Source organism: Amblyomma maculatum, chromosome 7, assembly GCF_055883805.1.
Source record: "Amblyomma maculatum isolate TAMU_Amacu chromosome 7, ASM5588380v1, whole genome shotgun sequence".
Classification (NCBI taxonomy): Eukaryota; Metazoa; Arthropoda; class Arachnida; order Ixodida; family Ixodidae; genus Amblyomma; species Amblyomma maculatum.
In genome coordinates this window covers 135,973,755-136,117,933 of record NC_139350.1, presented here as the reverse complement: position 1 = coordinate 136,117,933, position 144,179 = coordinate 135,973,755, and the positions used below count along the sequence as shown (strand labels likewise).

Below are 144,179 nucleotides of genomic sequence, written 5' to 3'. Positions count from 1 at the left end.
TACGGCGTCCCCAGCGGTTGGCGACTGACGTGTATGAAGTTTTACACACAGAAAGTTGAAGGCCAATGGAGGATGCGTAATCAGAGGTTACGTCTAATGCTGACTGAAGGGCGGCCTCTTGAGTCAGAAAATCATGGTGAGTGCTCCATACCGTGATATCATCTGCGTACTGCAAAAACTTGATTTCAGGGATATCATGTAAGCGCCACGCCAATGGGATGAAAGTAATATTGAGCAATGTCGGAGACAATACTGATCCCTGGGGCACGCCACGTAGTGAAACGAATGAACCAACGGTGTCACCGCTGAGGCGTATCGCAAATTTTCTTCCGTCCAAAAATGATGCGACAAAAGTGCGTACTCTCGGAGGGAGATGAAGCATGTCAATGGCATTCAGGATTGCAGCATGACTGATGTTGTCATATGCCTTTTCAACATCCATTGCTAATATGGTACGTACATTGCGGCTGCGGGTAGATGATAGAACTGCTGATGCCAAGACAGCCAACCCGTCCTCTGTACCTATGTATGGACGAAATCCAATTTGAGCAGGGTGATAAAAACCGTGCTGTTCAAGCCACCAAGAAAGTCGTGTAGCTAGCATTTTCTCTGCGAGCTTGCAAAGCGTTGATGTTAAGGAGATTGGTCATAAGTTGGCGAGGTCCGTTGGAGGCTTCCCAGGTTTGGGAATAGGGATCACAACAGCGGTTTTCCAGCTCTCGGGTACGACACCATCAAGCCACACTTTGTTTATGGTGTCTAGTAGTTGAGGAAGTGCAGCAGTACTGAGATTCTTGTAAACCTCATACGGAATTTTGTCCAGGCCGGGCGCTGTTTTCCGTTTCGCATCGTCAATTGCAGCCAGCAGCTCGCACATTGAAAAGGGGCTCGCAATTCCATCAGCGTCGGCAGCAGCTTTTTTTTGCTATCGTCAAAGCGTTCCCTGTTTGATATGGCACTCATAAGTAACTCGATGCGAGCGAAGGACAAACTTTGACATTTTGCTGCGCATCGAAGATGGGACCATTTCCTTCGGCATTTCCATGCACTTCGGTGCCCTAGAACGTTCCACATTTGCGTCAGAACAAAACTAATATTCTATAAAGGTGAGAAAGGTTACTGGTTGGCTGTCCCACCTAGAAACCATATACTTGCCAGAGCGAATGCTACTGCAAGCCACGAGACAGGCGGAAGGGTCCTTGGAGATGTCGAGGTCAATGCTTGGGACCACTGAAGCAATAAATAACGTAGCTTCTTCGGGGCCTTCAAACGGCGGTGCTCTGGGCCAGCAAGACGCTGGATTCGCCTCTCATTTTGCGGGCGTTGTTTTGCTGCCATCGTCTTATTTTTGTAATTACCGGTGCTGTAGGAGAGGGGGAGGAAAGTTTTCTGGGACGGAATTTGGTGGGAAAATGAAAGAATGCGTGCGTCGCATCTGGAGAAACGTTCTGTTTTCAATAGCTATACTTGGGTTTTGCATGTATGAAAACTAGAATTTATAAGTAATTGAATTACTTAGGAGAAGTAATTGTAATATAATGTCATTGCTTTTTAGGAGCAGTAATTAGTAATGTAATTTCATTACATTTCTGCGAGTTCCATGAAAGTAGTTAGTAATGCAATTTAATTACTTTTAAAAAATAATTTTGCCCTGTATGCCTACCGCCACAATGTCGCGAAAACATCGTTGTCCGTCCTCTCCCCCGCAACATGCACTCAGAATACCACAAGGAGAGACAGGAAAAAAGAGCACGAGCACTGGTTAAAAGCAGAAGAATTCAGAGTAAAAGTTGCCTACGTTGACGCTGCAAGCGGCCGATAGGGGGCGGTAGTCGCCGCGGTAGTCGATGGTAGCGGTGCACCAGTCGTCTCCGCCACCAGCCGAAGTAGAAACATAGACACGGCTGAAGAGGTCGCAATAGCGCTCGCTTGCGTCGGAACGAAGGCTAGTTTGATCCTAAGCGACAGTGAAACTGCTATCTGGAATATCGGAAAAGGCAGGGTCTCGCAAGAAGCCTCCCGAATTCTATCAGCTGCTGCTAAAATCGATCGCAAAATCACCCTAATCTGGGTCCCATGCACACACGTCCGTCCCCGGCAACGAGGCGGCCCATGATTTAGCCCGAGATCTCTACTTCCGGGCAAACGCGAAGCCGCCCGACTGCCAGGAGATGGACGGACGTTTGCAAACCTATAAAGAAATCATTGAAAATTATAGATTAGGAAGACGTCTGATGCACCCATCGGATCGTAGTTTAAATAATAAAGAGGCCATAACCTGGCGGCGATTACAAGCCGGAAATTTCCCGAATCCTGTCTGGTTGTTTCACACCCAGATAGATGAGAGAAAAAATGATAAATGTAAAAGCCTGCGAAGCGAGGGGGACCCTCGATGATATACTTTGGGAATGCCCTAAGTCTCCGGGCGCTAGGGACAACATAAAAAGTATAGAAGCCTGGGTAACCCTGCTGCGAAGCGACGTCCCCGCTGACCAGCAAAGAGCCGTCCGCCTGGCGGCTGAGGCCGCAAATAATCAATGTATATTCGCCAGTCCTTAGTCGCGGAGGTTCCTGCCCCCGTTCCTCGGGCCTGCGTGCTAAGAGCGGGAAATAGGGCCTCCTAAATCGGTGGAAAATAAAGTTTTATTCAATCAGTCAATTGCGCGTGGAGATGTGTCGCCCAAATCGGTTGCGAGCGGTTGCAAGAAGCACCTCTTAAAAATCATTCGTAATTACAAGCTCCTCACAAAGCTTTCAGATTTGACTTTATTCTTCACAAAGACCACCCCGATTGATTTATTGCATTAGAACAATAATTCAAGTTACATTGGAGACTGGCGAAGAATCCGGCAAAAATTCTTCAGTTGGTTTGATTTTTTTTCTTTTTTTTTTTTGGGGGGGGGGGGGGGGGGGTAAGGGAGGCGCCGTACCTTTCTCACTTCTCGGTGGACAAATTCACTTTCTGCGGATGGCATACAATTGGAGGTGGTATGTACAGTCATGAGCAAATGTGGTAAACAATCAACACTCAGCCGGTGACGGAGCTCGGAAAAACTGCATCGAATTGCCGTCTAGCGGCAGCTACAGGAAAAGCGACAGTGGCACATCCATCTGGATAAAATGGGGCACCACCACTATTGTCTCAATCCCAGATAACTATTACTACATGGCCTTGCAATGCAGTTTTCCCGAGTTTCACTACCGGCTGAGCGTTGTATACAACTATTGATCACGACTGTACATGTCGTCGGTGCACATATGGCGGCGACGGCTTTTCAACACAACGAGGTCAATACTCTGCCGCGTAATATTCATTTAGTATTTAATGTTCTGAAGTCAATGGTAATCAAAAATAGCCTTTGCCCTCCCCAGAAAGTTTGTTTACGACATTTCTTTTTATATGCTGCGAATCTACAAAACTTGCTGATCTTTCTGCACTTCGGTCAACATTTCCGCGAGCGCACGTCGACTGTACTCAGAAGCATGTATATACGTACGCACTTTACGCGCTGCAGAGCGTCTTGTTGTGTTCCGAAAGCACGTGTTGCCTGGAGCAGACAAAACCTATACTTTAATCACCTGACCTCACCTCGGTCATGTGAAGTAGAGCCCATTTTGCCCAGGACTGGCGAAACTCTCGCATGTCGATGACACGCTCCGGAATCGAACGGGGCAGCGTACGAAGTTCTCCGAACTGCCATGAGCTCTCTCCTGAGTCTTGCGCGCGACTCTGGCACTGTCTGTGCTCTATGCCATGGACTCAGAGTGGTGCAATGGTGGCTAAAGGGAGGATGACTGCGTCGTGATATCGGCTAAGTGTAGCTATGAGATCTCCTTTCTTTATTTCAAGGGATGCTGAGGATAAATTGAAGCTGACTTTTAAGGACTGATCACAGTATTGTGAAGAAAATTGTGGGGGTTTAGCCTAGCTTTAACTATAGTGATACGAGCGCAACATCAGTTAAGAATGATTTTGCATGATTTAGCAAGATTGTACATGGTTTGACAGTTTAAGTCAAAGGAGTTCTCAATTTTTGTCTTAACAGTAGACGCGATAGCGCCTTTAACACCGCCTTTTCGCTCCAAAAAATATTTAGCGACATCTACATTGGCCACAGTCTCGCCATTTCGCCATGCCTGTCCTTGAGAAGAAGAGAAAGAAGAAAAAGAAGAAAACTCAGTAGTTAGCAGAGGCAAACGACAACAGCGAGTTGCTAGGGCATAAGGCTCGTCCGAACGTTGTGACGGCGGTGTGCCCCGGAGTTTGATTGTAGAGACGATGTCACACCGCGTAAAGTCTTCTACACTCGACTGAAAATAGCCAACGATGAAAGGCAAGGGGTGCTGATACGTGAAGTGATTCCCTTATGGCATGAATAAAGCTCAAACCATACAGTAAGCTACCATGTGCAAAAGCAATGTCTTTACTTTCTAGCCTAACCTAAGCGTAGCCAAGCAGAATGCTCCCACGTAGCTCCAGGTTTAACCACAAGCTAAGCCACAGCGAATTTTTTGTACATTATTTTCTTTAAGTTAGCTTTGGGGGAAAGGAAGGCGTAGTATCTGTGTCACTTTTCGGTGGACCCCTACATTTAATTAGTTCAAGGTCATTCAGACCCGACGAGGCGAAGTCAAGGTCGAGGAGGAATCTGAGGTTTTACAACGAGTAGTAAGGCTTACGCTCTAAAACGTTACTCTCATTTGAAACCAATGGAAGCTAGAAAAGGCCTTAAAACAAATACAGTTAATTTTCACAAGCAAGCTGCGATGACAAGAGCGTGTAATTTATTTGAGCGTCGGAGGCTAGACCACGCCGCTATATTTTTAAGCCAGTCTGTAGACCTTTGCAGTTCTAGCTCCCTGGGCGCTGCCGTATTGTTCACTGGACAGTCGCGCAAGCACTGTGGAAGCTGCAGCGAAACCGGTTTCTGACTGTCCAGAGAGAAGGAATTTCGACAACTCCCTCGCCCAATGCAAAGGTCTATACAGTGGTCACACCACCATAAACGTCACGAGTATTGAATAGAGTATGTAACACAAAAATTTTGAAATCCAATTTTCATTATTGACTACGTATTTTTCTGCCACAGAAACGCCAACATGGCCTCGGAAAAGGAAGGAAATCAAACTTTACTATCCGTAAAATTTACGTACTTCCTGCTCAGCGTTCCTTCAAAAGAGCACCGGAGTAGACCTTCACGAAGCAAAACATTTGCGCCCTCGACACGGCAGCTGCTGCTCCCACGCTGTGGCAATCGGCAGCCATAACTCACCGAAGGACCAGAAGGAGCTCACAGCTGTGGCAGAAAGCGTGCGCACCACTCACAGCTCAGTTAGGCCATCACAACAATTGTGGAGTATAAAAGATCTATTGCATATTATTCCTGACGTGGCAATCCTCACTAATCCTCACATTTTCAGCTATATCGAAGCTACAGGTATATTCAAAAGCAGTATTTTCGTTTCTTCGTGAACAGCTTGCTGATTTGACAACCAGCTCATCCCCTGGCGAGACGCCGCGTCGTCTGCTCCATTGACTAGTCTTTAATAATAAATGGAGCTGGCACGAATGTCTATTCAAGGGAGAGGGGTATAGTAGGTTCAAGGAAGTCACACTTTGGCGTCAATGCCTGCCTCACGTGCAAACTCCCATAGGGATAGCAGCGATGCTCGGGTCCGAGCGTCATCGTTGCTCGGTGCTGTTAAAGCAGTGATTGTGGTAACCGAGGTCTGAAATGTGTGTTTTGCTGATGTCGTGGTAACCAGGGCCGTTCAACAACATGTGAGGCACTGTTGTCCGGTCGTTCATGTCCTATTTTCTGCATATAACTACGACCACGAGTTCGTCGTCGTATTTTTACCGATCTTCTGGCTCAGCTGCGAGGTCCTGGTGCTTGGGTATTGAAATTGGCAGCAATTTAGCAATCACATATGCGGTGAGTGCGAAGCCCATGCGCGTCATATGTATGAGAACTTGGGGCATCGGGAGTGTGGGGCGGGAGCCCAGGTGGTAGGGAGTTGGGATTAACAGCTGCGCCTCGAACGCACACCGCCTTTATTTTCTGGCCGCCTGGTCACGTGAGATCGTCAGGGTCATCCAGTGCAAGCAGGACTGACTATGGCGGGACGGAGTGGTCGTCATCTATAATCTCGCTCGCCAGCGCGTGCGCGGCTTCGTTGCCGACGCCGTCCGCGTGTCCCGGTACGCAGTCCACTCCCACCTCCAAGCCGTCGTCTCGAGATAGTACATGGTTCCATGTTTTGATGTTGCCCAACGCTGTGCCTATGCTATGTGTCTCCTGGGCGTTTGAGGGCTTCTCGGCTGTCGGTATATATATAACTTCTCGGCCTCCGGAGCCTCGCAGTCCACTTAATGTCTCCTCTTATTTTCTGGACGGCGGCCAAAATCGCTGAAAGCTCAATTTGAGCGGAGCTGGGAGTGCAGTCGTCCTGATAAGTAATTTTGTAGTTACTATGAGGCGACCCCACAGCAAGTTTTGCGCGGCATGTCGATGGGTCCCAGGTCGCATCTAAACAATGCGTTTTCTGTTTTATCCGAGCGTGCTGCTCCCAGTTCGTGTTCGTCCCGGTGGCCTTGCGCGTTGCATTTCCGAGTCAACGGTTTGGGAAGCCTCACCAGCGCGTCCCTCTATAGCTCAAACAGTCTTGGGATTGATGGCTCATCTAGCTTATGCAGTGCAGCCGCATCAGGTGGAGGATCCTTGGGGAGTAGTTTGAGCAATTTAAGCCCCACCGCTGTGTTCCGTCGTCGCACTTCATGGCTGCTGCATTATGATAGCTGCAGGTCCTGTACACGAGCAGGGTCAACCGCGATTACGCGAACCCGCGGTAAGCCGATGTGGCGGACAAAACCGTGGTCATGCCGCCAAACGCTGTTACCGCACTCAGCTTTTCGATTGTAACACTCTTCACCAAGAAAATAGCGACGTCTATTGGCGGAATTTAGGTGTACGTTGGCGCCCGAGTACGAAAGGCACACGAGCTGATCGGTTCCAACAACGTACGCAGTTTACACTGGAACACGTTTCAAAAGCAACACAGAAAATACGCAGTGTATAAAGCGCCGTCCGATGGCACTTTTGTACAACCTTGGAAAGCCGCCCGACGGCATGGCAGCAGCGTATCTGGACAAAGTGCGGCGAGCTACATCGAAGCACCTGATGTTTTAGTCCCGTCCCGTCTTAGAAATATCTTTTGTACAACTTGTTATGCCGAGGTCTGGCCCCAGCCAGATCATGCAAGACGACAATAAGCTCAGATGCCGCAAGCTTAGCGCAACGGTGCCGCTCGCGAGCGCGGCGGACTACGGCACTATGGCAGTCTGCTTCTCCCTATAATCGTTCCTGGGCATAAACTGCATAGGAGTGAAGCCACAACGGACGGCACGGCGGCACTTTGTAAATGATCGGAGACGCGTTATAGTAAATGGGCTGTTTGATAATGAAACGCCTTTACTCTTAATCCCACTGTTTTCTAGCAAAAGAAAAAAGATTCGGAATTCGGAAGGCGCCAAGAAGGAGACGAAAACAGAAGAAGGGAAGAAGAAAAAGACGGGAAAAGAGAGTATGTGCTATGTTTCAAAGGGTCAGGAAGAAGAAGAAGAAGCTGGTCATATGGGCCAAGAAGATTCAGAAGACGCCAAGAAGACGCGTCAAACCACCGATCACGCCACGCAGTTAGCAGCCAGCGCATCGGCGACGAGAACATTCGAGTCGGACTTTGTGAACAATCCATTTGGTGGCTTTCGCTATGCATATCAAGGCTTAACCGAGTGAAGACGCCATAACTTTATCCTAGAATATTTTGAATATTGATATCTGAATACCTCCTATAACACGCAGTGAAAATACTGCACGTTACTGCTTTGCTATGTACATATTTGCTCATCGGCTACAATCCTAATTCTTCAATTCGCAGATGCTGTTAACCGCGCCACTACTGAAGATAACACTTGCGTGCTATGTCATTTAGTTGTCTTATAACGGGCTACAGCTGTACCTGCATTCATATTCTTAATTTCGTGGTTTTGTTTGGATGCGGGTGTAAGCAGTAAACCTGTTTACCACATTGACTGTGCACGAAACGCCTTTTAACAGCAATAAGATTTCGTTATTCGCATTCACAAAAACGCAAAGAAAGAAAATGCCGCGCCATATGAGCGAAACGCACACATGGGCAGCTATATGAAGCATCTTCTCGACACTACAGTGAACAGCTTTATTTCAAAACCCCACGAAAAATTCTGGCTGTAGAAGCGAGAAAGCAAAAAGACACGCTCTCTCCTGCCTCACCCTCCCCTTGAAAGTATCACCAGCCGCGCCCACACCTGCGTCTCTCACTGCTCACAATTTTGTAGCAAAGTTTTCGAGCTGTAGGATGACCATTCTTCACGCTCACTCCCAATGCTAAAGTACATACGCCCCACGGATGTTCCTAAAAAAAAAAAACGTAGTGCAGGCGCCAGAGCAAAAAAAAAAAAAAAAAAAAGCAACCACTGTTCGGAGAAAAGAAATCAGCCCCAGAGATGGCGTCCCTGGTTTCGTCGTTGCCCGCCGTCAGATCCACTACGCATGCCTTTGAGGTCGCCGGGAACGGAGCGCGGAGGTGCGTCGCGGTTGAGGAGGGTCGGACAGCAGCGCGGAATGCTTCTCACCAGTTTCCCAACGAATTCCGCCTGCGCCGTCCACGGCCGCGTGACGAACGCATCTGAGCGCTGGACCTGGCCCGCGGACCTTCTCCTGGCCTTCCGGCGTTGATCCTGCGACTGATGGTGCATGGGCGCCTGCGAATAATGACCCTCTTTTCTTCTGGCCAGGCAGCTGTAATGCACGGCTCGGACGACGTACCGGTGCCGCAAGGCCATGCCGAGTTATGCGAGCACACGACAACATTCAAACTCTTCAACATCGCGGCACTGTAGACCCGCGAAGGCCTCTGCCCCACGCCTCCTTTACCGACTTCCGGAACGGGGCCGGCAGTATCACTTCCGAGACTGACCTGCTGCATCCTGCGCGAGAGCTCCCCGTCGACAAAGTCAGGATTCGGTTCGCCTCCTTGCGGGTTATGAGATGAAGCATCACCACCGGATGATGGCTCTTGGGCTGGACGGTTCACAGCTGATGGGTCCCCCGCGGAAGGATTGAAGCGTCGTGTCCAGGGGGGACGCGGCTTCGGTTTGCCGATCCTGAAATCTCCCACTCGTCCTGAATACCGAGGCTGCGAAAACCATGGCTGTCCTCTGAAGGGCTCAGAGCCCGGCATCGCGGGAACTCGAGTCACACGCGGTGGACAGTAGGCGGGAGACTGTATTCCGACGGGGAAGCTCGGTGGCATGACCCAAGTAGGGTAAGGATACATCACGTAGGGGCTCGGAAAAAGAAAGTACGTCAGGGCGTCCGTAGGAAGCGTGGGACCTGGAGTCCAGGGGAAAGATGGAGGCAGGCCTAGCAGCTCCTGTAGTTCGCTGCGGCTAGGCGCAGGGTCGTATATGCAGGCAGGCCCGTACGGCGCCGCGTGTCCGGGCGCGGCCCTCCACTGAGGCGTCCTTGGAACGCTCGGTCGATGTCCAGGCTCGCCTTGCTGCTCGGAGCCCGCCATCCCTCCGGGGGTGCCTTCGAACGTCGGTTCGCGTGGAGATGAGGCCATCTTGCGTCCGCGATAGCGCGATCGTGTAGCGCGAGACCTGCCTCGTGCCACTTCTGCCTCCTCTTCCAATGTCAGGATGGACCAGGCGGCAGTTATGGGCCCCGGATAATCATAAATATTTGAAATTGTGATGCGCAGAAAGTCACTAAAGGAGTGAAGGCCCTCTTCCCCCTCCTCTAGGCCAAAGAGAAGCCGACTGGAAATGTGGAAATTGTTACAAAATTTCAAATCCTTTCTGTGGTGTGCATCCAGTAGAACCTAGTCTCGTAAGCAATTTCGCTCTAAATTAGTTCAGCTATGACACAATCAAAGTTATTCAAACGTAAGAAAGAAAACATGTTGTTGCTACAGCAGTGAAACAGGAGAGAGGTTCCGTGGCGCGAAACGACAAAGGGACAAGGCGCGAGCGCCAATTCAAGTAAACGCCCTTAACGGCGGACACGAAGGTTATACCCGCAAAGGTAGATAACAGGTGTATTCATTGCATCCAATGTATGCACGGCACGGCCGCGTACGTGTTTCGTGAAAGTAGTATACCGAGAATGGTCATGCCCGCACGTGAGCTCCGTATGCACTGAATGATTTATCAATGTCGCCGACACCATGAGCTATATTTATGCCTGCAATGCATCGCCACATGTTTAGTGTTGTATTTGTACTGCATGCTCTGCAACCAAAATCATGGGGTACATTTCCTGCATAAATAAATCTCTACGCTTAAGGTAAACTGCGATGTATACGAGCGGGAAGGATGCAAATAAAAACATGCAAAAGATGTCCTTTCCTCTTCCTACACTGCTCCACTGCTACGGTTAACATTGTTCGCCAGCAACGCGACTAACGTGCGTATGCCACAACAGCAAAGAAAGAGGCCCACGAAAGCAGCCGCGCGAAAAATGCAGGAGTCACATACCCACAGTGGAGAATTGGCCAGGATTCAGTGCATGTGTAAGAATTGAATCCATTATGTCGACTTAGACTGTATGATATACAACTGGCGGGCCCGTTTTTGGGCCCATCCGCTTCTTTTAACCGCTCCTCCTCCCGCATCCCAACGGTTCAGTCTGTTTTCCCTCCCGGCCTGTTCAGCATTTAGAATGTAACTATAGGGCTACAGTGCTACCGAATGAGGACTTGGCGCTAGCATGTGCTAGCTCTGTATTCGTTGCCACTGGGAAATGGTTTCAATCCCCTGTGTTTATGGTCATCTCGCGTGCACCAATTAGCGCCACTGGCTTTCCTGGTAATGGGACATGTAATGATTTCCCATTAAAACGCCGCTGTTTCAGCATCATCGGCTCGAAACAAGCGTTTTAGGAGAGCACTAAATATTTTATGACCGTCGTACGAAAAATACACTATACAGTAAGGCGATGCAGCTAAGCCAGCATGACCATGCGTTACCGTATTGGTCGTACTACAGTTGATCCCCGATATATCGAATTAGAGCTCCATATCGAACTGTCTCAATATTCTTAAAAGCATGCAGAAATATAGCAGGGTGATTCCACGAGGAATAAAACTGTATATTTTTAATTTCCTTTATTAATCTATGGGTTAAGCCCAAAATGTTCAGTAGCCCAGTAGTGAAATAAGTTTTATAAAAAAAAAAAAGTAAAATTAAACAAGAAAAAATATGAACGACGTCGTGGCAGAGACAGCGTTTTCGCTCACTGCACAGACATGCTGGCCCCAATGCATATATTTCGTCTGCTAAGAGAAACATTGAAAAAAAATATGCCAGGCACATTTTCGGCGCTGAGGGAAAGTTACCACTTGTTGACAAAAAAAAAAAATCAAATGTACCGGAAGACCTAAACTAAAATATATTTAAACGATTTTTTTTTTCTCCGCGACTATAACGCGCATCTTAAAAATCGTAGAAAAGGTATGCATATTTAAATGTTAAAGACGTCTACGAAGTTGTTTCTTCTTTTTTTGTCGTATATAAAAGGAATGCACATGAAACACTCGCACGTTCGAGCACGGCTTTGTTTCAACAATCAGTGAAAAAATTTCTCTAAAAATTTCGGAAACAAATCGAGGAGTTGAAGAAGGATGCGAAAGAACATGTTGCACTATATATTGCTTCAAACAATGTCGTTAACGTAGAAACCTGTGCCTTCTCGTGGATCGACAGACACATCTAAATGAAACAGCAAAAGTCCCAAAATTTCTAATTGTACGCTAAGACTGAGACTTTTACCTTGCATAGATAGCATATCTGAGTAGTTTGTAGTAAAAAAAAAACGCCGATCCTGTGACGTAAGCAAGAAGCCACGACGCTGCTTTCAGTAGATTCGAGCACCAGCTCAGGGCGCTGTCCTTAGGAATGCATATAAATGATTGTTTTCAGTGTAAGTTTCTGATTTTTCTGTGTATCTGTGACGACATTCGCGCCTCCAGACCCGCGCTTTGCCTTCCTGCTGTCGACATACTGTACTTTTTTTCTGTTAGGTGTTGAAACCCCGAAATACATTTTGGAATTTTAAGAGCGTAAGCTCTCCTCACGTTTTGCGATTTATGTCGGTCTGTGCGGGCTTCAAATTCAACGTTGGACCATGTGGGGACCCGTTTGGTTCAACATGGTGATCGCTGGTCCCCCGAGGTTCGCACCGGTGCTAGCTAAACGGTTCGTTGGGTTAATGCACACAAAACTGCGAGTCCAGTAGAGCTTTAAAATGTGTGGCGTAGTCATAGCCGCGACCTCTGGTCATTGCAACCGTAACTGGGGTGTAAGTTCCGACGGCCGTGGCGATAAATTGTTAAATTGGTTTAGAGGAAAGGAAAGGCGTATGCATCTGTCACACTTCTCGGTGGACGCCTGTACCGCGCCGTAAGGGAAGAGAGGGAGCTGGGAGTCGAATATGAGAGAAAGAGGAGCCATAGTGGAGCGCTCCAGAATAATTTCGACCACCTGGGTATCTTTAACGCGCACTGACATCGCACAGCATGCAGACGCCTTTGCGTTTCGCCCGCATCGAAACGCGGCTGCTGCGGTCGGAATCGGACCCGAGTACTCCGGTTCAGTACCCGCGCTCTTTTACCAATGAGCTAACGTGGCGGGTATCGCGGGCAAGCCGGTAGCAACAGGAGGACACTGGTTGTAGAAAACGAATCGCAGTTACGTACTCAATATGTTTATACCCTAATTTTGAACCTAGAAGTGAAATTCAAAACATGCCTACCACTCAGTGGGGAACCGCTTTAGCTATTCAAGCGAACGCTGATCGGTGGTGCTCTCAAATTTACATATTAATATACATATGTCATTACGCTAAACTTGTGATATACACGGTGTCATATTTAGAAAACACGCTTTAATCTTATAAACATAAATGCTCACGCTCTTGAATTTCAACGCTTTTCGACGGAGACTGCATTTTTTTTTTTTTTGGCCCCCGTTCATTTACATTTATTGGTTTCCGATTAGCCATGCCGTGATAGCTATTTCAGCAGGGGCCTTTATATGCGAGTTGGCGGCCGCGCTATCTCATCATACACTGAAAGGCAGAGCTTAGGCATCGCATATATATATATTTTTTTAATATCGGCATTGAAATTATATTTCACACAACTACATTCTGTTCTAGAATGCGCTCATTGAACGAAGAACAAATACGTAGTTGCACTGTAAAGTGCGACTACAAGTCACGGAGAAAAAGTTATTTATTTAACCTCGTTTGATACTTGTTGCATTTTACTCGATTGACCCACTTCTAAGATCAAGTGTCCCTCCGACATTACCTCGCCAACTAGAAACTCTTTACCGCCGACTTCGCCTGAACTGTTCATATACAAATAGCTTGCGATACCGCTTTGGTCAAATGAACAGTCCGCTTTGTGACAACTGTGGCTAGGTTGAAACTGTGCAACATATCCTACTTGAGTATCCTGCGTACGCTGACGAACGTGCGTACTACGGACATAGCATGGAAAAGCTCTCCCCAGTGTCTTTAACATTGGACATTGTTTTAGGTCCCTTAGCCTGCCTGTATAGGCAACACAGACTCGCAATGAACTTCTAATTAACGTATTTGAAAGACATTGGACTTTTAGACAAACTAAGTTCACTTTGAATGTTACCCTCAGGCATTTATCACGCTGCGAGCTCTATAGACCTCCTTCATGTTTGCAAACAAACAAGACCATCGAGGTAGCGCTGCTCTAGTCAGTGATCCCGCGGTAGGCAAAAAGCACGACCGCGGCACTGTGGCCAAGCTTGTCAAGGCCGTGTTATTGTGATTTGTAGGCGCCTTCTTGGCAGACAAAATGACCATGTGCTACTATTCGTGAGCCTCAGCGGTGAGTACAAAAGCGATACATTGAAAAACTACGTACGCGGCGTACGGACCCTCACGCCTATACCGATGGAGATTGGGTTCAAGGCGCACAAGAGAGGCGCTGCTGTCAGCCGAGGAAAATGAGCGACATCTATTTGCTGTTTTCTTCCAGAAAATTAAGCATCGAGAATTACAAAGCTTACAACTACCTTTCAGTCGAGTAAGCTGGCGGGGATTTTTCTCGCTCATAAATAGCGCGCGCAAATCGCGTACGAAGTAGTCCGCTCGAAGCATCATTGCGTTATCGGATTATCCTTCACGCCGAGCGGCAAACGAGCCTTCTTGGTAAGCACGAAGCACCTCGCTAGCGTCGAGCGGCTGTATGGTTAAGATTATTTAGGTCAGCATGGCAACAGCAGCCTTTACACCGCGCGGATTTGCGTATCATTTCGTTATTCGCTGAAATCACAACGCTGCACGTCTGTTATATCTGCTCTTCGTGGGCGGCTGTCGTCGTTAATGGTAACAATTTTATCACGGGTAGTCACGCTGTTAGCTTCCATTACAATTCCGGATAAAATGTCCCCAAACAGATGCAATCAAAATTAGTGCAAAGTCGAGTTTTCGCCTTGCCTGGTGCTTGGTTTATCAGCGATGAATTGCACTCATTGTGATATTTTACTGTTTTTATCTTACATTTGTGTTTATGGTTTTAGCTTGAACATTACTCATATTTTGAACCCCGTCGTTTTATATATTTTTTTTCACGTTCTGTAGTTCTGTTTAATAAAGGCATAGACTGAAGTTCCTCGTGTCTAGCTGCAGTAATGTATGCTACAGTGCTTCTTTCTACCCGTCCGCTTGAAATTTGCAAAACATGGTACTGATGCCGTGCGTTCGCAAAAAAAAAAAAAAAAAAGAATCATTATGGCGCCGAAATTTGTGCGGTCGAGGACAAGCACGTCTCTCGAATGTATGATATTAGCCAGGTGATTAGACCTACATTAAAGAGCGATATTTCCCAGCTCGGAAACTGTGAACTATGCACATTGGACATTGGACATATAACTCGCTGAATGTTATATAGTATTTTTTTTTTTCGCAATGCTTTCTCGCCAAGCCTTCTCCAGTTCATGTAAATATGTAAAGCACCAAGAGGATACCTAAACAATTGTTACATCTATTCTATAAAAAAAGGCATCCAATAAGATGTTCATTTTTCGCGAAGTGAGTTCCGGGCAGATTTTCAGTCAATTTCTTCAGTGACATTTTTTCCTAGCGGCCGCTTCCTGAGGGGACCTTTGTGGACGTTTTTTCCGGGGCCGTATATTCTAGGAACCTTTTTTTCGGGCTGTATCTTCTGGGGACTTTTTTTCTAGGGCCGTTTTTACCTTCACCCGTGGTTCCGTAGTCAGGGCGGCCGAGCGCGGTCTCGGCCACTGTGGCCGCGTTTCAATGTAAAATAAACCCCACAACTCCCATTCACAATCAGCCGCTGTGAACACAAATAAAAGCGCTCGGCATAAATAAAAAAAAATGCAGCTCCAATCCAAATCAGTACCTGTCAACGTGAAGTGGGAATCTCCATCAGGAAGTAGATTAAAATAATTTGACGTGAAAGCGGCGAAGGTTAGCCATGCAACATATATATCACAGATCGAGGAGTGCAACACAGATCTCTCGCGTAGCAGCTCATTGCGCATACATACAATTACCAAAGTGAAGAAACGGGCTTGAGGAATAGTTTACATAGGTAAAACATATATGCATGCTCCAACAAAGAAACAGGCCTACGCATTACAGCATATACTACATGACTGCCACGTCTACATATGTTACCTGCGCACCCGCGCCAAGATCCCATCACGCGTCGTAAAAAAGCCAAACTCGAGTTATTCGCGACCTTTGATCCGGTAGACCACTCTGGCGTAAAGGTGAATAAGTTCCAGCTTAGTCGTTGGTGAAGTGTTTGCCGCATATTCGATGAGCAGGCGTCGATATCCAGCCTTGGTGCTTCACCGCGACGGCCAACCACTGTTTACGTCGACCATTGTCGGCAAGAAACCTGGGCAAGCTTACTAAACTTCTTCTTGCGTGACTTTCAGCGCATGTCATAGCGACGAGATTAGTCGGCATTGTGCTCTGCATTTCCCGACAGCAGCAAGCCATCGCACAATTACGTTATCGCAAAGCGACTGAAGCGTTGTAAAAATTGAAAGCAATGAGTCTGCGTGGGCTGGCACTATTATCCGCCAATTAATATGAGATCATACAAGATGGAAATATTTATCATAATTCAAAATTTTAAGCATTAAGTTGTTGGTGTGTGCCTACCACGCGAAAGTCACTAACGACGACAGCGTCACCGCATTTTCGTGACGTAGCTGCAGTGAAGGAGGTCTATAAGCACATTTATCAGACTATGCATTTCATCGTTTCATTTTATACCATTACTCCACGATGCACCTTAGAACGCATTTAATGGCCGCATTTTATCTCCACCTTCATTTCTTTTAATCTTCTCACGATTCTTTTTCATTCTTTTCCTCCCCAATTCCCCTTCCTACACAGCATGTCAGCGAAATTTAAACGCCGGTTAAAATCTCTGTTCTTTAATAAAGAGTCTCTATCTCGCTCGCTCTCTCTCTCTCTCTCTGCATTTTTAATTTTTTTTTTCTAGGAAGCGGTGACTTCCTCACGGCACCAAAAATATGCCTAACAAGTCTTTCTTCCTTTTGCTCGTACCAGGTAAAATATATTGTCGTTGCTTATACATCTCTTGTCGCAAAAAAACGCTGTGCGCGGTAAAGCTGCCACTGCCCCGACGTCGTTCGTATTTTTTTCCCCCGAAATATTAGCATCCACTCACTCGTGGGCTGCCTGAGCAACGCATACGTAATCGTTAAGTAATCAAGGAAATTAAAAATCTGAAATGTTTAAGGCAGTTTGACCTATAGTGAAATCACCCACTACTGTTCTCTTTAATGAACTCCCGATAACAGAACAACCGATATATCGAACTGCGTGCCGTACCCCTGGAAGGGGCGCTTTTCCTAACATTACACCCATGAACGCTTAGCGCACATGGAGTCGGCTAGGCTGAGCTTCCTTGTGCATCTGGTGGTACTGTTAACGCAGTGAAACCTCACGTTCACTTGTAAGTGAACGTCCACGTATACGTTTGGAAGCAACCTTCGACCCGGTCTTCTTGTTTTTAACGCCACGCAAAAGAGCGAGATCACTGCAACCACTGCAGCCTAAAGACGAGATTCTGTAGCCGCCGTAAAAACCGGTCTTTCCTAGCTGGAGCAGATGTCTCAGTGTCAGTTTCCTTATGGAATCTAAAAACTCGTGAGGTACATATTTTAACTTTTCAGGCCCATTACACTGCATTCCAAGTTAAAAAAAGAATACAATTGTTCACTGTTATAAAATATCTTTTCTTTGCAAGGTGCTCCAATTACTGAAAGGTCTGCTTTCAGTAACTTCGTCCACTTCGTCGAAGCACAATCGTGCAGCGACTTGAAATGATTAGTGAAGCATAGTGAAACTGAGGCAGTAGAAATGCAGTAGAATCACTCCACGCTGCCCATAGAGTAACATATATATAAAGAGAGGACACTCCCATAGGGCCCCAGCGGCCCACTTTCAGCGCACAGCGACGCACAGCGGAGTCGGCGAAGCGTGGCAGAAGTTTTTTCCTTCCTCCATGAACGCGACACTGTTATCATACGGGGAAGCCAGCCAGGCTGTCACGTGACTTGCTTCGCTACTGAAGAAGAAACAAGTGTAATTTTACCCCCATTTTAATCTCGATATTATTGCGTTCATAGCGCACCAGTAACACAGTTAGACCTCGTATGGCCGACGGTGGCGTTTGCAAAAGCACCGTTCGCTGCGGTGCTTTAATGCGAGCCCCAACTCCAACGGCATTTGAGCCACGCGGCGAGAGCTTGGCTTGGACGTTCCGATCGGACCCACGGAGCGGCACTTGAGGGAGCCTACATGCCTGCGCCGCGGCGCAACATGTAGGCGAGGGGCTTTAGTGGCGTAGTGAGGGTGCGTCCAGTGCGCCCCCCTTTTCGACGACTGGCGCGAGTTCCGCGAGGTGCTGCTCGGCGTGCGGGCTGCGGACAGATGCGCGTGCGTGCGTCGCTTGGTCTATGACCATAACCGAATGACCGAATCGCCTTGTGAACCAAGACGCATCAATGCCGCGGCTTCTTGAAGTGGACGACGCTACCCTCCTTTTATCAATAAAGGAAAACCTCCGGCGCCGCACAAGTGCATGCACTTATCTCTCCGTGTGAGGTATCCCTTCCCCGCGGTCTCACCCGCGCAGAGGAGGTTGCGCAAGGATCCGGGTCGGTGTTGCCCTTACACCAGCTGTCACTAGGACGTGGTGTCACTTCCGACACTTGCCCGCCGGGGTGTCGCAGTGGTTACGGCGCTCGACTACTGTTCCCAAGGATGCGGGATCGAATCCCGGCCTTGGCGGCCGCTTTTCGATAGAGGCGAAAAGCAAGGCGCCCGTGTGCTGTGCGATGTCAGTGCACGTTAAAGAACCCCAGGTGGTCGAAATTTCCGGAGTCCTCCACTACGGCGTCTCTCATAGCCTGAGTCGCTTTGGGACGTTAAAGCCCACAAACCAACCAACTTCCGACACTCATATCCCCGAAGGGTTGCCGATCTGTAAAAACGAAAATGTTGAAGCCGACATTCACCACTTGTTGTGGGACTGCCCAGCACTGAAGCCAACACGAATCCGGCACCTGACGATAGCTGGCTTTTCAGCAACCAACCCTGCCTCATATATCTCTTGGACGCAAGGACCTCATCATCGCTCACTCCTGGACTTCATCAATTCAGCCAACTTTTTTCCATTCATTTTATAATTTATTCATCCTTCATCTCATACCCTACTGATGACCTGAGGCAATACATATCGATAAATAAAATTACCATGGCCGAACTCGAGCGGCGGCGCGCACGCCGGTGTCCCCTCGTTACAGCGTTGTTTACGCCAATTTCCTCTCGACCGGCGGCGTATCCCCCTCCCATGCCTCTCTGAAAAATACAGAGTTCATTTGTCGACAGTTTTAGATATACAGAATTATCGACACATCGACCTTTTTTCGCAATTCCCTTCACGTTTGATATAGCTGGGTTAGGCTGTTTACAGCCGTACGGCTATACGCTGAACTTTGGAAGTGAAACTTGGAGGGCTTGCAGGGCGCGCAACCCCTTATCGACCAGCCTACTTCGAAATAAAAAGACAGTTGGCAGTCAGCAGTCGTGTGCGTGCCTTTCACTGTTTCGATCCTTGCATCCAGTCCCTTGCGCTGTTTCATCACCGTGCTGAAACAAAAATATTACCACTTCGGCTATCGCTCTAGGCGCTTTGCCATCGGGGTGCTCCATACTGATACAAAGACCCGCATGCTTGATTTACGACCCAGGACCCCTTCAAAACCAAATTCGAAGATCTCCTGCGGGCCTTCAAGTGCAGTGCAAGTGCACTGTCCGGGGCAACCCCGCGCACTTTCAGTCACCTGGCCAATGCTGCCTGCAAGGGGCCTATGGAATGCTTGTAGGACCTCACATGGACAAGCCTTGTCACTAGTCTTTTAAACTGCTTCTGCAAACTATTTGATGCTATAATTTAACAAAATTGTAGGGGTAGCGGAGTTTCCTCAATGAAGTAAGCACACCCAATTTCATTATGTGTGCTGTCGTTAGAAAGATGCGCAGTATATAAAACAGGTGCAGCGGTGGCGTAGCGGTAGAACATCCGCCTCGCATGCAAGAGGACCGGGGTTCAAATCCCGGTGCCGCGCAATTCTCCACCGGATGAAAAAAAAATAAAATCCGCGTGTCGATGGAATTGCATACACCGGTTTGGGGTGCGACCTGATGCCGGTGAACACCTCCGGCAACGCACTCCCTCACCAGAACAGGAGTTGGCCACCCTGGTGCAGTAATTGGCCGCAACCTCCTATGATAGGCTCCATAAAACCCCGGCCCTCAGTCACCAGCGGCTGCGGAACAACTGACCACGGCGGCGGTCAGACCTGTGACGCAGCAGGGGGTGCTAAGAAAGCCTGGCTCCGCTGGACAGGCCGCCATTGGAAACTGACCCTGGCAACGTTTAATGCTAGAACCCTAGCTAGTGAAGCTAGTTTAGCAGTGCTGTTAGAGGAACTAGAGGGCATGAAATGGGATGTCATAGGGCTTAGTGAGGTTAGGAGGCCGAATGAGGCATATACTGTACTGAATGATGGGCGTGTACTGTGTTATCGAGGTTTACCAGAGAGGCGACAGCTAGGTGTAGGTTTCCTTGTCAGTAAGTATATAGCGGGTAATATAGATGAATTCTATAGTATTAATGAGAGGGTTGCAGGCATCGTAATTAGGCTTAATAAGCGGTATAAACTGAAGGTTGTACAGGCCTATGCACTTACATGTAGTTATGATGACCAGGCAGTTGAAAGCTTCTATGAAGATGTAGAATTGGCAATGCGAAAAGCAAAGACGCAGTATACTGTACTAATGGGCGACTTCAATGCCAAGGTAGGGAAAAAACAGGCAGGAGACAAGGCAGTAGGTGACTATGGCATTGGTTCTAGGAATAGCAGGGGGGAGTTACTAGTTGAGTTTGCAGAGTGCAATAACTTACGAATTATGAATACCTTCTTCAGCAAACGGAAGAACCGGAAATGGACATGGAAAAGTCCTAACGGAGAGACTAAAAATGAAATCGACTTGCTAATGTGTTCAACCCCCGCCATTATGCAAGATGTAGAGGTAATCGGGAAAGTGCGATGCAGTGACATGATGGTGAGGTCCCGAATTAGCTTAAATCTGAAGAAGGAACGCAACAGATTACTAAGAAAGAAACCCATCAACGAATTAGCGGTGAGGGGGAGGGCAGAAGAGTTCAGGATCTCGCTACAGAATAGGTATTCAGCTCTAACTGAGGATGGCGACATTACCCTAGAGGCAAGGAACAATAATTTCAGAGATATCATTACTGAGTGCGCGGTAGAAGTAGGCGGTAGGGTAGTTAGAGAGGATACCGGTAAGCTGTCTAAGGAGACGAAAGATTTGATTAAGAAATGCCAGAGTATGAAAGCTTCCAATCGAACAGACCAGATCGAATTGGCCGAGATATCGAAGCTAATCAATAAGCGCAAGGTGGCCGATATAAGGAAGTATAACATGGAGAAAATTGAGCATTCCGTAATGAGCGGGGGAAGCCTTAAAGCGGTAAAGAAGAAATTGGGCATAGGCAAAAACCAGATGTATGCGATAAGGGGCAAGGCGGGCAACGTCATCACTAATATGGACAAGATAGTCAAAGTAGCCGAGGAGTTCTATACAGATCTCTACAGTAGCCAAAGTAGTCAGGACCGTAATGAGATTGGCGGTAGGGAAAAACAGTCAGACGTTCCACCAGTGACGAAGGACGAGGTCAAGAAAGTACTAGAAACTATGAAAAGGGGGAAATCAGCTGGAGAGGGTCTGATAACTACAGATTTGCTGAATGACGGGGGGGATATCGTGCTAGAAAAACTGGCCACCCTGTATACGCAGTACCTGGTGTCATCGATGGTACCGGAACCATGGAAGTATGCAAACATTATCCTCATTCACAAGAAAGGGGACTCAAGGACCTTAAAAATTACAGACCAATCAACTTACTGTCTGTTACGTATAAGGTATTTACTAAGCTAATCGCTAATAGAATCAGGACAACCTTAGACTGCAATCAAGCAAAGGATCAAGCAGGGTTTCAGAAACGGTACTCTACTATCGATCATATCCATACCATCAATCAGGTGATAGAAAAATGCTCTGAATATAACCAGCCCTTATACATAGCATTCATTGATTACGAAAAAGCATTTGATTCAGTTGAAACCTCGGCGGTGATGCAGGCATTGCGAAATCAGGGGGTAGACGAGCCGTACGTGAAAGTGCTGGAAGATATATATAGTGGCTGCACAGCAACCATAGTTCTGCATAAAGAAAGTAACAAAATTGCCATAAAGAATTAAAGGTGTTAGGCAAGGAGACACAATCTCCCCAGTACTATTCACAGCTTGTTTAGAGGAAGTATTCAGAGACTTGGAATAGGAGCAATTAGGGATAAGGGTAGATGGAGAATACCTCAGTAATCAGAGATATGCTGATGACATTGCGTTGCTAAGCAACTCGGGGGATGAACTGCAAATAATGATTGATGACCTAGACAGAAAAAGTAGAAAGATAGGCTTGAAAATCAATATGCAGAAGATTAAGGTAATGTTCAACAGCCTCGGGAAGGAACAGCAGTTTACATTAGGCAGCGAAATACTGGAAGTAGTAGGCGAATATGTCTACTTAGGACAGGTAGTAACCGCAGATCCGGACCATGAAAAGGAAATAACAAGAAGAATAAGATTGGGATGGAGCGCATTTGGCAAGCACTCGCAGATTATGACTAGCAGCTTACCAGTATCGCTCAAGAGGAAAGTATACAACAGTTGCATCTTGCCTGTACTCACCTATGGGGCTGAAACGTGGAGGCTAACCAAGAGAGTTCTGCTTAAGTTGAGGACCACCCAGAGGGCTATGGAACGAAAAATGGTAGGGGTAACATTAAGAGATAGAAAGCGTGCAGAGTGGGTCAGAGAAATAACTCAAGTTCTAGTGGAAATTAAGAAGAAATGGACATGGGCAGGACATGTAGTGCGAAGAGAGGATAACCGATGGTCGCTGTGGGTAACAAACTGGATTCCAAGGGAACGAAAGCGTAGCAGGGGCGGCAGAAAGTTAGGTGGGCGGATGAGATTAAGAAGTTCGCAGGGGTCAAGTGAATGCAGCTAGCACAGAACCGGGTTAAGTGGAGAAATATGGGAGAGGCCTTCGCCCTGCAGTGGGTATAATCAGGCTGATGATGATGATGATGATGATGATGATGATGATGATGATGATGATGATGATGATGATGATGATGATGATGATGATGATATAAAACATGGACAGCCGCGTGGTGTACGCGAAAATGTTGTTAAAATATACGGCTGAATGGTTTCCTTCGTGTTTTTTCAGAGCAGTCTGTGGCGTCACGGACGGTATGTGAAAGGACACCGGGCATAGTCTTAGAGCCGCGCTTAACGAAGCCGTACAATTAAAGATGCCCACGTGTACCTTGGGGTAATGTGTCTGACACCGAATGCGAGGGTTCTGAAAGGGCGATTCCGATCTGACCTTCCCGTCTGAAAGCTGAAGTATATAGCGTGTTCTGCGGGCGTTTCTATGTTCTGAATGTGCCTTGAAATAACGAAACAGCGCAACTAAAATGACGGACAAGGGAGATAAATACAAATGGAACAAATCGTCAGGTGCCTCAACAAACGCCTGTCAGAACACGAAATCTCACTGGGAAGCTCCGGTTCTTCGAAATTGGTCACACATTGTAAAATATGCCAATGCAAGGCGTATTTCGACAACAACGTTGTGTTGTATCGCCACACAGGCCGACCTGTGCAGGAAAGGCGTATCATATCTTCAAAGAAGCAGACTCGACCGTAAGAAGCTCTTCTATGGCCGAGTGAAATAGGTATTTTGGAACAGGGTGAACACCCATATATGTGCTCGAGAAGCACCAGCGCTGGTACCTGTTTTTCCTTTCCCTGGCCCCAAGTTCTAGTCACGCTCTTTCGTTCTTTCAAGGTGCAGGGCCAACTCGCCCACTATGCTATTTCGAAAGTGATGCTGAACAAGAGAATATAAAACCGGATTTCAAATATATTACAGGCATATGCCCTGACTAGAACGTTTTTTTTTTTTTTTTTCAATTTCATACGACATTGATATTTTTTAACCAGATGGATTTGTTTTCACGATTTCGCGCGTCAAACATTCCTTAGCACACAGTCGACCCCAAATATATCAAACTCGAAGCGGACCTCGAGAAAGTTCGATTTATCGATAATTCAGTATATAAAACAAGCCAATGTGAGAGCTTCTCTCTAACCCAGAAGCGTGAATTCGGTGTACCACGTTAGCGGCACGCTTCTTTGAGAGATGGGCTGCCCGCTGGCGCACTACCTTCGAAGAGCACGCGCGCGTCAGGCGTCACCTTTACGTGTCGCTCCGCGAACGCGAGTGCGTCCTTAAAATATTAAGGCCTTTCATCATCATCATCAGCCTGACTATACCCACTGCAGGGCGGAGGCCTCTCCCACATTTCTGCAATTAACCCTGTTCTGTGCTAGCAGCATCCACTTGACCCCTGCGAACTTCTTAATCTCATCCGCCCACCTAACTTTCTGCCGCCCCCTGCTACGCTTTCCTTCCTTTGGAATCCAGTTTGTTACCCTCAGCGACCATCGGTTATCCTCTCTTCGCACTACATGTCCTGCCCATGCCCATTTCTTCTTGTTAATTGCCACTAGAATGCCAGTAACTTGAGTTATTTCCCTGACCCACTCTGCGCGCTTCCTATCTCTTAATGTTACCCCTACCATTTTTCGTTCCATAGCCCTCTGCGTTGTCCTCAACTTAAGTAGGACCCTCTACGTTAGCATCCAGGTGTCAGCCCCATAGGTGAATACAGGTATAATGCAACTGTTGTATGATTTCCTCTTGAGCGATACCGGTAAGCTGCTAGACATCATTAGCAAGTGATTTCCAAATGCGCTCTATGCCAATCTTATTCTTCTTGTTATTTCCTTTTCATGGTCCACATCTGCGGTTACTACCTGTCCTAAGTAGACATATTCTCCTACTACTTCCAGTGCTTCGCTACCTAACGTAAACTACTGTTCCTTCCCGAGGCTGTTGAACATTACCTTAATCTTCTGCATATTGATTTTCAATCCTACCTTTCTACTTTTTCCGCCTAGGTCATCAATCATTCATTGCAGTTCATCCCCTGCGTTACTTAGGTAGGCCATCAGCAAATCGCAATTACTGAGGTATTCTCCACCTACCCTTCTTCGCAACTGCTCCCATTCCAATTCTCTGAATACTTCTGAATACTTCCTCTAAGAAAGCTGTGAATACTGGGGAGATCGTGTCTCCTTGTCTTTATAAGCATTTTGCTATTTTCTTTATGCAGAGCAATGGTTGCTGTGCAGCCACTATATATTGCGGCGGGCATTCTTTGTTCGACGATCGACGAGCACGTTTGTTGCTATCGCCGCCGCTGAGTTGTTTAGCTATTTTGCTGGCGTAAGTCAGCCCAATAAAGAGTTCATTTCAGTACCATCAAGCCTGTGTCTTCTTTTGGTGTCAACGGCCTTGTCACCACTACGTGATATCTGGTGGAAGTGCTGCCCTTGATCCTTCAAGTGGAGACCTCAGCCTTGTTCCTATCACCCTGGGGGACCAGCCTACGGGTCACCGAGCCAGCCACCGACTCCAAGGCCTACAACCGGAACACGGTCTGCTGCCTGACCCCGTTCGACTCCAGAAGGCATCAACTTCAGAAATGGCCCAGCCAACAACACCAGTCGTCTTCGTACCGCCAAGGGAGCCCCCCATGTTCCAAGGACTGCCCAGTGAAGATGCGGAAGACTGGATGGACCTTTTCGACTGTGTGGCAGAATTCAACGGCTGGAACGACGCCGCAAAACTCAGGCAAGTCTACTTTGTTCTTCAAGGACATGCCCGAGTTTGGTTCGAAAATCATGAGGCAGCTATGAAGGATTGGGAGAAGCATTTTTGAATGCCTTTTCAAGCGTCGTCCGAAAGGAAAGAGCTCAGGCTCTCCTTCAGTCAAGACTTCAACTCCCTAACGAGCCAGTCCTGGCATACATTGAGGAGATGAAGCGCCTGTTTCGCCGCGCCGACCCTAACATGACCGAAGGTGAGAGTCAAATTTTTAATGCGAGGCGCTAAAGAATCGCTTTTTGCAGGTCTTGTTTCAAATCCGCCAAAACCGTGGCGGAATTTGAAACGGAAGCGTCTACCATCGAGAAGACGTTGGACACCCGGATGCGCCACTACGAGCAACCACTTCAACCGGACTACTCAAGCAACTACCCTAGCGCATCTTCAAGCGGAGAGAATCTTCGGGACCTCATCCGAGAGATCGTGCGAGAGGAGCTCCGCCGATTTCTGCCATCATCAAACAACCCCAGGTGGCGACGCTCGCGGACGTCGTATACGTCAAGAAGTCCAGCAGGCACTGGATGTTCCTGAAGCGACGAATCCGATGGCTCCAGTGCATGAATCAGCAGCGATGAACTATGCTGCTGCATTACGTCGTCCTGCACTCCGACACGACCTCCCAAGTAGACGCGACCTTCCAAGCCCTCGTCGCTGCCATCTTGTCCCCGAAAGCCACCCTTTGGCCCCCGCCCGCCAAATGTAACAACGATCTACAAGCCCCAGGAAATACGAAGCCTGGAGCACATCTAACAACGGATCGCTCTGCTTTCATTGTGGTGAGGCAGGACACACCCTCCGTCACTGCCCGTACAGGCGGATCGACCTCCGTGGTTTCGCTGTCGACGCCCCACGACCCCGTCCTGGCGAGCGACCACAGAAAATCAACGACTTCCGGCGCAGCGGAAAGCACTCGTCGCCAAGGCGTCTGTCACGCTCCCCATCGCCGTACAATGCCCGATTTGCGTCGCCCGGCCGCGGTTGCGTGCAAGGACGGTCTCCTAGCACCCGTAGGGGAAACTAAACCTTTGGAGGTGAGGTTGCTCAACGGCGAAAAGACGAACATCCTCCGCCGCCGACGACCACTAACGACGACGCAGCTATTTCACCGCCGCTTCACACGACGACATCGACGACAACACGACCAGGGTGCAAGCCGACACCGCCGCCCAGCGAAGTAACAACGGTATGCCCCAGTCATGACCTGACGAAACGACGGAGCCGAAATCGGACACCAAGGCCCACGTGCAATGCGAGGACGCGAATAAGTGACATTGAAATTGATGTCGACGGTCGCATAGTCACTGCCCTAGTAGACACCGGAGCTGACTATCCAGTCATCAGTGGATCGTTAGCCTCCCAGCTCACGAAAGTTACGACCGCTTGGGATGGCCCGCTGATTCGCACCGCAGGTGGCAACCTGATTACTCCATTGGGACGATGTACTGCAAGAATAACCGTAAATGGGAATACTTACACCCCCCCCCCAGCTTTGTGGTCTTGCAGCAGTGCTCCCGCGACGTGATTTTAGGCATGGACTTCCTAAATGAACATAGACCTATCATAGACCTACGTTTCAAGCTCATCAAGCTCTCTGCAGACAAAGCCATACCTGCTACGACGACTTCGACGCAACACGTCGCTCTAAACGTCCTCGACGGAGAATTGACCGTGCCGCCCCGATCAAGCGTCGCAGTCTGCGTAGGTAGCGCGAACATCGAAACCACTGAAGGCATCGTCGAAGGAAATATCCAATTGCTCTTGGAACGAGGTGTCGGCATCGTAAGAGGCATCGCGAAATTCCGGAGAGGTTAAGCTCAGGTGCTGGTATCAAACTTCACCGAAGAATACCGGTATCTCAACAAGGGCACGACGATCGCTTTTTCGATGAATTAGCGAACCTCGAAGATGTATTCGCCCTCCACGACCAACCCCTGGAAGACGCACCGGACAGATTCCGTCAGCCTACATTTGACATCAACCCGGCATTGACCCACAGCAGGAAAGACCAGATGCTCAGTCTTCTTCGAAGCTACAGGGAGTGTTTCTCGTCATCATCGAAGGTACGACAAACACCACTGGCCAAGCACCGCATTATAACGGACGAACACGCTCGACCTCTGCGCCAAAGCCCCTATCGTGTATCGCCGCGAGAACGCTAGGCCATAAGCGATCAAATTGAGGAAATACTGCGTGATGACGTGATCCAGCGATCGAAGAGCCTCTGGGCGGCACCAGTCGTTTTGGTGAAGAAGAAAGACGGCTGTTACGTTTCTCCACCGACAAGTGGGACAGCTGACGCGGCCACCGCATAGCAACAGGCAGAACCGCGAGTGGATCGGCCATTTCGACGCCGTTCATCGGCCGCGCAACGCTTCCTCCCGCGGACAAGTCTCAGCGTGATCCTGCCACGCGCCAAATGTGTGTGCGTGCGTGTGTGTGCCAAAGCTGGCCAAGCCTGGAGCTCGAGGGAGAGTGCGTCGCCCTCGCCCGTCTGCAGGAGGTGGAGGAGATGAGGTCGGACCACCTGCGATTGAGTCATCCCGTCGTGTACAAACGTGTTTGGCTCTCCCTTTCCTGTGAGGGTTTACCCTTTCCCGGCGAACTGGAAAACCTATAAAAAGCAGCGGCCGACTCCGCTGAGATAGAGACTACTTTGACGCGCCGCTGAGACGACGATAGACACCAGCTGTGTGAACGTGTCTGTATTCTCTCCGGGTCAGCTTCTCTGCCCGCTCCTTCATGATGTTTTAGTAAAGGTTGTTTCGTTAGAAGACGCCTCGTCTTTGCTGGGACCGTTCATGCCGTCCACGGAGCCGCCAGGCCAACGCTACCGAGGGGCCGCGCGCCGCATGTAACAGCTTGCGTCAGCGGTGGGCTGAGCACGCGAGTCACAAACGTGATAACTGGTGGCAGCGGTACGCTACTCAGGCGCACGCGACCCAAACCTAATATGGCACACTTCGCTTCTGCGTTGATTACCGCCGCTTGAATAGCATAACTAGGAAGGATGTCTACCCGATTCCCCGCCTCGACGACTCTCTCGACCGGCTCTGCAATGCAAGGTACTTCTCATCTATGGACCTGAAGAGCGGATATTGGCAAATTGAGGTCGACGAAAGAGATCGCGAGAAGACCGCATTCATCACACCGAACGGCCTTTTTGAGTTCAAGGTGATGCCATTTGGCCTCTGCTCCGCACCAGCCACGTTTCAACGAGTAATGGACACAGTCCTGGCAGGCTTGAAGTGGTAAATTTGTTTGGTATATTTGGACGACGTTGTTGTCTTCTCGTCAAACTTTGAAGACCGCCTAAAACGACTACAGACAGTACTGGAAGTCATCAAGTCATCGGGACTAATGCTAAAAGCAGAGAAGTGCCACTTCGCCTACGAAGAACAGCGATTCCTAGGTCACATCATTAGTAAGGATGGTGTTCGCCCAGACCCGGAGAAAACAGCTGCAATCCCACAATTCCCACCACCTGTCGACAAGAAAGCTGTGCGCCGATTACTTCGGTAGTGCGCCTATTATCGACGATTTGTCAGAAACTTTACGCTCATCGCCGAACCGTTGAAGCAGCTTACAAAGGCTGACGTACCTTTTAAATGGGAAGCGCCGCAAGAAGAAGCCTTTGACGAACTCAAGCGCCGCCTGCAGTGCCCTCCTGTACTTGGCCATTTTGATGAAAACGCCGACACCGAAATTCCCACCGACGCGAGCAGTATGAGCCTAGGAGCTGTTCTCGTCCAGAAGAGTGCCGGACAGGAGAAAGTGATCGCCTACGCTAGCAGGTCCCTCACAAAAGCCGAAGTCAATTACTCGATGACCGAGGAGTACCACGCGACCATCTGGGCCACTTCTAAGTTTCGCCCATACCTATACAGCCGACCATTCAAGGTGGTAAGCGACCATCACGCGCTCTGCTGGCTGGCTAATTTGAAAGATCCCTCCGGCCGCCTTGCCAGATGGAGCCTACGACTTCAAGAATTTGACTTGACTGTAGTCTTTAAGTCGGGCCGGAAGAATTCCGACGCAGACTGCTTATCACGCGCTCCTGTCGACACTCCCCCGAAGGACGATGACGACGACGCTTTTTTGGGACCGGTAAACGCCAGCAGTTTCGCAGAACAACAGCGATCAGACCCTGAGCTGAAAGCTCTAGCCGATTACTTGGAAGGAAAGACCGCTTTCCCTCCTGGTGTGTTCAGGCGACATTTATTATCGTTCGCCTTAAGCAATGATGCCATCGTAAAGAAGAACTTCGCTCCCAACAGGACTGCGCAACTTCTTGTAGTAGGTACCTAAAAACCTCCGGCAGGAAATCCTGCAGGCGTTGCATGATGAGCCCACAGCAGGCCATCTCGGATTTGCACGTGCGTTGCGTCGAAACCAGGAGAAGTACTACTGGCCGCGACTGCCTGCCGAAGTTGCCCACTACGTGAAGACATGTCGTGAATGCCATCGACGCAAGACGCCGCCTATCAGACCAGCAGGACTACTAAACCCGATTCCGCCCCCAGACCTGCCCTTTCAACAAATTGGGATGGATCTTCTCGGCCCCTTTCCAGCTTCGTCTATGGGTAACAAGTGGATCATCGTGGCCACTGACTACCTTTCCCGTTACGCCGAAGCAAGAGCACTGCCCAATGGCACCGCGGCAGAAGTTGCCACATTTTTTGTCGAACAAATTATCTTGCGACACGGCGCCCCAGAAGTGCTCATCACGGACAGGGGAACGGCGTTTACGGCAGAGTTGACGCAAGCCATCCTGGAATACAGTCATACAAGCCATCGACGAACAACTGCGTACCATCCCCAGATCACTGGCCTTACGGAGCGCCTGAACAAAACGATCGCGGACATGATCGCCATGTATGTCGCCGCTGAACACAAGACCTGGGACGCCATCTTGCCGTACGTGATTTTCGCATATAACCATGGAGGAAGGAAAGAACACAGCAGTCCAGAAGACGACCAGAGCGACCCCATTCAAGCTTGTGTACGGCAGGAAGCCCACGACGACGCTCGACGCAATGCTGCCGCACGTAACCAACGAGGACAACATTGACGTCGCCGCCTACTGCAGTGTGCAGAGGAAGCCCGACGACTCGCACGGCTGCGTATTAGACCAATAGCGCACCGACAGCCGACGATACAACTTACGACGACGCCACGCAGAGTACAACCTAGGAGACCAAGTGTGGGTTTGGACACCAATTCGCCGTCGCGGACTAAGTGAAAAGTTGTTCTGTCGATACTTTGGGCCATACAAAATCATTCGCCGCGTCGGACCACTGGACTATGAAGTCATTCCCGGCGGAACGTCAGCATCACAACGGTGGCGCGCAAGCCCATAAATTGTACATGTACGACTAAAGCCATATTACGCGCGTTAAGGAATCTGTGGTATTTAAATTTTGTAGAGTTTATGTTTAAGTTGCTTTGTTTTGAAACATCGAGGCAATGTTTTTTTAAGGGGGAGTAATGCCGCGAAACCTTCAAAACTGCATTTGTTGTTTTTTAACAGCCGCCGGCATGCGGCCTTATCACTCTGAATCTGGATCGCGTATCAGTTCTCTATCCTTTGTTTGTTAGTGCTCGATGTTGCGAGACGCACCTTTATCAGTTTCGTTGTAGCGCAAGATGCACCGAGATCTGTCTCGAAGATTCCGGCCACTCGTGTGTCTTTCTACAATGTTCCAGCTTGTAGCAGTTGCGACGTTATCTAGATTGTTCTGAGCAGCCTTTAAATTGAGCGTTGATGAGTGCGACGGGCATTCTTTGTTCGACGATCGACGAGCCCGTTTGTCGCTATCGCCGCCGCCGAGTTGTTTAGTTCTTTTGCGGGCGCAAGTCAGCCCAATAAAGAGTTCATTTCAGTACCATCAAGCCTGTGTCTTCTCTTGGTGTCAACGGCCTTGTCCCCACAAAGTGACAATATATATTCCAGCACTTTCACGTGCAGCCGCCCTGATTTTTAACAATATAGCACGAGCGTCGACCAAACTGCTGCTCAGCGCTTTATAACCGCGGTTGCGCGTCTGATTTCAAAATGCCGCTCGCGTCTTCATTGGTAGAACGCCATCACGTGGTACCAGCAACCACGCACTGCAGAGAAGGTGAACCAAGGGGCACTTTTTGTACTTTCCTCCGCCGCCGCTGCAGTAGAGTGTCGCCGCAGCGAACTGGATTGACAGCCGGCCAAGTTCGAAGCGTATCCATTATCCAACCGCTGTTTACGTTCGCTGCTTCTCACGTGCGTTTCAGTTTCGTTGCAGTTAGCGTCTATTGAACATGACTGGGTGTTCAGCTCCAAACTGCAGTAATCGCTCTGAAAGTGGAAAATCGTTTTATTCACTACCGTATGGAAGAACGGTTATCCGCCGGCGACTGCAGTGGCTGTTACGCATGCGCCGCGACAATCCTACGTCAAGAAGATCAAGGATATGTGAGGTAAGCTTATCCTTTGTTCAACTTTTGGGCTGCGTTCCGGTTGGCGTAACTTAACCTGTTGCCAGACTATGCTACCAGTGTTTCCACCAAATTTTACGGCGAAACACTTCCACAAGTTTGACGGGCACAGTGTGGCTGTTTCCACTCCGTCCACCGCTCCCTCACTCACTTCCTCGGAACTTTCCTCCTCGCAATTCCAAGCTTACAATACCGCGCTTGCCGCTGCAAAATAATCGCCGCGTTCGCTATGACCGTTGGCGGCTGCGAATTTCGACTACGCGTGCTGTGAAACCTAGCCTAACCTAACCTAACCAAACCTAACCTAACCTAACCTAACCTAACCTAACCTAACCTAACCAAACCTAACCTAACCTAACCTAACCTAACCTAACCTAATCTAACCTTGGGAGTGTTTGGCCGTAAAATTTGGTGGAAACACTGGTAGCATAGTCTGGCAACAGGTTAAGTTACGCCAACCGGAACGAAGCCAACTTTTGGAAGACTGTTGATATGAGGTAATCGACAGCAGGGTTGCCAGATTTGGCTACTTTACGCCAAATTGGCTACTTTCTGAGCCGCCTGGCGACAAAAATTTTAGGTTGGCTACTTGGCTACTTTCTGGCTACTTTGAAAAATTTTCGCCTATTCCAACGAGCCCGTTTGCGCGCTGTTCAGGATGCCCGTTTTTATAGATAGACAGATAGCAAATCTATCAACGGTAGCGCTGCAATACAACTAACTCTGCATGGTGACGACTGTCCCCACTGTGTTTCAAAGGGGACGCTCTTAACATCCATCCGCTAAAACCCCTGATAATTTGAAAGTAGCAACACTCTCCTCCGCGCCGCGCTTTCCTCTTCAATTCTCCTCGCGCGGCTAAGGGACGCGGCGACTAAATCTTTTATATCCTCCTTGGGCGACTACGAGCTCTGCGCACGACACGCTTTTTCTCCCTGGCACCCGCCGTCCGGCCGCAGCAGTCAGTGAAGCGCGCGTTTCTAGGCCAGGTCTGCGCTCCAGGCTCTAGTACTGCCTCTGTCTGGCTGTGTTTGGGTTTTTTTATCTTTTTTTTTGTGCGTGAACTCCGTCACCGCGGTAAAACTTCGCAAAACGAGAAAACGACCCAGGCTGGTGCTTTGAACTTTAAGATCAGAGAAAGTCAAAGCGGCCGCTCAGTCTATTTCGCTACTTTCGTTTCTTTTTTGGGCAAAACGAGAAAATGACCCAGGCTGGTGCTTTGAACTTTAAGAAAGTCAAAGCGGCCGCTTAGTTTATTTCGCTACTTTCAAGCTATCTTGGCTAAGCATAGTATATGTCACGTGATAAACCTTGAGTTTGGATCATTGGTTAATTATACACTTATTTTGACCAACTACGGGCGAAATTAAATGATATTTAGTAAATCGCTCTTGAAACCCAAATGTGCGCTGCAGCATCGAGTCATATACCGCTGGAAAGCTTAGGCCAAGTGTAATGGCACTGTGCTAGTGATCCTCTTTAATCTGCGTTAATTATTTTATTTTGTATAAAACCAAACTTTGAGCTCGACGATCAAGTAATATACCGTTGAAAAGCTTAAGATGTCTCCAAATGCTCTGAATTAGTTAGCAATCCATATTAGTTAGCGTTAGTGAGCTATATGCATCGTCATATACCTTTCGAAAGCTTAAGTTGAGTGCAAATGAGTTGTGGTAGTTATCGAACCAAATTAATTAGTGCTAATTATTTAACTGCACTTAAAGCCAAACTTTGCATTATAGATGGCAAACTAAGGGCAAATGTAAAAGCTTTATGCTAGCTAGCCAAACTTAGATAAAAATCACAACAGAGCTAACACACTAACTAGGCTTTCCACGAACTGCTTCGAAATGTTTTTCTTTGCCCGTGCATATTTGCTTGCAGTACGTCTTATTTAGCGTGCACCCGCTGACAATAAATTAGTCATGAGTGCATCTTCCGTCCATAGGTTTGTCTCATCAGTGTGAAAGTGGCTTTTGCACTTATACTTTGTTCACAAAATAAAACAGTTGCGCACTTTCAATGCGATCAAGGAGCACGGACAACCATTCATTGACCGCAATTCGCCGAACATTATTAGGCACTAGTGTCAAGGAAGCTTACGAATATACTCGGTATACCTATGAAAGAATGATTTCTATATCTCTAGGCAAGGTAAACGCCTCTCGATAATGTAATATTATACTTGAGAAACCGAAGGTTCCCGTCCAACGTCTAGTAGTCATGATCAAAACGAAGTGTGTGTGATCATATGAACACCCCCTGCACATTGGCCATATCCTTGATAAACCCAAACGATGATTGAGAAGGTCAACTCAACTATTTACGGCAGGCCTGAACATCGCACCTGAGTGGTTGCAGTTTCCTTTCGTCGTGTTCTCCTTTTGTAGCCATTGTTTGAGACATCCAACTCCACTAACATTTTATACTTACATTTTCGTGGACATAATTTTATGCATTTTATATTGTTTCTAATCATCACAGAGAAGTTTCTGATAACATGTGTGTTTATCTGGTCAGTTTAGATTTATGTCTGTTTATGTAATATCGCAGTCTTACGCAGCCAGTTTTTTTTTCAGAAATCTTTTCTACGTGATTTAGTTTCTATAAGACGCAAGTGGCATTTGTTTCTTCACGAGCGTTGGAATAAAATGACTATTAAACGAATCTTTTTGGTTGCCTTTTTGCAGTGAGCGCTCTATTTACTGCCCCATGCATGGCCTCATGGCTCCTTTTTGGCTACTTTTTATTGCTCTTCCTCTGGTTGGCTACTTTCTGGCTACTTTTCCCATTTTTGTGGCGACTTTTCGTTTTTTGGACCTGGCAACCCTGATCGACAGATGGAACTGTTGATGTTCAATTGCTTAGGCTGTATATTATATGCGCTGTTTATAAGAGGAGTAATGGTATACGCTCGACGCCATGCCATGGCCATGCATCGGTGCGGCCTCTAAAGCAAATTATATAGTCGGGCGAGCCGATAGGAACTAATAAAACGTATTGTCCTCGGGCCGCAAACTACTGCGACGGCCTAGGTACTGTTTGGGTACGTGATACGAAAAGCGGTCATGTACGCTTAGTGATATCGCGCCGCACGGAGAGCAAATACGCTGCGAGCGGCAGTGTGGACAAAAGTCTGTTTTTTTTTTTTTTTTTTTTTTTTTTTTTTTTTTTTTGCTGCGCACCACGTGGTTTCAGGTAGAATACACGTGCGTGAAACTCGAGACAGTGTAGTTCCATTGAAATAATAGTCATGGAGGGTGCATGTTAGCGATCATGCATTATCACAGCTGTATAGCATGGCTTCCTTGGAAGTCTTGGTCCTTTAACATGGTAGCTTACAGGGAGCCACATAAAACTTGAGAAGGGAAAACTGAGATCCATTTAGCGTACTACTATGTTGTATACATTGCGTACACCAAAAGTGATGGAGTTGGTGAATGGTTGCGGTGCATTTCAAGTGTTTTTATATCATCGGTTCATTTAGAGATATTACGTGGTGTGTCCTTCACTTGTCCACTGTTTTTTTGCATGCAGGATCACTTCACACCAGATCAGTTCCTACAAGAAAAGGTGAATGGAAAAAAACGGTTGAAACCAGATGCTGTCCCAAGCATATTTTCTTGTAAGTCACAGCCGATTGTGCTAATGCTAATGTTGTTAAAAGCGGGGCTGCCATACCTTGAGTGGATATTGACCAATAACTTGCAGTTAATTTGCCTCTAGATTCACCTTTGCAAGTGATTCCTGGCGGAGCACCTCATGATGTCACTTCAACAAGATCAGGTCAGACCAGAATGAAACCAGGAATTCTCACTACCAGTGATCTATATGTTCCCGGTTCAAGCAACATTTGCTTTCTCTGTTCTCTGGATGTGTGCTTCTTTATCGTGCAGATTGCTCGGTGCTGTAAGTGCCGCAAGAGACTTCAGACACCTTCCAAGCTGCTTTGGTACCTTTAAGTGAGATAGTGCTCTCTCTGACTGCCTAGATCATTTTCCAAAGTCTGCACTCCACTCCATGTGAAAGCAGACAAATCCTTACTAGTTTTAAATTGCGTACGAAATGGAAAGTGCACCAGGCATAGAGAGTTCCACCACTGTTGTGATTTCTAGGGGAAGCGACACTTGTTCTCGTTTTTCTTATGTATGATTCTTTATCGTGCAGACTGCACTGCACTAGAAGTGCTGCAAGAGGAGTCCCCTGGCACCTGCCAGGCTGTTTCAGCATCCTCAGGTGAGATTATGCTTTAATCAACACCTCATAGGTCATGCGCCGGTTTGGTAACTTTCCAAAATCTGCAGTCTAGTCATCATGTGGGTAAACAAATGTTTGGAAGTGTTATAATTCTTATTATATTGTAAATGCATTACATGTCTCAGTATCACTAAAATAGCTTTACTAGTCGGACAACAATTCTCTCGGTTTTCCTGATGAATGCTTCTTTATTATACAGACTGCTCAGTGCCTCAAGTACCGCAAGAGGATGCACCTGCCATGCTCCAGGATTCTTTGGCACCTTCAGGTGAGTTAGTGTTCTTACTCAGTATCTAAGAGGCCACGTGCAGGAGTTATCATTTCTTTAAGCTTTCGATGCAATCCAGGATATAAGAGAAAAGGGTTGTTATATATTAAATTGCATACCACTAAATATTAAATGCATTACGCATCCTCAGCACCGCCAACAACATACCTTTTGCTTATTCGTGCAACACTTTTTTTTTTCTGATATATGCTTTTTTATCACGCAGACTATTCAGTGACTCACTTGCTGAAAGAAAATGCACCTGCCACGTTCCAGGTTGCCTCAGCAACTTCAAATGAGATAGTGTTCTCTCTTATCACCTAGGTCATGTGCAGGTTCTATCACTTCCCAAAGCCTGAACTGCAGTTTTCATATGTTGAGACAAATGTTTGCTAGTATTCCAATAGCTAAATGCAGACAGTATTTTTAACACAAATATTTAGTAGTTTGTAGTTCAAGTGATGCCTTTTCTGTCAGTTTCCCTGATGTGTGTTTTTTTATCATGTAGATTGCTCGGTGCTGGAAGTGTCGCAAGAGACTTCCGACACCTTCCAAGCTGCTTTGGTACCTTTAGTTGAGATAGTTCTGTTTCTGACTGCCTAGGTCATTTTGTGAAAGAAGACAAATCCTTACTATTGTTAAATTGCATACCGAATGGGAAGTGCACCAGGCATTGAGAGTTCCACCAATGTTGTGATTTCTTGTGAAGCCGACACTTGTTCTCTTTTTCCTTATGTATGATTCTTTATCATGCAGACTGCACGGCACAAGAAGTGCTGCAAGAGGAGTCCCCTGGCACCTTCCAGGCTGTTTTAGCATCCTCAGGTGAGAATATGCTCTTGGTCAACACCTCATAGGTCATGCACCAATTTGGTCACTTTCCAAAATCTGCGATCTGGTCATCATGTGTGTAGACAAATGTTTGCAAGTGTTATATTGCTTATTAAATTGTAAATGCATTACATGTCTCAGTATCACTGAAATAGCTTCACTAGTCAAGCAACAATTCTCTGTTTTCCTGATGAATGCTTCTTTATTATGCAGATTGCTCAATATCTCAAGTACCGCAAGCAAATGCATGTGCCCTCTCAAGCTTCTTTGGCGCCTTCAGGTGCTTCAGTACTCTTTTCGAGTACCTGAAGTTTTTCTGAGTACCTGAGAGGCTATGCATAGGTTTTATCAGTATCTTTTTTTTTATTCATGCAGCCAATGTATGATTCTTTATCATGCAGACTATTCAGTGGCTGAATTGCCAAAAGTAAATGCACCTGCTATGATCCAGGCTGCTTCAGCACGTTCAGGTGACATAGTGCTCTCTTAGTACCTAGGCCATGCACAGGTTTTATCACTTCTCCAAGCCTGAACTGTGGTTTTCGTGTTTGGAGACAAATGTGTTTCAGCATTCTGATGGACAAATGCAGCAGGTATCTTCAAGTGAAGTGACTTAGCAGTTTCTAGTTCAGGTGATGCTTGGTCTCTTTTTTTTGTGATGAGTGCTTCTTTTATTATGCAGAGTGCACAGTACTGAAAGTGCCACAAGATGAGACCCCTGGCGCCATAAAAGCGGCTTCAGTGCCCTTAAGCGAGATAATGCTTGTGGTCTACACCTTGCAGGTTGTTGGCAGGTCTCGTCACTTTCTGAAGCCTGCGCTGCAGTTGCCATGAGTAAAGACAAATGCTTGCTAATGTCAACATGCATAGCAAATGATGAAAGTAGCAGGCATTTCAATTACTATTGATGTAGCTTTTTTGTGTTCTACTGACCCTTGCTGTCTGTTCTTTTCTGGAATATGTTTTTTTTTATTTATGCAAACTACTCAGTGTGCCAAGTGCCACAAGGTACATCTGTTACCTTCAAGACTGCCTCAACACTATTAAGATAGTGTGAATGCATTTGTTTTTTGAATGTGTTCACAGCAGGCCACATGCAGATTCGGTTTATAGCATAACGAAAAAAAAATGAATTGTTATGACTTGGCATGGGCACTCGCACTCTGTTCTGCTACTGCATAAATCTATTTGTATGATGCCCCATTTGTTACCAAGGAAAGAATTAAGCCTTCCTGATGACTGATTCTTCTTGCAGGGAACTCAAGACAAGAACTTGCAAACATTGGTGTTCCTGTGACAAACCTGCTTTCGACACCTGTGGGGGTTCGACGTAAGTTGTCAAACAAGAGACCAGTCTCGCGTTATAAAAATCACCGTTGATGTAAGCAGTGAAGTTGTTGATTTTTCTCTGTCCATAGGGCACAAAATGTCTGTAAAATCTCGGAGAGAGGTAGAGCTGGAGCGACGCCTCAACCTGGAATACAAGAGACGACGTCAGGCAGAAAGTGAGAGAGACAGACTGCGTGAATCTGTGTCGAGAGTGTTTTCTGCCGACCAGATTCGTGTGCTGGAGAAGGGCATGATGCGGGGCAGCTCATGGTCACCGGAGATGGTGCAGAAAGCTCTGCAACTAAAAGTTGCATGCGGTAGCAAAGGCTACGACTTTGTAAAAGAAAATGTTGTGCCTTTACCAGCAAAAAGAACGCTTCAACAGCAAACAGAACACATCAATTTCAAGCCAGGTAAGCATCAGAGTTAACCTTAAGAGAGCATTGTGTTGCTTAGCACTGATGTAACATGTACCTTTTTGAAGGAATCTTGGATGAGGTGTTTGCGGCACTGAGACAGAGGTCATCATCAATGCAACCAGAAGAGCGCCATGCCTGCTTGCTTACGGATGAAATGCAGCTAAATCTAGGCCTCGACTATGATGCTTCAACTGGAAGCATTATAGGTAGGTAAAACTTTCCACTAGTGCAGTTACATGACGTTTCAACTACTGCGTGCATGTGAAGAATGTGAGCCTTAGTCCACACAGATGCAGTGTTGAGGAATCCATGAGCTTTTGTTTAGCATTGCTAACACTGCAACCACCTTGTGTATTGTGTTTACCATGAACGTGTTCTCAGTGCAGTAGCCTCTTGACATGATGACTTCGCATTTCAGGGCATCCCACAATTAGGCCTTCCAACCCTTCTGTCAAGGAAGAGCTGGCAACCCATGCTCTCGTGTTCATGCTGGCAGGACTGACAACACGATGGAAGCAGGCAGTTGCCTACCACTTTACATGTAAGCATGTCATTTGTTTGATACAATTTTTTATATAGCTTTTCTGTACATGGTGAATTAATTTAAAGCAGTTTCTCAGCATAAAAAGCTGAAAAGAAAAAGAACACTGTTGTGGACTAAATGTGGAACAAAAAATAGTTATGGGATTGCATTTTGGTTCAAATTATAATGTTTAGTGGGTTACGGATATGATATTTGAGGGCCTATTTATCTTTTCTGTTTTTTCTTTAACAGCTTCTTCCTTTGATGCACAACAAGTGAAAGAATGCCTTTTTGAAGTTATAAAGAAAGCAGAGGCTGCAGGCATCACCATCAATGCTGTGGTCACAGACATGGGCCCAGGAAACACGGCGATTTGGAGGCTCTGTGGCATTCATGCTACAAAATATGGCAAGCCCCTGACGTCATGTCCTCACCCCTGTGGCAATGGGCGACGGCTGTATTTTTTAGCTGATGCACCTCATCTGCTCAAGAACTTAAGAGGCCATCTGGTTAGGGGCCAGGAGATCATCCTGGATGAAGTGACAGTGGCTAAACATGGACTACCCGGCAACAAGGTCAGTCTCTAAAGTGCATGTTAAATGTTTAACTGAAAGCATGCCACTGAAGGATTGTCACGGCTTCTTACTTCTGAAACATGCTTGCATGCTTCTGCGTATTCTTTAGTAACTAGTGCAGGTCTTCAAATCTTTCCTAAGCTATAAACGTTTTTGCTTGTTCTTGCAGGTCTCTCTTGAACATGTCTGGCAGGCCTGTGCTATAGATGACAAGCACAAATTAAAATTAATGCCACATCTGAAGACACGTGATTTGGACCCAAACCACTTAGAAAAAATGAATGTTGCATCTGCCCACGCACTGTTGCATCACAGCACTGCTGCAGCCTTGCGGTATTTGGTATCCAAAGCGCTGCTGCCAAAATTGGCCCTCACGACTGCATTTTTTATTAATAGTGTGTACTTCTGGTTCACGATAATGACGTCACGCACTAGAAAGACCGCATTAAGTGATCTTTGCCCCCAAAAAGTAGATGATGCAAAGCAGTCCCTACGGGACTTTATTGATTTGTTCTCGGGGCTTACAGTCGTGGACAAAATGGGCAAAGGAGCCTGGAAACCAGTGCAAACTGGTGCCGTTTTATCCACAATTTCAGTATTAGCTTTGAGGCAGTGCTATGTAGCCGAATTAGGGTTTAAATTCCTGATGTTGAGCAGGTTAAGTCAAGATGCTTTGGAGAATTTGTTTAGCTCCATCAGATTCAAGACACCTGTGCCCCGTGCCAGGGAGTTTAAATCAACTTTCAGAGTTATTGTTTTGGCTCAGTTTTCTCAGCCCAGCCGGAAAGGCTCGTACAGCATTGATGACTCGCAAGACCTTCTGTTGTTCTTGAGAGATAAAGATCTCAATGCTGAGCTCAAAGAAAATGAAAATCAAGTTGTTGATATTGATGATGGCATTTTTGAGCTGTGTCAGGAAGAGCAGGACAGCTTGGAATATTTCTCTGGCTATGTAGCATATGCCGTAATACACAAGCACAAGCTGTACCGAGCATGCCACTTGAGCATTATTGATGTAAATAGGGAAGTTCCAGAGTTGTTGACTTTAAAATGCTATGCCCAGCATGGCCGAAATCCCCTTAAAGTGCCATCGCAGCCTCTAGTGAGGTTGCTGCAAGCAGCTGAGAATTTGTTTCGAGCCAATGAAGCTAATCTGCTCAACTCGAGGTGTAACATCCAAAGCCTCAAGGAAGCTGTTTCAGGGAGAGCTGATCTTTTCCAAGAATTTCCTACATGCCACAGTGTTGCGGAAAAAGCTCTGTCACATTTTTTTCTTTGTCGACTAAGGTTCGCTTTAAAACAAAGAAATGCGCACCTTCTGTCCGCACTTCGGCAGTCTGGAAAGTGTGGCTCAAAGAGCATTGGCATGCGCGTACTGAGTCAGAATGTTGCTTAGTGTAACACTGTTAATGTACTTGACATATTTTAGGTCAAGGTTTTAGAGACAAAAATAGCAAAGCTTCAGAAAACTCGTCTAGTTTCTGAAACACTAATGATACTTTTATGATATTTTATCTAAGTCATCACCACAAGATATTTGAAGCACATCCAAAGGGACATTAAAGTAAAACATTAAACCAATTTTTTTAGGTAGGGCATTCCTTAAAAATTCGTTCTGTAGTTTTAGTGAGAAAGTGGTGGTTATCACCAGAGAAAGCAAACACCGAGAATTCTTGAATTTTTCGCTACATTGTGACTACAGCCGCGTGAGCCTGTCATCACAGCTTCTATAGTAGTTTTGTGCATTTTGCCTGCACTTCTGACTCTAGTTGCTTTCAAAGACAATATAACCATTTTTTATTGATCAACATTTCAGCACACCTGTACTAAAGCAGTCAAAATCTATAATGTCAGGAAGTCGGTGCAGGCATTTCAAAGCTGTGTTACAGCGCACATTGCACTTTTGTGTTGTCTCGGGATACCCAAGCTTAAGGTCATGGTAAAAATGGTTTACTGGATATTTGAAAAGTGTAATGTAACTTCGTTGCTGAAGTGAATGTTTTCCTTTAGGGTCTCTTTAGAGGCTATACCTCGTAAAATTTCCTCGACAGCTTTTTGACACTATACACAGTTGTCTGTGTACAGGAAGCTTCAAATATACAGTGATAGATGTCATGTTTTTCTTGCTTCAAACCACGTTTATTTTAGCCTTTTAAACAACGTCTGGCAGGTAACCATTGCAGTTATGTTTTTAATCTCAGTAATTTTATTCATATTCCACAGGTGCAAACTTGCTCCAAAACTGTTCTTTATACTAAGTGTTCTCTAGTAAATTGCTAGGTGGAGAAGGGTATTACTTAATGGAAACTTTGTCGCCTACTCAACTGTAGGGACTTCTATTCAAGAAAGCCGCCACACCAGCTCTCCTGTCTGGCAGTTTGAAAGCCTCTTTACTCATGTATTGTTATCGAAGACCTGGTGTCTTAGCTAACTCATTTTGTTTTGTTCGTTTTTAGTTTCTCTGCGTCTCTGAGTAGTGTTCTGCCATTTTATCGTCTTTTGCTGTGGGGCCTTGGCACTGTATAAGCAGCTGTTCTTCATTGCTCCTGATATAACCGTGGCAGTATGCTATCTTTGTTTGTATCAAAAGTGTCTGTTCATTAGTGATAAGCTGTGGCTGAACCTTAGCCTGATTTTATAATTAGACCTACCGTTGACCTGTGAACGAAAATTCATCCTTTCATGCTATCCTTAGTTTTCTATGTGTTTGTGTGAGCAATATTTGTCCTTTGCACTTGATGTAGTTGAGTGTCATATATAGTCAAAACTCGATTTAATGAAAGTATGGTGGCTAGAAGGGGAGGTGAGAGCAACGGCCAGCGTGGAGTGAAGCAAGCAATCATGCCAGCAGCAGTGGTGCTACTGTTGCCACTTAGATACACTTAGATCGCACTCGCCGGCCTTGCTACCCTTGTGCGCGTGCAGCGCGCACCGCGAGCGAGGCAGTTTTGATTTTGTTGGCGATGAAGAAATGGGCTGAATCTGTGATGCTAGTACATGACAGGGATATAAAAAACTAATCGCAGACGAGACCAGCCAATCTAATCAAAAGGATAACAAGCGGAGCATTATACGCCGGCACGCGAGCTGGCTCTTATAATATATTTACACTGCTGACTTGAGGCTCTTGCAAAGAATTGGCCCTTTATTTTTAGCTTTGTGCCCATGAAAAGTCGCAGCAAGTTGTTGCAGGAGAGCACACTTGGCTTGATCCCGTGTTGCGGTGCATTTTTTTTTTACTGTTTTACACCCGAAGGCAACTCGAGATCAGGCTGTAGCAGAGGGCTCAGGAAATTTCGACCTGGTTTGACCTCCTGTTGTTCTTTAACATGCACTGACAACACACACAGTGCACGGACGCCTTGCATCTACGGCCGGCTGCTATAGTCGGGATTTAACTTGTAGGAGTCTTTGGCTGGTCGAGTGTCTCATACGTACGTCACGACCCCCCCCCCCCCCCCCCCCCCCCCCCGCCGAAGAAAAAAAAAGAAAAGGCGATCCCTTAAAAGCATAGAACTTCAAATAAAAGTTGTTCTGTACTTCTCATTCCTAACCATGCTTATATGCAGCTTATACTCACTGCTTAATTGCCAAAGTATAATGAAATCAATTACACTCTTTGCCTTTAGCATATATATAGTTTTCGGCAATGAAGAAATTGCTCTGCAAATTGTTTAATTAAGGAGTTTTCTAATTGACAATTTCCGACACTCTTGCAGGTAATATATTGAGCAGTCTTCCATTTATCTTTTTTTTTTTTTTTTTTTTTTTTTTTGCACTTAAGCTTTCTTGGCATGCAAGTACACAGCTAACTGGAAAGAGCAGCACGAGCAGTCATGTACCAGTTTGTCGCGTCCCATTTAGTTTCCCTAGCTTGCTAGCAGTGGAATCGCGCTGATGGTCGGATTTAAATGTCTTAATTCGCATGCATCGCTCATCACACACCCAACTGTATCCGTGAGCGCTGATCGAGCTTTCCCTGGATTTGTGTCTTTCAGTCGCTGTTTGCAGCTATATAGGGAGTGCGGTTCTTTATTAACAAAGACATTTCCATTGGACGGAACCTTTGCTGGACCACAAAATAACACTCTACTCATTTTAGAGCAGGAACTGTAATGGAGTATAGGCGACCATTTCTCCCGAATATTTGTTTGCGGATACAGAACAACTTTTCTAATCGAGGTAATCAGGAAGAGTTGCTGTGATAAAGCAAGCGTAACACGGCGCCCTGCCTGCGTGGTAAATACTACACGCTGTCAAACATCTGTCTTCCTTCGTCGCTTGAGGAGGCTGAGAGATTCGTGCTCGTCTCTTGCGGAGATGTATCCTGACGCACCCAGATGCAAAGCAATATGCTTGGCAATTGAAACGTTTCTCTGTTGTTGCCCATGTGCTTAGCTCAGGACATATTATATGTATAAAGGGCACCGGAATAAAGAAAAAAAAACTGACTGCTAAAAAGGCAACAAGAAAGCCCAGAGCAGCACGAACATGCTCATTTGCAGCGTTGAAACACGCTTCCAAGCCGCCGAGATCACAGTTTACCGAGACCTGCGCCTGCCGAGACACATCTAAGATTTCTAAGATGTGACGCGCGCGCCACCTCTTGCCAGCATAAATGACTGCGACACACGCTTGCATGGGCAGCCCACTGTGATGCTCTCCCCGTCTAGCCACCGTAATGAAAGTTCTGATTTAACGAAGATATCCCGATTCCCTCTGAGATGCTCATATGGTCCAATGCTTTGAGTAACTCAAAATAACGAAACTAATTTCTTTATCTGTCCTGGTTTAATGAACCTTTTGCTGAAAAATGGAGGTGGAAAAGTCAATTTTTAGTTTATTTTGCACAAATGCATTTTGCAAAACCATTGTTTTTCCCTGAATGTATGTAAATTTCTGTCCTTTACTGCCTGAAATTGTTTTTAATTTATTCCCACTGTTTGGTTTGGTTTATCAGGTTTAGCGCCCCAAAGTGACTCGGGCAATGAGAGACGCCGTAGTGGACGGCTCCAGAAACTTTAACCACCTGGGGTTCTCTAACGTGCACTGACATCATGCAGCACATTGGCACCTTGCTTCTCTCCTCCGTCGAAAAGCAGCGGCTGCCACAGCCGGTTTCGATCCTGCATCTTTGGGCACAGAAGTCGAGCGCCCTAACCACTGCAGCACTGCGGCGGGTCACTTATTCCCACTGTCTAAAGCATTGCCTTCTTGTTCATTTGTGCCCATTTCAATGTACTTGTATTTGTTGTTGATGTATAGTATTTTTGTGTATTCACACTGCCCCTATGTAATGCCCCTCACCCCATAGGTTAAAATAAATAAATAAATGATCTGATGTCCTGCTCTTTCTTGCTACACCCAGTTTGTTAGCAACATGTTGCTGTACTGCGCTCTGTCCTTTCATGTACAAAGCTGCGTGCATAAGGCTTACAAACTGATTGGGCTTTTTAACAGTTTTGGCCTTCATCATGGCTAAACTGGAACCTCTTTTTGGAACACTCGCCTTAGCTATGGTGCACAGTTAACGATGTTCCCCACCAGAGTAGTGTTCCTGCAGCCACCTAAATTCCTCCAAACCCACGACACGCAGTAGAAGCGCCATGTCTGGCTTGCCCTGATTTGGCTGGCATGGGCAGTAGTGTATAGGGGTGCTAGACAAGGGGCTCCTATCTGACAAAGAAAATGTTTTCTTTCTCTTTCTGTTTGCATAGTACCTTTTTCTAGGTGCCTCTGTGTAATATCTACTGTCTAAAAATGCAGTCTTGCTCATGTGACAATTTTATAAATGGTTTGCAAGGAAATGCCTGTTTGGGGTGCCAATCCAGATAAAAATTTGGAGCATAGTGAATGGAGCAGGTGTTCTCCATAAGACTGTAGCAGTTTTGAAACAGCTGGTGTATATTCCTTGCTGTGGCCTACACCAGTGTACCCTACTTCTACATCTTTTCTGAACTCTGTTTGCCACACGGCATAATGTCGTGAATAAATACAAGCACACTTCTGTCCTATTTGTTAGTTGTCTGTGTCTGCAATAAAAATGGAATGATGTGATGTCCTCATACAACTACAAGGGCTGTTATTTTAGTGTTAAGATATACAATTTTCAAAACAGCACCACCTTACAGCATGAACTGTTGTTCTTACATTACTGAAAGCTCTGTAGGCAAGGATACCTGAACAGACATCAGTTTTCATTCACCTGCCCATTACATCAAGTATCATTCAGGCAAGATTGCTTGACTCACAGCAAAATGCTTGTGTCAGCCAGTTTTGCACATGAAACGCACCACAATGCTTATTCTTAATGCAGAACTTGGGATGTCAACACACTAGATCACTACTATGTAAGAATATTTCTTCCACTACTGCTTTTGTGAAGCATACACTGAAATAGGTAAACATGGTGTGATAGCAAATGTATGGGTACTACTTTACTTTATTACATAATGCAGTTTAACTCTTTTTTGAGAAATTAACTGTGGTCTGCTACACTCCAACAGCTAAAATTTCGAATTGCCAAAGCCGAAAAGCAATGAACAAAATGACTTTCTTGGAAATGTGGCTGTGACACGTGCTTACTGGGAGGAAGGTTCAAGCTACATGTCTGCAGAAAATCTGAAAATAGCCCTAGTTTAAATAACATTGGCAATTGATGGCTGGTTCATAAGTTAAATGATCTCGGAGAACCTAAATGTTGAGAGCTGCTGCACATAATTCGGTACAGACCTCATTTGTTATAATTTTGCATGCAAAAGTGTGCATCAACTTTATACAGTAGCTAGATCAAAATATATCTGGTCATGTTGCACTCTGTTCGTTTTTTGTCTAAGTTACAGGCACTTAAATTTTTTTTTTTTTTTGAGTAAAGCTTGCATTCGGGTTTCTTTATCGAAAACAGACTGAACTTGCAGCTCAGCGCTTTTTCATTTACACTTAAAGCGCTAAATAAATTAGAGCCCCGCGCTGCTTTGCGTTGTATGTTTACATAACCCTGTTGGCATAAAACTTGTATGCAAACAATTTTTAAGCAAAGCAAACCATGTTTAAGCATCTGATTGTTTACTTCAGATGTTAAAGTTCTTAAAGTTTCAAATAAACTGTGTTTTAGATGTTATATGCTGTCCTTGTTATAGTTCTCGCTCGTAATTCGTTTTAAAGGTCTTGCGCATCCAATAAGATATATAAACAGGTTTTCTAATGCAGGTCAGGCGGCTAAATATTGGCACAAAGATGAATGCTGCATTTGCACGGCGCGTATCTACAATATTGAGCATGCCCTTAAGTTGCTTAAGTTATCAGGTAAAAAGTTCGGAGCAGGTGACGTTGTAAATCGGCTGCTGCCGTGCGCAGATTGCGCCGCGCGCTAGAAACAGCGGCGCTTTTTTTTTTTTTCCTTGGCATATTTATTGACCGTGTTACATAGTCAGCTATTTTGATTTTCTTTGTTTGCGATCAAGCGAAAAAGTGGTTTACAAACCTTGGAAAAGCACCCGCGGTCGATCGGGGATATGACAGGCATGTCGCCTGCGGAAACTAGTGCGGCTTCGCCGCAATGATTTCGGTTGCTTGACAGGCAAGATGGCGGACCTACGCGCAACTCTGCTACCTTTGGTAGCATACACAGTAACTCTACACTCCGGTTCACCGCAGCGCCACCGCGGCGATCATTCAGCGGCAGGCCCCGCCGCGGCCGGCGGACGACAGACTAGCAATATTTCTAGGGACCCTAACCAGGCTTCACCTTCGCGATATATCGGCGGCCTCTACTCCAGCAACCTAGCTCCTTGGCTGAAACAACCTCTGTATTCCGAGTTTGCGCCGTTATCCAAAGCAACGTTTATCCAAAGTGTCACTATCTTGCCACCAATTGAGACGTTTCCACCAGTCAGATGACTGGGCCAGTGAGATAGCGACACTTTCGATAACGACGCAACTCGGAATACGAACACTCTTCGCCTAGACTGCACACTTTCGATTACTGTAGTAGGCGTGGAAAAGCATATCGCAAAACCACGCTACTGCTGACGTCAGTCAAGTTAGTTTTATTAGATACTCAAATGCCAAGTTTCCCACCAAGGTGACTTTAGGTGGGCAGGGTTGGTTTTGCTATCAGCGAGCTGTTGCTATGCTGATCTGGTCAATGCCAACCTCAAGGTCATGCAAGCCACACCATTCTTGATTGGGTTTCAGTGGTAAGCAGTGCTTTCACACTACAAGGAACCAGTGTCAAGCTCTAGCAGTACTTCTTGAAGAGCAAAATCTGTTGGCAGAACCATGTCACCCAAACTTACTCTAGCTGCATTGTAGGCTGCAAGCCAGCAGAGTCAAGTGAACTATCACTGCTTTGTCAGCATAGTGGATTTGAGCCCAAACCCATATCATTTTATGGGTTCATGGCAAGGTTCAGACAATTCTCACCAGAGCCAAACAGGCAGCAGCAGTTGCCGATACCTCCTCGTTCCTTTGAAGTAAACACACCACAGGATGAGTCGCTGTTCTTTAGGTGGGACATATAGATCAGGTTTCGCCAGTTCAGGCAAGCAACAGCACGAGAGGTGCGAGACTTATGCATGGTCGCTTGTGTTGGCACCTGGGGATTTCTATTAAAAGCTGCATGTGGCCTAGGAGAGTACGCGACTGCTTCCCGATAAATTTTGTCCACCCAGGCATTTCATAACTGCGTTGTTGCATTCTGCAGAATTATATCTCGCTTCCTTGAGCCCAGCAGTCAAATGACAGCTACTAAGCTACCATGACAGGCGAGACTGATAAAAGAAGTTACCTTGGTCACTTGTGTCAATTTCTGATGGTACAAGATTTTTCTCAGCAATATATTGGGCCTTCCCTCAGCGACTAATCCTCGAGTATGCACCACTTACCAAGGGCACAGCAGCAGCAACCACGGGAGTGCACTTGGCATGTCTGTCACACTTACAACTGCTGGAGTAGGCTGGCAGCTGAACGATTCTCTCACTTGATAACATTCTGCTAGTGGAGTGCATCGCAACTACCAAGATTGCTATAAAGTGTGATGCGCTGTAACTAAACCTTCATGCCTGCAAACGCACCAACCACAAATGGCAGTGGTTTCTGGGCAGAAAACAAGACGGGACAGCTTAACCCTCTCACGCATGAATTAAACCCAGTGGATGAAAAAAATTTTCTTGCCCAAAAATATCGCTCTCAGCCACAAAGATCTCAAAAAAATTTATATCAAGTAATCAACAACCTCTTGTTATATTAAGGAGGTCGAGGTAATTGGATTAAGTACAAAACAAAATACTAATGTAAAATACAGGATACTCAATCCACAACAGCACTGCAAAAAACAAAAGTGAAAGAGTGACGTTGGGCCCTGCACTATCTGCTTATGTGCTGTGGAAGGACTGAGCACAGTACAGAGAGGGACATTGCAGCGACTGCAGAGGTATGTTGTCTTGCTACGGTATTTAATAAGACTTCAACAGCACTTTTCTTACTTCTGGTTACTCTTTAGAAAATGCTGCCCGACGTCACATACTTCTTCCAGACACAAAACGTGCTGCACTGTTGTATGCAGAAGCTAGCGCATGATCAGTCTCATCGGAACTCTGTGCTGGTTCAGCGCGGCTTATGAGCACCTTGGCAATGCAAATGTGGAACTAAAGTTGGTCCATAAAATGGCCTCTATCTTGGTTGCATCTCCATACTGTCGAGTAGGTGTGCAACCTCATATAAACCCTCTTGTTCCAGGAATTCATAATGCGAGACGTCCCATGTATTTGATGTAAATTTCTATGGAGTGCGGCAAGGTGACTTCAATTACATTGCTCTCTTTCTTGTCTTTAACTGCTTACAAACTTGTTTGGGAAACAATATTCTAAAGTAGACTCTGGAATTACAGCAAGGAAGAAGTCAGTCGCATGTGTGCTGTGCTCATCAAGAAACCTAGCAGGCTTCCCTGCACAGTCGTCTTTATTGGCAATCCGCAATGCGCTGTCCTTTCTTGCAGTAGAAGCCCTTAGGCCAGAATTTACAGAAGCGCCGATAGCATGTAGAGGCTTGCAGTCATCGCCCACCTCTTCTGAGCTGCTAAAAGCACAAAATCTCTCTCCCAGTCATCCATCTAAGAATCATGAGAGTCAGGTTAGAGGTCCAAAAGATCAAAAACATTTTGGAAAACTAGCATTTTCTTTCTGGTCTATGGAAGTGCGAGACTGACACACAACCAAATTCCCACCAAGACAGCCTGCACCACGCATTGAAAGCATGGGAAAATACAGCTGCTTTTAGCCCAGGCCTGGAATTCTACAAGTCCCTTTTTGTTGGGTGGCGGTATAAGTGAGGCTACACTTTTCATGCATAATGTCACCATTTGAGGGCACATTTGTTTCCATGTATACAGGCCACAGCCAAGAAAAAAAAAAAAAAACAAAACTGGCTGACATTGATCAAGAGTTGTACTTTGATTCGGACAGAGCCACTTCCTCTCGATGAATTAGTTAAGAACATTCGATTACCTCAAACAAGCTTACTCCCCCTTAAATCCCGGCATTCCAAGAAACATCGAAGACCAGTGTCATCAGCAAAATATGTTAGGAGCCTTGACATGTCCTCAGCAAAGGACTCCATGCAGCTTGCGACACGCTCCCAGCAAGTGAAACATTTTTATAGCAGGATAAGTATAGGCCCATATGCATGAGAGGGAATAACACTGTGCCTGGAAATGTGTGCAGTTCAAAAGAGACTGCTGACAAGCGAGCTCTGCAGGCAAGGTATTTCACTAGCAGGGCTGGTGAATCGGATGTCCCAGCTTCGGTTATGCTAAAATAACCTTTATTACAAGTATTGTGCGACATGCGCAGCTTGTGGGAGACAACACAATCATTTGTGGCACAGCGTTTATCACAAACTAACCGCAGTGCCTTGGGCACAGCAGCCAATGCAAAAATACACCATTGGGTTCCTCTAAAAAGTAGACAGCCGCACATTTTATAATTCTGCATCTCAAAAAACTTTTAGTCATGAGAGTACAGAAACCAAACATAGCAGTGAGAACATGTCATACAAAGTGCTGCTTGATAGTGCACAAAAAGATCCTCATCCAAAACACTCAGTCCTTCACAAAACTTCCATGCACCCAGAATGTGTTTAAAAATAACTACGAAATAGACTGCTTTACAAAAAAAGAACTGCACTTTTCTGCCAGCCATGCAACAATGGGCCTGCTAGCCACACATCTGAGTCAGATTTTTAGCAAAATATCTTCAAAACTTAGGACTATTGTGCACACATCTGCATTGCAATTAACGATAAGAACATGAACAAGCTCAGTCTTCTGTTACATCAATTGGCATCAAGTGCATTGCAACCTGCACTCTCAACAAAGCTATTGCCTCAGCTCAGGCAATCCAATAAAAAGTGGTTTTATGCTTTCTACACAGCACTTGTACATTTTGCATACCACCTAGAGGCCAGACTCTGCTGGCTAATAAAACAGTTCTGCAAAACAATTGTGCAAAACAGTTGTGTAAAACAGGCATACAGAATCAGAACATACAACCACCCCAAATGACACCATGCAATTCAATGCACCATACAGAATTGAAAATAACACTGAAATAGAATCTTGGCCGTGTAGCTACAAAGGTGCATTATCAATGAATGGCAGCAATATTTAATGAACAAATTTGTAGTCACAAATGCATTTTTTTTTTTTTTGTCTGAATGGTATTGCCAGTGGCAGACATCAGAGCTGGCGAACATTACTAAAACCCAACAGATATTTGTTGCTTGTCATCAGCCACATTAGTTGTTAATTTTGCAAAATGCAACGCTTATTAGCACTGCAGTGCAACAAGTTTTCTGCCTGCATATGCACATGGTTAAAACTAGAAGGTCAATGAATGTACGTCAGCTAGCGGTGCACATGTCATGTGCGCTTTTTCAAGCAGGCAGTCAGGAGGAGGACATGCCTTACTGGGTGGCACACACGCAAATGTGATTGCTTGTGCTTCTTTAATGTGCGTCATTGGTTTCACGTACATATAGGGGCAGACCTGCTTATGCCACAGCACTGATGAGAATCACATTTTTCAAAAACTGGGAACTACTGTGACTAATGTTAACAGCAAGCTAAAGATCTCTTCTTATAACTAGGCATCTGAATGTAATAGCTGAATAAGTTGACTTAGATTTTAGTAACACACCCCAGCCCTTTTCAGATGACAACAATGTGCTGAAGAAATTCAACTTTCAATTCTAGAAACCTATTTTTAAATACGGCAAAGGTATCCAGTAAAAAACTCCGTACATAACAAGCAAAATGGGTTGGTGATAATTCCAGCTCGAATGGTTTCCCACAGCAGCCCTAGATTGAGAAAGCATGGCTAAGTACAGGTGCATCAAAAGCAGAACAGAACATGTCAGCTCTGGCAAAACTGCTTTCCAGTGCACAGTATCAGTGGAAACACATTAAAATATAGAGGGTCCAACAGACTGTTGTTGTAGTTTTGATGCCCACCTTACTGTCGAAACTGGCACAGCTGTGTTGTTTCCATCAGGGGTAGTTTTTAATGCTCCATGCAAGGGCTCATTACTCATATGCCATGACTCGGTGGAAGGATAGCTGTGAGCCAATGTGCAAGCCACTGCAGACATGCACTCAGAAAGTGCTTACATTTGTGAAGCAGAATGCGTGAGCCAACAAAGACCAACTAAAAATCCCAGAATGAAGCTTTAATCCTTCGTCTAATTAGCGATGGCATTTTGAATGTCCCCTTCTTCACTAAAAGTATTTAAAAAGCATGCCTGGCACGCTTTTTACCAGTGCCAGCGGTAAGGCAAGCATCAAAACTGTCAGATGGGTATGCCTTACTGTCTGCATGTGCTTCCACTGATAGAGCACACCGAGAGCAGGTTTGTCACTGCTTGCATTCACTTTTGGTGCACCTGCAAAACAAAGACGTGATAGCATGCTGCCTCAACTTTGCTTTGCAGTAACCAAAAAGTCCGAATGCCAATGTATGTGAAAGATACCTCACGGAATGATGGTCAAACATGTCAGCTGCGCTTAAAAATTTGTTTAAAAAGTTAAGGGTGGTACAATAAATTTTTTCTTGGAAAGTTACAAATTTACAAATTAAACTCCCCAGCCCTTTATGTTCGCCAATGGACATACGTGGACAGCAATAAGAATGCATCAAGACATGCCGCAAACCTGTACCCGGGGACACCTTTCTTTGGCTATGCAGCAAGAGCTACAGAGCCAAAACACAGCAGTTCATTTGGCAGCAGAATACAGCCCCCTTCAGGAAGTTTGTTGATCCTGCTTTGGAATACCACACCCTTGAGAATTAGTAACCATTTGATGGTCGAATTTGGTTGAAAAAAGAAAAACAAACAAACTTTCTAGACGCACTTTCCAAGATGCAAGTGTTAAGAGGCCCAGAGCTGCATTAACAGCCAGTGACTGAAGACTATGCTAGTGGAAACAGATGGTAGGCTCTTGTCAGAGCAGGTGCAATGAGGAGATCATTGGCAGCAAAGGCGCCTTGATGCCTAGGGTGCCGTTAGTGTGTCTTGGAGGTTGTCCCCAAACAGTATAGCTACCTCAGGACTTCAATTAGCACTTGTAATGCTTGCAAAATACCAGTAATCACATGCTAAAATTATGTACCACCATAAAATGCATCCCAGCAAGCAGCATCAACAGGCTTTCAGTAAAATGCAGGGGCTCCCCAATGTCGCCATTGACCACATATGTGGAGGCAGAGACACACTCTGCATGACTTGGCACTGCAGCCCAAAAAGAAGAAAACGCTACGAGACACGTGCATTGCCAAAAATATTCTAGTGCCAACGAATTACAGACCGACCTCACCAAAGCTGCAGAGGATGCCAGTAGTAAATGTCTGAGTAAATTCCACACAACAGCCACAGCTCAAAGTGCCCATCAAAACTGCAAATTCCCTCTAACTCCATTCACTTCCCTTCACCAGCATATTCTAAATGGGCCAATAATTTTGGCTAAAGCAAGGGTGGAACCGTCAACACGTTACCTTAAAGCAAGGCCAGTAGTTTCAGTAGGCTTCAAGCAGCATGGACAACAGCATTTACAAATACTTCCGCTAGAATCTATGAAGCAGCGCTCAGCTGTTGGTGCAACAATTATGGTAAGCAATAGCCAACCTTACAAGCCACTCACTAGATAAGCATGAAATATCCACACAGTTCTCGCTATGCTGCTTTCGTCATGCTCCTTGCCTCAACATGGCCAAGAAGCACCGAGAGTAGCTTCATTAATTAAGTGATCGCCAAAGCTCCTGTCAGCAGCTATATTTCATACTACTAACAATCTCTACTGCAAGCCAAAATAAGTAAATACGAGACTGCACTCGACCAGTCTCATCTCACGAGTGCATCAACTCCCACTAAGTGCAATAAGACTTTGTTTCACTGTTTTGCTTGCTACCTAGGGACGTTCACTAGCAAGAACAAGAGTGTGGTACCAAATATTTCTTACAAAAGGCGTTAACTAAGGCTTCCTTTTAACAGCAGACATGATGGCAACACTAGAAACTGCCCCCCCCCCCCCCACACACACACACGCACACACACACAGTTACCTTACCTCCTTTTGCCAAATTCTTATTAAACAGCCGAGGCAGCTATAGCACAACCATGCTTCTTACACATACATGCAGTCATAGCCATACAGTCGGACAACAAAAGTATTCGTTTTGGTCACTCTAAAATCAAGCCCTGTCAAGCTGTGCCAAACAACTTCACAGATGTGCGCTTCCACTATGTGAACTCATGAGGTGAACAAAGCAGGTGACTGCAGGAACAGAATGACCACATATCTGAAGGGAACAACTACAAATCACAAGCATTGGCAACCACAACTGAAAATGATTACTGTCACTAGTACAGCTGTAAACGGGCAGCAAGCGAGTCTTCTTTGTGCTTTTGCACCAACGGTGCAGTGGTTCCACCCCTGCTCTGGCTGCTCAATTCATGACCACAGCATGCGGCTGCTAACATTTGTTGTGCTCACACTCCCAAGAGAACTCTGTCAAAGCATATTACGATGTGCATGCTAAAAAAAGAACACCCCACTAGAGACTACAACATAACTGGGCCTTTGTACTAACACTGTGCCTCAATGCAGTCACAAAGAACATGATGCTCAAAGAAAAAATGTATGGTAATTAAATTGGCAGGGTGCCCAAAAGGACAATGTAGCTTCTCCATGGAGAAAGCCTAAAGAAGGCCCTGCACAAAGCGAGAGAGTGGGGAAAGTAAGAAAAAGACACATGTACGCACAAAGATCCACGATACAAAACCAAAGCCACTCAAAACAGACTGGCCACTTTAAGAAAAGCCAGCTAAACAGACCGGCTGCAAAAAATACAGTGCTTCTTCCTATGGACAGGCAAAAAAACCCCAGCATGGTTTCATTTTGCCAAGCTTATACAAATCTCCAACAAACAGACAAGCTCTGCTAAATGCGTCCTACATCTAGGTATATGAAGCGGAAGTTTTCTTTAAGTGCTCAATACACTGGAATTTGTCGAATACCGCAAGCTGTGGCTCCTACAAACCATTTCATTTTCAAATGGTTAAAAAAAAAAGTGCTCAAGACAAAAATACATGAAAGCACAATGAATAAAATGATTCAATACAAATGACTGAGCAATGAACAAGACGAGCAATAAAACAAAGGTCCGAGAAGCTGACTTGGACAATTCACAGGGAACAATTGCATCTGAGAAAATGTTCCAGTTCAGCGACATTCAGCAGTATTCAACTTTGCCTTCTTTTCTGCCAGACACACTCACTGTTTAGAACAAATGAACTGAAACCTGAACAGAAGTCACTCGGTGCATGCGAAGAGAGAACATCTCATGTTTAGAAGAAAAAATTTCAAAATCTGGTGCCTTCCCATTCAGCTGAATTTTCGCAGAGACATATGAAAGCATCGGAATGTCTTACAATTTATTATTACTTACTTACCATTACTTACAATTTACTTATTAACCCTTTCGCTGTCGGACGTCCTCTGCAGTGTCGCAACACTGGCTTGGTTTTGAGAATGTTAGGGAACAAACAGTGCAATTTATTCTATATTATTAATGTGACACAAATTAACACAACTGATAAAAAATAACCACTTTAGTGTCCTCAGAATCGGAATCCGACAAGAGCATGTAAGGCATTTCAATGTCAGACACCCCCTAGTTTTGTTATTTTTAGGCCAATTGTAATAAAAATTCACAGCCTTACTGGATTTTTCATGCTGATGTCAAATATGCAATCAATTTTCCTGTAGGCCAAATAGTTTGCAAAATAATAATCAACTTCCGTTGTTTAGGGCCTAAATTGTGAAATAATGGGTTGTTAAAAACTTACATTTAAGGCATGGTAAGATAGCGAGAAGAGTAAAGAATGAAATGTTGGGAACAGTTACCTGATATGTTGATTAGTACTCCTTATTTCGCAGTTTTATTAATTTCAGTATACAAAGGTGTGTACTAAACTCATTAAAATAATTAATTTTAACTTTTAAACACTAAATATCTGCTTCCAAAATTCCACAAAGCATACATTCAGCTACCCATTGCAAAAAAAAAAAAAAATTCAGCTCTATGTGCTTTGGGTGCCTAGATATCAAGGCCGCAAAACTGCAAGTGGTCGACAACGCATGTTTTGAGAAAATGCAAAAAATGAAATGGGGGATTATTTAACAGACAGTTACTGGTGCAATGCACACATTTACAATATAAATGGCTAGAAACCTCCTGGGATGTAGCCTCTTTACTTTCCAATGTCCAAGTGTCGCCTATTTCATTATCATTCGCAGTTTCAGCATGTTCACTTGTCCTTTCTTCGACTGCTCGAGTCACATGGAGGCAGCAACATTTTTTTTTTTTTTGTCACATCGTTTTGCCACGCCCTTACATCAAGGATGCAGTGAGGGACGTTCATTGTGAAAAAAAAAAGTCATTTAGAGCTGTTTGCTGCTTCCCAGTGCTGAATGTGATCCGATCGGCGCACACGCATGGCAAGCTCTATGAAGATCACGTGTCCCGGCAGTTTATGCACTGGAGAATAAGTTTGATGGCGATTTCTTAATCATGCTCACCCTTTTCAATGCAAATATCGCCATCGTATGTTTTACACTTCGCCAGTCTCGGCAAACTGTTTACATATGACGATCGTGAACTTCACCTCTCCAAGCGGACTGTCCGCCATGCTGCTGTCATCATGAAAACTATCTGACTACCACTTAATTGCTGAAGTTGCCGCGAGTTCAAGCTTTTTGTACCGTTTTGGGCTTGTCTTTCTACCCATCTGAGGCTGCGATATCACTGTGCAGCGGCGGGTGCAGCCGCTGGCAGCAGCTGCCTCCCGTGCTGGGGAACACGCTAGGCCTACTTCAGGCTCGTCCGCTCGATCGTTCAGTGCACAACGGTGCACAGATGCCCTGCTCCTGAGCGCACACAGCAGGAGCAGGGCATCACTTGAGATGATTATTTATATTTTTTGTTCTTTTTCCCAAATTCTTGCTGTGAATGCATCTCGTGGTTCGGAACCAAGTGCCGCCAGCGTCATGTCTCCGCCGTCTCCCCGCGACTCGGGCGCGCCGAGCAGACGCTGCCAGCTAGCTCCATCAATACGATGATGCCCTACCGTCACATGCGCCCCGAAAGCAAATGAGATTGTGAATGCCACGTTTTCTTTCTTGCCCTTTTTTATGCGACCAATGGGCGAATGGAAACAGCAGAGGCAGCAATTTGAAGAGGAAAGGTGGCTCTGTCAATGAAACCAAGATGGCTACGGTGCCACGCACAAAATGGGAGTTATGCATTGCAGAAAACGGTTGTTTCGGGCTGTTTTTAGCCCACATTTGGGCAGCGTCGATTATATAAATTGGGCATTGTGACTAAAATAGTGATCCTAGAGATAAAAAAACTTAGCAGATAGGTAGATAAAAAACTATTGATTTCAAAAATCACATTTTCTACATAATGATTTTTTCGAGATTGTTTGGTCCCAAAGACCCGAGTCCCCCCTTAAGAGAGACCTCTCAGCAACTGTTGCCGTTTGACTCGCTGCAACAAATGAGGAAAAAAAGTTGCAGGACACTACCGTTGAGATAATGGAATCAATTCGGGCCATTTCTCCGCCTTTTTGACCAGTTTTTAAAATGAATCAACAGTGAGAATGACAAGTCCAAGCACACCAGCTTCACTCCCAGACTCCAATTTTGAACGTGCAGTAAAGAACGTACGGGTATGTCATTGACACTGTGGGAGGGAATCGCAAAAATGTACTATTATGTCAACGACAGCAAAAGGGTTAAACGTGCTTCTGCAATCCTGCTAACTTGAGAATTCCATCTAGTGGGAGGTAATGTCAACCACTTCTCAAAGTGATGGCCCACTATGCTTTGCATGTTCCATATGATACCTGCATAGATGTCAAAGTGATGAAAATTTCACCGGCTTCCTTTATACTCCGAAGTTTTCTGCCAATGGTTAAACCACAACATGGCCTGAGAAGTATCAGAACATCCATGGTGCAAGCTGAACAGCTGCTGCTTGGCAGTAAACTACAGCAATAGCACCCCTCTCAAATCAGCTGAACTGCGTCACCGGCACAGACAAGTACAGCACTATAGAACCCACAGAGCAACAGCATGTGGTGGACATGCTTTGGTGGCTGTCTTTAAAGCCTACACTGCAGTGGCGATTTCACTCAAACAACCAAAGTGAACTCCCCAACAGAAAGAACCAAAGGTTGGCATCCACTCTGAGCAGTGCCGCCAATCACCTCATGTTGCTATCTCACTCACACGAGGGTTTGGGTGGATGAGGGCGACCGAATTTGTCAAGCAAATTGATGAAGCCAGCAAAGGCAAAACAAATTAAAAACACCACCGCTCCCCACCTTTGCCACACTGCCAACTTCCACATCATCTGGCTGTGACGTGGCTCGTGCACTCCTCGCAAAAACATGGTGCTGCTCTCAGCAGCGGCACGAGTGGCAGCAGGCACCCATTCCCACATAAAGAGCAGGCGGACAGCCCTTCCTGACCCGCAATCGAACGCAAAGTTACAAATGGTGGCTGCAGCCCCAACTTGGTCAGAGCACTCCGCCAATACACGTGCCTACCGTGAACGCACCGCAGTGGCCACAGGTTGAACCCTCTCCTCCCCTGTCAGATGCCCCAGATGCTAGTATTCCTCCTCGTCTTCTTCGTTGATGCGGCTCATCTGCTGCTGCTGCAGCTGTTGCTGAGCCGCCTGCTGCATCTGTGTCCACTCCTGCTGTGCCAGCTCTGCCTGCTGTTGTCGGGCCTGCAGAGAGAGCACACCAGTGAGTACAACAAAGCACCCAATCCACTAGTGCACCAAAGTGAAAGCTGTTAAGTACAAATTTTTCAGTTCTGCAATGTACAACAGTACAAGAGGAGACAAAAGTGAAGCACACCATACTGATTGGTTCAAACTAGAGGTGTGCACGGGCCGAAATTTTGAGCCCGAGCCCAGCCCGACATGCTATAATTTCAGCTGAAACAATGATACAGAAAAATAATTTCAGGATCTAAGACTGGCCCAGCCCGACATGCTGTAATTTCAGCTGAAACGATGATACAGAAAGAAAAAGAAATTCAGGTTGATGAATTTATCTATGTCGAGTTCTCATGTCTACAAATTTGTAGAATGTGCTGAGGCACAGCATATACATAAAGTTATCATTTTAATTTGTCATGAAAAAAGAAGCTACGCATTGAATCGAGGCATTTGCAGCACTCCTGCACAATGAAAATGGCAGCACTAAAGTTTCTTTCAGTGCTGTAACTTGTGGCTGCAATGAATAAAATTCTTAGCAAAGGAAGCAAGGAAAAGTAAGCGTTTGTGTTTGTCTCTCTTTTTTTTTTTTTTTTGCACTTACTTTTCCCCGTACGATAATGAACCAACTAGCCCAGCAACAAGTTTTACTTCAGTAAGGGAAGCAAGTTTTGGGTAAACGGTTTTATTGCTTCTCCGAAAGTACGCTAGCTTGACTAGATCTGAAGAAGAGGCTCATTTCTGTAGCCAAGTACTCGGTGATCTCGTCTCGCTCACCGTGTGCTTTTCACGGTGCCTTACCGGTGCCGCCTGCATTGTCTGCGCCAAGAAACAAGAGCAAACTCAAGCACCACAAACGCTTTGAGCTATGTCCTACATGAACTGAGACCATGCTGAGGCCAGGAACAAGCCACAACAGAGAAGCCTGAGAGGCAACAGCATGGCACAAATCTTAGCGGAGAGGTGAAAACTCAATAGCCCGAAGGCAGCCCCTTTGATCACTGACAATTTGCAAACATCCATACATGCCAAGGAGGCGTGGAGGAAAGGCGGGTTGACACCGGGAGAGAACTCGGAAGCTCTTGCGTGGGCAGGATGCGGGAAAATGGCACGCATTCTAGACGCCTATCGCAACATGGCCGTATTTGTCTTTCTTGAAAGTTGCATGCATGTGCTCGGGATCGGGGTGTCCGGCCCAACTCGGCCTGCCTGAAACAAATATAGCTTGGTCCGGGCCTGGCCTAAGCCCGAGGCAGAAGGCTTCCGAACAGTTCGAGCCATGCACAGCTCTAGTTAGAGCACTTGCGACTAACAAGGCCACGGAAGACACAACAGGTTTGCCATGCTGACTGCTTTATCCCCTTGCCTACTGCCTTCACTGTTCACGTGTCTCTGTCTTATGTGGATCAATGAGTGATAAAGCAAGGTCCCGTTCAGGTGCAATGGCTTCTACACCCTTCTCACAGTTACTAAACACTGTGAGCGGCATCAGCATTTGGCAAGACCCAAGCTGTTACTGCACTTCTGACTGCCACATAAGTATATGCCCAGCAGTTTTAACGTGATAACAATGAAGGCCCCTGCTCCAGAAAAATCTGGTGTCCGCGCTGCCGACACTGTGAGCGAAAAATCACACGTATGGCTATGGCAGGCAGTAGCTGAGCAACCGATTCCTCAATGTATTCTGTGGTGTTTGGTTTGAAAGGTTTAACGTCCCAAAGCGATTCAGGCTATGAGAGATGCCATAGTGGCAATAGTGGAGGGCTACAGAGTACATTCGAACCCGGATAGTTCAAATTTTGGGTATATCGAACTCACGGTATACCCCTTTGAAAACCTCATGTAAAAGCACAGGAAAGCTGTGTTGTATATCAAACAATGCAGCACGCACTGGAAGGTGCACCTTCCCTAAAGATGATTGCATCATCCTCGGCCGTTTGCCGTGTGACGTTTCCAAGTTGTGCGTGGAACGAATGAGAGAGAACAGTTTGGCGATGGCTGGCCTAGGGCAGCACCATGCCCTTTTCCCCAAAGGCGCGCGCATCTGTGGTGATCGTTTGCTGCCACGCGCCAGCACGTGACATTCGTAAGCCATGTGCATGAAGGAATGAGAGGGAACCGTTTTGGCAACCGCTGGTACAAAGCAGACGCAGCCAATGCAGCCGCGGTTTTCAGGAGAGGGGAAAAACGCGACAGTGATGTGCAAGAGTGGGCCGAGCTTTCTGCCCTTCCTCTCTCTTTCCCGGTCTTTGCTCGCGGCAGCACGCACTACACGGGCGCCGACAAGCTAGCTCAGCCCGTGGCAGACAGAACGTCGGACGCTTTCTCCAGTGTGTGTTGTGAACCCTGTGCACGGCAGGTAACGCGTGATGCGCGTCTTGTGTTGTGCGCGTGCGGATTAGAGTAAGCTATGACGGCTGCAGACGTTAAGAAGCAACAGATGTTTTTTTTTTTTTTTTTCTTGTGAGAGTTGTCCATCCTTGTCATTGCACTGAATGTGCGGCGTAGCGTAAGCTATGGTGGCTGCGGACCAAAGCTAAACAATTAGATGCAACCTGGGGGAGAAGCCAAAGCTAAACGACAAGGTGTAACCAAGTTAAACCTGTACCTTTGTTACGTATATCCTGGCATAGCTGAACTAAGCCACTGCAAATTATTTTCATAACCTTGGCGGCAAAAGTGGCGGGTGGGTTCATTTTGCCATTTCTGTATATCGACTATTTCGCGACCCCCTTCAAGTTCGATATATCCGGGTTTTACTGTAATTTTGACCACCTTGGTACTTTATTGTGCACTGACACTGCCCAGCATACGAACTCCACTCTGCTTTGCCTTCCTCAAATCACTGTCGCCAGAAGCAGGGTTCGAACCCAGGTACTCTGATACAGTAATCGGGCACCATAACTGCTGCGCCACAGCGGCGGGCTTCTTGTGTGATGCAAGGACACTATATACTGTCGCAAAGCTGGGAGTAGCTGCCAACTCGGGTTGCTCGTCTGAAGTGGGATAGGAATCGACCTTCCAGTGCTCTTGGATGCCCAGTCGAGCAAGCTACTCTTAGGATGTGCAGGCATGTTCATCTTGGTTAAAGCGGGGATGAAGGTCTTGAAAACTTTTTCCTGATTTGTCAACACATCTTGTTGAAACTTAGCATGTAAGAGCAGAATAGAATGTCGATTTCAAATGTGCATTCCAATTTACACATCAGGAAGAGAAATTATAGTAGAATACTCCCTTTCTTAAGGTCCGTATAGTAATTTCTCATCAAAAAAGACCTCTTTTACGAACATGCACACATTTTAACATGTCCACTGTGCATGCTAAAGCTAAGGAAATTACTATGTCATTTTCTTGATCATAAATACATTTCAACCTCAATATTATGGTGTCCAGCAACCCACTATTTTCAAAATCCCCGACTTTTCCAGGTTTTCCCTGATTATTTCGGGTCAAACTCCCCGATGAGTGAAGAGGCTCAAAAGTGTAGCTGCTGATGATAATGAGCATAGAAGAAAAATCCCAACAAAAAGCTATTAATTAATCACATTCTCCAATTTACAATAGTGAAAGGCTGTTATTAGTGTTATTGGCGGGTAAAAACGTCGCACGCTTATGGAAAATTAGAAGCAGACTAATGCCAGCCTCAGCAGAGCTCTTTGATACTAACAGCTGTGAAATTTCCTATAGGGCCCATGCATTCAAAAACGGCGGTTTTGTTTGGTCAAAGTTTGAGTGTATATAGGGTGCCTCGATGAGAGGCACACTAGGTCACGCCCGGTCTCGAGGGAAAACGCGCTTCTCTCAGCGCGCTCTGCCTCGAGACCGGCCGTACCTATGTGTATAATAGTGGCGCCCCCGGCCATTAAAGGAAACTGCATCTAAGCTGCAAACTTTCAGATTGTTGATAAATGCGCAATCAGCTCGAAATAGAATTAGTTGAAGACTTGCAGTAACGAAAGTTCTTTAAGATAACAGCCGTAGAGTTAATTAAGGGGAGATGTTAGTCTTGGAACAGTCGAAAACGGCCAAAAATCAATTTCGAGAAAAACATTTTCGGAATGTTTATCCTTTCGAGCACCTGCACCCAATTATTAATGCTGAATTTGGTCAGGAAATGCGATAAAATCGGCTTTCAGAACGTCACAGCAGCCACGAAATGCCCCCTGAAAAGAGGAATTTTGTTCAAAATTCCCGCGCGTGCAGTGGGTGTTCCAGCCAGCTGATCACCGCCATCTTGGGCTTGGTTTAAAACTTTTCTTTGTGCATAATTTGCGCTATCTCAAAATGGCTTTGCTCAAACAGACTGGCTGCACGCGCCGGCTTTCCGAAGGCCATTTATGGTCTCTGATTAGCTCTCATGCAGCGCGCTTTTCAGGCGCGCCGTTTCGTGTCTCCCATTGGCTGGCTTGATCGGTGCGTCGGATTCTTGCTGTTTGTGTTTGCTGCCATGGCCGCCACTTCATGCGCGTCTCCGTTTGCACTCGTGTTTCTCGATACACAGCTTTGCCGAAAAACAGTAGACTGTAACCGTGCACGCGAGCGTTTGGAAGCCGTAAGAAACTGGCGTGGAACAAAACCCAGAAGACACTGGCCACAAGCGTGCCGTCGATCCCCGAGTTAAATCTGGTGCAAGACATGTTAGATGTGCAGGGAACATCAATCATGCTGCCGAATGACGACACCATGGGTTCAAATTGCAGAAGGAACTGCATCTCGGATCATGGTACACTGGTATACTACTCTCACGCAGCGCTTCCGCATATTTTATTGAGTACCGAACTTAACTGAGCATTGGTTCTATTGTGGCAGATCGGTTATGCGCTGGTGTTAAAGTAATATATCACGCCTCGGCTTGCGGCGCGGCCGCGGTGGGGGCTGTGCGCTGAGAAAAAAAAAAAAATTCTGCACGAATAACAAACTTGCTGTGCGCCAGCTTAAAATGAAAATGCACTGCAGAATATATCATGCCATCTTTCCTGACTTGGCGAAATTTTCAATGGTTCCCGGTTGCTAAACACCCTGAATATAACGAAATCGTAGTTGCCGGAACAAAACTTCGCCAAATTGAGGTTTTCGTCTTTCAGTGGCGCAAATGAGGTCGCGCATCCCTGAAACTTTCCTGCTCCACTTTTCTGCTTACATGCATTTGTGAAGCAAATACAGATGAAATTAAAAGAAACACAAGTCAAAACAAGCCGCGAAAGCAGTAGAATAAGGCTTCATTAGCTCGAAATTGCATATCTCAAAATATTGCGTCAGCTTTTCAGCGGAGCCGAGCAGCTTCCCACTGGCGCTGTACATTTAGACATAACCTTCAAAATTATTTTCTGACCAAATTATGAATATCTGGAAATCTCGATTGATGACTGGAGGTATAAACAATCTTTTGCACGTCAATGCAGAGACTACCACGGAGTGGGTGCCTTCATCGGAAACGAAACCAAGCACTGCTGTGGGTGTCCATTTACGACATCAAGCAGCCCTGTGGCCTGTCACGTTACAGTAAACTAGAATATATTCTAATTCATTGTAGTCACATACTCTCGCAGGCCAGTGGGAAAGAGATGAGCAAGCAGCAGGTCACCGCAAAATAGCGCAGCCTACTTCGTTTGCTTAGTCCAGCTTTGTGGACAGCTGGCTACGCGATTTAACGACTGTCGACTGTGCCCACACTTCACGAGGCTGATAGCATAGTGATGAGACAGGTGTGATGGTTTAGTTTAGTTTATAACGTTTAACATCTCAAACTAACATCGGCTATGAAGGATGCCGTAGTAGAGGGCCCCAAAAATTGTCTTATGAGGTTCTCAACATGCACTGATGTATTACAGTGCATAGGCACCTTGTATTTGGCTTCCAACGAAAAGCATCCCCAGTACAACTTTCTGCTGGGTGAGCTGGTTCATCTTCCATGGCCGAGACTGAACCTGCGACCTTAGGGTCAGCAGTTGTGCGCCCTAACTACCGGTCACCACGGCGGGGCAAGATGGGCACATAAGTACCGAGTGTCACGATTACGAGAACGACATGACTGTTTCAGTGTGCCTTTGCGTGCCAGGATGCTCTAGACAGTGCAGTTCCAGTCATAATGTGTCATTCAGGATGTTGAAAAATTACATGCCCTATCTGAACATTCAAGCACGCTCATTCCGGATGTCGAAACATCACATAAGCTATGTGAGCACCCGAGCAGACGGGAGCTTCATGGGGGAAGAAAATTTTCCTGTTTCCTTTACTGTCTTGTCTTATAAACATGCTGCATACTTTAGCAATAAGTAATAAAATTTGTTTGTTTTTTTTCCCGAGTGGTAAAGTGTGCCGAAATTTGCTTTCTATGCTCGTAGAACCTTCGTTGTATCGAAATTCCGGGGCGCGACTATTTCGTGAAATCAAGGAAAAAAATATGTGCATGCTAATGCAAGAAAGAAATCGGAACGAAAAAAGTTTGTTGCATTGTGCACTTCGTTATAGTACTGAGGTTTGCTATATAGAGGTTCAACTGTAAATACCAGTCTGAAAGAGGAACGAAAAAAAGTTTGTTGCATCATGCACTTCGTTATAGTACTGAGGTTTGTTGTATAGAGGTTCAACTGTAGATACCAGTCTGAAAGAATAAAGTATGCGGCAGTAATTAGCCAGAATTTAGTTTAATTGCTATTGTATCACAATTAAATAGAATGAAAAGCTTTGGGATGTGCAGCAGACCTACTAAAATGTCTGCATGATGCTGAAAGAAATCTTTTAACAAGAAATTACCATAATGACCTGTAAGAAACAACCTAATCATGACAGCTATTTTGACATATTTGAAATCTAAATGCATATTCAAAATCTGCTTTCTATTCTGCACGTACATGCCAAGTTTCAACAGATATGTTGAAAAATAAAGTTTTCAAGTCCCTCATCCCCCTTAAATCAGCAGCGGTGGAAGCAGGTTTGAGCATTTTGAAACAGCTCAGGGAGCAGTAAAATGAGAGTTCAAGAGCATATGTTTTCAAGATTGAACACTTTCAATAACTGCAACTTTCTGTTCCTGACATACAAAAAAAATCCATTGTTATTCAACGTTCAATGCTTTGTTGACTACCACAAACCTCTAACAAGACAAACAGCCCAAATATGTACGGATGTTTAAGAGATAAAGTGGGTCCTAAAATGATTTTTTTTTTTTATTCTTGGTCCAATCTGAATGAAACTTTTTCATGCTGATTTTAAATCTGTACTTGGATTTTTGATAGCTACACTGATTCAGGGACTGCTGAAGTGTAAAAAAAATAGTAAAAGGGTACTTCTTCCAGGGCTTTTTGGCCATTTCACCACGCCAAACACAAAAAGTAGGTGCATAGACTCAATGCCAAAGACATGCTGTAGGGGATGATGCTATTTTTATTCATTTGAAACCAACTTATGGGCAGGGAAACGAACCAACTCTCAGTACATAGACTTTCTTTTAATTATCTCTCATTACCATGCTAATTTGTATTTAGCACAACTGCACTAGGGCAATATGGATAGCATCACTCCTTAGATCTCTTTAGTTCAATTACAATACCCAATTTGTCAATGCCACATTAAAACACCGAAAAAATCCTCGTAGGGCTGAGTGCAGTGCCCAAAAACACCAAAGTGAGAAAAATGCATCTGCAAATCTGAAGTTTCAGACAGCTGTAACATTTCCTAGAATGCAGCTAGAGCAATGTGAATGACATCAATGTGTAGCTCTGCTCTTCAAGAGAAAGCCTACACTAAATATGCTACAGTACCATCTCCCCCAAAATTGCAAAAGCTTGTCATAAAGCCATGTAATACCTCTAGAATCAGCATGAGAAACTACATTTATCCCTTCACATGCCTGCAGCAGTGCCCTACAAGGTAAAGAAATACTGAAGTTGTGCAGTAACGTGGTACCACCACATTAGTAAACTTGCAAGAGGTTTAAAGCCAGAACACAGTGGCATATATTTCTCAAATTGGCGTAATATACTCGTCACTGTCCCATATAGCAGATGCAGGCCCGCACGTACGGTCCTTTGGTGGAGCAAAAGCTATTCGTACTTCAATGCGCACTGTGGCACGAAACTTCCTGTTTGCTGCACTTATTACGCACTTTGGAAAGAAAAAACAAAAAACATTGCCCACACAAGTGGTGGCTGAGGAACGCCGAAAATGCCGCGCTATCAGGGTCACTTAGAGGTGGTGTGATGATGGAGGTTATCAGCATCAACTGAACAGTACAAATCTTGGATGCCTCTGGAAGCACTTGGTGAAAATTCTATGCCACCGAACTTACTGCAGCTAGGCTGACAACATGCCGCATCGGATGCAACACGCAACCCTGGCAGCACGCCCTCGTCCTCATTCTTGAGCAACATGTTTCTCAGACCCTCCTTTTTTTTTTTTTTTTTTTTTTTTTTTTATACGCTCTTGACACACATACGTCCAAAAGATCAGTGCCGATTGCGGGAGCGATTGATACGATCGCAAGAGCAGGAAAGAAGCATCCACAGCAGCCGCCGCGGTGGCGAACTAAACAAAAAAGAAAATGGCAGCAGTCACCAATCGGAAGCGCAAGAGACACGGGGCTCACCTTGTGAGCGTGCGCACCAGCCAATAAGTGGCTGAGAATGGCTTTCGGAAAACCTGCGATGGCAGCCGTCTGTTTGAAATTAGCTCTATGTGATTGAATGGCATCATTTTGACATGCCGTAAAATGCGAACAAAGAAACAAGCTTAAAAAAAGCCCAAAATGTCAATGATCGGCTGGTTGCTTCGCCCATGGTGCGCGTGGAAATTTTGAACAAATTTTGCTCCTTCTCGGCCATTTTGTGGCTCCCACGGAGTTTTAAAATACAGTTTTATTGTACTGCCCGATCGAATTCAGCGTTATATTTAGGACAGGTGCCTGAAGGTACAAATGTTCCGAAAATGCATTTTCCTCAAAATTAATTTTTTTGTCCATATTTTACTATTCTAAGACCAGTGTCCCCCTTAACCCAGCTGACATGGGCAACAATTTGAAGCAGACTAGCAGCAAATAGAATGCTTGCTTATACATTCCATAACTGAACATCAAGTTAAAAGCTTTCAACTATTTTGACTTAACAGATTCAAACGTGGAGCCTACCGCTCTGTTGAACTCAAGCAATGAGCAGCAAATTTTTGCTATCTTGTGTACATCACTTTTCGTCTTATGCCTGCACTGATAAATTTCTGGGCACTGGTTAGTACACTGGCTCCAGAGTAGGCAGGTAGCACTGAAAAGATAGTTTTTCTCCTTCACATTCTTCACTTCCCTGTCTTTTGCCAGCGGCTCCTCACATTTCAACATATTGACGACAGGCCTTATGTGACTCACAAACACTCTTGAAAACATTTATAGTGATTGGCACATTCATTAATGCTTCAAGTATGCCTTTCTGGGCTTGACATGCTTGTTACTCATGAAGAAGCCTGATGGTGGTTGTCACCGCAAAACTCTAGCTCTACGTTGCAGGACAAGTTTTCTAAAGCAGTTTGCAGTGTGCTCTACACTCACTGCTGTTACTTCTCTCCCCACCAGTGATTCGAAAGCTGGGAGAAAGTGCTACATCACGTGCAAAGAACATTTTTTTTTCACAACTCCTTCCAATTCTTGCAGTTCACTTTAAAATTACTTGCGAACCAATATTTATTATGCTCCTTGTTTCCCTATATAAAGAAAATTTTATTTCTATCAGACCCCATGTGATATGTGTCACACCTCTGCCCCCAGTGTACTCCCATCATTACAACTTACAACTTTATTATCACACAGCTTAGGGCAGTATGCTAATAAAAATGAGATATGAGAGACACAAGTTCAAGGACTGGTAATGAAGCGAGAAGAAGCTAGATGTACGTCAACAAGGAACTGCAAAGACAGCCACAGACAGGAGCCATTAACGCTACCGTCTCCTATCCTAAAGGCAAAGCTTAAGTGTCCTCCACAATTTTTTGTCACTATTTGAACTATTTCAAAAAGTGAAAGTGCCGTTCATAAACATCCTAAAAGTTTAGAGATTCCAAATTTTTAGTTAACCTAGACTGGCAGCAAAACATTGCAACATTTTCAAACAGCAGCATCTTGCACTTGTCACACGGATTACTTAGCGTGCTCTTTTCTCAAAGAAGAGACTGCCAGCATGCGGCAAAAACCCACATGGTATTGTGCTGATAGCTTATCGAGCCCCATTTTAGTCAAGTCGTATGCACGTGTGCATATTCTAGGCGTAGCGTGCCCGACTCGGCATCCAGGAGCCCTGGAAGGTTAATTCTTATTCCATCTTCGACCCTCAAATAGGCAAAACAAGTTGGCCACTGCTCCCAGCTTTCTGATATCAGGTGGTCTCGTTAACTCGTGCAAACTATCGAAGAATCAGTGATGGGCCACATCAGCTGCCAGCTACCACCTGCAAGTGCCATGCCGTAATTTTTCATTCACAATTCTGACACCGGACTTTCTGAGTAACGACACCTTTAATGCTGTCGCATTAAAAATGCAGCACCATGCTACATGTGCGTATAGCCACGACACAGTCGACAACTGGAAGTAAGCTTCGCTGGCAGCAATCATCTCATTTCAGATCACAGTGCGCATGCACCCAGAATTGTCATGGCTTGGGGAAGAGTGTGCAAGGGGCCCTCGCATGCTGCTGCAGTTGCTTGACAGCAACCACTTCCATCATTCTCAATTTTCGCAAAGACTTACAACCACACATTTTAGGGCACAGAGCACAAGGGGAAAAAAAAAAAAAAAAAAAAAAAAAAAAAGCCTAAGACAGAAGCACCAGCCTCACCAATATACGAGGGCCAAGCAGGCTGTGTGCCATTGTGAATGCCCAGTTTTGGGCGGCATTCCAAAACTGGTGCTTTATCTTCAGGCATCACAAGGCACGAGAAAGGTTTGGTTTAGTTTACAAGGCTTAAAGGGGGACGCGGCACTTGAAACTCGAAAATAGACCCCAAAATCGCATTTTCAGTCTCTCCATTTTCGTGTTCCCAAGACCCTTTTGCCCCGATCTGCAAATTTTGGCTTCAAAATTGTGTAGTGCACGCATTACAACCATTAAAAGCAGCAGCTACGTGCAGGCGGACCTTTAAATTGAAGTCTAAATTGGTCCTTTTTCACCCGGCTGCAGCCCGGGAACTACACATTCCACCGGCGCCATATCAGTTTCGTTTAAAAGCTCGCGTTTCCAGCCTTTCTTTTTTTTTTTTTTCAGTGAACAACCCTGAGCTCAACGCGGAAGCGAGACAAGCAACAAAAATGATGCGCGGCACATGCTTCTACTGGTTACTTGAAACATGTGACCAAAATGGCGGCTTTTGATTGGCTAGAGAAGCTCATGGTTCGCGCCGGCCGCCATTTTGAAGAGGCATCACTTTTGTGATCTTGCGGTTCGCCATGCCCAGCAGTGCAAAAAAGTTCCGATCTGGGCATAATTTTAGCCGTTCACGGAAGAGAAGCAGGGGCAGGAACCGTAATGGTGCTACTAACGCATTGCGGGAGCATGCGATGGACAATCAGCGGCTGTTATGTAATTCAACAGCGCATGCTGGATACTGACAAAGTACAAGAAAGCACGCACACATACTTTGTGTGCAGTATGCGCTGTTGAATTACATAATGGAAAACCAGCTAGCCCGTCAGCTTACTCTTTTCAAGCTGCTGTTGTGGAAGCTGCCTTACAACACTGGAAATTTACATGCACCCATTGCAATTCTGGAACAGCTCAGTATGAACATAACAAGCACTGCATCTCAGAGGAGAAGGGAGAAAAACCTCCACTGAAGTGCCAGCTCCAAGAAGTGAGAAGCCTCTCTCAAGAAAAAGCATAAAGATGGCATGCATCCAGATTATGCCCCCGGTTTTTCTCCCAGTAAAAATGTTCTGATGTGTTTTTCCTTGATTTCTCAAAACATGAATTTTGACACATTTGCAGTTTTGGAGGGAAAATAGCATCTGTTGTATTTAAGCTATGAACATAATTTTCTTTTGCAGCAGAGATAAATGCATGCACAGGGGTGGAAGCAGGCTTGAGCATTTTGGAGCAGCTATGGAGCAACGAAATGAGAGTTTTGGAGCATTTGACTTATGTTTTGGAGCACTTTTCCAAGGTCAAACACCTTTGATGATTGCAGTTTTTTTTTCTGAAATATAAAATCTCCACTCCAATTCCTTTTTATGCAAGTTCAATCCCTTTCCAACTTCGCACTCATCTCTGACAAGACAAATGACCAAAGCACGTAAAGATATATAACACAGGCTGACCTTAGAAAAAACTTGGAAAATACCAGCATCAAATGTCATGCTTACTGGTGCGCTTCATAACTGAACATCTAGTCTGACCTAATGCGTTAACCTATTTTGACTTGATAGATTCTAACGTCGTCTATCACTTCGATGCACTGTAGCAGTGACACTAAAATTTGGAGTTCAGATTAACGGGCGTGACATTTCCACTCCTTATCTTGTGCATATCTATTTTATACTATTTATTTAGAATACACCTCAAGCCCCCAGATATGATCTTTTTTGATCCTATGCCTGGGCTGATAAATGCCAAAAAGGCACCTTCAGACTACAATACTGTGCCTTGACTAGCTTGCCGCCAGTGTCGCTTCCATGCTTTTTGCCTACTGTGGGATCGCAGGCGGCTGCAGCATTACCTCGCTCATCTTGTCCATTTTTAAATATGGCAGAGGTCAACAAGGGTGGCAGACTCTGGCATTTTGGAGCAGCTTTGGGATATAGATAGATGGCACTAATGGGTAGCCTTTCCATCCTACAGCTTTTTTACTTCACTGCCTCCTGCCTATAGTTCATCATTCTTTGTTTGAGCAATGCTGGAGCTCATCCTTAATTTTTTGGCAATACACCCCTTATGCCTTTCCAACACTCTTGAGAAGCTTCCTAGTGATTGACAGCTTTGGAGTACTAACTCATAACGCTTCAAGTATGATTTAGTCGGTTTTGTCTGCAGTAGGCCTGGCAAGCTTGTCACTGACAAAGAGCCTCGATAGTGAAGTACCTGCTTGTTTTCATAGCAGAACCATTAGAATGCAGTTTTTGCAGTCGGAGGAGTTTCAATCCTAATGGCTCACAGTAGTTTGTGCTACCTGCTTCGCTTGCTGCTCTCGCTTCCCTCCACCGGCGATTCAAAAGGCCGAGAGGAGGTGCTACGTCACACGCATAGTGCATTTTTTCTTGCAATTATCTCCAATCGCCGGTGGCTCATACTAAATTTACTTGTGAACAAGTATTTATTATACTCCATGCTTGCTTCCATTACAAAAAATTCATTTGTATTAAGCCCAGTGCAAGATGCATTATATTTCTGCCACTGGTGCAATGACATTGTTCCCGTGTTCTGCTAAATTTGATGGCACAATATCAAAACAGCCAGTTTGGAGCAGTTTTGGAGCAATAATGCATATTGGAGCAGGATGGAGCAGGGAAAGCAGTTTGGAGCAGCACTTCCACCCCTGCATGCAGTATGCGTTATGCCCAGATTTAGTGCAGTATTTGTTTCAGAAACTTTTTAAAATGGGTCATATGTTTGACATGCAAAGATGGAATTTTTCTCCTGCAAATTTGCTGAGCTCTAACCCAGTTCAAATTGACCTACAATATTGATTTATACCTTATTACACTCCTTAAGCGTTCCAGATTGTTTTTATATTCTAACCACCGTGCTGGGACCATCTGTTTAGAAGCAAATTTTTCTCCAAACAAATAACCCAGCTTTTAGTCTTTTGACAGTAATTCAGAAATTACTTACCCTATGACAAAAATACAGTTTTGTAATCAGCATGTCAAAATACATAAACCGTAAAAATTTGGTTCAAGTTCATTCATAAATAAGAAGGTTGCCTACCAAGTCTAGTATCTCTCCTTAACACCCTAAGGCGACTGCTTTGTCTGGGCGTGAACCTGAATTCCCGGGTTCAGCAGTCGAGTGCCCCAACTGCCGAGCCACCGGTATGGTGGGTCATGGAAGGGATGGTCCTACTATCGCTGCTGTTTTTCTGTCCATTTCGCAAACTGCTGTGTTTGTATTGTTGCGTTTGGCCAGTGTTTTGACATTACGCGACCGCTGACCTCACTCCTTCAATAAGGTAGGGCACACTTTAGAATGTTTCATGACATCATTTAGCAAACTCCCTAACCATGTGAAGTGCCAATTAGAATTTTCTCACTGACACAGGTGGAAAAAAAGAAAAAAAGCAGCTGGGTCCAACTGGGTTTTGAAAGCGAAAAATTTGTCAGCGAGTTTTCAGAACCAAATGGAGAGCAAGGAGCACTGCAAATATGTCTCAAATACACCGGGCTATACACACAAATAGAACCAATAGGACATTCTAGTTGGTTCGTATTGGAATGTGCAATTGTGTATTTGGAACCAATGCACCAATGAGAGCCTACAAGAATACTAACCACTGGCTCCCAACACCAAGTGGCAGCTCCAAGTGGATTACAGGAAGGCATGCATGACCCCTTCATGGATCACTGCCTTGTCGTGGCGGAGGGGCTTGTGAAACTCGAAGTCGTGAGCTCTGCTGTGTAGAGCCACCCAAGATAGACAGGTCATGGCAGAGAGTTCTGACAAAATGTAATTCACTGGAGAAGGTAATGACAACCCACTCCAGTATTTCCTGCCAAGAAAACCCTATGGCCAGTCACAATAACATTAATGATATGGCGCCAGAAGATGAGCGCCCCAGGTTGGAAGGCATCCGACATGTTACTGGGGATGAACAAAGGGCGATTCTTAGTAGCTCCAGGACGAATGAAGCGGCTGGGCTAAAGCCAAAAGGACGCTCAGTTGTGGATGTGTCGGGAAGCGACCGGAAAGTCCGGTGTTGCAAGGAGATATATCACATAGCAACCTATGACGCAAGGTAAACTGGATGTCGTCAAGCGAGAAATGGACAGATTAAACATTGATATCTTAGGTATCAGCGAGCTCCAGTGGACCGGAATGGGAGAATTTAATTCCGGTGACCATTATGTCTTTTATTGTGGGCACGAATCCAGGAGAAGGAATAGGGTCGCTCTCATAGTAAACAGAAGAATGGGCGAAGCAGTGCTAGGGTACAATCCTAAAAACGACCGAATGATTTCGCTTCGGATCCAAGGTCACCCTTCCAACATAACAGTTATCCAAGTCCATGCACCAACCACTACTGCTGAAGAAGCCGATGAGAGATTTTATGCTGACCTGCAATGCCTTTTAGACCGCACTCCATCATCAGACGTCCTTTTTCTAATAGGAGACTGGAATGCTAAGGTGGGGAGTGAAGAAATATCCGAAATTACAGGCAAGTTCGGTCTTGGTGAGCCAAATGAAGCTGGGCAGAGGCTAGTAGAGTTTTGTCAAGAAAACAATCTGACCATAGCGAATACTCTTTTTCAACAGCACAAGAGGCGCCTGTACACATGAACTTCACCGGACGGTCTGTACAGGAATCAGATTGATTATATTCTTTGCCGGCAGAGATGGAGGAGCGCTATACAAGCAGTAAAAACAAGGCCTGGGGCCGATTGTGGCACCGATCATCAGCTTCTTGTTGCCAAATTTAAGCTTCGATTGAGGAAAACGCAGAAAACTAGAAGGCCTTTCAGGTATGATCTGGATCAAATTCCATCAGAATATGCTGTGGAAGTGAGGAATCGATTTCAAGAATTATATCTAGAAGAAAGAGAGCCTGAAGAGATGTGGACTGATGTTCGTGATATAATACAAGAAGTTGCTACTAAGGTAGTTCCAAAGCAAAAGAAATGCAAGAAAGCAAACTGGTTATCTGAAGAGGCTTTGGAAATAGCTGAGGAAAGGAGGATGGCAAACATTATGGGGGAAAGAGAAAGATACAAGGTTCTCAATGCGGATTTTCAGAAAATAGCAAGGAGAGATAAGAATGCCTTCCTGAACATACAGTGCCAAGCAGTTGAGGACAACAGCCAATTGAGGAACACAAGAGCTCTGTATAAGACCATCAAAGATATCAAAGGAAGCTTCTGTGCTAAGCTGGGCGTGATAAAGGACAAACGAGGCAGGGACCTCATTGAAGCCTCAGAGATAAAGAAGAGGTGGCAGGAATACACAGAACTGTTCAAGAAGGACCCGGATGTGCAAAGCCAACGTAAGACTGTTGTGATTACTGATCTCGAGTCGGGCATCCTGAAGAGTGAAGTTGAATGGGCCTTAGCCAGCCCTGCTAAGAACAAAGCTAGCGGAATTGATGGCATTCCAGCTGAGTTGCTTCAAAACCTCAACCATGACGCTGTTAACGTTCTGTATACATTATGTCAGCAAATTTGGACAACCCTGCAGTGGCCACAGGATTGGAAGAAGTCAGTTTACATCCCGATCCCAAAGAAAGGCAGGCCAAAGATTGTTCCAACTACCGCACGATCGCACTTATTTCGCATGCTAGCAAGGTGATGTTGAAAATCCTACTAGGTAGGCTGCAGCAATATGTGGATCGGGAGCTTCCGGACATGCAAGCTGGGTTTCACAAGGGCAGAGGAACTAGAGACCAGATTGCCAACCTTCGCTGGATTATGGAAAAGGCAAGAGAGTTCCAGAAACCAATCTACTTCTGCTTTATTGATTATGAGAAAGCGTTTGACTGCGTAGATCACAGTAGATTGTGGCAAGCTCTCCAAGAGATGGGAGTTCCAGTTCACCGCATCTGTCTTCTCAGGAACCTGTATGAAGGGCAAGAGGCCACAGTCAGAGCGGGGCATGGTCTTACTGATTGGTTTCCGATTGAGAAAGGAGTGAGATAAGGCTGCATACTGTCGCCCTGCCTATTTAACCTATATGCTGAGTGCATCATGAGGAAGGCTGGCCTGGACGAGTCTTCAGCTGGAGTGAAGATTGCTGGAAAACGTATCAACAACCTTAGATATGCGGATGATACCACTTTAATGGCAGAAAGTGAAGTGGAACTCAAGGGACTTCTGATGCGCGTACAAGAAGAGAGTGAGAAGTTTGGGCTTAAACTGAACGTTAAAAAGACAAAGATCATGGCGTTTTGCTCTATCAAGTCCTGGAGCATCAATGGACAAGAAGTGGAAGCTGTGACAGATTTTCTCTTCTTGGGCTCCAAGATTACCCCGGAAGGAGACTGCAGCCATGAAATTAGGAGACGCCTGCTTCTGGGAAAGAGAGCCATGGCTAGCCTTGACCACCTAGTAAAGAGCAGAGACATTAGTCTGCCAACCAAGATCCATATAACTCGTGCTATGGTCTTTCCAGTTGTGATGTATGGATGCGAGAGTTGGACTATGAAGAAGGCTGACCGCCGAAGAATTGACGCGTTTGAACTGTGGTGCTGGCTGAGACTCTTGAGAGTTCCTTGGACTGCCAGAAGATCAAATCAGTCGATATTGTCGACCATAAACCCTGACTGCTCATTGGAGGGTCAAATTCTGAAGTTAAAGCTCAGCTACTTTGGTCATCTTATGAGAAGAGAGGAGTCGCTGGAGAAAGATTTAATGTTGGGAAAGGTTGAGGGTCACCGGAGAAGGGGTAGGCAGCGAACGCAATGGTTAGATGGCATCCTCGAGACTCTGCAGATGAAGTTATGTGATGTTAGGAAGATAGTGAGAGACCGGAAAGCGTGGCGTGATATGGTCCATAGGGTCACGAAGAGTTGGACACGACTGAACAGAACTGATGCATGACCAACGAACCACTAGAACGCTACACACCTGAAGAGGTGAAAAAATGCATGTGTTCTAAAAGTATGCTTTAAAATAACTTTTTCTTTCTTTTTCAACCTCATGTGCTCCATTCAAGAGACTCTTGCTGGAGCAAGTAGTGGTTGTTGAGCGAAGTTACCGGACGACTGCAAGTGGCTGCTCGTATCACTTCACCACCTCTGTAGTGCTCTCTATGCACCTTAGTATAACGACCTCCCCCCCCCATTCTTCTCCATATGAATACACGGGTATATTTAGTTTGTGACGATTCTACTGGTGAAGCAAGCATGTATACTTTTGCAAGTACAGTTAAACCTCTATGTAACGAACCTCCATGTAGCGAATTCCTAGATATTATGAATTTTTTAAGTTCCCCAACACCGCCCCATTGAAGTGCATGCATTTGAAACCTCCACGTGACGAACATGTCGCGGTGGTTGACCTTGATATAACTCATGGCGTTGGGTGCCGAGTTACTGGAAGTTTCGCAGAACCAGGCAAGTTCCAGAACGATAAAACACGAACTGAAGTGAGGGAACGCCTACTATAGCAACGAGCGACCACAGTTAATATAACGAGCAGTGTTTCGGCGGTGACGCCGCATCTCCTTAGCAGACGCAGCAATCTCTGCTGCTTTCGCAGTCAGAAAGTGGCACTACAATATTTGATGGTTAAAAGCTGCCAAAAATAACAGAAAAAAGACACGCGGCGAGCAGCATGTGTTCATCGCTCCCACGCGATTGCTCGCGGTCTCCCGTGCATCGGTAATGGGAACAGCAGAGCGCGCTGACGACACAAGGCAGAGTCGGTTTCTTGGGGCAACGGTGGTAGGTGAGCACGCGCAGCAGTGGCGAGCGTTCTCCCCAAGACTGATTCCTCCTCCATCCACTTTCCCTGCTCCCTTGTATATGCGTCGCGCAAACCGCAGCGGAGGTGGAGGCTGCCGCCGCAGTTGCGCTGCGCTATCGGCATGATCGCTAACTATTCCACCACTTCTGCGACTTCGAATAATTCTGATTTACTGTAAACACTTTCAGGGTGGTTTCCCTTACATCAATTCTTAATCTCGTTTTCGTTCTACATTGTCTTTTTGAGTCTTTACGTGAATACTGCGAAAACAAAAGCCTGGATGTAACAAAAAATCCCGGACATTTCACAATTTCGTGATAACCAGGTTTAACTGTCGTTAAAATTTTAGTGGGAAATCGTTGGATGGTCGCGATCGCCATACTCACTATGTGGAAACTGAACTCCCAGCCGCCACCTCCACTAATATCGCACCCTTCTTTGCCACTTCATTTTGCGGCCCTTAAGCAAATCCTTCTCATCCAAAGTGTTTGAGGCGTTCCTAAACAAATGTCACAGTCCAACGAACCACCACCGCATGCCACCCTCAAACCAATGGGCTCACAGAGTGCTGCACACTGGGTGATACGCTGTCAATGTACACCTCCTCTAATCATTTTACTTGGGAACAGGTTCTACTACTTGTTACATATGACACTGCTGTTTAAGGAACCACAAAACTCTATCCTTTCTCCTGTATGGCCACAAACCATAGCAGGGTGTCTACCAAGTTGATGTTCCTTTATTCCCCTAGTTTTCCAGGTTTTCCCTGAGTGCATTTGTAAAATTCTTTCAGTGACACAGTACTTTGTTTTATGCTAAAACGGGCCGATACAATTGCTATCTCTCTCTAGTAAGCATGTTAAAACAAAAAGATAATCAGTTTTGAATGGTAAAGAGTAGAGTTTATTTCACTTAAAAACAAAACAGAAGGCAGACATTAGTCAAGTGCATAACAAATCGACTATCTTCGAAAAAATGCTATAACAGACTGCAAATCAAATCGAACATTTTCAGATACAGTAGCCAACAAATTTTTTGAACTACGATAATTCAGACGCGCAAATATTTCTGACTTCACTCGGGAACTGTCGTGCACCCCACAGGAATGTGCACATTTTCATAACTGACGTTTTTGACTCTATGGTGTCCAAAAGTTCAATTTTTCAGCCCAAATTTGGCACCAGCTGTACTGTGGAGATTATTTTTAGGCCAAACTCGGACTAGCTTAGCTCTTGTTCATAGCTGCTATTTGAGGTAGTGGCAATAAGGGAACACTAGTCGTCACTGCAGTAGCCTACAATGAGCGTTCAATCGGACTGAAAATGAAACATGAGCCCCTGTCCATTGCGACTCACTCCAACACTGCTGCCACGGCCCGTAGAGAAATATTAAATGGGAGGGGGGGTGGGGGGTGAATTCACGGAGGATCTCATTCCACTTGCTTTTTCCCCGCGCGTTTCATATTGTATTTGCTACCCTTGTTAAGCATGGAAACTGAATGTTATCAAATCACATGGCGTGCGCATTCGTTCGCAGCACCAGCATGACCTGCAGCTGCATCACTGTATGCTGTGAAAGGGCGTGGACATGACAAAAGCATGACTGGCCGAGATATTTTACCTCAGGTGTTATAATGGTTACAGCTTAACACTTTCATTAGATCCGCTTCTGCATGGCTCCCCTGCGCATGCATTGACTGCCTTAAGCGCTAGTGGCTTGCTTCCTGGTGGTGCGCAAGCCTGCCGTGTCGGCACCAATCAGCATGTGCGCACTGGCGCCACGCCCGCACATAGGCGGCGCACGGAAGCTGATCACAATAGCAGATCACGTTATGCTATAACTTCCTTTTATTGACAAACGAAACATGCGGAGCGGTGAATTTCGTGATTTGTAAAGCAATTTTTTTTCCGCAGATGTGGCAGATTGCACCGTCAGCAACAAGTGGTCATATTTCAGACCAAAAATTGCCGGTGTTAATACCACCACACTTTGCAATAATGATTCATTCCTTGTTCTCACATGCTTGATGTTACATGGTGTCAAAAGTAGGATGCGGTTTAGTACCGTCGTCCGTATCAACAGCCTAGCCTTGCAGGTTGAACCCGCCCGAGCAGTGGCAGCGAAAGTTGGCAAAAAATGGCATCATCGATGGTTCCACCGCTGAAACCGCTGGACACAACAGAAGACGCCTTTCACAGCTGGACCGTCTGGAAGAAAGAGTTCGGGCTGTATGCAATGGCAACGAAGCTGAGAGAGCAAGCAAAGGAGGTTCAAGCTGCCACTTTCCTTATGGCAATCGGTGAAGAAACCAGGCTATTATTCTACACTTTCACGTTTGGGTGTGATGACAAGCACGACATCAAGATTCTCGCGCAAAAGTTTGAGGACCAAGCCAACAACCAATCTGGCATTCAACAAATTTCGTGTTGGCTCCAGGAACCAACAAGAGTCGCTGAACGTTGGCTCACAGAGCTTCGGATGCTTGCACAGGAATGCAAATTTAGCGATATTGAAGAGCAAATGCTGCGCAGCAGAATTATTCTTGGAATCAGGGACAAAGTTCTGCAAGCGAGACTCGTGTTGGAGAATCCATCTTACAGCAAAGCTGTCAAAATCTGCTGAGCTAGAAAACAAGGCAAAGAACAAAGAACCCCAGGAGGTTGAAATTTCCGGAGTCCTCCACTACGCCGTCTCTGCTAGCCTCAGTCGCTTTGGGACGTTAAACCCCCCAAACCAAACCAAAGAACGTTTCAATGAAATACAGGCCTGATGTGAATAGATGCAGTGAAATCAAAAGCTAATACTTGCTTTAGATGTGGTTTCAATGAACACAAGAGTGGAAACTGTCATGTTCTGCCGCAACCTTTCGTGCGTGCCTACTCAAAGGCTGCTGTCACGAGGACGAAGCGTACAAGTTCAGATAACAAAGGACGAAGAACTATTTCTCCAAATTCTGGAAATCAATGTTTTAGATAAGGCTTATAGCTAGTCTACAGGGGTCGTTATTGCAAGCACGTATGTGCAATGCAAGGTTGACACGGGTGCAAACTGTTGCGTAATACCCAAGACAACGCCAAAGCGCATAACATCCCAGACGGGAGCCATGTTCCGCTACACTGCACAAGTTTTTCAGCCACAAAAGGAACTGCATCAAAAAAGATTAAGCTGCCCATTAGCCACAAAGCCCAGTGCACTGAAGCAGACTACTTTATTGTCAAGGTCCCAGTGACGCTGAGTGGCTGCGTTGCTGAACGTCTTGGCCTTATTGATAAGTCTCATAGAGTCAGTTGATGCGGCCGATAACAATGGCCCTCAAGGATTTGAAGATGTTTTTCAGAGCCTGGGAGAACTTAACAGTATCGCACACCACATCCAGCTGTAGCCCAATGCTCAAGGTACAGTTAAACCAGCAAGAAGAGTCGCGCTTGCCCTTCAAGACCGCGTGAAAGCAGGGCTGCAAAGAATGGAACGTGACGGAGTCATCGCAAAGGTAAGTGAACCTACTTCTTGGTCAAGCCACATGGTGGTGGTGGTGGTCACCCATCAGAGTTAAACAAAGCTATCCTCAGGGAGCATTACCATATGCCAACATCAGAAGACATAGTAACGCGTCTTTTTGGAGCGAGGCACTTTTCTACCTTGGATGCGTCATCCAGGTTCTGGCAGGTAAAGTTAGACGAACTGAGCTCATTCATATGTACCATGAGCACCTGTATGGCAGATATAGGTTTGTGCGGATGCCGTTTGACATAGCATGAGCAATGCACGCAGTGGTAGAGGGGCTTGCTGGTGTAGCCGTGGTTATGGACAACATTTTACTCTGGGGAAAAACTTGTGAGGAACACAATAGCAACCTTTCAAAGTTGCTAACGCGTTCTAGAGAGCATAACTTGAAATTTAACTGAAAAAAGTGTCACTTCTTGCAGCCCCAGAGTACGCTACATGGGTCATGTGCTCACCAAAGGAGGACTCTGCCTGGACCCTAAGAGGGTGGATGACATCCTACAACTACCATCACCCAAAAATCATAAGGAGCTTCAAGCGTTTCTTAGCATGATGAACTTCATAGCGCGCTTCAAGCCAAATATGCCTGCCCTCTCTGCTTCCCCTAGAGAGCTTTAAGGGGAGACGCGGGTCTTAGAACGGCCGACAATGGTCAAAAAATCGATTTTGAGAAATACCCATTGAAGGTTTAACCTCTCGAGCACCTGCACTCAAATTATTAACGCTGAAGTCTGTCAGGAAATGCGATAAAATCATTTTTCAAAACATCACGGCAGCCACGAAATGCCCGCTCGAGAAGAGAAAATTTGTTCTAAATTCCCGCGCGCGCCGCTGGCGTTCCAGTCAGCCGATCGCCGCCATCTTGGGCTTGGTTTGAAGCTGTTTTCTTTGTGCGCATTTTGCGCTATCTCAAAATGGCGTCGCTCAAGCGGTATGGCTGAGAGCGCCAGTTTTCCGAAGGCCGTTTATGGTCTCTGATTGGCTGCCACGCGGCAGCGCGCCGTTCTGCGTCTCGTTCTGTGTCTCCTGTTGGCTGGTGTGACCAGCGCGCCATTTTTTTTTTCTTTGTTTTGCGTTCGCCGCCGTGGCTGCCTTTTCGCGTTCGTCTGCATTTGCGCTCGTGTTTCTCGAAGCACCGTTTTGTGCCGATCGTTTTTTTTTTCTTTTTTTTTTCCCCCTCGCGATCAAGACAGGCATGGAACAAAAGCCAGAAGGCGCCGGTCGCAAGCGTGCTGTCGGGACTTGCGTTACGACACCGCGGGTTCAAATTACAGTGCGAACTGCATCCCGGATCACGATACACTGATGCTGCCGCCGCATACTACTCTACGGTGGAGCAGACGCACTGTGTTGAGCGGTCGCGCCATGTCCGTTTTGTCGGGAAAGTCGGCGACCCAACGCAAGTTTCACCACGGCCTCAGCGCAAAATGCAATGCCATTACAGAGTTCGAGATTTGTGGACATGAAAGCGCTAACTTTATTGCGCACGCGAAGCGCGGAACCTGCAGAGAGATTGCGAAGATGCGAGCGGTCAATCGCACGAACGTCACAACGGAGCTTTTCAGGGCCACCCAACTGTTTGCCACAGGCCCCCATGGAATGGGACCTCTAGTTCCCTCAAGAAACCGTTTGCAGGGCTCAAGATATTATCCTTGAAGCTGGACATCCTAGCCCCGCACTCTCGTCGGCTTTGAAAAAAAAAAAAAAAAAATAAAAAAAAAAAAAAAAAAATAAACTCAACCTTTTTTTTTTTTTTTACAATTTCGTCATGTACACATCTTCAAAATTTTTGGGAAATGTTACGTTGGACGGAATAAGACACTTTTTGTTTTGTTTTGCAGGCGGACAGATAGAGAACACTGAAATAAAATCTGCACTTGAAGATTCCTCCCAAAATTTTCTGCAGTCAAGAGTCAAAACTTCAAATGCGATTTTCTCAACTTCATATTTTTTGCCAATATGACTAGCCTTACGGAACTTTTCATTACGTTCTTGTGGCACAATTTTAATAAATCTTACTCCGTTGCATTCAGGAAGAACTGAACTGTGGAGCTATGCTATTTTTATGTTGCTAGGTTGAACATATCAAATTTGGGGGAGAGTAATGTCAGCTAGTTATATTTAAAAATTATGGGGTATCGGCATAATTGGACATTTTTATATTGGTAAAGTACCTCACTGATAATATAAATAGCATAGCTCCACATGGCAGGTCTTTGGCTACAGCTACATTTTAATCAGAGCCAAATAATATTGAGGGAAAGTGTCTTAATCACCCGTAAGAAATGACCTAATTAGGCATCAGTTATGTTTCTATAGTATGAGAACTAATTGAGATATAGTAAAACAAATTACATTTTTGAAAACAGCAGGAAGAAATACATATACACACCGAATTTCATAGTGATATCTCTAATAATAAAAACATTTGTTTTAAGACCAGTGTCTCCCCTTAAAAAAAAAAAAAAAAAAAAAAAAAAGAGCATACGTAGAATTAGCTACTGTGCGAAAACAAGTTATGGATTGAATTCTAGCATTTGCGGCGCTCCTGGACCCCTCTGCTCGGTCACTGAAGGCTACCAAAGATAAATTCTCGGCGAGGAGGAAAGGCGGGTAGACACCGGGAAAGAACTCTGAAGCTCTCGCATGGGGAGGACGTGGAAATGCTGCGCATTCTGCTTATCACACTATGGCCGTATTTGCGCACTTTTGCAAAAGTTGCGTGTGCTTGTGATCGGAGCGCCCGGTCCGGCCCGGCCTGCCAGAGACAAATATCTCTAATGGCCTGCCTGAGACCAGAGCAAAGTTCAGGTCGTTCGCACATTTACACATAAACCATGTCCCGTCCAGCCCCTACCATCCATGTGGTAACGGCATGGCACAGCGTACTGTTCAAGAGGCAAGAAAAGATGCTTAAAAATGCTCATCTGGCATCGTAGAATTTTGCAGAGCCTTGCTAGAATAAAGAAATTTACCGAGAGAACACTGCAGAGTACCTGAGCGCCAGCAGTGATTGTAGGATGACAAACATGCCGCGATTCTGCATAATGCAGTGCAGTCCACTTATAATGATACCAGATATAGCGATACACCGCTTATAACGATCAAATTCTCGAGAGATCAGTTTTCCCATTGGCCCAATGTAAAAATAAGCCAGATATATAGATCGATTATCGGCAGTACTTGGGATACAATGATAACTTTATCGCCGCCCGGTAGATGTTTACCACAAAGATTTGTCTGAATGTTTGATAAAGAATAAAATACTAACAAGAGAATAATGTGAAAACTCAACATATGGGGCTGTCACATGTAAGAGGCCAAATACAGGGGCTTTTTGCGAAAGCAAAGAAGACGACAACGGCGAAAAGGATTACGTGGAAGGATTAAGAAGAAGAACAAGTAGTCTGTGACATGGCAAGCGCTGATTGGTGAACGGAAGACAAAGACGACGACAAGGCCGACGTGTATGAAAACGGAGGTTATAAAAAGGTGTGATATGAAGAGGCAAGGGGGTAGAAGTCAGAGAAACGGAGGCTCCGGGAGGTGAGGGACGCAACGCTGGCTGCTGAATCGGTGTCCTCAGGTTTGATGGCACTGTATCCGTAGACTCCCTGCTGTTCTCAAACCGGTTCCGGGGATTGAGCGACTACTTAGCCACCTGCTACGTCCAGGGGCACCTCCAAAGCTCGTACCACTGTCCACTAGCATCGCCCAGGAGGTTCACCTCAACGCCACCACGAACGCCAACACTGCTTTAGCCCACGCTTCAACAGGAGGTCGTATGTTGCGGTCAACAAGGCCAGCTAATTGTAAGCTGAACGACACCTCAATGCCGACACCATTCAGGGGGTTTACATGAGACCGACAAAGTCAGGTCGGGTCCCGCCAGCCCGACTGCAGGGGGTGGGTTGGCTCGATCCTACCCGATGGGCGAGGGGAATGTATACGCTGATGCTTTGGGCAGGCGCCTCCTCTCTTGCTTCCTTTCTGGTCGGGGACGGGACCGTGAGCTGTTCGCCTGAGCATTCCTCTTCCTCCTCTCCCGCCTGCGCCTGGTTCACTTGCTTGACAGAAACGAGCTCATGTAAACTTGGACGGGTCGGGCTGGCTCAGCTGGACAACCGGCTCCCCCCTACCCGACCCGCTTGCCTCGGGCTCACTGACACAGGTTGTGTTAGTTTTGTTAATTTTTTTTTTGTTTGAGCATTAGCGCCTGTGTATGTGGGTATTAAATGTGCATCTGTGTGGGTACGGCTGGCGTTTAGTTCATGCTTTCGGCCTAAGCGTTCGCCGGAGATCCGTGACAGGGGCGAAAACAAACTGTCATGGAGAAATCCGCGAACGGCATTGCGTGCAGTTCGGAAATTAGCAATATCATCAGCGCAATCACTACCTGTTGATGCGCAAAGGGTGCGGCTGTATCGTCATCGCCGCTGCATCCGTGGAAGATGGCGCCGACCACATTGACAGCGTGATAGCTCTCGAGACGTAAACAGCAGATTCATCGAGATTTCTGGCAGATTTTCAAGGTTGGAAGCCTCGTGAAAAAATACGGGCATTCGCACTCTACGATTTTTATGATCATCAAGGCTGGGGATGTCATGCCTGCAATTCATCCAGTTGCTAATCGGTTTCGTGCGCACAAGAAAGACTGCCGCCAGCGAACGCGCTACTGGAAGCGATGCTCACAGCGATTGTCAAGCTTCAGCTGCTGCTCAAGCAAGCGCAAATTTCAATTTCCTCTTTTTTAAATATGCTAATGTTATTTTATGGCTATTGATGTATCCTGTAATAAAATGTTTAGTGCTCTTACGATGGTTAGCGTTGTTCAACCCGATCTACCCATCGCTGGTAGATAGGCAAGCTTACATGCAAGAGGAAATATATGGATGTGCATTTCTTTTTTCGTTTTTTTCTTTTCTTGTCACTGGTCCAGATATAACGATAATCGGTTATAACAATCAGATTTTCCGGTTTTCTTAATATCGTTATAAGTGGACTGCAGTGCACATGCAGGCAGCGAACAATTGAGACACACAAGAGAACATCTAAAAACAAAAGCAAAAATGCAGGACCCTCTTCCCCAAACAGGACTACCAGGCAAAACTGACTCAGCAGGCAACTCCTAAAGCTGAGCTTTGTAGAAGCACTCAGCGGCGTAGGAAGCCAAAATGGTTTCCTTTGGCAGAACGTCGAAATTAGCTTTTTTTTTTTTCTTCATTGAAGGGAAGATGTGGCACAGTGCACTGTCAGCAACACGTGCGTGTCTAGCACACAACGGCTAGTGCACATGTCTCAGACCAAACCATTATAAATATCGCCACAGTTCGCAATAAAGATTCGTTCCTTGTTCCCCCATGCTTGTGTGTTAGAGGAGAAAAGTAATTTTTTTTTCAAGTTCATGATAAGGCGTGAAACTATATCCCCCTCAGCCAAAGCTACGCCACCTGCATGTCGGGCGTGCACCCCCTGTGGCTGAAATGGACGCTTCCATCGAGGAGGCTTTATTTGGGACTTCCATTGCTTCCTTTGGAAATTGGAAACATCGCAAATTCTCTCAACGTTTTCTGCCACCTTGCTGGAGCTGTCTACTGCGAAAAACAAGAAAACAAGGTGAGGCACTGGCCGTTGAACAGTCCATGTGCGATCCGTAGAAAGCGCGGGCACTGCCACTGGCCAGAGTGCCAGGGAAGTGCTTGTTTTCAGCATGCTTGCTGGGATGGTACACTTGACAGCACAACTGTTAGAAGCCTGTGATCGCTGAGGGGAGGACGCGCAATGGCGTACAACCTGTGCAATGTTGCTCGATTTTTATCGCGAGAGTTCTGTTTCCTTTAAACAGAACTGCAACTCATTTTCCCTGACATAAGCACAAATTCCCTGAGTTTTCCAGGAGTTTTCCAGATTATCCAAATCTCCTCATAATTCCCGGTCTTCACGGTTTTCCCAGTTGGTAGACACCCTGCATAGTCTCAGCTCGACACCATCCTTCCCAACCGTCCTGACATCTCTAAACAGACTCTCGGTTTCAGAAGCTGCCAAATGGCCTGCTCACTGACTTCAGAAGAGCAGTTCCATGTGTAAGACTCCAGCAGCAACAGTCACTCCGCTACCCCCCCCCCCCCACCCTATGCATAAGTATAGGAGCAGTGTTTGCTATATCGAAGTCCCGTTTAGCGCACAATTTGATATATGAAACTATGCGCCGTGCCCCGCAAGGGCTGCTTCTCTCAACACTGATACATACAGTCGAAGCTCGTTATAACGAAGTAGTGCGGAGCGGGAAAATTTGTTCGTTATATCCAATATTTGTTATAAAAGTGCACTCCCAAATTCCTGTAAATATGTTTACTAATAAAACGAAACAATGTTCACTAATATGGACAACACAAAGGTGCGAAAATGCATAGTTTTTTAATTAAAAGCTTAGCATCAGCATGAAATCTCGCTTTTCCTTGCATGTTGGAGAGCAAAAATGAATACTAAGAAGGGATGTTGTCTCCACGCACAATTTCCACAACAGAGTTAACGGTCTCTCGGGGAGCACAGCGCACATGCACGTGTCGGTAGCAGTGGCAAAAGCACGACAGGGGCTCGCGCCATGACTAGGCAATAGTGATGACATGCCAGTCAGATGCCTGCCAGCCGTTGCATGGCCGGACTCGAGCTGCGGCGGCGGCGACGACGCTCGAGTCAGGCTATAGCAGTTTATGACTTCCGAAATCACCGCGCGCGGTGATCTCGGAGGCCATGGGCTGTTGGTGCTAGTTTTTGTCTCAACCGCTAGATGACGTGGCACACGAACGCGTGGGTGATTTAAATGCACTTCGGCAGCGACGTTCGATTTCCGCTGTGGCTGTTCATGGCCTCCGAGATCACCACGCGCGGGGGTGTGATCTCGGAGGCCATAAGCACTTTGTGGTACTTTATTTTTTTGCCGCTGCTAAATAAAGCGGCACGCGAACACGAGGGCGATTTAAACACACTTCTGCGGCGGGCGATTCGATTGGTTGAAAAAATTGCATTCCTTGAAGTTTTTCCAACTCCTTTAGGGATTTTTTTGCCGTTATAATGCAAAAAAACTGCTTCGTTATAACCAATATAGCATCAAATTTTGAAATTTTTCTTTCGTTACACAGAAAGAACTCCCATAGAAATAAACCATAGACCAACCAAACTTCGATTTTAGTTCGCTATATCCGATATTCCGCTATATCCATGTTCGTTATAGCGAGGTTCGACTGTAGTCATTTTTGCGCGTGGAGTTCAGTCGACTGCACAGCTCTGGCCGCCTGCTGTCAGCATTAACACTGTATACCAATGAACGAGGTGGACATAGAGTCCAAATAAAAACGACGTCTGGCATGATTGCTTTTTTCAGCAAGACACTGCTGCCATGCACAAAGCCAGGGTTCAAAGCACAGGGTGTCGAGTGGTGAAGCCAGCCTTGCAGACAGAATGCAGCACTTCTCGCGTGGCCTGCTTAACTGCTAACAAGAAATCAATTCCACCGTAATTGAACAGAGTAACTGTTCTGTTTATAGCATACTGGGAACAGAATTAGACTTCTTATGATCAGCCATGGCTTTTCCCAAAGCCCCATCTGCAGCAGCAGCAGTTGATATCAACCAGAACCCCAAAGGTGCCACGTGGCGCAAGACGGGAACCCTAACACCCCAATCTGTTCCTATGAAGTACAGTCGAACCCGGATATATCGAACTCGAAGGGAATTGCGAAATAGTTCAATATATCGATAATTCAATATACAGAAATCGTCCCGAAACACCACTTTTGATCATAAAAAATGCTACCGTATTTGTCACATAATCAACCCCCTCGCATAATGAACCCACTTTCCACTTCTGCCCCCAAGAATTAAAAAAAAAAAAAGTCTGCGCGTCCGGCCGTCGCATCCACAGCTCATTTATTGGCAGTGCGTCAAGATGCTGCGCAGCGATAACATCCCGATGTGTTTATGTTTTGACTGTACTTTTGATGTTAGTTCCGGCAGAATGCCAGTGATTGCTTCATTGCACAAGCCTGGTTCGATTTATCACGCCACACTTGGGGTGGGCGGAGTCCACTACCACAAAATAATTGGAAAGCGCGATTTGAAACAAACAATACAGGATGAAAGACTTGAAAAAAATAAATAAATAAAAATAAAAAAATGTGCTGTTTAACGTCCGCAGCCGCCATAGCTTACACTATGCCGCACGTTCAGCACAATGACAAGAATAAACGACTTTAAAAAAATAAAAATAAATAAATAACAGTAATAAAAAAAAAAGATATGTGCCATTTCTTAACGTCCGTAGCCACCATAGCCACCAACCACTATGCTGCACATTCAGCAGCACAAGACAAAAGATGTGCATCTCACATCACCCGGCGCGCACCGAGGGTTCACAACACACTGGAGAAAGTGCCTGACGCTCTGTCTGCCACAGGCTGAGCTACATGCGCGGTGCGTGCTGCTGTGAAAGAAGCAGGAAAGAAAGAGGAATGGCAGAGAGAGAAAGCTCGACAGAAGAATGAGCACGCCCTGGCGCTTCGCTCTAACGCATTATTTCCCCTCTCTCGAACACCACGGCTGCATTGGCTGAGTCTGCTTCGTACCCGCCGTTGCCGAAACAGTTTTCTTTCTTCTTTTACGCACGTGGCTTGCAAATGTCATGTGCTGGCATGCGGCAAACGATCATCGCAAATGCGCGCGCCTTTGGGGAAAGGGCGTGGCGCCGCCCTAGACCAGCCATCACCAAACTGTTCTCTCTCATTCCTTCCGCGCATGACTTGAAAATGTCACGCGGCAAACGGCCGAGGATGATGCAATCATTTTTAGGGAAGGTGCACCTTCCAGTGTGTGCTGCAGAGTTCGATATACAACACACCTTTCCTATACTTTTACATGAATTTTCAAGGAGATATTCCGTGAGTCTGATATTACCCAAAATTTGAACTATCTGGGTTTGACTGTATTGAGAGTGTGCGCTTCCAAGGAGCAGCATGTAGAAGTGTGCCCCACTTTTCAATGCTTGGCACGAAGTGATGCTCTATGTAACGAGCGGGTATGTGAGCATGTAACTTGCATGAAGCTGCACTCTCAGCGAGCTGCTAGTATGCCAGCAGGATGTGCATCACCATAGGAAACGTGCCATTAAAGTGGGTACACACCATATGGACGTTTCCTGGGTTACCAAGACGCCTATCTGTTGGCATATTTTATTTATCGAATTATAGATTTATCAAAGTATTCCGCAATCCCTTTCGACTTCAATATATCCAGGATAGATTGTACCACACACCCTATCATGTGATCCAGCAGACTTCTGTCAATTACCGTATTTACCCAATTCCAACGCGCACCTTTTTTCGGAGAAAATAAGTTTTAAAATCGCATGCGCGTTAAATGCGGGTACAAACCGAAATTGCCCCATAGCTGCCCATCGTCATCACCATTATACGATGTGGGAGCTCATGTGCTGTTGGCAACCATGGGAGTATGGTTGTTTGTCGTTTTTTGCGTCGCACGAGGCATTTGCAACCGGTGAGGTGCTTGTCACTTGCCATTCCTCTCAGCGAGTGTGGCACAAAAGAATTCACTGGACAAACTGACTTGCCTCGCTTCTGCTACGTTTACGGCGTGAGTTCGTCGTCCGTAGCACGACGGTGGTGTTCTCCAGCAGCCCCTACGTACAATATAGTTTTTGAGAATGGATGCAGTGGCCATGAAGACACGCCGTGTCCGCCACGAGAATAGCTTTAAGCGTAAAGATATTCTGCACGCAGAAAAGAGCGAGAATAGGCATGCAGCCCGCCATTTTGATGTGCCAGAGACTTGTGTTCGCGACTGGCAAAGACTGAAAACTTCAATTTTGAGTGCGAAACGTCAAGCAAAGGCTGCCATGGTCTGCGAGCGGAGAGGTTCCCCGACCTTGCGGAATTTCTAATGCCATGGACGGCACTGAAGACGAGATGTGGTCGGAGAGTGAGAAGATGTTCGAGAGTGGCAGTGAATTTTGGGTGAATAAATTGCCTGTTCCCACCTGAAATTATAGAAGTAGTTACACATATTTTTCATTCGCGGAAATCACATTCACTTTAGAAGCGGGGCTCACAGTGTTTTTTTTTTTTCAGTCTTCGAAATTGGGCACGCGTTAAAATCAGTTTGCAATTAAAAAAAATTTTTTTTTTTTTTGTTGAAATCGGGTGCGCGTTGGAATTGGGTAAATATGGTACCTAACTGAACTGTTAGCCTACTTTGGCGATCTTCACTGCCGTGAACATGAAATTGTTTATACTGATTGCCTGAAGCCATATTATGACCCTGCTACACTTTCGTCACTCCAAGTTGCCAGAGTGGCTCTTCCTTGGCAGATTGTAGTGAAGAAGTTCAAGAAGCAGATCAAAACTACAAAGGTGCGAGTAGCCAAACCAGTCAACCACTGATCCCTTTCTGACAGCTACTACTATCTTAAATCCTGCCTTACACTTGGGATGCTTTATACACACATCAAATTATTTCATCCTCCCTTTGGAATTCGATGCATCCAGTATCAACTGTACTTCATTCACCAGCTGCGACAATTCAAATGACAAAAAATAAAAAAAAAAAATTGAAAAAAAAAAAATAAAAATGCTTTAACCCTTTCACTGTTGGGTGTTTCCTGCCGTGACCGACCCCCAGTGTCAGCTTGGTTTCGAGAATATCACAGAACGAACATCGCAATTTATTTTTTATTCCAAATGAGCTACAAATAAATACTCAATGGAAAATTTGAAAATGCACATTCTAATGTTCTGAGAATGTCACAATCTGAGAGGGGCATTCATAGCCAGTGGGGCATTTTGAAATTTTTTGAGTGCTACATCTTGAGATCCAACACCCCATTTTGGCCCTTCCTCTGCCCACGTTTCTCAGTGACAGTGTATAACACCCCCTGAAAAATATTTCTGGCTATACTGCTGGGATTAGAACGTATTTAGAAGCGGAAGAGCCATTGCTGCACTCTGCAGTTAACCATCCAAAAGCAATCGCATGCACGGAGGGAGAACTAGCACAATGCATAAAAGTGGCAACAGAATACAACTGCCTCGTTTGCTGCTGATAGTGGCCAGTGAGGGTGCAGCAAGCAAGCGCAAGTAGTGATCAAGTCACGGTTTGAGAGGCAATGGTATGTGCCTGTGAACTTGACGGGATGTACCAGACACAGCAACAGAATAAAAACAAAGAACCTGTAAAGCTGCGGCAGATGGCAGAACAACCTTTAGAACCCTAGTCGCACAGACGCATGGTCCCTCCCACGACAGAGTAGGGCATGGGGGCGACCATCACCCCCTAAAAAGAAGGGTGGGCAGGGTCACCCCCCATTCTTCGAATATGTATTCCCAGAGAGCGAGACAAAACTAATAGCTTCTGGAAAGATCTGACAAATGGCATGACCAGGCTAAGCACCTGGGCTTTGCACTCCAATACAAATTTTTGAATGCACAGTGGAGAACGCACCGGTATGCCAGTGACACTGCGAGAGGGCAACACGAAAGCATGCCAGTACTCAATTGCAGCGAAAGGGCCTTTGAGAGGCCCCGAATTACACCCTCAATAACACAAAAGCTTTTACGCCAGCCTAGTAAACAGAACTGCACATTTGTGGTTCACGCCACATATTTGTTGAGCTTTCAGGAAGAGCTTGAAGAGCTGGTAGGGTGTAGGTCTGCTGGCCGTGCATTTCTGCCGGCAGCAATTAGCAAGTCGAGCCGACGATTACACGACCAACCTCGAATAATATTAAGAAACAGAGCTGTATCTTACATCAACTTTCTTCAAACAAAGAATGCACTTGGCCCACTACACTAAATAACTAGTACTTTGGATTCATTCTCGACACAAGATACATACCGCTATGCCAATGATCAAATAGCATTACTTGGCGATCTAAAAATCCTCAAGTGCTCCTTGCATGCACAGCAGGCACCTTCTGTCTGCCTCGCTCGAGGCTTACCTGTGCAAAGAGTTCCTGCTGCTGGCGGAGCAGCTCCTCTTCGGGGATGCCCAGGTTTTCAAGGCGGGTGCTCTGTCGCCGCCGCTTTGCAGCCACCGCCTTGCAATCCTTGAGCACCGCCTCTGCGTCCTGGCGGTAGGCACCAAAGCCCAGGCTGTCCAGCGCTACATGTACAAACGACCGTCAGAAAGGGGCTAGTTTGGAAAGCACCCAAAGTTGACAAAGGTGTGGGTGGAAGCATGCATGACTCGAGACGCTCAGGAAACTCTAAAATCACCACGAGGAACCTCTCCTGGAACACAGTTTGAGACTGCATGCTATAAGCTGATGGTTGACGATGAGCCAAGGCCCTCCCTCGGCCAACATATTGTCTGGCACCACCAACTGCATCCTAATTACCGTATATTGCATACAAGTCAACCTTTTTTCGAAAAATGACCTTCCAAAGTTTGGGAGTTGACTTATAATCGAAACAGCCTTATGTGCGAAATCATAAATTCGGCCAATACGCAAGGACCAAAGTAGTTTCAGCCAAGCTGCAGATATCATATCAAATGCGTTCACTCATACCGTATTTACTCAATTGTAAGCACACTTTTTTCACAATCACAATGCCAAAAGCGAGGGACGGTGCTTAGATTCCAAAAATCTAAAGTGCTCCCCCATTTTCATCATATCAAATGTGTTCACTTATACCATATTTACTCGATTGTAAGCACCCTTTTTTCACAATCACAATGCCAAAAACGAGGGACGGTTCTTAGATTCCAAAAATCTAAAGTACTCCCCCATTTTCTTTCTGATACCTTGACAAGATGGGCACGAGAAATAACATTTTATTTTGCAAACAAACTGGCAAACATATTCAGCAAATGTGATTACAGTCCACTTCGCTGTGGCAGCCCTCTAAATTTCAACTTATTCCTACAACATTCATTAACGCTGTCAAACTGCTTACATCAAACAAAACAATCTGTCCCGTGATCCCTGTGTGTAACCTGCCGAACTCTGCCGAATGGCCGCCAGTTGCAGGTCCACGTGACAGCATGCTGATAGATTTATTGGTGTCACTTTCAGTCAGCTTTTGATGTTCTGTGCCGCCGACTCTCGTGTAGTGTCAGAACTCAGCAGCACAAGCCGGAGATCGCACCGCTATGGCACCATAGAGCCACGGACGTCGCGCCATTTCGGAACACCACAATGGCAACCTTGTTTACGCGCTCTTTATTCCAAAAAAGGCGGTGCTCAGATTCACCTGCAAACCCTTTTCTCCCAATTTTTCTTTTGCATTTTTTTGCACTTAGAATGACAAAAATACGGTAGTTTAGCAAACATGTTAGGTTTCTGGTGTTTAATGTCCCAAAGCAACTAGAGCCATAAAAGACGCGATTTTGCAACAGTCGTCAGACATGGTATGAAAGCCTAAAAAACTGAAATTTGCCTACTAAAGATTTCTTATTTGTCAAAAGCAATTTATACAATCCATGTTTTCATAGGACAGAAATGCTTTGTAGACGAAATTTGGCCATTCCACATAAAACCTAGCAACGCCGTGCTTCAGATTTAATCCAATTCCAAACCAAGTGGCCAATAATATACTCTCAAAAGCATCTCTGCACATATTTTCCATGCCTAGTGGTGCAGCAAGGCAGACATTTGACGCATTGGGAAAGTATGGGAGGGATTGGAGAAAGCAAAGAAGGGTAGTACTTCATGAAGGGTACACACTATCCAGTGCTCCTAGAATAAATAATACCTGTCACCAGACACTGTACACTCCGCATATCCAGACAATCTTTTTTCTTCCCTCCTCTCTCCTTTTATCTCTCCCCCCCCCCCCCCCCCCCCCCCAACGAAGATCCTTCAAGCAACGTTGCTCGGTACAGCTGTTGTCTCATAGGTGTGGCACATGGCACCAATGTGCAGCAACCAAATGCAATCCCCAGGGCTTTTATGTGTCTGGTTCATTACATTCTGTGCTGTGGTATACATTCAATCTCACCATTTATCTTTGTCAAATTGCGCATATACGGGTGTAGTGACCTTATTCTAACACTTTTCTCGATCATGTAGTTTTTGTAAAAATCAAGATACCAAGCTTGTTTCAAGCCAGCATGTCTTCCTGCCCCAAGATAGATGGCTGCAAATATTTTATTGGCAAAATAAACATGTTCTTGCATCCTCTAGGCCCCCCCCCCCCCCCCCCCAATCATCCGCCTAAGAAAACATTAAAACTGACAGCGCAGTAGAGTGCAGACACGTTTGATATTGTCATTTGATTTATTATTTCTTACATTTATTTATTTAAAATACTACAAATCACTGAAGGCATTGTTGCAGGGAGTGTTAGAGGGGAAAAAACGTGGAAAATGATTAAGGGAGCAAGGTATCATAACAAGACAATGAAAATTCAACTGAGGAGCAATATAGAGTGAAACTTCAAAATAAGAAAAGCGATTGTTACATACTAAAAAAAAGGCACAAATACACACTATGGAAACCAACAGGTGGTAACAGTTTTTGGCACACACTATTACAAAGATGCCATCTTAGCACACTCACAAATTCCTAGTCATTTGCAGACACTACTATTCGAGGCAGTTTGTTCCACTGATTAATGGTGCAGGGGAAGAAAGACGACTGGTATGCTTTTGTTTGAAAGGAAATTTCACCATATTTTGCTATGGTCATATCTTTGCGAAATGAAGGTAGGTGGATTAGGGAAAACATAACGGTTGATGGAGATATGATTGTAGTCAATCTAATTTACAGTGAATGCCTAGCTACAGTATGGCGCACAACAAGCATGTCTCAGCTCGGCATTTTCTTTAAGGTGGTGACATTAGTGTTGAACTGATACAAGTGAGTGACAAATCGTGCTTCATTTTCTGTACAGATTCAAATTTGGCAGTGAGGGCAACAGGCTCTGAGCTCAAGGCCACACCTGCAGATAGCACGAGCATAGAATAATATATAAGTTCTCTTACAGTAATCGCGTGATGCTTTCCTGAAGTTTCTTCTAAAAAAATTGCATACTAAAGTGAATGAGCAAGAAAAGCGCCATGAGTTTCATATTACGGCAGCGGTAGCCAGGAGCACAGGGCTTAATTTACATTATACTGTGTTGTCTATTGTGTTTCTTGACACGGATTACACTTGGAAGATAAAGAAACTCGTTTATTTTGCTAGTAAAATAATTTCAGTCATCCATCTGAGGAAAGTAGGAACGTGCTGGATCAAGACACACTTGGTATCACTACTCTAACTCAAATAATCTGCACGATTGAGGAAAGTTAGGAAACTCACCCCACCCGTATGTAAGCAGTCTGATGGACATAATCACGTGGTTCCCATACTAGAGCAATGAATGTCAATACACAAAAAAAGCTCAGAGCATTTGAGTGCTGGCATGTACCGCGTAACAGGCAGCAGCCGCTCCATGGGCTGAGGGTGATAATGATACAGGAAAGGGAGATTAAAAGAAAAAAAGAGAAAGGACGAAAGAAAAAGACCAACTACATTGATCCACATCAGATTGTACCGTGTCTTGTCTGGCGACAGTGGCAAATGGCCCGTGGGTACCCTCGACGCAGTACTATCCAAAGAAGTAAGATGTCTGCACGCCCTGCTACATGTCATTCTTTTCATGGATTGATGTCTGGATGATACTCTGCAGTTGAAAATGTGGTTCGAGACTCGGTTCAAGAACAAAGGGCCAAGGTCCCAAGTGTTTACTACCATGACAGCAAAGCGAAGGCACGTGCTGCCGTGGAGGAGACGTGCCCCCTGCGTACAGACTTGAAAATGCCCCAAACAGGCGGTAAAAAATTTACAAGACAGAGCTGCCTGGGCCTAAGAGGACGCACAGTGGGTAACGGCACTCGACATGGACTGCCAACTGACAAGGTCTCTGGTGCGTTCACCTAGTGTGGCACTTCATCACCGCTTCCAGTGGCCAGCAGCAGCAGTGGCTCAGATGACTGCGACCTTCATGCAAGTGGTGACAAATCATGAGAGGCATTTCGTGCACGAATAAACGTCTCTGAATGACTCAAGTCTTCTGAAAAACTTACTGGTAAACTATGGCCGCAGCGCCATTTTGTGTCGACCTCTATCTGGGGTCAAAACTATGTTGTTTTTTTTTTGTAAAGGAGGTCTCACGAGTTGAAGGGTCGCATGAAAGACCCCACAAAAAAACGCTTTGCCACAACATGAGCGAGCCTTGGTCACCCAAGCATAGTTAAGGAAATATAGAGCAGTCTTTGACCACAGTCTGTTGCAGACTTTTGACCACATGTTAGGTGCTACACGCAGCAAATAGTGTCCCTGCACTCTAAGTTGTGGCACGCACAAAAAGCCCCTGACACGCGAGAACTGCAAGGCACCAGCTCGCAACTAAAGTGCGCGGCTCGGAAGGAAAATGGCCTGTTAAAGTAGGTATGTCGTCCTCAGCAATGTTGATTCACGAAATTCTCCACAGTGCGTTTGAAAGTAGTACAAATTACGTAGCTTTATAAATGTTGCTAACATATCTTTTATCTTTCACACCCTTTTTTTGTGACACAAGAATGTACAGCTGGTGCCAACTGCTGGGGGCCAAGAGAATGGTGACAGCTCTCGACTCGACTGCGGCGGCTTTCACAACATATAAGATGTTTCAAGAAGTCAAACTGCCCTATTTACATTTACTGTAGCGCTGCTACCCGATTAGCCATTTTGTGTAACAAATTTAGTACTGCAACTGGCCTTGCTGAGATATCTAGTTTGGTTTCGTTTGTGGGGTTTAAAGTCCCAAAGCGACTGAGGCTATGAGAGACGCTGTTGAGAGATGTGGTTTAATGGTATTAGACTCCACAGCCTGGTGGCCTGCTGCACAATAGCAAAAAGGCCAGGCCATGGCAGTGGTTCTGACGATCAATGCACTAGTTTGCTTCTCTGATAAATCCGTTTGCCTCTCAAAAACACTTGTCAAATAAATACCGAACTCACAATAGACATGGTCATTCAGCTGCAATATCCTATCTGCTCTGGAGGCTTCCAAGCACCACAGTTCCAGGCAAGCAAACACCAATGCACCTTTAAAAAACGGCACTCGATCCATGAAAGTCTGACACAAACCACTTGCGTCAAGTAAGCTTTCGGACATGGCTGAACTTTGCATGTATGCCACAACAGTCAAAATGTCCACAGGTACACAGGTAGCTACTACCACCCACTGGCTCAGCCCATGCTAACACAGGAGCTTGCGCAACTATTGTCACGGCTGCTTCCAAACTGCGACAGAGAATCCTAGTTTTAGCAAAACTTCAGCAACAAGCGCCTGCCAGCGTGAAAGCAGAAGACCTGGCTGCCACACTTTGTGGTGTGCTCTAGCAGCCTAAAACAGAGCCCGAAACCTGGGCATGCTGCTTTGCCGAACCACTCTGCCAAAACTTCAGATATTCTTACACCATGGCACAAGGCAACAGAGATGGGGTGATGGTTAGAGAGCAACTCAGAACACGGGCTGCTACAAGTGCGACTGCCACTGGTGCCCAACAGAAATTATAAGAGCTTTACAGTACCCGCTTTATTTTGCAATTACTGTAAAACCTCAGTGACACAAGTTTCGTGAAATCGCAAGAAAATTATGCATGCAGAAGCATAGGAAAGGCATTCATGGAGATCTGTTTACGGCCGAGGAGTTCTATTTAAGACTGCATGGCCACAGCTCGCCACTTACAAAGTGACTGTGAGACTGTGACAGCAGCAACGTGTGGGCCATGTGCTGTCTCAAACTGCTCGTGGCAAATTGCTCACTGGTGCTCATTGTCTTTTTTTTGTTTTGGTTTTCTTGCCACTTTATTGCAGCCAAGCTATTTCCTATGCTTTGGCCCGTGGTTCCACCGGTTCATTCTCTCAGAGCACCAAACTGTGCACTTGCTGTTTGTGGACTGAGGTCCCCCCAGAGGTGACGTCGCCACTTACGATACCTCTCCTAGCCTTCCACTGCAGGCTCAAGGTCTGTCCTGGCTTAGTCCTATCCACCTCTGATCTCTTCATTCACCTGATACCACTTTGGTACCGACTAACTGCTCCCTCTTTTCAGTTTCTCAAGTGCTTACGCTGCCTTGACAAGTGGTGTCCCTGAAAGGTAGACGTCTGGTGCAAGGGCTCCACTGCTTGAGCCAGAATGTCATACATGGCCCAAAGGACACGAACACAGAGTAATAAGAACAGAGAGTGCACCTACTACCAAATGAGTTATGTATACAACAGGTGGTGTTTTACAAAACAAACTCACTCAGTAGCAGGCACTCTTTCAGGCCCGCTTACTACCCTGTGTTCATGTCATTTGCGCCAATCAAATCTGTAGCATGAATCAACTAACCCTACAGAAAGTGTTTCTATACAATTTCATGTCAGACCCATGCAAACATTAAAAATGCTTCCTAAACTATGCACACCATTATGGGAATAGATTTGTCACAGGCCTCAGGTTAGACAGAGCGCAACATTTAGTACTCTGCGATAGGCACGCATATCTAAAAAATAATATACAATTAAAACAATTAATATACAATTAAATACCAGCAAAGACACCCTGCAGGCACCTTCCATTTGTTCTATGCGGTTAGTGTAATGTATTTCGACTGACGGCACCAATCATGCCAGCAGACGTGTCAAATGTCTACGTGAAAGCCTGGTCAAAGGGACAGGCCAAACGGCAACCCACCTCCGAGCACGTGGTCTGCTGAGATGGTCTTCTTCTGCTGCCGGTTGCAGATGTCATTGGCCTCCGTGGAGAGGTGGTGGATAAACTCTGTGCAGCAAGCCAAGATGAGCTCGCGTGCCTCATTGGCTATGCGTACATTGGGCAGCAACTCCTTGATCATCTTGTTCATGGCAGCACGTGGGATCGTCAAGTCCTCATCCTCGGCACTCGCCGTTTCTGCAACAACGAGCCATGCACTCAGCCCAAATGGTGCGACGGTGAGGAGCATCCCTGCTAACAAACAAAAATGACTTTACGGACCAGCAAATCGCGAGTCAGTAAGTCAAGCAGTGAGAAAGGGCAGCGTTTTTACTGCTTCACCACAAAACCGTGTTCAGAGTTCAAAAGGCAGCGTTGCGTAGCACCATTCATAATGAGTGCTCGATCCTGCACAAAGCTGTGCGATGCTTAATTGGACTGAAGTGTTTTCACACAGCACGGTGCAGGCAGTGGTAGCCCTCCGACTCAGTGTAGATGCTGCAACACAGTCAAAACAGGCCAACAAGAACCTACCTAGACACAACTGGAACCAAATGGAATTTGCATCATTTCAGCTATGCTCAGAGACCACTTCCAATTTGTCTTTCTCAACTGGGTTGCCCTTGAACGATGTTTTGCATTCTTTTTTTCATTTTGCTTCAACCATGGATAATTCAAAAGCCAGCTTAATTAGAATAACAACATGAAACAACGAGCTTTAAATCAACAAGGTACTACTGCCCACTGTCAAATGGTCGAGACAAGCAAAGTTGCATGTGAAACACATCCTGTTTATTGGCGGCCTTCATACAAACCACCAGTGGTAGCTAGATTGCCAGAGGGTCTCGCTCAATTAATACACAATACACACACACGAAACATGTGACGCAGCAGGCTGGTTCCTTGCAAGTCAACACCTGTTTGTGATGTAAGCAAGATGGCAGTGGCATTGCTGTAGTCCAACTTGGCCAACTGGGGGTGAAAAGCAGGCTTAGCTCCCATAGGAATACTTGAAAAACATTTAAAAGCAGTCTTCTGACTTCAAGGTGCACCTATGATGACGTCGCGCCACCATGAACATGTACAATAGAGCCATAAACCGAGAAAAGTAATTTTTCAGGGGGATTGTTTTGAACACAATGCGAAAAATATATGGGAATGAGTCAAAAGTGTGACCCATAGACACACGAGCAATCAGAACTTACTAAAATACTTTTCTCTTTTCGCAAAGCACGAATGAAGACGGCCAATCAATAAAAAGTTGGAGAGTGGTTTTAAGAAGAGGGGGACAAAGTATGCAACGTCATTTAGATGTAAATAATGTTAGAAATGCTCCAATAAGCCAATGTTATGAAGCTGGACAAACCTAAAATCAAGGTGCCTGTGTGCTGTGCGATGTCAGTGCACGTTAAATAATCCCAAGTGGGTGGTCGAAATTTCCGGAGTCCTCCACTACGGCGTCTCTCATAGCCTGAGTCGCTTTGGGACATTAAACCCCAGAAACCAACCAACTAAAAATCTCAGTATTCGCTGCACAGTTCTCCAAATTGGGCAATTAAACTCCTTGCTTAGACATGTTCCCAAGCATGCAATATCTCTGCTTAAATACTGCCATCCTAACAACACAAAGGTTTAAAGGGAATCCCCAGACAGGATAAACAATAAACGAAAATGAACAGTAGCACACTAGCAGAGAACAAATACAGTTTACACACAGGCAGAGCTCGTAGTCGTAAGAGACAAAAGCGGCTGCGGGCATTACCTAGACTGCCATCCTCTATAATGAACGGTTTTCTTTTTCATTCACTTGCAGCCACACTTCAGGGCTACATTTTGAATGCAAAAATTTTGAAGCTGCATAGTTTGAGCGACAGTATTATAAGCAAATTCTGCAAACATGGCAGCAGAGCAAGCCACAAAAAACACCAAGAGAACAGCGCACCGCGTTTGTGTGCCAGGCATAATGCACACTTATCGTGGCATTTTAAAAATAGACTTCCTTCAATATGACGTTGCGTACTTTAACACACTCTTCTGCAAATTACTCGCCAACTTGCTACCGACTGCCTCAATTCATGCTCTGCAAAACGACGAAATTATTGTGACGAGTTTTGCTGCCGCATGCTTCTATGGGTTATGGTTCCGAATCACAGCCTCGTACGCTTTGTTGTATTAAGAATATTCCACCCTCAAGATGGCATTTCACATTTCCTCGATCAGGCTTAGGATGTTTATGCTCTCTCTTCAACAAGGAACTTCACAAGTGTACTGTGAAATCAAAACAGTCTTTTGAAAAGTTTAATTTCCATTATGCCCAAGGATTCGAAGATTTTGTTTCATCCCCAGTCAGCTGCAGAATCCGCGAGTGCCTCCTTTGTTCGCAAACACAGTGTTGGTCCGTACCTATTATGCTCACATTCTCACGGCACAATGTAAGGTTTCTGGGGTATATACTTTGTGTACAGTGCTGCTCTTTAATGGACTGGACTCGAGTGTTCTCACAGCACACTGTGGTTCCTTTAGGAATTCAAGCGGCACGAGTACAGCTTCTAAGGCAGGTTCTCTGCAGCAGACATGCCTAGGAGTCTGCACTGGCTGCAGCACCGACACGTGGTGGGAGAGGCACACCACCCCACCTGCAGTGTTGCCACCTCTGTTGTCTAGCACTCTGCCAAAGCAGTCTCAAAATCCACTAAAAGTATGTTAAATATTTTAAAAAACCACCAAGATATCCACTAATATGTACTGTGGTGCCGGATGTAGAAATATGTGCACTGCAACCTCTGCACGGCTTAAAAATGGGATGAAATTTATCATTCGGTGCCAGGCTAAGCGGAGTGCGGAATAAATTGTTTAAAAGCGCAATGTGCTATATTTTACAAATCTACCTTAAACATTTGGAAATAGCAATAACAAGGATACCAATCGCACTGTTAGGTAATTGCAGCAAGTTCAGCTGGCTAAACGATCTTTCAACCTCCACGTTGAGTCGCCTATCGCCGCGCGCCTCGCAGATTGGACAGACGGGCCAATGGATGGGATTACTTGACACTCTAGAGCTGCCACGTGCAGAAAGGCACCAGCTGCGAAGATCCCTGTGGTCATTACCTCAAAGCGTACAATATAACTGCCCACGGCAACAAAATTGACCACATCACAGACAACCAGACGGCTGTCGCTGTCTGAGATCGCCCCTACAATTCTTCGCACATAACCTGCAGATGTTGCTTAAGCAGAGACAAGTGACAGAACTCAACATCCACTAAAAAACCTAAAATCCACCAAAACAATAAGGCCCGCAAAATCAAAATTCATAATTAGGTAAAAAAAAAAAAAAAAACGCTACCCGCTAGATGCAAATTTTTTCCGCCAAGAAAAAAAAAAAAAAAAAAAGCCTAAAAAAACCAGATATATTTAGCATAAAATCCGCTAAAATGGCAACACTGCCCACCAGGCATCACTGGCAACATCTCTGGCAGAAAATGTTACCATCATTTATGACTACTGCAGCACCAGGGTATGATGGGGGGTCTCCAGTGGCCATCCATTTCTTTGCGGTGCTAACACCCGAGTTCGTTACGACTAGTCCTGCTCCATGCACTGCCAGTGACAGGTAAATCACTCAGACTGCAAACTTGCACCACAGAGCAAACAATGTGTCTGGTTACAGAAACCAGGCAAGGTCAGCATGCAAAACACTGAAACGAGTGCACTCAAACAGCTGTGGGCACAGGCCTGGCCACTGCTCAACATGCACACACTACAACATGCATGCCCCCCCTCCGTTTCAAAAAAGAAATATAATGCTACAGGCAGACAGGAAGCAAGGTGGTACAGGCTAAGTCAACTGCTTCATTTAAGCACACACAATTTATTAAAATATATGATGTGTGCTCCAATAAGCAAAAAAACTCAAGTTGAGAACTGTGCTATGTCAGTCTTGTATACTACAACTAAAATTGCATTAATTAATTAAACAACTAAGCCCTGAAAAACCCAAACGATGTTACCCTTCAATACCTACAATTTTCTTCACACTGCATCACACTGTCTGCAAGTGTGAGCCTTAACAGAACAAAAAAGTGTATACATTATGTCACAAAAGTATTGAGAGTTAAAGCGTTCAAAGCAATCGTCATCTATAGCCTACTGAAGTCCACTCTGGCACAAGATCCTCTCCTGTTAGCCTACTTGCAAATTTCTCGGTATCATCCAAGCACCTAATTCTCTGCTTCTGACTTTACTTGGAATCACAAGGTACCACCAGTCTATACCTCCCTTAACATTACATACCCTGCCCATTTCTTGTTCTCGATTTCAGCTAGGATATTACTCATTCAAATTTCTGCCCTTCACTTCCACCCACTTTTTTACAGTCTCTAATATTACACCTGCAATTCACCTTCCCATAGTTCAATGGGCTGTCCTAACCTTAATTTCATATTTGTTAGCTTACAAGTTTTTGCCACACAGACTAATGTTGGCATGAAAAAACTACTCTGTAACAGTTAAAGGTGTTTTCCATAATGAGTGCACTAGTGACACATCTATGTCACTGTGCACGCGCAGTGGATTTCTCCAATTCCAGCAGATACCCATACTACATGTAGTTCTGTCCATCAAAGCAGCCCACTTACATCAGGGTTTATTTTAATGCTGAATAAACTCAATTTGTGAGGAAGTGTGCAGTTTTCACCTACATACTCATAAGCACCTATATGCAGCTCTCTACATTTGTGAAATAATACAAAGGCAAAGCAGACATGTACAGCAAAACAAAGCAATACCCACACAAAAGCCAAACCAGGCGTGCAAAAGCTAAAGGGAGCAATTTTTGGAGCATAAAAAAAATAAAGAATTTGGAGCAGATCACAGGAAAAAAAATAACTGCATTTTGGAGCACGACCACTTTAACAGGGAGGAAGCCTTACTCTCTGCCCCCCCCCCCCCCCCAAAATAAATATGTCAAAAATATTGCACCCTACAAATGAGAACCAGGGGAAATCAAGCCAGGGTCACCTATCACTGGTGCTTGCTAGATTACCTTCGAGAATCCGGCCCGCACCGATATTTGTAATAAACATTTTCATACTGCCCCAAGGCATCCTATCGCAATAAAAACAAATTAAGAAAACTGAACCATGAAACCAAGGAGGTAATTTTTTTTTTTTTTTTTCAAAATTCGGGACCAAATAAAAACTGGAAGACTTCAGGATGTTTTTTTTTTTTTTTTTCATCCTTAATCACGGGATCTTATCCTGTTCACAACACTCATAAAAATTGTTTTGCTGTCCGCAAAAGCCACTCCTTGAGTCCTATGTGGGCAGCTTCTGAAGAGCCCAATTCAAAGGCAGCCGTGACTGCCATCACCCTGCGCCCAAAAGCGAATGCAATTCAAAAAGAACAAAACACAAAGCGTCGACTAAAAAGCCAACAGAGTAAAAAAAAGGAGAAAAGAAAAACAGCGGCCAAAAGGCGACGGGGCAAATGCCGAAAGCAGATAAGGAAACGCCTTGTAAGCAAACAGAACTGGCGAACGCGTCGTCGGTTGGTGATTTACGCTCTCTAGGGGCAAGCAGTGACTCGGTGGTTTTGACTTGGCCGATAATTCGCCTCAGAGGAGACGATGATAGGGGATCATTTTACGACCCTTGGAGAAACCGGTTTGACTGGGTTGTTAAGGGGGGAAGTCAACACTTTCCTGTGCCCAGCTCCCCAATATGGCAGCACTCTTCACCCCTTTGTAAAATCGTGTATACAGTGTTCTGCAACTTTATTGGAACCGGTCGAAGCGGGAAAATTTTACAAGACGGCTCCAATAAAGTTGCAGAGCACTGTACAAAGCACACTACAGTATCGCTGTTTCAGTAGCCGTAAATGTTATTTTTGGCGGCCTCGGGTAGTACCTCGGCCTCAGTCGCGCCATTATGGAATTCAAGCACCTGTCGAATCTGTCTGCATCGAACTCACCGCCCTTCTTCGCACTCTGACCAGGATTTTCCTTTGTTGTAATTTCTTCCTCCATCGCACTCTGACCAGGAATTTCCTTTGTTGTAATTTTTTCCTCCATCGCATTCTGACCAAGATTTTTCTTTCTTGTAATTCTTTTCTCCTTCTTGCTTTTTTCCTTCATTGCACTCCGACCAGGATTTTTCTTTCTTGTAATTCTTTTCTCCTTCATCGCACTCCGACCAAGATTTTTCTTTGTTGTAATTCTTCCTTCCTCCATGAGCGTTGCGCGCCTACACGGCTAGATTGGATTAGCTAAGACTGACTGAAACAAAGACCTGCACAGATAGATAGCACTGCTCTAGTGCGCACGCGCACCTAGCCTTCGCCGCTAGGGAAAGAACACTACGAGAAGCCTGGCGCTATTGTAAACCTGTTGATAAGTATGGTCTATTAGTTCTGTCATTTTTCTTCGTCGTTATAGTTTAATTATCTGTCCACGCTGTAATACACACACGAGCACCTGTTATGCGCAGCGGGTAACTGCAGTGCCGTCGCACGAAGTGGAATCGCGGTATATCCTCTGGCGAGAGAGAAACATTATAAAAATAAACTCTCCACTAAAATACAAAAAGGCAAAATTTTTGAAGTATAACTCGGGCAAAGATTTTTTTTTTTTAATTTGGGTACAGTTTGTTTAAATTAATTTATGAATTGATGATGATGAAAAGGCCCGTTCACACTTGCGACTAGCAGCGGTCGCGCGACCGTTTGGTCGAAAAGCGACAGTCGCAAATGGTCGCATCGATCGAAAAGCGACTGCCGCGGGCCGATCGGGCACTGCTCGAATTTCCAGTCGCGCGACTACTAGTCGCAAACCATTTCACCAATCAGCGAGGTCCCGGAGTACTCGATCGAGCACCTTCTCAATGCAATTAAAGAATACCCCTACCTTTTCAACAAGCGGCACCCGGAATTCAAGGGCAGGGAGAAGGAATATCCGGTAAGTACCATGAACTTTTGAGAAATGGGTTTTTCACGCAGGCGCAACATTTTATATTGACGGTAATTGACACCGTCTATTCGTCGTCGGCGTTCTCCTGGAAACACGAGAGCGCGGCATGCGCACGGGCTCGCCTGAAAAAGCTAAAGTGTCTGGCAAGCGGCTGCTACCGACGTTCGCTGTCATCGCCCAGCAGCTCTCCTACTCCCAACTCGTTCGGAACGAGAACAGAACGAGAAGGCGACTGTCGCAAGTGTGAACATCGGTAGTGGCGAGCTCCTCTCCTCTGGTCGCGCGACTGGTAGTCGCGCGTCCTCAACCCTTTGAATCGGGCGGCGGCGCCACAGGCCGCCTAGCCGTGAGTAGTAATGTAGTTTGGAACTATTCTTTCCTTGCTTTCAGCCACCAATCAGCTAACCTCCGTTTGGTTATTTCTGCCTTTTTAAAGTCTATTTTTCCTCCATTATCCTTACACCCCAATGCTCTGGCTAAACCTGCCCCATTGCCTTGAACTATAGGACGAAGCCCTTTACAGGAAATTATTAAGTGTTCAGCCGTTTCCTCATTCTCCCCACACACCCTGCAGTGTGTATCTCTTGGTGCTTGACTCGGTACGTCTTAGTCCGCAATACTCCTGTCCTAGCCTCGAACAACAATGAGCTGCCCCTAGAATCATCGTAAATGTTTTCTTTGGCTATTTCCTGCTTGAAAGTTCTGTACATTTCCAATGCTGATTTGGTCTCCATTCCTGTTTTCCACAGACCTCTCTCTGCTTCTTTAACCCTTTTCTGAATTAATAATTCCTGGCTGGTCTCCCTACTGCTGTCCAAATATTTGCTTGCCAATTTTCTTGTCCGCCTTCTCCATCTTGTGTCAACATTTCTCATGTAGAGGTAGCTGAAGACTTTCCTAGCACACCGCTTTTCTCCCATTTTCTCAATCGTTGCTCGAACGCTATCTTGCAGCCAGCTTCCCTGCTCTCAAAAGAAGACCATCCCAGGTCCCCCTGCACACCCTGGTTTGGCGTATTCCTATGAGCTCCCAAAGCAAGCCTACCCACCCCGCGCTGCTTAATTTCCAACCGTGCTCGGACCTCTGATCTCATACACAGGACTGCATTGGCAAAAGTTAGACGAGGAACCATCACCCCTTTTCAAATCCCTCGCACCACTTCATACCTATTGTAATTCCACAGTGCAGTTTTTCATGACGGCTGAGTTTCTGCTTCCCTTAGCTGCCAAATATTTTTCATGCTCCGTAGATGTTCAGCTCCATTATTTATCCACACCCCAAGATACTTGTACTTATGCACTACTTCCAGCATGTCCTCCTGTATCTTATGTTCACCAGCCTTATTAAAAATCATGACTGCCGATTTTTCCTTGCTTAACTGCAGACCTAACTTATCTCCCTCTGTACCGCAGATATCCATCAACTCCTGCAAATCTACCCTGTTGTCAGTCATCAGTACTATACCATTTGCATACATTAGTCCTGGTAATGACTGTTGGACAAATTCTCCTTGCTTGAATGAGGAAAAGTTCAAGCCGAGTCCACTCCCCTCCAGTTTAGCCTCTAATCCTTGTAGGTACAGCATGAACAACAAAGGTGACAAGGGACATTCCTGTCTAAGCCCCCTCTTTACCTCTACAGGCTTCGACACCTTTTTCCCCCATTTTATTAGCCCCTGGTTATCCTCTGCATCACCATTCTGTAGACCACTGATGTTACCGTTATGGGACGGTAGTTGCTTATGTCAGCTTTGTCCCCCTTTCCCTTATATATCATGCTCATCCTACTCAGTCTCCATTCATCAGGAACTTTGCCATCCATTAACATTTTGCTCACCACCTCTCTTAACGTTTTCTTAGACTTTGGGCCCAATGTCTTTAATAACATGATAGGAATACCACCTGGGCCTGCTGATGTGCTACTTGGTACTCTCTTCTTCACCCTTTCCCACTCTCTTTGTCCACAATGAAACAATTGCACTAACCGGTCTAGCCTCCTCTACTAAGGCACCTACGACATTTCTTTGCTCTTTAAACTTTTCTGACATTCTGATGAACAGGTTAACCGAGCGCCCTCAACGGCGAAAAAAGTAACGAAAGTTGGCACACGCGATCCCATAGGACCCTGTTTTCTGTGCAGGTCTCTATTTCAGTCGGTCTTGGGATTAGCTACCGGCGAAACTGGAGGTAGCCAACGCGGCTCTTATTCTTTCCCAAATCTAGCGTGAATACAAGCTTTTGCAGCTAGTCGGAGCATCTTGGCGCAGCGTGGTTCAACTTGACAAATTTCACGCTTATGGCGCAGCTGCTACGCCCCTGCTTCAAGGTGAACAATTAAGCAGTCCTGACTCAGCAGCAAAATGAAGGAAGGGATCGTTGCGGTGTTATGGCACACAACCAACTAGAGCATCATGTTGTGCTTGAAGCGCCCCTCAAAGGGGGTTAAGGATGATTCTCTCAAATGCATGCATTGTGCAGAGCAAATGCCACTGAGTGTGCTAAATTGGGCAAATAACTTGCGAACTATGCTCCTAAATTCCCATTCCTGTGTCTCGTGATAATACCAGCACTGGTATTTTGAATACTTTTGCCTTCGAGCATCACACGATCCGCATGGCACCACCAAGAGCAGGATATGATTGGCTCGCTACTGCAGCGAAATAAAAAAATAAAATAAAGGCGGGTGTGTGCTGACAAATAAATAGATAAAGGAAAAAGCAGGTGACAAATGAATAAAGATAGATTAAACTGAGCCAGATTGGTTTCGCGACACATTTGTGGGCGGATACCTCTCGTCGCCTACGTCATTACAGCAAGTGTTTCTGGACCGATGGGAAAAACGTGCACCCTACCGAAAGGACTCTTAAACGGGAAAAGAAAGACTGGAATACAAGGTGAGGTGCGTATAATGCGGACAACAAAGCGGGCGGGAGAGAGATTGTCACTTGAAAAGTTGGTTCAGAGGACAAAAGTGGCAGATTTTGTTTACAACAGGGAAAGGTTTTTTCCCTTGCTCAACCCATGCATGAGTGGAGAGGGAAAATGTGGATTTTAAATCGCGGATATCTCTATACTTGGCCTCACAAGATATCTGCAGCACTAGGAAAGGCAGAGAAGAGTGCCTCTTGCCCCTGTGCACTATAATTGAGAATTGTGCTCATACTGTCACCCCCACCAATTTGGGAGGCGAGAGGCACATAGGAGCACAATTGCCTATTGTGTCTCTGCCTTTGGCAGTGCTGCAGGTATCTTGTGAGACAAAGCATAGTGCCACTTAAGCTGTATTAAAAATTTTTGCTGGAGGATGCTATGCAATTCATTACCTATTTAGAAACCCTTCTAGTGACCCTTCGATAGGCTTTTTTTATTTGTACTTACTTCGCAAAACTGTAGAACACTTAAGCACTTCACGACTGTGTCAGCATTATTTTCAATGCACACGCTAACACTAAGCTTCATACCTCTCATGATGACATTTAAAAGTGCACCTGAAATACTTGCATTGTTTGTAAAAAGTCCATTACCAGGTGTCTACTCATTCATCGCTGTTATGTTTACACCGCTAGGAAGACACCCTGCTAGGTTGACCTCAATCGCTAATTTAGCTAAAAATACTCTGAAAGAACTAGCTCTGCAGTGCAAGAACTGATAAAGTTTAATTTCACTGCATCTTTACAAAAACAACGGAGGAACAAGGCTGCCATATACACAGGAATAATGCATGCATGCATGCATGCAAAGCTCAGTACCACACACTACAACAGTCGTTTGCATAAGTGCTTGGTACCAGAACACCATACAGCATCACTGTAACACGTTCAGTACTTTCTTTGGGGCTCACTACATGAATGACGAATACAGCATTGTTTCCTTTGCTTGCAGTTATCCCTGCAACATTTTCATAGCAAGAGAATTACACCGCCTACATGTGTGAAGGCGGCAGCTCGCTTGTACAGCGCTGTACACACTGCTTTTCTCACGATGCTCTCTTCATCCTCCTCCTCTGACAACCCACGCTGCACCAGGTCACGAGGTGTAGCAGGGTGATTAGAGCCTACAATTGCAGTCATATGTGTCACTTTGAATCCCCACCGCTAACTAAAGTAGCAGATGCACGCCAATTAGGCAGTTAAATGTTATGGCACCATTCAGAATGCTGCATTAAGAATGGTTGCATCACAATTTTGACATGCACGAGGACAAATCTGGGGCCACATGGAGTGATGCCTTAAAAGCAAACAGTGCACAAGCTGCTATCAAGCCAGTGAAGCAGAGAGTGGGCCAGTAGCATGCCACTGCTAGGCATACTACGCCACAGGCGTAGTATGCCATCGTCTCATTAGACTTTCGGAGCCTTGACAACGGCTGGAAACACAGTTGCTTTGATGCGAGCCAGTCATGACGGATGTGGAGTGAGGCACGATGAGATATCAGGTCTTACTACACTCTCATCTACTTTACACTTAATTACCAAAAATAATTCTCAACTTGCGTCACGTCATGTCCCGCGACTTTGGTACCACTACTCCCAGCAACAAGTTTTGCACTGCATGAGACACATATGGCTTCCACCTTAATAAAAACAGAAAATCCACTTTGGTTGGGGTGAGACAACCATCACCTGTAGGCTGTGTCAGGGGGTTCTATGAAGAAAGCAAACCCAGTGTGCCCCAATATTAAAAGGCAATATGGCCAATACGGTTTTTGCCAGAATGGCTAAAACCTGCCCTCCAATTTCATGGTATAAAGAATAACTTCAGCACGTAAGTATTTTGGAAGCTACCTCAGATATCTTTGACAACTGCAGGAACTTGCTGGTCGGTTTTCAATTTACCATAGCCTTGACATGGCAACTGCAAAGGATGACTCAGCATGTGCACAGTGAAGAAAAGCTCCGGACATATTAGGTGTATTTTATACGCACACTATGCAAATAAAATATGCCCAACTACCACAAAACCAAAGGCTGTGACCCTTGCACTGGGCATATTTACACCACAGGGTACCACTTCTCAAAGGTGGTGTCAGCACTGCCTCGACCTTTTATCTTGCTTTGCCTTGAGCAATGCGATGTAAGTAAGTAAGTAAAAAAAAAAAAAAAAAGTTTGTCCATAAGTCGCAGCAGATAGAGAGGTGTGTGAAAAAAAAAAAAAAAAAAAACGATTTACCATGCGACCTCAGTGATATTACGTTATTGGCACAGAGATCTATGCAGCCTTGCCAGCCAACTCTCGTTTGTCACCAGACCCGCCAGTGTGCTTGTCGCTATAGTTGCACCGGGTTAGGATATTCTGCATTTGTTTTTGAGATCCATTAAGATTGAGCTACATGTGAGTGACGGGATGAAGCAGCGCGGCAAAACCGATCATTGTTCGCTCCACTGCCTACTGGAGAAGATGCATGCTTGCAACAGAGCGAAACGGACAGCAATGCAATATGGCGTTCTGTCTAGCTGGCACAGTACACCACAAAAGTATGCACAAATGCTATACCAGTCATAACAAGTGCAAGTATTGGAGCATTTTGCGACAACAAGCAAAACAAAGTGCATTTACAACACACTGTATTGAATTTGAAGAACTTAAAATGTGCGAACTTGCGCTTTACAAGTAGTCATGTGGCCTTTTGGTCTTTGGTTGCGATTAGACATTCGTTGAATATTCGACTGCTTGCCACTGTTTATACAAAGTACAAAATTTACGCTGCAATTCACAATGCACAATTGCAATGAAAGACTTAAAAAAAAAAAAAAGGAAAAGCACGCAAAATAATTGGCAGTGACGCGTGCTCACCATTAATGCTACTCGCTGATTGTGCATGCCCTTTCGACGAAGAGGCAAATTTTCTATCTAGACAGATTCTAGCAACAAGCCAAGTGATACATGCATTTCTGTTCGTGCGACGCTTGCCACTGTAGCGTTCAGGCGAGTTTTCACGTATATGTAACTCGGCCTTTAAGGAAGGAACACGATGGTTATAACCCCGCAAGGCTGAAACGCATGTGCTACTCCAATTCCAACCATGGCATTTTTTAGGAAAGTTGATTAAAAGCAAGCAAACAGAAAATGAACTTAATCTAATTAGATGTGAAGGTGACCACTGCCTTGCTTACTGCATCTGAGAGGGACATTCAAAGTTCGCCCTAAACTGTAATTCATTTTACAGCAGACAGCACAGTGCTTTTCGCGCATGAAAAATATGTGCCTTAAAACAAAAAAATACAAGCGAAAAGAGTTCACAGAACAGAAATTCTAGTTCACTTTCTAGTCCACCATCAAGTCCCGTGAAAGTTCTTTTAACCGAAAATGACATTTCCAGCCTTCAAAAAAGGTGCACACTTCATGTGATAATGCAAGTTAACGTGCCGAACATTTCTCATCAGACTATACGTCACATGGGCAGTTTTTATGGCTTTGTGTACCCACCGTTAGAGAACACTCTTCTAATCACAGAGCATATTTCTGAACAGCTCACACCTGCCTAATAACAACATATTGTAAGTAACTCCACATTTCTTTGCTCTGCGTTTACTCAGCCTTCCATTTATACACCTTTCCACAAGGCCAACAGCTTCCACACATCATTTTTTGCCCAATATCCCTTGCATGGTTTAGAAATGCTGAGCAGCCACTAATACCACACAGGTTCACTGTTTCCTATGTGATGGTAAAGCAAGATCTTCTTCGAACACTGCCACCCAGCCTTTTACTATATCCTCTTTAGTTTAAGCAAAGGCGTGTAGAGAGTCACATCTGTTCATTTTTTATGTTGCTGCATCTGTCCTCATAGCTGCTTAATGCAACATTATGCCTCAACTCATTGCGCCAAAACTCTATTTACGAATAGTCAAAAGCTCTAGATTTACCCACAAGCAAAACCAAATTCCCTAAGAAAGGAAGTGATCTCACACAGCATGTCTACAAGCTCTACAGAAGGAAGTGCAAAACACAAATTTGAGCTCTCTTGGACAAGTTTCAAGTACGCTGAATAAAATAAAAGTGGTTCAGCCATGCAAGGTTCTTGCTTGCAGCATATATGTCTCTCTATCAACTTAATCCTTGCATTCACTGATCCAATTAGGCAATTCAGAGCAACTCAAAGAATCAAGCCAATCTCTGAAAACCAACATTTCTAATGTGCATCAAAATGCACAATTTCACCATAAGAAAAAAAAATTGCTAAGAAGGCCTCTAAAATTCCCAACAATTCAACTGTCCATGTGCAAAATAACAGACATACTACCTTCCTACACTGCTCAGCAAATAAATGGCGAAAAACAGTAGGAACATGTGAACCTGCACAGCTCCTTACTCTGGCAGGTAAACTGCACCAATTAATTTAATTAATGCAGATGCAATAAACATAAAAGGAAGATCCAGAGCCATTTGCACACTCAATAAAAGTACCACTGTGAGTGCAAACCTTCAAACTAATATGCTTTACCTATACAGAGCATATGTATAAAAGTCAAGGTCTAGTGGCCCCGTCACCAAAGCTCGACCTCTCAATATTGTGCTTTACATACGCCGAGACAGGAAAAGATTGAAGTGTGGATGCATCATCATCACAGAACATTTGTATGGTGTACTGCGGCCATCATCTACAAAACCCTATTATCATTAAGGACCCATATGGACCAGACACATGGTGCTCAAGACGCAAGGCTGGGTAAACACAAAAGGAAAGTACATGAAGGAAAATGCAAGTTACTAGCAACATTTTAGTGACAAACTGAAAAACACAGTGATCATAAATAGCTCTTAGCAGTGTATAGGTCTATTCACACTTGCGACTAGATGAAAACGCGCGACTACCAGTCGCGCGACCAGAGGAGAGGAGCTCGCCACTACCGATGTTCACACTTGCGACAGTCGCCTTCTCGTGCTGTTCTCGTTCCGAACGAGTTGGGAGTAGGAGAGCTGCTGGGCGATAACAGTGAACGTCGGTAGCTGCCGCTTGCCAGACACTTCAGCTTTTTCAGGCGAGCCGGTACGCATGCCGCGCTCTCGTGTTTCCAAGAGAACGCCGACGACGAATAGACGATGTCAGTCGCCGTGATATCAATATAAAATGTTGCACTTGCGTAAAAAACCCATTTCTCAGAAGTTCATGGTACTTACCGGATAGTCCGAATATCTTCCCAATCTCCTCCCAGGCCATATCCTATCTCCCTGCCTTTGAATTCCGGGTGCCGTTTGTTGAAAAAGTAGGAGTATTCTTTAAGGGAATAGGGTAGGCAAAATTTCCGAAAAAAAATCGATTTTTTGTTTTTGTGTAATTTAAAATCTCTATTCTTTCCTTAACATAGCCCAGTCTTTCATTTGCGCGCTTGCGTAATATTTACCTCAAAATCAACATTTTTCGAAACCTAGGCAGCATCCAGCCACACCCCCTTTGACACATGCTCGGGATCTGTGCCTTTCCTAAGCTAAACAAAAAATTTTTTTTCAACGCCTATTTTTTGTCACGTTTAGCGGAATGGCAGTCACTCATCTGGCAACAGTGAAAACCTAGCTAGCATACTTCACTTAGCCAAACGAATCCTAAGACGCAGCTGGATTACTCGCAACGCGCGGCATTTTGCTCGTGTTTCGGCGTGTTGCGTGTTTTCGCGGACATACGAGTTTGTTTATACCTTTGTGCTGGTTATTTAGCGGTAATGCAATGACAAAGCCAAGGAAGTGCTTTAAAAAACGTCTCTTCTACGGAAACCGGCATAAGTCGGATCTCCAATGACGCCAATTCTCCGCAACACAACAACCCAGGAGTGGGCGCCGCGGCCACCACGTCTGCGTCTGCACCAAGTGCGCGTCTGCGTCTGCGCGTCTGCAGCGGTCCTTGAAGCAGTGAAGCCGGTGTTTCAGTAGCTCTCAAAGCCGAGCTTCTCCGGAAATGTCTCCATGGAAAAACACAGAACGCGAATGAGGCGTTCAACAACGTTGTATGGGAGCGTGCTCCGAAAAATGTCTTTCTTGGTATCAAGACGCTGAAAATAGCGACAATGGATGCTGTGCTAACTTTCAATGATGGCAGCATTGCTCGAGCCGAGATTCTGAGGTTATTCAGAGTTTCTCCAGGACGGTTTACAGTCCAATGGTTGCGCGAAGCTGACCGGCGGCGACTGTACTTTGCAGAGAGGGCTACATGACTGGTCACTAAGGAGACCCGGAAAACAAGGCAGCTAGCGCAGAAAAAGAAGTGTTGATGATGGAGGGGACTACCAGGCTGGTGGCTATTGAAAAAATGCGTGAGAATGTGTTTCTATAGTCCTATATTGCAATAAAGCTCTTTCTTCCACTTCAAAGCCAATTATCTCAAAACACCAAATTTTGCTGCTTTTGACCCTTTTTTTAAGAAACTACAGGCGCAAGGGAGATAAAATTTTCCAGACATTGAGCAAACATTACAGATAGTCTACTGAACTAGGATTATAAATATTATTGCAGACGATTTTTATTTACAGGCTATTTACTGCAGATTATGGCTCTAAAATTTGGTGGGTCCAGTAAAAAAACGATAGCAAAAAAACTAACCTTTAAAAAGAAATTATCCTAGTTCAGCAACACTACCTAACATTGCTGATTACAATGCCACCATTGTTAATATTCTAACCCCAGCAGATCATAAGAAAAAGGGTCGCGAACATAGCCTAAAATGCATGGCAAGAATAGGACCTACCCTGTTCCCTTAATTGCATTGAGAAGGTGCTCGTTCGAGCACTCCGGGACCTCGCTGATTGGTGAAATGGTTGGCGACTGGAAATTCGAGCAGTGCCCGATCGGCCCGCGGCAGTCGCTTTTCGACCGATGCGACCATTTGCGACTGTCGCTTTTCGACCAAAACAGTCGCGCGACCGCTGCTAGTCGCAAGTGTGAACGGGCCTTATGAACACAATGAGGTTGCACATGTGGAATGAACCAGGAAAGCATGAGACATCCTTCAACAGCAACGTAATGCTGTTAGTAAATATACTCCTTCGGCGTAATCAACCCCCCCCCCCCCCTTTTTTTTATTTCCTTCCTGCAGATAGTTGGGCAGGTAATATTCTTCACACAGTAAGAATTAACTCCAGGAGGGAAGTGCACTTTCTCTGTCATTAGGTACAGCAACTGGTCACAGCCTGTGCAATACCAGCCAACCTAGACCTGCATGTTGCTCTGTTGTGTCCAGTGGCCACTTCCTGCTATTTTTTACGCACCTTCCGTCACTGCTATACGGAGCAAGTTCACCCAGCTATTAACTATGCACTCATAGCACAGCACAGAGGCCCCATTAAAAAAAAAAAAAAAAAAAAAGAAAAAAAAAGTTATATAAAAAACAACGACACTGGGTCAATGTAATAAGGTGCAAAGTGCCTCCCAGCAAAGAAGTTAGTAAACTTTGGTACGTACGGAGGTTGCCTGGATGGGGAAAAAAAAAAAAAAAAAGCACACCTGCACGAATTCAGCACACCGAGGTCTCACAAGCGCGGTCTGGATGATGTCAGCAACGGGGCGCTACGGTTTCGCGCGGGGCCAGCAAGCTGTCGCTATGCCATACCCAAGAAGCTGTTTACTCCGATCGCCAAAAAACGAATCTCGATCGCGAAACATGCCCAATCAATGAGCAGCGAAAGGAAAGCCGTGCAGCTGTCCGTTTGCTGCTTCCCCGGGCGAAACTGCGTGCTTAGCACCAAGCGCATGCAAAAACAAACACGTCTGCACACGGTTACGTCACATTAACAAAGCTCCCACCACATGTCCCAGCGCGGCTTCTCTGGCATCGAACCAAGGCGTTCGCGCCAGGAGAAGCGACCACAGCACTTCACCTAGCAAAAATTTCAGCGACACAACGGACATGACCGACAAAAACATGACGCGTGCACACAGCGCATACCTTTCTTAAGGCTTATCTCGGAATGCCTCGAATTCATCGTTGCTTTAGCAGTCACAGGGGACGGCTTCACCGCTAGTCGTTGCCGGCTCGTATCAACTCTCTGCGTAAAGCAAACCAGAAATGTAACACGGTTACGAAGGAGCACTACGCAGTCAAATCGAGAACGTGCCTCTCGCGCGCAACATCAAATGGCTGGCGCCAAATGCCACGAGTTCGTCCCCTTCGTCTTTGCGGCAAAAAATGTGCGTTACCGGCAGGTATGGGCGTCGATGCTCGCGGATATTTTCTCTCACTGCGCGAGACAAGCACATTCCGATCTGGTAACCTATTTAAAACAGGATTTGCAGCCTTCGTGACGAAATGCTGTTCACGTCTGCAGCGCGACGACTCGGTTACAGTGATATAACATCCTAAACTGCAAATAGTACGATTTCGATTGCAGTGATCGAAATCTTTTCGCTATTCACTAATCCAGGACGTGTTAAATCGGCGCTAAGTTAAGAAACCGTATTAGCATCAGCACTGCTGACCGACGCCAGATCGGCGGAAGTAAGCCTAACGCACGACAAGATTCCGTACTTTACGTGCAGTTACAGCTTCAGTAGAATCATTTAAAAATCAAACGAGTGAAATCAGGTGGCTTACCGCTGTATTTCCAAAGTAGGTGGTACCCGATAAGCAGCTTCATAGGAAACTGAAAAAATAACCCGACGGAGAGGCTCAATCCCTGCTCCGCCGCGGTGCCCACGATGTCCGCCATTTATTCTCTGACAGTGGTGCGCCGCATTGCCATTAAGTGGCGCCATCTGGAAGGTTCAACAGGAACCCCCGCTTCAGCATTCTAGTAGGAGATGGCGCTAAATGTTTAAAGCTTAGTATTTCAATAATCCTGTTTAACAGCTTTTCAACTTAATTTTCTTTTTAAGATAACTATTTTAGCTGAGCGCTCATAGAGTTCGACCATGATTCAGTAGGTCCCGCCAGTCTTGCCGAGTCATTCAATGTTTTTTCAAGTATTGATTGAAGTTCTTCACAATGCCGTATCACATATACTTAAACCGATTACTGAGCTGACGTTGTTAATTGTACGCATCTAAAAACGTCGGCATATGCTGAAACTCCGCATCGCTAGGCTGCGCTGCTTAACATAGCGGTTCGATTACGTGCACCGTAATGGGGTCCGCACCAGATGGACGAAGCGACTGCAGCAACTCCGTAGGAAGTACGGCTTTTTTTTTTTTTTTTTTTTTTTTTTTTTTTTTTTTTTTTTTTTTTTTCTCAGCCCGTGCAAGTGGAGACGGAGCGAAAGTGGGCGAGAGCTGTTGAGGCTCAGGTGCGAAAGGTGGAAACCGAGCGCTGGAAGGAGGCCATGGAGGGAAAGTCCACACTTAAGATCTACGGAGAACACAAAGATGTTTGTGCGGAACCCATCTATGACAATAATATCTCTAGCAGCTTCCTCGTCGAGGCGCGAGCCGAAGCACTCCGAACTCTAACCTAGCGCCAGCGCTACGATGCTTGTGTGCTAATTACAGTGTGCAGATTGTGCGCAGTGAGTACAGTATTCTATGGGCCTGGTGCGCTGCAGCTTTGGCCGAACATGTGGCGCCGTCTGGGAGGCGCCGCTGTAAAACGCGGCTGTCTGGATCCGCAACCGTGGGTAGCACCGACGCTTTGTTCCGATTTCTTTTTGGGTCCCCGTAAGAATAAAAAAATAAACACCGACTGAAACAAGGGCCTGTACTTACTTAGTCATTTCGAATCTCATATCGCACCCATTGCTTTTCGTTAAGGCTGCGCATTTCCCACGTTTGTTTTTTTGTACAGTACTTCACGCTAGGTTTTTTCAAGCATGCACGAGCGATCGCTAGCACGCGAAAATCACAAAATAAACAGGTCTTTTTTTTTTTTTTACTTCTGGAGCCAACTTGAGCTCTAAAAGTTGTGACAACTACTAAAAGTTGTTGTAACCAGAGCTGGCAGGCCTTCGGACACGGCTAAAGTCCCTTGATAATACGGCCTGTATTGTAGAGAGCGCGGAGCCTTCCTGCCCAACGGGAATTTTTTTTTTTCCAGCGACTTCCTAATGATAGTTTCCAGCTGTTCTCGGCGCTCGCTTTTGGGAAGCCTAGCCTGACGTAGAAGACGTAGAAGCACGACATGGAGAGCGAAGCACATTGCAGGAGTGCGCGCTTTCTGACTTGCCACACGTTCATGGTTCCCCGCAAAGAGAAAATGTCCTTTTAAACTAACAGCTCGATCTGCTCTTGTGTTTATGGGTGTCATAATAGTTATAAAAAAAAACAACATCGGGAAGCAATCGAAAATCAATTTTTTTTTGCGATTTCCTTGGAAATCATACGAGAGCAATGTGTCGCATCGTTAACAGTGGCACCCGGCCTTGCAGACGCAACTGGCATCCGTGATATTGTGTGGGTTCGCCAACAACTACATACAAAAAAAAAAGATGAATTACATATGTGGTGAAGAGATGCCGAAAGGGCCGAATAAATCTTACCTCCAAGCTGACATCGTAGAAGGCGGTCTTCATTTCGGCAGCGCATTTTCTGAAGATATCCGAGGGCCCTTCTGCACTGTGAGGTTCCCCGCGCACTCCATGCACGTGCTGGCTTCGTACAGTTTCTTACCGAGCACCAAGCAGTTATTCTTAAATTAAGTCTCAACATTCCCGATCGCCCGAAATCCCCCGAACAGCACGCGCTGTGGAGCTTGCTCAGCCATGGCTGTTTTTCCGCGCACTGAACCGTCACCACTCGTTTCGACGCATCGAGTAGAAAATAAAAACTACGGTAGAAATGCCGAGCGCCGAAAAAGCACGTACACGCAAGGCCCGGCGCCTTAGGGTATACATCTCCATATACAGCCTGCTCGTCCCGTCTTGGGGAAGACGTGTTTTTTTTTTATTTTTTTTTAGAAGCCTTTCTATTGGCCAACGGAGCCCAGCTCTCGGCTGTCGCTTCTGGGGGGTCTAGCATGCCGTTTCCACATACACTGTCACCGAAGCGAAAAGCCAGTGCTGCGCATTGCACACTGGCTTAGTTTTTGTTTTATTTATGTCTTTACTTTCAAAGTACCATATTGCTCGGGTTCCGAATTCCTACTTCAAAGAAGAAAAAAACCCGTAGAGCCGCCAGCAGAAGCGCTCGCGCGCCGACGATGCGCTGCGCCTAAAGCGCCGGCGGCCTTCTACCAGACGGGTCTGGCATGAATGGGTAGCGGCTTTCTTCGCTTTGCTTTTGGTTTATTTTTCAACACACACACATGGTACATGTGTCTGTTATGTACGCGTGTGGCAGGAGGCAGGAAATGACCGACAAACGTTTTCTTCTAACAAGGTTTCTGCCGAGAAGAGTAGACTTCGCGTTCACTCCGCCGCCTCTCTCCGACGAGCAGACATACCACATATGGGTGCGCCGGCGGGAGGTGGCGCTACTTGTTCCGGAGCAGTGGCGCCTCCATACCAGCGCACTAGGCCCATAGCGTGTTGCACAATTAGAGGCGCGATGTAAAATGCTTCTCCCAGCTAAACCACGGAATCCTCGCAGTTCAAATTTTGCACAGAAATGGTGTTTTGTTGCTAGCATTTTTTAATACCAAATTTGTTTGGGGTACTTGCCTGATTCGATCAAAAGAAGTCAGATGTTCTCATCTTATGCGGCGGCGACGACGCCAGACGAGCCACTGCTCGAGCGATGGCACTGGTGGCGCCACCTTATGCTGCTTACAACAACTGAAACTTTCTGCCAGAAACGTTCGCCCCTTTTTTTCCTGCTACAGAGTTGTTGTAGCAGCTTGAGGTGGCGCCACCAGTACCATCGCTGGGGCAGTGGCTCGTCTGGCGTCGTCGCCGCCGCATAAGATGGGAACATTGGACTTCGTTTGATCGAATCAGGCAAGTAACCCAAAACAAATTTCGTATTAAAAAATACTAGCGACAAAATGCCCTTTCTGTGCAAAATTTTAACTGCGAGGATTCCACGGTTTAGCTGGGAGAAGCATTCTACATCGCGCCTCTAATTGTGCAACGAGCTGTAGAAGGCTATGTAGTGGCAAGAGCGGGGCGCGTTTCGCTCGGAGGCGCTGAGGCAAAAAGAAAAAAAAAAAAAAAGCGGTTGGCCGCGCGGCGCTGCCGGCGAATACTGGAGTAGAAATTTGGCCGGCTGCTTCTCTGTGCGGCGTAGGAGGGAGGCGCATCGCAGTGAGTTCGAGCGCTGCCGTTGGAAAAAAAGCAGCGAATTCAACTGGTAGTCGTGTTGAGGTGCTAGACAAAAAATAGGAATATGCATGGGGGCGAGAACACAGAGGGATTCCCATAGACATGTGGCACCACTCAACAGAAGGGAAGCCGCGAACAATTAGGTAGCCTGAACTGGACACCGCGCGGAAGTATTGCCATCGCCAAAGGTTAGGGTGCGTCGTTGAAACATATGAAAAGTGAAAAACAAAAACAAAAAGCTGGAGCAGTGAAACTGCGCAACAGAGCGTTTTTTTTTAATACCCGCTTTCATTTGCCTCAACTGGTTCCTCCCTACCGTCGAATACAGCTCAAGAATGAACTATAGATGACCTCCAGAGGAGGCTTCTCAGGCAAGTTTTTCCCATTTCTCGTGCTTCGCTATCTGGGAAATAAACGAGTTGAAAATCATAGCCCGTGCGTGTGACTGACGGCCTTGTGTCTGCTCGTCCTGCGATATTTTCCCGCCATGAAACTGACTTATGGATTTCTTTACACGGTGTACGTATTTCTGTGGTATTGGGCTCATAGGCGCGTTTCCTTTTTTATTCGTTTATTTTAGCGCTTCCAGTGATATAAAACAAGAAAAAGCAAGTATTGGCTTTTTTGATCACTCGGAATCACTGAGTACTGAGAGGATGGCATTTTATGTGATAAAGTTGTACCGTTGTAGTACATTGTAGTACCATTGTAGTACATTGTAGTACCATTGTAGTAAAAATCTAACTCAGGACTCGGGGGTCTGAGACCCCCCGCCAGTATTTGACAAGGATCCGAGGCCTTCCGCGCTCGAACTTGTATATAAGGACAGCATGAATATAAAGTAAGCAATAATTTTGTATCTTGTCAGTTGTGGTCTGAATATTAATTAACATTCCTTCTCTATCGTTTCAAAAGCTTCGCACTGTTTTAGAAAGAATCATTAACTTATGTTTTCTGAATACTGAGACGAAAAAAAATAATATATAAGTCGGTTTCGTCGCACAATGGCTCTAGCTGATTCTGTACACGCGCCAAGGGTCTCCTATTTTGCCAGTTCACGCGCGCAGTGTTAAGGCATCGACTGAGCGAATTGTCGATATGCTTGCAGCTCGCGCGATGTTGGTTGTATGTCGCCTGTCAAACAGACCAACCATACTGTTCTTCGAATAGTATATAAAGAGAGAGAGATTTTCTTCCGTTCACTTGTGCTGTGAAATTAGTCATATTTTATGATTCCAGCTCGTAGGGACTGTTCAGACGCTTCTCGATCGATGGCAAAATAATATGACAGTGGTCTCACAAAAATATTAAATACGTTGCAAGGGCTAAAGCTTCATTTTATTGTGAGCTGTTTTACATCACACACTGTCGAGGACACTGGCAGAGTGTATGCATCACCTTTTCTAGTATAGGTCCTGAGCAAAAACCCGCACTTAAAAATTTCCCCCTTAAAACAAATTTGTGCGCCAGTCGCTTTCTCTCTAAATTCCCCTCTTCATTCCCTCTCCATCCAAGCTCGAATTACTAGAGACTCCCTCCGAAGGAACCAAACTTGCACCAGTGCCAATTGTTTTCAAAATGTGTGATGTTTACTTTCGGTTGCCATGTGTGTTCGCATTTGTGCGCACTGTCAAGACAAAAATATAATCTACCTGTGTCTTGATATTTAACGTGCGTGCATTTTTATGGCGTATAGGGAACAACATTTGGATTATACATTCATTGTTGCAGTGAATAAATGTCCGCGAAAATATATTTGGCAGTGGGATTTCTGTTCTCATTTTTTCCCGTGTGTGCCCAGTTAATTGAGAAAAGTGCCATTATGTCAAAATTGATTCGTAGCTGTGCGTTTGCACTTCTTTCCATTGCATGGAAATGAGCCCTTGAACCACTGAATAGACAAGCAACATGGTCGGTCGTGTTGCAGAACGCGTTTCAGCTTGCACCTAAGCTGACCAGACACGCCCAGAGCTCCGCTCTGAACAAAAATGGTCTCGTTCTGTTTGAAGAAATTAGGTTTATTTCTCTCCTTCAGTTCTGCAGATTTACTTCATTGTCGTGTCTCAAAGCAGCGATAATTGTTTGCGTAGTTGTGCCATGTAACCATATTATATATTGGCATTGTTCGCCTTATTACGCCACAGTCAGAGTTTCGGTACGCTTGTAAATATATGTTACGCACAACATAATTTACCAATTAAATACAGGCAGTTGTAATTGTGATGGCCTATATTGTTTATATTTAACGAGCGTCGGGAAGTCGTGTATATTTCACGTAGCCACCGATCTTGAAAGGAATTAAAATACCTACTGCAGCCAACTGATTTACTTAAAAAGAGACGAAGCAAGGACCCATTCGGTTTTATGCGTCTTTATTGCCAGCCAGGCCGAAAAAAAAAGCAAGAAAGAAAGCATAGGAAACGCTTGATCAAGCGTTCTTTTTTTCCTTTTTTTACTTGGTAGCGCCTTTAACACCGTCTTCAATCCGCAAATTTTTTATTAATGTTGAGTTTTGGGGAAAGGAAGGTGCAGTACCTGTTTCAGTTCTCGGTGAACGCCTACACTTAAACGATCACCAGCATGCAGTCGGAGGTACGTTCGTAAATATATATATATATATATATATATATATATATATATATATATATATATATACAGTAAACTTTATTCCGACGTTTCGGCCGGGGTCCGGCCTTTGTCAAGGAATAGGTCTGCAAAGCTACTTTTTCTTTTATGTTTTGCTTTCCGCTGATTTGCGCGTTAAAACTACGGTCAGCCACGGTAAAGACGACGCCGGCTTTTTTGTGACACGGGGGCCGGACGTTATTACGTAAGAAGGTGGATGTTTATGAGATAACGCCACAACGAACGCCGATATTGTGTGATTGGCCCTCGTAGCCGCGCGTACCGGCGGCGGGCCGGCATCTGCTCCAGTATGCTCCAGGAGTCGACGCCAGCGTTACGCCGCGGCAACCGCCTAAAAAGCCTCACCCGGAGGGCGCCGCTTTTGCCACTAAGAACACTCACGGCCGGTCTCGAGGGAGAGAGAGCGCTCTCCCTCGAGACCGGCCGTGCTGATTCTCGACTCAAGAAGCGCTCTCTCCCTCGATACCGGCCGTGCTCGACTGTGCTGGCCTCACACTAGCGCCGACAGAGGACACTACACTCCCACAAGCAGCCTCCTCTTTGAGGCACGAGCAGGTGCTCTCCGGACCCTGGAGTACCGCAGCAAGTACGACCCGTCAGTGCAGTGTGTGTTGTCTAGGGTGTGCGGCAAGGAACGCGAAACAATGACGCACATCGTGCAAAAGTCACGGCCGGTCTCGGGAGAGCGCGCGCTCTTTCTTACGGCCTTCTCAATCGCCGCGGGAACAATGGGAACTTTTCTCTTCGAGTTACGCTCTCCGCCGCCGCAAGGAGCGCGACCTGCTCACTGTTCGCTCCGCACCTGTTTCAGCGGCGGCGGATAGCTTTTGCATGGTTTCGCGCTGTCGCTCGCTTGTTTCGTGGTAAGTGCAATCCCGAAATGAAAGGGTACAGCAGGTAGATGCTGCAGCGGCATGTCGTCAGCGTACTACACACGTGAACCGAGTCTTTATATAAGAAACACTGTAGCTCAGCAAACGTTCGACAAGCATATGACATTCATTGCGGCATGGTAGCTACTTTTGTCCATTTTAATCCGAATTTTCCTCAAGCCTGCCCAAGAATAGCAAAAAAAAAACCCTGAATGAGCAGTGATCACAGCGAGGCTTCTTCAAGGCTAACATTACAGCCACTCGTCTGCAACAGCAAAACCGTCTTTCAGCGTTAGATTCAAAACCATCCATATATAGCACCAAAGAGGAAAATAATTTCATAAAAATGTAATGTAAGTTGCATAATGCTTGCATGATACAAAGTATTAGTATAACAGTCAAAGTAAAAACTGTAAGGTTGAGTTTTCAATGTTATTATCATTTATATAATAGCAATTTTGTTGTATTTAAATGCTATTTTATTTTGCAAATAAATGCTGTTTTAAAGAAATTTTAAAAGATATTATGCTTATTATGAAAACAAAAAATGGTTTGATATTCATGACACCACTTGTGCTGGAAGCGGTGCAGCTGATGAATAAATGATGCAGCTGATGATATTCAATTGCAGTGGCTGACAAACGAGTTCACTTGCTATAGGTTCATTTCACATGACGTCATCGCACCACAGGACGTCATCGCACGGACGCCATCCGCCATTTTTTGGGTCACGTGAGCGACGCTGCCCGGTCGACAACGCCGACAACGCCGCCTGTCGCCAAAGCCACAAAGCGTAGGCGGTCTCGGTCGGGCGCTGTTCATGTCAGCGCCTATGCGCGTGCGCGTTTTGGGTAGGGTCCCTAGAAATATTGCTAGTCTGTCGTCCGCCGGCCGCGGCGGGGGCTGCCGCTGAATGATCGCCGCGGTGGCGCTGCGGTGAACCGGAGTGCGCCACTGCTGACGGAGCAGACGACGCGCGCGCCCGTGCGCTTCGAAATGTATTCGCTGCATGCTCATTGTCAGGTGCCTTGTACATGCGATGCCGCTCTTTGATTTTAGTTTAGTCGTAATATTGAATTCGCAGCCGAGTTGTTGGCATAACCACGGATGCGACTTTTTTTTTTTTTTCGTGAGGGAAGTTTTGAGCGCATGCCCCTGAGCCGATGTAGAAACGAAGCTGCTTTTTATACCCTATTATCCTGCTGAAGCTACCGCCGTGCCGTATTGTAATGAAGACTTCTGAGGATTTTGTGCAAACAATTGCGCTTGCATGGAGAACTATACTAGACGCACATTCTAGGCTCCAAGGACCATGTGTGCGAGCAACAGAGCGCTGTCGCCGGCGTTTTCATTCACGCTATAGTTTCATCTTAACTTCTTCGGACGTTTAGCTAAGTTATAACACGTATGTAGAACTAGAAACTTTCGGATGCATGCACAATTAAAGCACGCAAGATGGGAACCCGAGCCCTTCAAATCGCACCGCGCTTCAGGCAAACTGCTGATAGGCATTCTTTGGTACTTAGGAAGCCTAGTAGCCACTCATCAGAATATGCCATCACTTTTGTTGACTTCCGTTTTGCAACCTCTAAAACATATTTTAACAGCCAGCTGTTAGTTGAGAGGAAGGGCACTAACACTTCTTTCAAACTCTGTCCTTGAAGGTGTTCATTTTCATTTTTCATTTCACCGAGAGCTTTTACCAGCTTTGCCACCTTGTCCTTCGTACGACAAACTGCTTGAGACATAGAAGTCTGTTTCTTAACTTTTTCTTCTTCTTGACAGGGTGTTCTGAGTTAACTTTCGCAAGTATTTGCTGGCTATATGCATGTTGCATCAGAAATAATGGTACAGTTCGTCACAAATTAAGCAACGCCCATTGTAGGTGGGAAAGGTCTTGGTAATAGGCTTCAATCCGCTGCCAGGACACAAGCTGAGTTTCGCAATGTCCTGAATAAGATTAATTACCTCTTCTGTCGACTTTACAGCTATCTCCTTGACTTTGTTTCCTCGAATGGACATAGCAGCATTCATGGCAGCTTCACCACTGCGATGGAACAGAACTCGCCGATGGCAATTGCCTCCGGAGATTCGTCCTCGCTTGAGTGGCACTATGCGAATGTTCATTGTTCAACATCAGAAAGATCGACATTTGTCCCCAGTGGCGGTGGCATGCAGCTTTCTGCATTCCTGGAGCAGGCTCACGTCACACGATCCACCACCGCTGTATTCTTCAACTGGCTCCACTGATGCTCCAGGATCAGTGCACTTTTTTTCTTTAGGTCTCCCTGCTGACTGTTTTTGCTCGTACAAGTTGCGCTCCTTTCTCTTGAGAGGCAGGGCGTTTCAACAAGTATTTTGGAGTGTCAGGAAACAGAGTTGAGATGGCATCCTTCGTGAGTTGCGTAACATCCCGTGGAATCTCAATTACCTTTACCTGTCTTAAAACTTCGCTCAATAAAGCAGGGTTTGAAGTGTCGCTCACAAACGTCGACACTAGCTTATTCGTGTTACAGTAACGTGAGGGCAACCCGATCCGGATCATCCGATATTTATATCAACGTCCAGGATTTCCTGTCTGCAACTCACAAAATTATGAGGAAGATATTCACCACTTGTGGGTTTGCCCGCCACTGAAGCCGACAATATCGGCACCTGACGGCAGTGGGCCTTTCACCGAGCAACCCATCTTCGTACATTGCTTGCACGCGAGGGTCTTATCATCGTTCTCTCTTGAATTTTATTAGAACACAGCCAGCCTATTTTCTTTCATTTATTACGCCTTTTAATTTTCGTTTTGCATATTCCTTTATGCCCTAGCTGAGACAATAAACAATGTTATTGCCTTTGCAGCCGCGCTTGATGTTGCGCTCCCACTCTTGCCTCGTCCCTGCGTCTTTCGGTGTCCTGAAGAGAGAACATTTCACCTTGCACGAGCGCTACCCGGTCTTGCACCCGGGTAAGAAACATGTGCTATCACGCTTACCCCGTTTTCTGGACATGGCGCGATCACATATCCATAAAAAAGGCACACTTGCACACATGCGCAAGTGCGCGCATTCCGGCCCGCGAGCGAAAAAAAGTGCACGTGGTGCACGAGCCTTATGTCACGGCACAAACGGATTAGCGCGGCGCAGATTCGCAGTACGGCACAACCGCCACAGCACCGCGTACACAACGCGACCACGCTCCGAATGCGTACAGCGCCCCCTGCGCTTTCATCCGGGAAGCGGCCAACCGGTTCCATAGGGAACCCCGCTCGGACGGCAGACTAGCAAATACTTCTAGGGACTCTATTTTGGGCGTGGTTTAACGGATATAACGCCGCTGTCAACATTTAGCAATGTCCGGGAAGAACTGCGGCGCAGTTGGTTTTTCGAACACAGATAAAACCTTGCCAGGAACACGTTTGTATAAGTATCCAGTTATATGCTTCACGAGAACGACTGCGGCCGTGAATCGCGGCGTTCCACGCAGAAAGCAAGCAAACTCACCGAGTGACATTTGTTCAGGTTAATGTCATTTTTTCGACGCGCTGCTACACGACCAAAGCTAATGCCATTTCCAAATTATGGTAACTGCGATTGATATGCAAATGTTGGTGCGCCTTCAATATATGTTGCTAAGATGACTGCGCTGTAAACGAAAGCCGCCTTTCAATTGACATTCATGTCTCGCTTCCCTTGTAAACAACCTGTTGATTAGGATTATCAGTTACGAAGTTAGCGGCAGTGTCGGCGGCGTTTGTTTACGAAAGGGTACGGAAGGTACGCACGTCTGCGCTTGACTGCGAAACGTGTACGAGTTTCAACAGCCTACACTTTGCGCACTAAAGCAAGTGTCAAGAGCAATAGGCAAAATAGGCAGTATCTAGTGTACTGTCCGAGGGCGCTTTTATAGAACCTTCGAGTATCGCCCTACGCCGAAGCATACTACAGCCCCGTTGACTCCCGTACGTTTTCGCCTGATCGTTCGCTCGGCGTATTAAGGCCCGTCGAAAAATGCCCGAGCTTGGCCTCATCAAGGAAGCATACGGCAAATTCGTAACGCTTGCCACATCGGATACCGCGAGCTTACCGCAACGACGCGGCCCGCGAAAGCGGCCGACGACGGCGATCTGGCCGTGTGCTGGGTCCTAGTCGTCGCCAAGCCTAAACGCCTAAACGGTTTCGCATCAATGCCGTAGCTGGAAGCGCTTTGGAAATAGCAAATTTCATATTCATAAAACTGCCTTAGTATCAACTGAATTGTCTCACTAATCGTCTTACAGTAAACGGAAGGTGTAACTTCGGCGACGTCTTAGCAGCGGAGCTAGAGAACGAAATTGGATTAGCTACATCACACCGGCGACAGCTGCTAATGTTGGCAGAAATTTGCTTTTATTGCTGTTATCAATTCTTCCAAAATCTCGTTACATAACAGTGATCCTCACTAAAGATAATTTTTTTTAGATTCCTTCATCAAATTAAGCGCGTATTATTTAAGATCAACAGAGCGTGCTTTTCTGAAGGTGGCGAAAGAAATCCGCCGTGTCGGCGAATCGGCGCCGACGGACCGCGGCAGCAGAAGCGACTTGTTCCGCCCGCGCGGAGTGCGGTCCCTTACAAAAATGAGTTTTGAAACTCTATTGTTGGACTATTGACCGCCTTTTGAATTTATTGAATTTCGATAGACATTCAACCCCAGCTGAGTGCAATCTTTACAGGGCCCACAGAATTTTCATTGTGTTCTACCCAATAGACTTTTTGTGCTATTTTTTCTATGTGCTTTTTGTTGTCAGTTTTCAACGTTCACGAACAATTAGCGTGTACTGTTCAAGCTGACCCATGTTTTTAAGTAGTTTTAGGCACAAATGATAAGAACATGATGTGACAATTTCGTTATGAATTTTTGGTCTCACTTGTAATCAACTATTGGCCACATTCTGCAAAGGGAAATATAAGAGCAGCATGCAGTTGCGTGCTCGTTCATGTTATATAAAAGTACATATTAACGGTGCACACTTAGCTCAAGCTTCGCAACACAGTGAAAATATGCCCTAAAAACTTCATGATGGCAAAGCCTCCACTAATAATGCAAATACATCGTTGAATGTCAGTCAGAATCCGTAATGAATCAGCTTCTGTATGTCGCAGAAGGTAACTTTAGTGGTAGGACATATTTTATATTTATCATAAAACAAGTTCAGTGAGTCATCATACTAACAAACAGGATCCTAGATTGAACCTACCATGTAGGGCAGGACAAAGCTTTTTTAAACCAGTTGCAAAGTTCACTATATATATGCTTCAGGGTCTGACATTCTGCCCAAGCCTAGGTATTTTTGCCCGTAGCTTTTGCCGCAAAATGAGGTGCAGTCTGTATTGGAATCCTGTATGTCTTTGGAGAATTTAACTGTTATTTTTTTCTTTTCCTTCCTTTCTTAAAGTGGACACCATGCTAAAATGAAGTCACTTTAAACATTGAGGGGTTCTAATAATGACGGATTGATCCCACGCATACTATAGAGTTAACACGCATAGCAAAAACATTCGCGTATGAAATAAAAAGAAAAAAAAAAAAATAGGATTACACGCGTCTTCTATCCGCGACTCGTCTTTTCAAAGAAGCATTCGGCCACTGCCTTGCTACTGTCCACACCCATCTTTCCCCCGTGCCGCGAACGGCGCCAGCATGTCCGGAGGGTCGAGAGTTACTTCCTGTCGGCTGGGGGGAAAAAGGGGGAGGGGGGGAGGGGTTGCTCCCTCTGGGTCTCTGCTCTCTGCCTTCTCCGTGGTTTGTCTTCACGGAGATGACCTTGGCTGCAGCATAGCTCGCGCAGCGGGGGCGGCGGCTCCCCCTTTTCACCGAAGCTGTTCTTCCGCGCCCTGTTTTCTTTGCACGCGGACGCGGGTACGCTGAGTGCGGCGATGTGCCAGTTCAGTTGGCGTTTTCCCGCCACCGTGGTCGCATCTTGCACTGTGAGCGAAGCACCGTATGTAGGTTTTTCGCTGGTGATTATCACGAAGATCGTTTTGTTCAAATTTGAGCGCGAACGTACGCATTTAAGTCTTCGGAGGAATCCGCTCTTGGGTGGCAGCTTCTGCGCAAGGAGGACGTGTTTAAGAAGTTCAACAGTCGCAGGCGTTTTGGATTCTGGGCGAAAAGCCGGCACGGGCGGAGGGAGCGTCTGCACTTTGGTGAGAGTTTTACTTTTTCCTATTCGTGTTTGTGCCAGTCTTGTACAGTGTGTGCTACAAGGGGAAGCGAGCATGTAAATATTTCTAGCAGGCAAGCCAGCCTCGTCGGAAAAAAAGGAGGGAGAGAGAGAGAACCAGGCTTGTCTCTAACGCGGACGCTGGGGCCGATGGAACGCCAGTTGGGATGGCGACATTTTCTTTCTTTTACAAGGTGACCGTTTTTGACGGATTGTTCGGCACAGTGCTGTACTCTTTCGATACGCTACTCGCGCTGAGACGGACACATTATCGAGATCATAATATGCCTCTGTCACACATTGTGGATTATTGAATCTGTGCAGCTCCACCATTTTTGCAGTGTTTGTTTTTGTTTCCACTCATTTTGGTGCCTATAGTTGGTAATTCTGCTTCAAGTTTTCTGGGTAGTAATGCTTGTGACTTGCACTTTGCTATTTATATTCACAATGGGATCTTTGACGGCAGCATATATTGTTTATCAGGGAGAAATGAACGATGTGGCAGTGCTGCCGAGCTGTGGAAGCGGCGGTCGATGCCGTCTAAGCAGTGAAAGACAGTGACAACTCATTTTAGACAAGAAATTTCTTGAGCTATGACGTGGAGCAGCGCACAAATGCCTTTCCTCTATTTTTAAGTTAGTATATACCGCAACTTAATTATGATTTATATTGTTTATTTCAGCATCACATGCGAGGAGTTCCCGGACGTATCAGCGTTTTACGCAAAGAATAGCCTGGCGTCATACCTTGCATATGAATTGAAATAACGCAAATAAACAGCCCAGCTCATGTTATGGGTTCACCAAAGATGCATATTTTTTCTTTCTCATTAACGCGCATTTTTTATTCTGTGTTCCCTTTCCGCTGCGGATTAACAGAAAATGCTGCGTGATCAACGGTTAGCCGGGAGCAGGCACGAGGTGGTTTACATTAATGCAAAAGTAGAACAGCACATATCCTTGCTGCGGTCAGTCAACACATTCTATGTTCTGCTCGATCAATCAACAATTTAGTCAGTTTAGTGTAGGTTAATGAGTGAGTAAGTATAATGGGGCTTAAAAGATCAAGATCTGTTTTGTTCTTTTATGCCTCACTATGCTTATCATTAACCAGCACTGATCAGACAGGATTGTTGATTGGTCGGGCAGAACATAGAATGTGGTGACTTATCGCAGCTAGGAGATGTACTGTACTACTTTTGCATTAATGAAAATCACCCCGTGTCTGCTCCTGGCAAACCGATGGTCGTGTACTATTTTCTGTTGTTCAGGAGTGGAAAGGTAGCAGAAAATCAAAAAGCGTCACTTGCAGAGTTTCTGAAGCATTTGAGCCTGAAATCAACAGAATTTCAGTTGCGCGAATTCCAAAAGCGCTCTTAAGAAACACATGGGCCACTATTTCATAAGCGCTCAACAAGAGGTCAACACTGCATCATCCAAGATGTTGCCGATTATCAACAGACTTTCAACAGCGTGTATTGACACAACGCTTTCGAATTTCTATAGAAACCCTACATGCATTTTTGTAAGGGGTGGCTACGGGTTGGCTGGCAGCATGGGTGCCAGTTCTTTTTTACGATGCTATGTGGCATATTTCATATAGATGACAAGCTGCAAAACTTAAGGAGCACATTAGTATTTAATGCAGGTGGCACTTTTGTAATTTATTTTGGCTGTATCTTCTCATCGAGTCTCGTGTGTAGAGATAACATATTTCCTCGTTGATCGCATTCGGATGAGCAAACTCATTCGGTACCTAATGTCATTTTCATCACATGCCATTATATTTTCTCGTGTAGCAGCAAAAAAATATCATTTTGAACGAATGTCATTCGATGGAAATGGCTTTAAATTTTCTGTGTGGCAGGGCTGAGTGATAACTATGTTTTCAGTGTTTTCTGCTTGTCATTTCACCTTTCGTGCGTTGTCTGGCAATGTTACGAAAACATAACATGTCGCTGCACTTGCTATCCAGAGTAAGGGCTCTAGAACTGGTTATAAAGCGCACTCTAATTCTGCAGTTTGGCGCGAGGGTAATACGAATGAAATGAAGATGATACTACAATAATAAATAGGATATAAAATTTACTTTAATATGCCCTCGAGTCTTGACTAACCTGTGATGCAGCTTTTCAGATAATTCCTCTGCTGATATCTCACTCCCCATGAAGGTATCTACCCGCTCTGCCTTTTTGACGACGGACGTGAAATCTATGCTGTACAGGCCATGATAAAGCACAAGCATGAAAAATCTGAACTCTTGCTACAGGAGCCCAATATGCGCTATTTTTCTGCTGCTCAGAATACTGGTTTGCAAGCTCGCTGGCTTTTCCTGCGGTCGCACCGGTACGAAACCGCTCGCAGTTTCGACGATGCTGCCTAGTTTACTGTAGCGATATATTGCATGTAAACGAAGCAAACGTGTATCATTAAGCAAAGAAAGAACATTGTTTCATAGGTCAAGAAATGAACGAATTGGCGTGGCGATGTAATGAAAGCGGGGAACTCAAAATGAGCTCCACTTCGTACTCAACCTTGTTGACGCTCGTGTTCAGCAGACACTTGATGCATATGGAGGCGATGTAGTTCCAGACGGCCGTGATATCGAACACATGTCCACTATTATACAGTGTGATCCCCTTGTGCACGCTGTCACTGCCGAAGAGCCCGCGAGACGCGCACAAACGGCTGATTGCACGCGCGCACCACGGCCCCGCTTGCCGCATGGGGCCTGCTACGGGTTCCGACGGCCGGCGCTACGCGGCTTTCAGTGGCGCCCCTATAGGCGCTGCGCATGGCGTATAGGGAGCTAGAATATTCTAGCATACTGTAGACCTGGCCCCTAAGTCAGCGATTTCCCCCGCTTTGCTTCCGTCAGCGAGCAGCGTTTTCGCAGTTCGCCTCCGGATTCATGCACGAACGACACTTTCCTTTTGCTTTTATTTTTTGTAGCGGAAAGCATTCCAGCCACACCCTGGCACCTAAGCATGTACAGCGTAACATGTATTCTACTAAAACGCCGGAGGAAAGCGGGCTCTGATGAACTGACGAGTACAGTCGCAAAGCAGGCATGAACGGGCGTCGCTGCACTGTTCTGTAACCCGATCATCTTAGCCCGACGCTTGTAGTGCGCGCAGCGGTATGTCTGGTACTCACCGTCACAGGGAAAAGCTCACAAGAGCTAAATAGTACCGTGCAACGGCTTGAAAGTATTCCTCGCTTTCCTCTAGCGCTTTAGTGCGCTTGCAGTTACGCTGCATACACGTACGGGGAGCAGAAGGGCAGCAGTCCGAAAGGTCCTCCTACAAGGGTTGAAAGTAGCATGTTTATGAAGTTGTCATTGATTAAGCGCGATCACGTGCACATACACAACTACGTTTATATCACATCGAGCGGGACAGTCAGCACGACAATGCTTTATCAAAACGACGCAGCAGAAGCAACAGTGCAAGACCCGCCCCAAAAAGTTGGCAGCTGTTGCTGTTCGCGGAGTTTTCACACCCGCAGGACCTATTGTCGCCTCCGTAGATAGCGCAACTGACCATTATTGTAGCAAATTAGAGAGTTAACAGCACCTTGGATCTTCCGAACTACCCAAACGAAACCTCAGCAGACGACGACGATGACCAAGGCTATGGCGAACCGGAAGCGGAAATGCTTCATTTTTCCAATCGTCCTCCGCGCGGCAGCCGATAGTGAATACAACCTATATCGAAAGCATCCAAGAAACTTCTAAAACGTTAAAGAAGGAAGCTTTCACTGAAGAAACATTTCAAGAAATGCTGTTCATCACGAGTCTACTGTACAAGTGGTAGAATACCTCCCGGGGAAAGGTGTCGGCTCCGTCCTCACCAGGAAACTTAACAGTGGCCTCATTGAGGCTCTCTTAGGGAAAGTAAGGCTAATGGGCGGAGAGAACGACATGCTAAATGCGAGGGCCGTAACAGCGGCACTTGACCACATTGTCAAGACGGACGTTTCATCTTGGAGCAAAATCAAGGCAGTTTTCGTCGATGCCGAAGAAACCATTTCTGGTCGGCCACAATCAGTAACCGAGGAAATGAAGGAATCGTGGTGGTATTTCCTGTCATTCCATTACTGTCACATATTCCGGTTTAGCTTACGTCGATGGATACATTGATAAGTTAATCAGTGACCTCGGGTGTGACGCTGCGCTTTCTTGAAACTAGCGAAAGAAGCAGTACGTTTTTCTACGAGGACAAGAATTCTACTGGACTGCATTATCCGAAACCAGAGTTTATTGCCCTATTGGACAAGGTTTCTTTAAAAAAAAATATCGTGCCTCTACCACATACAAATGCTCTCGAAGTACTTCAAATCCTGATTCAAGTAAGTGCTGAGTTGCCCTGAAGGAATTAACAACAGCCTGTAAGGTCCGCTTCTTTGATATCTGAAAAAATTATCAGAATCCTTCTTGTCAATTATGCCAAGAAAGTGACAGACAGGAATTACAGGCCAGCTCCCTATATGAACAAACGGGCCAGGAAGATTGAAACTGAATTTTCTAGCTGCAGATCCCGTTTTGATGAATTGATGAATATGTAGTACAATGCATAACTTTGAAGGACAATTTTTTTATTGTTTGCCGCTGTTTTCAATTAGGCATAACTGTTGATGCCCATTTCTTTGATTAAAGTTGTTGTTTATCTATGTATTAAACCGACTACGTCTGTTATACACGTACGTGCGTCCGTCGCGAGGCTACATATACATATTCTGTCTTTCAACCGATTGATTTGTTTTTAACGAAGCTAGAACAGCGCACTCCACTAGACAACTGCAATTTTAGCTATATGCTTAAATTTTGTTCCTTACCCTGAATCTCCGACGCGCCATGAATTTTCGCCGGTGCCTCTTTTGCTCTAAACGAAAACAGAAGCGGTTTACAGAATCTCCACCTATCAGTTTGCCATGCACTCACGTCAGGTCACGCTACACCTGCTCACAGCTTTCGAAAGAACACTGCATAGCCTGATAAATGTATTTCTGTACAAAAGTAAGGGGCAAAAAATGTTGAAGTAAGTGTACCAGCTTCATTCGACCGCGCTCGGCCGCAGTGACGAAGGCGCGCGCGCGTGTGAGCGGTGTTGACTATATTTTATTCCTCGTACACGATAAATCTTAGGCGCTGATTACGGCGTCTTTGTATAAATCATAAGGGGTGAAATGTCAGGACCTGCCGGTTGCAACTGAGGCGGGCGGAGCGAAGAGGGAGCGCGCGTTTCCCTTGCGCATGAACGGTGGTAGCAGAGGCGCAGCAGTGGGGCGGTGGCGACCCCACCGAGGCGCGATGGGCGGTGGAAACAGACCGCATTGGTGAGGCCGTAAGAGAAAAGAAGCGCGCTCTCCATCGAGACCGGCCGTGCAACAATGCACGAGCCTCCCGACGCCGCCTCTGGAGACCGCCACGTTACCGCAGTCCCTGGGTTTTTGCCCGCGCTCGGCGCCCAACTTCGCCACTGCAGAAGGTGGTTCAAGTCCAGTGACAGTGACAAAGTGGCGACTAACTCAGTGGATGACTGTGGTGCGGCGTGGTGTAGGAGTGTAGTGTGGAGCCAGTTACCCGACCCCGAACTCCACCTGGGAGGGTGTGGCATCATCCTGTTCGTGCTTCTCTTCTCCCAGCCCTCTGTCTTTTGTTTGTTTGTTCTCTTCTTTCTTCCTTTCACTTTTGGCCTGCGCACCAGTTTTGGTGCCGACGTGTTTCAAAGGGCATGGCCCTGAGCATCATCATCATCATCATCAATGTGGCTTCAGTATACGTGATGCTTCCGACTGTACAAAACAATTCAAAGAGGTGGCCAAGACCAAGTGCCGCTTGAGAGAGTGGTGGAAGCTAGTGCGACAAAAATAGTAGCTGAAATTGTTAACGTGTATCAATGTACTTGTAAGTCTTCATGTGCAAGAGGTGAAAGTGAGCCAGACCAGGATATTGTTCTAATGTAATATCCACCCTTTACAAAGGGGAAGGCCACAACATCCATCCATCCATCCATCCATCCATCCATCCATCCATCCATCCATCCATCCATCCATCCATCCATCCATCCATCCATCCATCCATCCATCCATCCATCCATCCATCCATCCATCCATCCATCCATCCAACCATCCATCCATCCATCCATCCATCCATCCATCCATCCATCCATCCATCCATCCATCCATCCATCCATCCGTCCGTCCGTCCGTCCGTCCGTCCGTCCGTCCGTCCGTCAATCCGTCCATCCATCCGTCCGTCCGTCCATCCAGCGATGCCTTCGAACCGAATGTCATTCGACTCGAATGAAAGAACGTGTGCTGCTACACGCCGTGTTTCGAAGGCATTCGACTCAAATGTCATTCGAGTCGAATGAGCTACGCGAAGACATTCGAGATTTTGGAATGCCTTCGAAACGCGAACACAGCAAGCGCCGACCAATAGCAGGTCGCCATCGCTTTGCTTCGCCCACAGCCGGGCTGCGAGGTATCACGACTGCTTCGCTTCTGCAGTTGTTGATTTCGATGTCTGCTGCTTGCTTTCTTCTGCTGCCTGTTTCTCGAATAGCGATCGTGTACTGGCTAAATGAGTGCTTGAAGGTAATATTTCGGTTTGGTGACGTCGCGTACGACCGGGCTTTCTCGCTGATTCTCCCTGCTTTCTTCAACGTGACCAATATATCGTTTTAGCCAGAAGTATGTGCAGTGACCGTTCGCATTAACTGCAACGGTCTTACGTCATCCGCAAGCACCGCAAGCTTGTTACGTTTCAGACTTTGCTGGCCGCCTTGGCCGCTTGCTTGGGAGTCAGGGTATATCGACGCCTTCAGTTTACTGTATGCGCGTCCTGCCATGTAAACAATAGTCGATTTCAGAACACTGTTACCAAAACTACACTCGATGGTCATCTGCATTTAATAAAACTTGTGCATTGGCTCTGGAGAATCATAGGCTATCGCGGGGAAGAGAGTTGCCGTCAAATGAAATGCAATCATTTCACATGAGTTTATCGCATGGTTGAGTGTTCAAGTATGAAATATAGCCGCCCATTTCGCTTGCATTTATTATTTATAACGTAGATACAAGTGCTGTCGTCCCGCCGTCGCCTCGCCAACCTAAAGTTTTCGTGAAGCTACCTAGATCTGTCGAGGACATGAAGGGCTGCCATCAATGTCGGTTGCCCGAAAAACATGTCGCAGTACAATAATATGCGGCTGTTGGACATGATTGTGTTGCTGTCGGTCTAGCGTGACCATGGGAACCACTGTCGATCATTGCGCCGTTGTACTTTGTACAAACTGAAGAGAAGCGAACGTACAGAAGCGAAACTCGATGCAGCAGCGCCATTGCATTCCCGCGAGTGAATGCTGAAGTGTTCAAATGAGTTTGGAAACTGTAGTGTAGCACCGCGGGAGCCCGTTTAGACCGAATGTCATTCGAAATCTCGAATACAGTCGACTCGAATATCATTCGAAGATGCCCGTGTAGCACAGGTATTACTAACTCTAGAGCCTACAAGTTGTAGGCTCCCTATGGCTACTAGTGGGTTCAGGGAGCGGCCGCCGGTAAGGCGGCTCGTGTCGAAGATACCAGATGGCGCCACCAGAGCATGGACCTAGCCACCAGCAAGCAAGTACTAATCCTCGGAGACTTCAATGGCTACCTTAGCAAGCTGTACGGCCGCACAGACGCTAATGGGCAACTTCTCCTGAAGCTGGCCGAGGAGTTCGACCTGACGGTCGACAACCTTGAGCCACGGTGTGAGGGGCAGGCAGCATGGTGCACGCGTGGTAGTTCCACAACTATTGATTACGCGTTGGCTTCGTCCAGCCTTATGCTTTCACTGCGGGAGATAGCAGTCGACGAGGTCGGTCTTTTCAGCCTCGGAAGCGATCACAACCGGCTACGACTCGTCTTTGGCAGCTCCCGCAGGAAAGATGGAACCAGCTTGCGCACCCCGCATCGGGCTGGCGCTCACCTTCCATACCAGGCGACTGAGCGAGTGGTCGACGAGTTTGAAGCGCCCCGGGGAGACGGGAGGCGCGAACATATGCCCAGTACATCTCTGCGCTACATGCAGCAATTCTGGACCACATGGTTCGTGAAAGCTCACGTTATCGTAAAAGGAGCAATCCATAGTGGAACCGAGAGGTGGAAGCGGCGTAGTGGCGGGAGCGGCGTGCAGCAAATCGCAACCACCGGATGACCATTAAGGAAGGTGTTCCTTACGTGATAGCAGCCGCTTGGGCAGACTATTTGCACCTGAAGCACAAAGTGCAAACACTGGTGCAGGCGAAATTTGCTGAACACAGCCTTCGATTCATGAGGTCCTTGCGCAAGGCGGGTAAGACAGCAGAGCAGAATTTTGGGGCTATGTGCGTTCGATGGACCGGCGGGATCTCCTGATGCCCCGATCATTGATGCGACGACAGGACAGCCCGCTGAAAATCAGCAAAAGTACCTGACGGTATATTATGTCACCCAGTATGGAGAGACGGTCCCTGTGACCTCGGTCTCTGTGACTGTGACCTCGCAGATGGATGAGGGGACTCCGGAAGAAATGGAGCCGCGGTGGAAGGTCTCCAGAAGAGCCATGAAGCGCACCCTCACCCGCATAAGCGCTCGTACAGCTCCGGGACCTGATGATATGCCGGCTCGTTTGGTGAAGAGCCTCGGCCCGGAGTCAAGAGAACAGCTCGCTGCCCTCTTGACAGCTGTTATCAAAGGAGCGCCGATCCCAGATGACTGGCGGCGGGGGAAAGTCGTTCTCATTCCAAAAAATAGAGAAGTGACGGGAAACCTGCTTGACTACCGCCCGATTACAGTCACCAGTGTCATGTACCGGCTCTTTGCCAGGGTACTAAAGGAGTGGCTCAGTGGCTGGATGGAGGCTCGGGGTGTGCTCACCGAGCTACAGACTGGCTTTCGGCCAAGCCGCCGGTTGGATGACAACTTAGTTGCCATCACGCAGTGTGCAGGCATCGCGCGGCATAGCGCTCGTTGATGTTCTGCTTCATGGACGTCGAGAAAATGTACGACAACGTGCCCCATGAAGCCTTGTTTGCGTGCCTGCTATAGCGCGGTCTCCCAAGAACACTCGTGCTGACAATCCGGCGCCTTTACAGGCGGAACTACATCACTGTGTGCTTTAGTGATGTACAGTACTCACGGATTGAAATAGGACATTCGGAGCGCGTGGCCGTCGCTGAATGCAAGGCAGTGTGGTAAACAGGCCGGCTTATTGGCGACCGGAAGGAGCAGTTCTGCTTCTTAGATGTTCTCCCCCTCGAGCTATACCACAATGCAGCACCTTGGTTCCATGAGCATCCCCGGGCGGCGCTGCATGCAGCGACGGCCACGCGCTCCGAGTGTCCTATTTCAATCCGTGAGTACTGTACATTCAGGGCGCATAGTAATGACGAAAGGCCTTCGGCAGGGCTGCCCACTGTCACTACTCTTGTACCTGGTGAATGTGTCGAGCGTGGAGCGGGCCCTGATTGCGTCAGGCCTGGAATTTCGCCTGCGGCTGAGCACAAGCGGAGTCGATGAGGGCTGCCGACTGCTAGGGCTTGCTTTCGCTGACTACCTGGTCGTGGTGGCAGAGTCAGCGAGGGACCTTCAGCGGCTCGTCGATATCTGCCACTCTGAAATCTCCGTGCTCGGGCTGCGGTTTAGCATTAGACAAATGGCGGTCGTCCTGCTGGCTGGTGAGCGCGTGGGCGAGGACGAGGTCACGCTGGCCGGGCACCATTTGACCACATGCACAGCCTATAAATACATCGGAGTACACCTCTCCGATAGGGCGGACATGTGCTCTATGCACGAAGCGGCGCTACGCCAGAGTGCTCTCCGGGCTCAGTGCATCCTCCGCCGCCGGTGTCTGTGGCACCTGTGGGGCTGCACGTGCAGGCGCTGACGTTTGCCAACTCTGGTTTGCCTGTCGGCTGCTACGCGCGGATGGCTCGATCGAGAGGCGACAGCACGAGGTTGGGCGCATTGCCCTTCTCTGCCATGACCATGTTGCCATCGAAGCCATGCAGGGCGAGGTAGGCTGGTCCGCCTTCGAGGCACGGGAGGTGGCCAGCAAGTTGACCTTTCGCGGCCGCCTGCTCTTCTTGCCCCGGGAGCGCTGGGCGAGGTGCGTGTTCGAATATTTGGCTGCCACTTGCATCCGGACAGACTGGGCCAGGCTAGTGTATCAACTGAAGAAGAAATTTGACTTTTTCACTAACCATCTGGCCGCTCACTCTACATCCAAATGGGCTGCTGAAGTGTGGCTGCGAGTCGGGAGGCTGAGGGTGTCAGGTGGGCCAGCGCTATGATAGCCAAGTCCACATTGGTGCTGTACCGGGAGCACAAGCAGAGCATCGGCCCGGTGTGATTTTATGATAATAGCCTAGACAGCAGCCTCCTGTTTGAGGCACGGGGTGGTGCCCTGCGGACTTTGCTTTACCGGCGCCGTGACCTTTGGGTCGTTTCGATCCCGCAGTGCCATGTGCTCTATGCAGGGTGTGCGGCACTGAAGACGAATCGGTAGAACACATAGCCTTGCGCTGCCCTCGTTTTCCCACGCCGGCCAGAGGGCGCTACACTCCCACAGGCGCTCGGTTTCCCCTCAACCCCACCAGCAGCAGTAGACGGCGCCGCCGGAGACAGCGCGGCCGTTGACAGCGGCCGTTGACAAAGCATTGCTCAAAGCAGCTGCGGCAACGAAGAGAAGGCTCGCCGAATGGTGGTGAGCAGTTCGCCAACTGTGATGAAGTTTCCCAGTCGAAAAAACTACAGAAAATTTTCTGATGTGACGACAGGATTTCTGTGCGGTTTTTGACGGGAAACCTGTTGTGACAACAGAATATTTTGTAGTAACATCAGAAATTTCTGTAGTTACAACAGAAAAGTGCTACAGAACTACAGACAACAGAAATATACTACAGAAAAACTACAGAACTACAGAAAAGTATTACAGAACTACAGAAAAATCTGATGGTTACGACAGAACTACAGGATATTTTGTCGTATTTTTGACACAGTTCTGTAGTTTTTTCGACTGGGTTGGGTCGGGCATGGGAGTGTGTTTGTTGGTAGGTGATGACACCGGCTCGACAAGTTCTCACGGACGGCCGCACGCGATAGCACCCTCGTCTGCCTCAGCCTAGAGCCCGGAATCCCGAGCCATGCTTCACTTGTGGCCAAGTTGGTCACTTGGCTCGTGCCTGCTCTGCGAGTCAGGGAAACGAGGCAGGCCGCCGGTAGCAGCTTCGGCGGCTGAAGCGTATCCGAGCGATCCGAACGGCATCCTCACTGCTCAGGAACGGAACACCGACCACTACCAGGGCTCCGTTCAGAGACCTTGCGATAGCAGTGAATTCGTTCCGAGCACTGCTTGAGACTGGTGCTAGCACTTCTCTAATCGGAGACGAAGTCGTTTCCCGCCTTCGACAGAGCGGCATTCGGGTGCGAAAGCGCAGCCTGCCCCTCTAGTTGGCGAGCGGAGAAGTATGCTCCGGCGGTGATGTGCGCCTCGTCACGCGTTGGACACGTTGGAGTCAGCGCGTTCGGCGACATTTCATTAATCTGCCTGGACTCACGGTACCAGTTATTTTCGAACGAGATTTCTGTCCCGTAAGAGAATCGTGGTTGATATCGGAAACGGGGGTTATCGGGAAAGCCCATTCGCGCCACTCAAGCCGCTCGCCACAGCACCGACCACGACGGCCAAAAGGAGAGCTTCCGAGGTGGAAAGGAGGAATACCTCCCGAGGAAGCGCCGCTCCCCCTCAGCCACTGAATACAGCAGCTGCGGCCCGTTCCCATGCCTCGTGAGGGGGCGCGGAAGAGCGTTTACAGAGTCTGCTGGCGAACGCCGAAACCCTGACAGACCAGGAGCGCGGCCGCGTCTTTTCTTTGTTAAGCAACTTCGAAGAGATTTTCACGGACCGCCCTGGC

At 46.1% G+C, this 144,179-nt stretch overlaps 2 protein-coding genes across 2 annotated transcripts; one reads left to right on the top strand and one right to left on the bottom strand.

Moving 5' to 3' along the window:
• Positions 1 to 57,181: 57,181 nt before the first annotated feature.
• Positions 57,182 to 119,050, bottom strand: LOC146184815 (protein Dr1-like). Its single transcript, XM_084609492.1, has 5 exons — positions 118,930 to 119,050; positions 118,285 to 118,384; positions 100,429 to 100,644; positions 93,714 to 93,877; positions 57,182 to 59,632 (listed from the first exon to the last, which is right to left on the bottom strand). The coding sequence occupies exons 2-5, from the start codon at positions 118,319 to 118,321 to the stop codon at positions 59,510 to 59,512; spliced, it is 540 nt and encodes a 179-aa protein (XP_084465618.1). The 5' UTR covers positions 118,322 to 118,384; positions 118,930 to 119,050; the 3' UTR covers positions 57,182 to 59,509.
• Positions 119,051 to 139,843: 20,793 nt separating this feature from the next.
• Positions 139,844 to 141,238, top strand: LOC146184814 (uncharacterized). The gene is made up of 2 exons (XM_084608625.1): positions 139,844 to 140,353; positions 140,771 to 141,238. Exons 1-2 carry the CDS (start codon positions 139,844 to 139,846, stop codon positions 141,236 to 141,238), a joined length of 978 nt encoding a protein of 325 aa, XP_084464751.1.
• The last annotated feature ends 2,941 nt before the right edge of the window (positions 141,239 to 144,179 follow it).

Bases quoted from the DNA above. Each gene is read 5' to 3' on its own strand.
- LOC146184815 (XM_084609492.1), bottom strand. From the start codon at position 118,321: ATGAATTCGAGGCATTCCGAGATAAGCCTTAAGAAAG. The intron at 100,645-118,284 runs GTATGCGCTGTG...TCGTTGTTGCAG, and splicing joins CGAGATAAGCCTTAAGAAAG to AAACGGCGAGTGCCGAGGAT. The intron at 59,633-93,713 runs GTAAGCCTCGAG...CTCTCTCTGCAG, and splicing joins AGCAGGAACTCTTTGCACAG to GCCCGACAACAGCAGGCAGA.
- LOC146184814 (XM_084608625.1), top strand. From the start codon at position 139,844: ATGGACCTAGCCACCAGCAAGCAAGTACTAATCCTCGGAGACTTCAAT. The intron at 140,354-140,770 runs GTAAAAGGAGCA...GTGACCTCGCAG, and splicing joins TCGTGAAAGCTCACGTTATC to ATGGATGAGGGGACTCCGGA.